Source organism: Pinus tabuliformis, chromosome 3_2 (assembly GCF_031772625.1).
Source record: "Pinus tabuliformis cultivar Carrire ecotype Pingquan chromosome 3_2, CPIR1, whole genome shotgun sequence".
NCBI lineage: Eukaryota > Viridiplantae > Streptophyta > Pinopsida > Pinales > Pinaceae > Pinus > Pinus tabuliformis.
Window position 1 is genome coordinate 228,893,297 of NC_142302.1, and position 144,179 is coordinate 229,037,475.

Consider the following 144,179-nt stretch of genomic DNA (forward strand, 5'->3'; position numbering starts at 1 on the left):
GCTCATAGAAGCATTCTTGCAGAATTTCGAATGCGACTTAGTGTATACTCTCTTATTTCGGAGTCCACTATGTGTTGTTTGATGAAGTATTGGTGCATTATGACTGTGCATTGTCTGCAACTTTTTTAATGGTGTATGCACAGTTATTACCATTGTTGGTGTCAAAATACAGCTTCCATATGCTGTTATCTCTGCTCTAACCTTCACCAGCAGCTCTCTGTTGTGTAATACATGTTGTTCCCACCACTCTGGTATAAAACTTCATGCTCCATACTAGCCCTCCTCTCCACGCTATCATTGCTCCATACGGACCCTCCTCTCATACGCAGACCTCCAGCTACTCCATTACGCAAACCACCAATTTTCCAACCTCCATTACACTGCTCCCTCCAGTATGCGTCATTTCTCATTCCACGTTGTAGCTTCTCCATGTACGTTGCCCATCCTTTGCTCCCTTACACTTACCTCGGCCTCTCCACACATATATGCGGCCCCTCCTCCAAAACTTCGTTGCACTGCTCCTTGGCGGCCAAAGTGTATCCCATGATGTCACTGCTCCTTCCTCCCACGTTGTCGCTGCTCCCTCCAGTATGCTGCTCCCTCCATACCGCATTCACCACAACTGCATTTTTTTACCGAAAATGCATTCTTGACCAGAAATGCATTCTTGACTAGAATTGCATTTTTTACCAGAACTGCATTCTTGACCAGAATTGCATTTTTTACCATAACTGCATTTTTTACCAGAACTGCATTCTTGACCAGAATTACACTTTTTTTCAGAATATTGCTATTACAGTGCAGTTTTTTCTTTAACACCAGAAGTGAAAATATTTTATATATTGGCAGCAGAAGTATTTTTTTTTACAATGCACAGTTTTTTTTTTAAATGCATTCATTGATATCTATTGTGGGAGTGTTTCTCACCAACAAGGAGAACTATCCAAAATGGTCACAGAAAATCTAGACGCTCTTATTTTTAATGATTTGTGGAAAGGAGTGTGTGTTGGAGATGGAGACAAAGAACTAGAACAGCCTACCTCAGACAAGGAATTCGCCATTTGGGAAAATAAGGACAGCAAGGCTTATGCCTTGATTGCAGAATTAGTAAATGAAGAGGTGAGTCATCATATTTCACCATTTTTGAATGCTTTCGAAGCCTTACAAAAACTGAAGGAACTCTATGACTCACACTCTGCACTTGAAGTTGTTCAACTCATGATTAAATTGTTCAGCATTGAATTACAAAATGATGATCCTCTTGCTCTTGCATCAGAAGTAAAATCTATTATGCATGATATCAATGTTGAAAATGGTAACAAGAAATGCTAAAAATAGAAGTTCTAAAAATAGCAGTTTGGGTACCAGTGCTGGATTGAGCAATAGGGAATGAAAAATGGAAGTGCTAAAAATAGCATTCTATTTTTAGCAGTTCAGGATGGATTCCTATTTTAGTCAATCCTTGGACTAAACATAGGAAGTAAAATTCGAATTTGATATTAACAGTTGTTTGTAAATTAATTAATTAATTCAGTTTGAGTTAATTAGTTAAGAAATTATGAACATGAAGTCTATGTGAGGACATGCAACAGTTTCTCTATTAATTGAGGAATTTATCCATCAGTTAAAGAGATAAGGATGAGTTCTAATTTGAGTTGAAATTAGTTGGCTCAGTTAACTGAGTCAAGTCCAGTTATATTTGATTTAAACAAAAATTTTAAATTAATGTGAATTCACTAAGTTAATGCTTGCATGCATGTAACTGTTGCACTTCAGATAACTGAATATTCTCTCATAAATAACTCATGTATGTTATTTCAGAGAAAGACCCAATTGAGATCAAAAGAGGGACAGTGTACTATCAGTTGGATTGATTTTTCCTATAAAGGAAAATCATCCAAGCAAAAGGATCAAGGTTCCTTGAGGATTGTGCAGTTTTACAGGGTGTGAGATCAATGTGAGAGATCAGTGTTACACTTGGTAACAAGAGGATCACCCAGGAAAAACTGCGCAAAGAAATAGAAGGCTTGGAGGGCAAAGGAGAAGGCTTAGGAAAAGTCTTGATTGCCTGTGAGCATCCAGGAGGATTGCATGGAGAGTTGGCTAGCTGTGAGAGCTAAGGCTTTGTGTAATCTTGATGTATTTCCACCTTCAGCTGTGAGGATTGTACTGAGAGCTGGCTAGTTGTGTGAGAGCTAAGGCTTTGTATAAATCCTATGTATGATAATACAAAGTTGGGGTTTTAGGTTGAGGCTTTCCCCAGGTTATATCTTCTGTGTTATGTGTGATTGATTCCTTCTTATCAGTTATATGTGTTCTTATTGATGTTGCTCATGTTCGATTAAGCTTCCGCTAAATTGTTTGTAGAAGTAGATCAAGTATTTTGCTTTAGTATATTGCATTATCAAGTGATCTACAGTGGGAATTTCTACATGGTATCGGAGCTAGCTGATTTGTAGAAAAAATCTACATGGTATCAGAGCAAAGGTGATCAAAACGGAGAACAGTATACGAAGAAGAGAATTTCAAAATTTTTAGTTTTGGGTTGAGAGTTTGCAGAGCAAATCTGAAAATTTATGTACAAAATTTTCAAAAACAAATAGCATATTTGGATTCCTAGCAGAAAAATACCCAAAATCAAAAAAAATCGATTGAATCAGATTTCGGAGGAGGGAGATATCGCTGATTTAAAATCAGCTCTTTTTCCAAAAAATCTCGTGATGGCAGGAAATATGAAAAAGATTGGTGTGCTAGCCAAGAACCTGTATGCTCTTGAGGTACAAGATGCATGAAAAGCCTTGAGGAGCAAGGAAAAGGTTAGATACTTGGTGGTTGATAGGGAAAGTAAATTACCTCTCAACATGCAGCGCCAGAAGAAGTCTCAGACAATTGTGGAGGAGCCGCAATTGGTGAAGCAGCTTCAGGAGATTGTGGAGTAGACACAACAGGGGAAGCTGAGAGGAGATCGAGTAGAGACATCTACTCATGTAGAGACCTCTAGTAGGGGGAACTTCGAGCCAGCTGGGTTGAGGGATCACATGCACCCATACCTCCAGGTAGGAGGTGGGGTGATGTGGAGTGATCGTCCCAAGGAGGAGGGGCAGGATCCTTGAGGTACCCAACCTCTTTGATTCGACTTTGCTATAGGAGCCCTGATGAGGAGTAGCAGGACTGACTGATTGGGTAGAGACAGATGTGGATGGAGCAGCAGGTAGAGCTATAGTGCAGGAGTCCCAGGACTGTGTAGAGCTAGCAGGCTGCAACGATGCGAGAGGCACAGGAGTGTTGCACCAGTGCAGGATGGCACAGAGAGGTGTGCAACGGTGCGAGATGCATGGAGTGTTGCAGCAGCTCAAAGGTCATAGAGGGAGCACTTGTCTGCAGCAGGTAGAGCTTTAGCATCAGAGTATGTTTCTAGCCCAAAAGAGAGGTCAGTGGGGAGTTTTTTTGTTTCTAGAGTTGCTGGAACAACCACACTTGATAGAAGTGTTGCATGCAAAACATTCCAAAGGTACAGGATCAGGTTCGAGTTGAAGTCTTTCTTGTTGAGAGGGAGTGTTGAAAATGGCAACAAGAAATTCTAAAAATAGAAGTGTTAAAAATAGAAGTTCTAAAAATAGCAGTTTGGGTACAACTGCTGGATTGAGCAATAGGGAATGAAAAATGGAAATGCTAAAAATAGCATTCTATTTTTAGCAATTCAGGATGGATTCCTATTTTAGTTAGTCCCTGGACTAAACATAGGAAGTAAAATTCAAATTTGATATTAATAGTTGTTTGTAAATTAATTAATTAATTCAGTTTGAGTTAATTAATTAAGGAATTATGAACATGAAGTCTATGTGAGGACATGCAACAGTTTCTCTATTAATTGAGGAATTTATCCATCAGTTAAAGAGATAAGGATGAGTTCTAATTTGAGTTGAAATTATTTGGCTCAGTTAACGGAGTCAAGTTCAGTTATATTTGATTTAAATAGTTTGTTTAAATTAATGTGAGTTCAGTTAGTTAATGCTTGCATGCATGTAATTGTTGCACTTCAAATAACTAAATATTCTCTCATAAATAACTCATGCATGTTAGTTCAGAGAAAGACTCAGTTGAGATCAAAATAGGGACAGTGTACTATTAGTTGGATTGATTTTTCCTATAAAGGAAAATCATCCAAGCAGAAGGATCAAGGTTCCTTGATGATTGTGCAGTTTTATAGGGTGTGAGATTAGTGTGAGAGATCAGTGTTACACTTGGTAACAAGAGGATCACCCAGGAAAAACTGCGCATGGAAATAGGAGGCTTGGAGGGCAGAGGAGAAGGCTTAGGAGAAGCCTTAATTACCTGTTAGCATCCAGGAGGATTGCACTGAGAGCTGGGCTAGCTGTGAGAGCTAAGGCTTTGTGTAATCCTGATGTATTTCCACCTTCAGCTGTGAGGATTGTACTGAGAGCTGGCTAGGTGTGTGAGAGCTAAGGCTTTGTATAAATCCTATGTATGATAATACAGATTTGGGGTTTTAGGCTGAGGCTTTCCCTAGGTTATATCTTCTTTGTTATGTGTGATTGATTTCTCCATAATAGTTATATGTGTTCTTATTGATGTTGCTCATGTTCAATTAAGCTTCCGCTAAATTGGTTGTAGAAGTAGATCAAGTATTTTTCTTTAGTATATTGCATTATCAGGTGATCTACAGTGGGAATTTCTACAATCAAATTCACTAATGTTGATCTAGAAATTCCTCTGATAGCTTTTGTCAAGGCACTTTATCCCACTTACTCAAATTATCTTGAGTCATTGCAAGAAAATTGAAACCTCAAAGAAATTACTTTTGACTCCCTTGTGAAAAAATTTGATGAAAGAGAGAAAGCTTTTGGGAAGAAGATAGCTCCTTAGCCCTCTAAAGAGACTATGTGTCTTGCACTTAGAGAGAAGAATCTTGCTCAAGATTCTTCCAGAGGAAGAGGTGGTCGAAGAGGAAGAGGAAGAAGAAATTTCAAAGGTAGGGGGAGCAGACGCTCTCAAGGAAAAAAGTCAGATTTGCATTGCATATGTTGCAATAGAGATGGATCACATGATGCATCCACATGCAAGTTGCCTTAGGACATATTTGAGCAGGAAAGAAACCAACCCAAAGGTAAAACTAATGACAAAGATAAAGGTAAAGAACCTAAATCTGCTCATTATGTTGTAGCACACTATAATATTGGAGTAAATGAAGACTTATTTAATGCTTCACTTGCTTGTTGGAAAAATGATTGGTTGCTTGATTCAAGAGCAACTTGCCACATGACCTTTAGAAGAGATTTTTTTGAAGAATTTAATGACAATGTTGATGGAGCAGTATACTTTGCAGACAAATCAAAACTCAAGCCATCAGGGCTTGGCATAATCAGGCTTAAATTGCCTGGTCTTCCAGACTTTCTTCTGCATCATGTTTTATATCTCCCACAGCTGAGGAGAAACTTGTTGTCCTTGGTCTACATCCGCCAGTAAGTACACTCCATTCACATGTTTGGTGGCAAGGTTGAGGTGAGAAAAGAATTAGACCACTCACTTGTCATGACGGGGATAGAAGAAGAAAGGCTTCTCAAGCTGCAAGGTACCTATGCTCATGCACAAAATTTCTCATACAATTCTCATTATGAAGAAGGTACATTTCCATCAAGTTTATTATGGCATGTTAGATTTGGACACTTGAACTATGATAGCCTCCACTTGTTGAAGAAAATTGGTGTTATTGGTTTGCCTACAATTCCTAGGAAACTTAAGCAATGTGATGCTTGCATTCTACAAAAGCATACCAAACAATCTTTTCATGATTCACATTCCAGAGCACATAGAAAACTTGAACTCATCCATTCAGATTTATGTGGTCCAATACCTATTCCTTCTGCAAATGGAAATAAATATATGATGACATTTATTTATGACTACACCAAAATGTGTTGGGTTTATTTATTGAAGAACAAATCTAATGCTTTTCAAACATTCAAGGACTTTCATACATGGATTGAAAATGATATCTCATATTGGCTCTATTCACACTAATAATGGAAAAGAATACACTTCAAATGAATTTGAAAACTATCTTCGCCAACATGGGATCAAACATCAAACAATTGTGTCTTATAATCCCCAACATAACGGAGTGGCTGAAAGAATGAATAGGACAATATTAAATATGGTGCGCTCCATGTTGTTTTTCAAGAATGTAAAATTGATGTTTTGGGTTGATACAGTTCTATGTGTTGTATATGTAAATAATAGATGTCCATCTAATGCTATTAGAAACAAGACTCCTTATGAAATGTGGTATGGGCACATCCCTTCGATAAAGCATCTCAACGTCTTTTGTTCCACATGTTATGCCTTAATACCAAAGTTACATAGAAACGAACTTGGTGCAAGAAGTCATAAGTGTATCTTCCTAGGGTATTCAAACACCTCCAAATCATATTGTCTCTATGATGAAGTCAATAAAAATTTTGTTGTATCTAGAGATGTAATCTTTCTTGAATCATCCAAAGCTGACAATGTTTTTGAGTGGCAACTTGATCGCTTGGATAGATTCTCAAATGAAAAATCATTTCAAGAATTTGATAATCATATTCCACATCTTGAAGGGGCGATTCCTTCAATTGTCCATCTTCCAACACTAACCGTATGAAATGATACTTGTGTAGTATATGTTTTGTCTTGGAATGAAATGCATAGTTCTTTGCAAGATGTATGGAACTCTGGTTGTCACTGTATAACCTGTCCAACTCCTGTGCCTTACCCAATTCATCCAGAAACCTTTGTAACCAAATCATTTCTTTACTAGCCTCTGTAGCAGCAACATAATCTGCTTTCATTTTTGAGAGTGCAACAACACTTTTCAGTTTTGAAACCCAACTAACAGTTGTTCCACCTACAATAAACACATACCCTATTATGCTCCTCCTGTTATCACTATCACCTGCCATATCTGCATCAACATATCCCTGTAAAGAAATGTTTGAACCACCAAAGCATAATGCTTGATTTGTGGCACCTCTCAAATACCTGAGAATCCACTTCACTTCCATCCAATGTTCTTTTCCTGGATTGTTCATGTACCTGCTTACAACTCCCATTACATGTGCAATATCAGGCCTTGTGTAGACCATTGCATACATTAAGCTTCCAACTGCTGATGCATATGGAACTTTAGACATATAAGCCATTTCTTCCTAAGTCTTGGGACACACCTCCTTACTTAATTTTAAATGGCTAGCCAAAGGTATACTAACTAGTTTTGCATTCTGCATATTAAATCTTTTCAACACCTTTTCTATGTACTCACTTTGAGACAATGTTAATTTGCAATTATTCCTGTCTCTAGTTATTCTCATACCAAGGATTTGTTTTGCAGCACCTAAATCCTTCATTGCAAATGAGTGTTAATTTTCTTTTGAGCACGTTTATTTCCTGGATGTTAGAACTTGCAACAAGCATGTCATCTACATACAATAAAAATATAATATAACTGCCATCATTTTTCCTTTTGAGATAAACACAATGATTAGAGTGACATCTAAAAATCCTTGTTCAGACATAAACCTGTCAAATTTTAGATACCACTGCCTTGGAGCCTGTTTTAAGCCATACAAGCTCTTCTTCAACCTGCGCACTAGTTTCTCCTTCCCTTTTACCTCATATCCTTGTGGCTGTTGCATATATATCTCTTCCTCCAAATCCCCATGGAGAAAGGTTGTCTTTACATCTAACTACTCAAGATGCAAATCTTCAACTGCTACTAGACTTAAAATAGTTCTGATTGAAGTCATTTTAACAATAGGAGAAAATATCTCATCAAAATTTATACCCTTTTTCTATGCAAACTCATTCACCACAAGTCTAGATTTATACCTCTTTCTACCTCCATTTTCTTCCTTCAACCTGTAAATCTATTTATTCTGCAATGTTGGTTTACCTGCAGGCAACATGACTAAGTCCCAAGTCTGGTTATGTGCTAAGGAGTCCATCTCTTCTTTCATGGCTTGCTCCCACTTCTTCCTAGTTTCTACCTGCACTGCTTCTTCATAACATTATGGTTCACGAAATCAGTCAACAATACATAATATAATGAAGGAGAGTATCGTTCAAGGCATCTACTTATCTTGGTAGCTCTTCTAACGCCACTTTCAGGCATTTGAGGTGCTTGCTATTGTTGTGGTTGTTTTTGTTGTTCTAGTTATTGATCACTATGATTTTCAGGCACCTTCACTTTTTCTGTGATCTCATCAAGCATTGTGTATTCTCTGTTTTCTTTTTCCTGTTTCTTTTCCTCCATCTGATCCTTATACAAAACCTTTTCATTGAATAGGACATCTCTGCTCCTAATGATTTTTTGTTTTTCATAATCATAAAAGCGATAACCAAAATCATTAACACCATATCTAATAAAGGTACATTTCTTTGATTTTGCGTCAAGCTTTGTTCTATTTTATTTATTAATGTGGACAAAGGCTTCACAACCAAAAGTCTTTAAAAATGAGTAGTTTACCTTCTTACCTGTCCATGCCTCCTCTGGAATACCACAATCTAAGGAACTTGAAGGCCCTTTGTTTATTAGATAAACAACAGTATCTGCCAAAAATTGTAAAGACAATCCTACATGCACCTTGCACGCTCCATGATTGTCCTGTTCATCCTTTCTGACACACCATTTTCTTGTGGTGTTCCTGGAACTGTCTTCTCTCTGCGAATTCCATTCTCTGAACAGTACCTATCAAAATCTTTGCTGCAATATTCACCTCCATTGTCTAATATGAGACACTTCAACCTTTTTCCTGTCTCATTTTCAACCAAAGCTTTTTATTTCTTGAAAATATCAAATACATTAGATTTATTTCAAATGCAATAAATCCAGGTTTTTCTGGTTGCATCATCAATAAAAGTAACATAATAATGAGATCCATTAAGAGATGATACCTGAGCAGGTCCCCATACATCTGTATACACAAGATCTAATTTTTCGCTCTTCTTTTCTTTCCCAACTCTGAGGAATCTAACTCTCTTTTTTTTTCCATAAACACAATTCTCACGGAATTTTAAATCAACATGCTTCAAACCTAGCAACAAATTTCTTGAGTGAAGAATATGCATCCCCTTATCACTCATGTGCCCAAGCCTATGACGCCATAATGTCGTAGCTTCTCCTGTAGAGGTTAAAGCATTAACAAAATTAGAAATACCATTGCATAAATACAATGTCCCAAACTTTTCTCCTTTTGTTATTACCAATGATCTTTTAGTGACCTTCCAAGTTTTATCTGTAAAAGCAATCACACAACCTTCACCTCCCAACTACCCTATTGAAATAAGATTTTTCTTCATATCTAAAACATACCTTACCTCCTTCAATAACCATTGATTTCCATTTTGCTGTTTTATGAAAATTGTACTCATTCCAATGATTTTACAGGGTTTATCATCACCCAATCGAACATGTCCAAAATCTCCTTGAACGTAATCATGAAAATGTTTCCTATCAGGTGTGGCATGGAATGAGGGCCCTGAATCTACCACCTAGGCATCAATAATATTTTCTAATGAAAGAATCAAAGCATCTTGCAACACATCACCTATCACATTCGCTTCATGATTGCTTTCTTGTTGCATGTCTCCTTCTTTTCCCTTCCGAGACTTTCAGTCTTTCTTCAGGTGTCCTTTCTTCCCACATTTCCAGCACACTACCCCCGATCTGGACTTGGATCTGCCTTTCCTTGACTTACGGCAATATTCTGGGTTCTTTCCTCGTTCCATTTTTCTTCCCCTAGTTTCTGCAGTCAAATCATTTCCTGGTGTCTCACCGGAGCTTTTCCATCGCATTTCGTCGCCAAGGATTGCACCGAAAACATCATCAAACTTTAAAGTACTAGATCCAGAGACAGAGTTACTAATGGCCATAACTAAACCATTCCAACTTTCCGACAATGAGCACAGAAATAAAAAAGCCCTAACTTCATCATCAAAAGTTACCCCTACAAAACTTAACTGACTAGTAACGGTATTAAATTCATTTAAATGATCAGCAATAGATCCACCTTCCGACATCTTCATATTAAATAAACGCTTCATAAGGAATACCTTATTTGAGGCCAAGGGTTTTTCATATAGTTTGGCCAATTCCGACATTAAACCCTCTGTTGTCTTTTCCTTTGAAATATTAAAGGCTACCGATGCTGCTAGGCATAGCGGTATTGTTACAAGTGCCTTTTCATTGAGAATATCCCATTCTATGTTTGTCATACTCGTCAGATTCTTTGTCTTTCGGCTCAATGGTTGGTACAGATCTTTCTGAGACAAATAATCTTCCATCTGCATCTTCCATAGCTGGTAGTTTTGGCCCTTAAATTTTTCGACGCTAAACCTACCATCTTCCGCCATTGCTCCCACTCGAACCAGGAACCCTTCTCTCCTGCGAGTATATCAGCCAAATAGACCTTCGGCTCTGATACTAGTTGTTAGAAAATTATATATTACAGAGAAATGGAACACATAAAATATATTGCAAAAATATAAACGCATAAATCTAATTGAACTAACAAAAATAATTCTGTAAATAGAATGCACAATTATTGTTAGCAACTTAATTAAAATCTCTTTCTCTTGAAATTTTCTTTCCAATTGAATACCAATTGGATCATAGAAATCTGGATGGATTTCTATTAATAATTGGGAAATATTCAAAAGAGGAGATGAAAGGCCAGATTGTGGATATGAACTTTTACATTCAAAGGCCTGAAAAAAATTGTTAGTGTTATGTACAAATGTTAAGCCATTAATAATTTTCCTTGAAGGAAAACTTTCCAAATATTTTTCAAATGAGTTAATGAAAAATGGATGGAAATCTTTCAAATAAAATGGAAAATTATTAATTAAATTGGATTGTTGGCCAAATTGTAAAAATACATTCTCTTGTTGATATTGCCTTTGAGAAGATAAAAGTTTTTGATAAGTAATGAACATCAATTGACATTGACATGTTAACAGCTCTTGATGTTCATGGTTATAATATGAAACTTCAATTTCCCAATAAGGCAATTCATCAATTGAGTGTTTGATAATAAAGTGTTCAATATGCCAGCGGAAAGTGTGAAAAAATTGAAAAATAAAATCTGAAAATAAATCTGATTTTATACAAGATAAGTGAGGAAACAAAAATAAAATGAAATCATTATTTGTACAACTAATGTTACAGCACAATTGAGATTGTTTTGAAATAATTTCCTTTTCACAAGGATTGGTCAGAATTATGGAATTTGAGTAATTTTGAATTCCAACTTGTGAATTAGAAAACGAATTATGATTATGAGTAGGAATGAGAGCTTGATCATGATATGAATCATAAATTGGAATGTTTTCTTGAATGGTGAAATCATGAAGATAATTTGCTACTCTAAAATGAGGATAGGTTGGAATAATTTCTAAATTGAAATGTTCCTCATTCACAGATGTTATTTGAATTTTCTCATGAGGATTCTCTTGAGAGGAATAGAAATCAACATCCTCAATATCAGAGTAATTATCATAAATGACTTCACAATATTCTCTAGAATTCCCTTCTATCTCATCCAATACATTAAAACAAGGAGGAATAAAAATTTCATGCTCATTAATGGTAAAAGAATGATCATTTATTGTTTCTCTATCTTGATAAAAATTAATTGGTATGTCATTTAAATCATCCTCTTTAATTTTTGAAATATCATTAATACCAAGAGGGGAAAAATTACAATTATTAAAAATATTAGGATAAAGAGAAAAATGTGAACCTGAAACAATGCATTTAAAACTGTCTCTGTTTGAGAACTCTTATGCATTTTGTTCACTATAAATTTCAGATTCAAAATCATTCCTTTGTGTACTCATGCTTTCTTGAAGAAGGCTGCTTTGTTGCTCTGATTTCGGCATTTGCTCATCATGGAAAAATTCAGAAATTTGTACAGCAGTTTGCATTTTATTATTTACTTTGATTGCTGCTTGTACTTGTTGATTTGCAATATGATTTTCTGAATTGACTGTAGAGTAATTTTCAGATTCCAAGGCAGCTCTTTCACCAAAATTGCTGATGTTTTCTTCTTACATTTGAATAGAAATATTTTCCAAGCTTTGTGAAACCTCTTTATCACAATTTATATGCACTTCCGAATTGGATTTCTCATTTATGTTAAGAGGGGATGAAACAAAACTTGAACTAATTTCATATGGATTGGGTATAGAAGGAAGAGAATAATTATGTTCAAACCAATTTAGTGATTCTTTTTTCATAGGTTCATCTTTGACATTAAATTTTAAACAATTCAAATGAAATCGAATATTAAAATCTCTAACAGACTCATTTTCATTTCGTAGATATTCAATTTCATCACATACCTGATCATAATCATAGTGGTCTACAAACGAAAATTGTAACAAATTGATCCCAGGTGTGAATTGAGGCAACTGGAAGAGTTCTACACCAGTTTCTAGCTTCTGCCGCAAATATGAGAGTAAAAATTCTGCATAAGATGCCTTCATCAATTCCTTGAAAATCATAATTTGAAACATTTTGAATAAATTGAAGGACATGATTAAAAGTAGAAGAATTTCTCTTACCATTAAATTTTACCTGAGACAAGAGTCTTACCACTTCGGGTGGAGTATTGGAAGATGCACGTCCATAGATACAACTCCAAATTGGAAGTTTATGAGGAGCCATCGTAATTAGATAAAATGTTAAAATTTAAAAGACTCCAACAGACAACAAGTTTCAGGCCCTCCTTCTAGCGCCAAAATTGTTGATGCCTCGAAAATCACTGCAACAACAATGGGGGATAAGCACCTGGTCCGGACCTTAAAGTAGTTCCTTTTCCGTTTGGTGTGGTGGCTAAGACTGGTTTAACTAGGTCCAGTTACCTTCTCCCTATCGCTATTGGTTTATGATGTATCTTTAACTACCAATAGACAGGGATATCAGATCACTTCTTCTTGCTGATCATGCAAGAAAATGACCCTTATGCTGATTTGGGTTCAGCCAAGCCACAACTAAAATTTTGCCTCTTTGAAGAGAGAACTTGAAAGAATGTATAAATTACTCTAATTTGCAAGCTTATTCTATAATGCAAGAAAAAAGAAATTAATCTTAATCCTATCTTAATTAGGCAGATATAGATCTAACCTGACTAAGAGCAAGATAATTAAAGTATTGAGATTTTAAATATGTCTTGTTTATAATGAATATCAAGTTAATGAAGTAGTTCAATTAACTGATATTATGGATATCAAAACACATCCTATTGAGACCTATTAACTGAAATAATAAACCAACAACACTCAGGAAGTAGTTCACAAAAATGATATTGATTATCAGATCAGTAAATTCAATAATTAAACAATAATATGTGGAAATATTTCACAACGCATTACCATTCAATAAATCAATTTTATAAGACAGATTTCTGAGTAAATAGTTACTCAGAAATCAGAATTTATTCCATAAGAACAGAGATATATAATAACAACATTGAGACAAATTACCCATATTGACAATAGTACACAAACATGAATAAAATGACACATTCTTGTTACCATAAAAATGAAATTGATATTTGAAACAATAGTATTAAAAATACCAATTTATTGCATCCATTTCTCTGACCTTGGTCTCCAACAGTCCTTTACACTGCTTGAACTTCTGCTTTCAAAGCTAAAGCCACAATAGTGCAAACTTTGTCCATTATGCATAATTCAAGATACAAAGGAAAAATTCTCAATAATCCCCAGATCTGAGATTTTCTCCTCTCTCCTACAACTCTAAATTCCTATTACAGTAGTGCTTTCAGAAGTCTAAAATTGCAGAGGAGAGCAGCCCTTTATTCCATTCTGCAATCTGCTATTTATAATATTTGCAAAGGAATTCTTGAGAGAAGAGTTTGTTGAAGAGAAATCTGCTAAATCCAATTTTATTTGCTCAAAATTCCAATCTTTAATTGTTGGAGCCTTCTCATTGATTGAGATCCTTTTCTCCATATTTCTTCTACTGTTTTCCTACAAAAAGAAATCAAAATGAATTAAGATGCAACAATAAAATTAAAATATTATTTCTGGCATTAAAATAAATCCAATCAAATTCAATTAAATAAATAATTGAAAATAAAATATAAGCTCTCTATTGATGTTTGAGATGGTTTAATTGGCCAAGGATATTATTAACCAATGGATCTGCAATTAGAAGAGGCTTTGGACAAATGAAAATGCAGAAAATAACTCAGAAAATTGATTTTGTTTTAAAAATTTGGAGCTTGATCTTCTGCATGATTTTTGACCCAATTAATGATCAAATCTATTAGTGAAACCTCCTCAGAAATATTCTCCTTGATTTTATCTTTCCAATGAGCCGTCTTGGGTCTCATTTGGCCAAGTATAACTCAATCTATGAGCTTCCAAAATTGATGGATGAAATCTGGCATAAATCTGGAAATTCTATTGCTAGGCTAAAAATCAGAAATTTTAATTAAAAATCTAATTCTAAATTAGAATTCTAATTAATTCTAATTTAATTATTAATTATGAACTAAATTAATAAATTATGTATTAATTAATATCTAACTAACTAACCCCGGATGCGGGTGTCATCGAGATGAACAATGGCGAGCCACATGCCGGGCATGGGCTGCCACGTGAAAGAGCTTGGGCCTTTAATGCCTCAAGCCGCCGAAACTTCAATACCGGAGAGGCCTCAGGGCATCCTTAATGGAGCCGCTGGCGGGGATGGCAAACCTGCAACGGGCATTCAATGCAGGTCATTTCAATGGTAATGTTATTCGGCTTAAGTATGAGGATGGGAGGGAGAAGGGAGCTCAACGCGTTGAGAGGAATTCACAGAGCGTTGAGTGTCTATGCCGCGAGCTGGTGGTTGAGAGTTGGGCCGAGGTTCGCTTCATACCTGCGTTTCCTGGACTGTGTCTGCGCTTATTTGAGTACTGTTCAATCCCGAATTGGGGACCGCAAGCTGTGGGGAGGGCTCGGAACCACTGCCGGACCACCTCTGCTCGGGAACAGAAGAAGGTGCTGGTGGTTATCATGGTGCGTGAAAGGATGCCTTGTCGTAGAGGCCCAGGGCGTGGAGAACCCTCTCGTCCCCCAGCAGCGGACGTGCATCATCATTGTTGCTGCTGTTACTGTTATAGAAGAATGGGTGCCACCCCTATCCCGGCCTGTCAAGTTATGGAAGTTGGTAGCTCTAGTGGAGGGGAGCCCAAGCTCCCAGCATTTGGCTCAGTCATCTTCACACTGGGAAGCTCCGGGGATAATCCAGGAATTAATGCACACATCTCTGTGCTTTTCACCAAAATCCCAGAGGAGAATGAAGAAGAGTCGTCACTGGTCCTGGCTGAGGATAGCACAGCGAGCGGCAAGGGGAAGCTCCCAATGGGGGAGCCGTCAATTGCAGCGGAAAGCTCAGCGAGCGGCAAAGGGAAGCTCCCAGTGGGGGAGCCGGCAATTGAGGAGGGCAATTCTGGGAGAGAGCATTCTCATCCCCCCTCCCATCTTCGAGCTCCCGAGCAGCCAGACCCTGCGCAAAATCCTATGGCTATGGAAGAAGAGCCAGGGGAATAGCTCTCCGCGGCGCTCTTTTGCTTTTGCCTCCTTCTCTCAGCTCGAGTTCCAGGGTATGGACAATTTCAATTTTCTGTTCTACATGGTGGTCTGTGTTTTTCTTGTTGCTAAGTCCTGCACGCGGTCTCCACCGTCGCAGTGGGGACGGAGTCTTCTGTTGGGCACAAGCTTTATATCGTTGCCTGGTTTTTGTATGTTTAAGGTCATGCTTTCAATTTCTACAGTCTGTTTGGGTTACATGTCTTTTTGTAAGTGCCCCTGCGTGGGTCGTTATGGTGCTATTCTGGAAACTCTCAGCGTCTTGAATTTTGATCTTTCTGAAAATATTGCCCTGCGAGGCAAAAATACAAGTCTGATAATGCCACCCATGGTGCCACAGTTGGCCCTGGGCAGCCAGCTTCTTTGGATGTAAATTTTTCTGTACATATTAATATAATAGTAGTTAGTATTGCCGAGAAAAAAAAAATATTTAACTAACTAAAATATTAACTATTTATAAACTAATTAATATTGATCTAAATAATATTTAAATTTTAATTAAATTAATTAAATATTACATATTATTAATTAATTTAATTAATATAATATATCACATATAAAATATTAATATATAAACTCATATTAAAAAAATAAATATACACTAACCTCCATTACCTTTATTCGCTCCATTCCTTTTAACTCATTTCGAATGAGTTTGAAAATAAAACATAACATAAGCCTTATAATGAGACTTAGTTAATGCCCCTTTGCCCAATGCTTATCGACGATTGGGGTATGGAGGGGTGTCAGTAATCGGGGGAAGGGGGGTATCGGAGATCGGGGGTATGGAGGTATCAGGGTTTCAAATGATATGTGCCGATTAAAACTTCCAATCTGATCCCCCAATGCGATCAAATTTTTTTATATTATATTTTTTATTTTATATATTTTTATGTTTTAAATTTTGATTTAATTAAATTAATTATATTTAATATTAATTAACTTAATTAATTTAAGATTTAATAGTGAACATCAATTTTTTATTTTGGTTTTTTATATTTTATTTTGGCTTATTTTATAAACTACAGCCATTTTTAATAAAAAAGAAAATTAAACTACAGCTATTTTGAAACTAAATGAAAAAATAAATTACAGCTACTTCGAAATTATGATTTTTCGAGATTAGTAATTTGTTTGAAATATTGGAGTAAATTGCTAAAATCCCGTTGCTTCATGATTTGGCTGTATAAGTAAAAAAATGAAAAATGTTAGTAAAAATTAACTAGAGGTTAATATTTACAATAAATGCATTATTGGACTAATTTATTTACAAAATGCAATATTGTACATTTTATGCATTTTTTAACCGAGGCTAGATAAATGATGAGACTTCAAAGGAGTACCATTTTCAAACCAGTTGACCAAATGCGATGAAACAAATGTCAATGGGAAGCTTATAAAAAAACGATTCTAACAAAGCAATCAAAACAAGAATCTAAAGAAAATGAAAAATTAACAAAAACAAAGGATAATCAACTAAATAAAAATCCTAAAAGGCGTTTAGCCAAAAATTTATAAAAAGGGTCCCCATTATTTGAAGTGAACAAATCAAAAATGGGGGGGTTGCGTTTTTACCACAACAATACCCTATCTACATTCCAATTAGTCTTGTGCCCATCCTCCAAAACTTATACCTCGAGGGAACACCGCACGGAAATCTCTACAACTCCCTCATAGTTCTTCTTTTTCCATCCTTCATTCACAACACCCATACCTCTCAATGTATTTGCTCTATCAACATTTTTTCTTTATCACATAATGGCATCAAAATAACCATCGATAGTAGGGTTTGAACATGCATGGTCGATGATGAAGAAAAGGTAGGAGGATTTGGTTACAACAAAGGAGAATGAGAATAACCAACCTAGAAAATTGTGCTAGCATGGCAAAGGCAATGAGGTTCAAAGATAATTTTATGTTTTTGTGAATATCTCAAGAATTTAAACTCGTCTAACACTCAAACCTACATCTTTTTTTTCTTTTAATTATAAAAAATGATTTCTTGTCTAAGGCTAAAACCTATATAAAGCTTGTGACCTTGATAATGGAAAAATTGTTTCCCTAAATAGGGTATGTTTTGACAGCTTGGATGATGAAAGTGGTGTGGTTTATGGAAAGAGAAATATTGCTTTTATGTAAACTTGATCATTCAAATGTTATCAAATTAGAAGGACTAGTTACTTCAGAGGTATCCTAGAGTCTATACCTTGGATTTGAGTTCATGGAGCATGACCTTGTTGGCCTTGTTGCTTTCTTATGTATTAAGTCCACTAAACCACATGTTAAATGTTATATGCAACAATTACTTCAAGGGCTTCATCACTATCACATTCATGTTGTACTCCATCGTGATATCAAGAGTTCGAATATTTTAATTGAGAATAGAGGCATTCTAAAGATAGTTGACTTTGGTTTAACAACTTTCTTTCATTATGCTTGGTGCTACAAATTATGGAGTTTCTATGGATATATAGAGTGTTGGTTTCATACTTGCTTAATTGCTTGTTGACAGGCCTATCTTGCTCAGAAGAATAGAGGTGGAACAATTAGACAAAATATTTAAGTTGTGTGGGTCACCAATTCAAGACTACTGGAAGGAGTCAAAAATACCACATGTAACCATATTCAATCCATAACACCCTTATAAAATTGCATTGTTGAGGCTTTCAGATATTTCTCTCTATCAACTTTAGCCTAGTTAGAAACTCTCATTTCTAGTTAGAAACTCTCATTCTATGGAGCCCAGTCATTGTGGAAAGGCAAGTAGGCCCTTAAGAGTGAAGTAAGAACCATATTTCATGCATATGCTCCTAATTTATAGTGATGTCCTGGTAGCTAGTTTCTTATTAATTTTTTATTACACTTTACACCTCTAAATATTTTTTGGCGTAGCAAAATAAAAAATAATCATTTGATGCTTCAACATGAGTACCTTTTCGATCTAGTTGGAATCATAAAAAAATACATTCAAAGCTAGTCCTATCATGTTCGTAATTTGTGTAGAAACATATTTCATCTAGAAAAAATTAGTTTGGAATGCATTTTATACAATATAGTGCCAGTTGATTGTTGAATGAGTTGTGTTTGTTCCTTTTGAGATTTTACTAATATTTGTGTAAATTTAGTATCTAGGAAGAGACTTTAATGTATTTAATATTTAGGCATAAAAAATAGTTGTGAAAAACTTTGTAGATGAATTCTACCACCATTAAATTTTTTTTCACGTTTGATAGTATATTATATATGTTGTTTGTGTTAACCATCTCCACCTAAAATAAATAAGAAGAAGTAACTTGGTATTACAAGGCTAGCGAGGATGTGGACAATCATACTATTATTATCCCTTTGAATATGGAATGGGGAAATGTAAGTGGAAATGATAGATAACGACTAGAGAGGAAATGACCGAAAAATGTCTTCGACAAGAACCGAGTGGTGGAGTCCCTAATGTTAATCATTTTGATAACATTCCAGATGATCTATTGATTTATGTCCTTGCCAAGCTCATCGGTAGAGGGAAATGTGCCAGAGATTTTATGAATGTTTTGTTAATGTGATTTAAAATAATAATAAAAATGTGGTTTTGGTTTTATTTTATTTTTATGACAATGTTTTCTTTTATATTTTGGCCCAAAAAAAATCATGTAACAGGATATAGGCACATGCTTATTGTTGTGTCAAGAGGTTGGATTTTGAATCTTATGGAAAAGCCATCACTCTTATTTTATAAAGAGTATGTAAGAGAACATGGGTCTAAAAAATAGACTTCCTAGTAACATTGCTTATTATATTCAATGTGACAAAGAGTTGAAAGCTCATGCTACCATTCTTGATGTTGTAGCATTGTTATGAAACCAGCTCAAGAAAAGATAGAAAAGATAAATCCATGCCTTAGAATTCAACCTCTTCGAGGGGGCAACCTCCTTTACATTACATAAATGAACAATTCTTCGATGATTTAAATGACAAAACCTCCTTTCTATATATAGGAGTCACAATATAACCCAGCCGACCTAACAATAATAATATAAAGCCACAAAAATAACAATAGAGGGATTCTATGGGGCACAGTAATAAAAATATGGGGGCAATAGGGGCACAACAATGTTAATAAGGGATACAACTACAATAGTAATGGGGTAATGGGGTAATCACTATTATTATAGGGACCTATCATGCCCCTCTCCTTCAAAAAAAGTGTTGTCCTCAACGCTTGAGTAGTTTTGGATGCTTCTGTATAAAATTATCATCCTCCCATGTGGAATCTTCAGCAGATAAGTTCTTCCACTTAATGAGATACTCCGAAATTGATCGATTTCGTAGCTGTCGAGTTCTTGTTTCTATGATTGCTTCTGGTTCCAATATAATTTTTCCTTCCTCGTCAAGTTCTGGCAATATTGTTTGAACTGGGAGCTTGTCGCCTATAACCTTCTTTAAACATGAAACATGGAAAACTGGGTGCAATCGAGAAGTTGCAGGAAGCTCCAATTTGTATGCCATAGTACCAATCTTTTGCAACACCTTGTACGGACCATAATACTTTGGTGATAATTTATTATCCTTCTTAGCTTGCTTGAGGGACATTTGCTTATATGGTTGTAGCCGTAGGAATACCCAATCACCTACATCAAAACTTCTTTCGCTGCGATGTTGATCTGCCTGTTGTTTCATTCTATTTTGTGCCAACACGAGGTTATCCTTTAAGAGTTGGAGGACTTGTTGTTGATGTTCGATGTGATGTTCCACTGCTTGAACCTTAGAATTTTCTCTTAAATATGATGTGATGGATGGTGTTGGTATCCATAAAGTGCCATAAATGGGGTCATTTTTGTTGCTGTATGGAAGGAAGTGTTATACCACCATTCAGCCAGAGGCAACCATTTGACCCATTGTGTCTGTTTATCAGATACAAAGCAACGAAGATATCCTTCCAAACATTTGTTTACTATCTCAGTTTTCCCATCAGATTGAGGATGATAAGATGAGCTATGAGCTAACTGAGTACCAAGACAAGAAAATAATTTTGTCCAAAAATTTCCAGTGAAAATGGGATCTCTGTCACTTACAATAATCTTTGGGTTTCCATGTAGCTTTTGAATTGTTTCCATAAATGCAGTAGAAATTGTACTGGCTTTAAATGGATGTGATAATGCACAAAAGTGTGCATACTTGGTAAGTCTGTCAACTACCACCATGATGACACTCTTTCCCTCAGACTTGGGTAAACCTGTGATAAAATCCATTGAAACCTCCTCCCAACGTTGGCTTGGAATGGATAAAGGTTGTAATAGACCCGAGGTCTTAATTGTTTCAACTTTATTTTGTTGGCAAACCAAACATTCTGCCACAAACTTTTGAATATCTGATTTAAGGCCATCCCAAAAAAATTCCTTCTTAACCCTGTGGTAAGTTTTTAAAAATCCTGAGTGCCCTCCTAAGGGAGAAGTGTGCAATTCCATAAGAATCTTTTGTTTTAGTTGGGAATTCTTACAGAGGTATAAGCGATCTTTGTACCATAACGAATCATTTTTCCAGCTAAATGTATCAGATGTACTGGAATCTTGTTGTAACTTTCGAATAAGTGCCCACACTTCTTCATCATTCTTCCATTCCTCCCTTGCTTCGTTTATCCAATCTGGTTGGATAATAGAAATGGCGCACAACAATGCTTCCACATCCTCATCCTTTCTTGAGAGTGCATCTGCCACCACATTTTGCTTCCCTTTTTTGTAGATGATTTCAAAGTCATAACCCAACATCTTTGTGACCCACTTTTGTTGCTCTTCAGAGGATAATCTTTGTTCTAAAAAGTATTTAAGGCTATCATGATCCGTTTTTACCTTGAAGTGTCTTCCCATTAGGTAGGGTCGCCATTTCTTAAGTGCATGGAGTATTGCCAACATTTCCTTCTCATAAATAGCTTTGTGTAAAAACTTTCCCTTGATTGGACGACTTTCAAAAGCAATGGGTCTTTCATCTTGCATTAAAACAACACCAATTCCATTTCCTGAAGCATCACATTCCACAATAAAGGTTTTTGTGAAGTTTGGTGTAGCTAAGACCGGTGCTTGGCACATTGCCTCTTTAAGATGTTCGAAGGCCTTTGTTGCTTCTGGAGTCCATGAAAATGCATCTTTCTTCAATAATGTTGTTAGAGGTGCTGCTATTCTCCCATAATTCTTAACAAACTTGCGATAATACCCTGTCAACCCGAGAAATCCTCGCAGATGCTTTATGGATGTGGGGATTTTCCATTCCTTAATGGCTTTAATTTTGCTAGGGTCTACCTTAACTCCTTCATGAGATACAATATGACCCAGATATTCCACCTCTTGTACTCCAAAGAAACATTTGGATCTTTTTGCATATAATTGTTTCTCCTCCAATAGTTGTAGCACCCTGTCAACATGTTCAACATGATCCTTCCAAGACTTGTTGTAGATTAGTATATCATCAAAAAATACTAACACAAATTTTCTAAGGAATGGTTTGAAAATGGAATTCATCAAACCTTGAAATGTTGAAGGTGCATTGGTAAGGCCAAAAGGCATGACCAAAAATTCATAATGACCCTCATGAGTTCTAAATGTTGTTTTTGGAATGTCTTCAATCTTCATTCTGATTTGATGATATCCTGAACGAAGATCCAACTTGGTGAAGTAAATTGATCCATGCAATTCATCCAGTAATTCATCAATGACAGGAATGGGAAACTTATCTTTAATAGTGAGCTTGTTGAGCTCCCTATAATCTGGACACATGCGCCATGATCCATCCTTCTTGTGCACCAATACTACTGGAGCAGAGAAAGAACTTTGACTCGGTTGAATTATACCAGCCTCTAGCATTTCTGCAACCATACGTTCAATTTCACTCTTTTGGGCATAGGGATATCTGTACGGCCTGATGTTTGGAGGAACACTTCCTGGAATCAGATGAATAGCATGATCATGATCACGAATAGGTGGGAGACCTTTGGGAGTCTCAAATACCTTGGAATGATTGTCCAAGACTTTTTGGAGATCTGGAGAAATAGATGATTCTGATGTGGAAACATCTAGCGAACATAATTGTGCAATTACACCTCTTTGTTCCTTTTTTAGAAGCTTTGTCATACCATTAGAGCTGATTATCTTTCCTGGTTTCCCTGCAATACCCCTTAATTCAACTTCCTTTCCTTCCACAGAAAATTTCATGAAAAGTTCTTGAAAATTAAAAGCTATTGTACCCAAGGATTGTAGCCATTGGACTCCTAGTACAACATCAGCACCTCCCATTGGAATGGAAAGCATTGGGCTAGTCAATACATATTCTCCCATGGATAGCTTGATATTATGGCACTTTCCAGAGAAATTTATTGTTCCTCCATTTGCAATCATCACTTGACACTCTGGTGCTGGATATAGGAAGCAATTCAATTCTTTTGCTACCTTACAATGAATAAAATTGTGGGTACTTCCTGAATCAATCAACACTATTACCTTTTTCTTCTTGATTTGTCCTTCTATCTTGATGGTTTGAGGAGTGGTAATTCCAGCCAATGCATTACAAGATATGGTCGGATTTATTTCTTCTTTATCTAGGCTTTGTTCCTGGAGTATATCCTCTTCTTTTGACCTTTCTTGCTCCTTTTCTTCTTCCTCTTCACAATCTATGTAGAATAATTTCTTCTCAGCACACTTATGACCTTTAGTGTATTTGCTATCACAACTGTAACAAAGCCCTTTTGCTCTTTTTTCTTCCAATTTTTGTGGTGTCAACCTTATAGGTTGTGGAAGACTAGGGGCAACAACACTTCCATCTTTATAGTTGTGAGTGGTATGCTTCCTAGTTGCCATAATTTTGCTTTCCATTTTTCTTGCTAACCTGAATGCCTTCTCTAATGAATCAGGTTCCCAAAGGCGAACATCATGTTGGATATTATCCTTTAAAGACCCTATGAACACATCAATCCTATGCTCCTCTGGAATATTTTTTACCCTTATGTTCAATTTTTGGAACTCCTCAATGTGCTCCATTATTGAACCCTTTTGTTTGAGACTTATCAATTGGCTAAAAAAAGTGTTGCTTTTTGTATCCTCATAATGTGCTATCAATTCTTCCGTAAAAATTGCCCAAGTGATAATTTGTTTACGAGAGCAAAGCCATTGATACCATACAAACTGATTTGGTTCCAAATATAAAGTTGCAATACGTACCTTTTGTGTGTTTTGCACATTATTGAGATCGAAAAATTGCTCCATCTGTAATATCCATGTTGCGGGATCCTTGCCATCAAACTTCCTCATATCGATTTTTGGAATATGGTGGGTCTTCGATCCAACATTAGAGTCTATGGAATCATGATTAACATTTCTTTTGTTTGCATCATGAGTTTCCTTTACAACCTTTTCACCATTAGTAAGTATTTCTTGTAGAAAATTTGTCAAATTTGTCTTCAAATCTGCCATGTCTCTCTTCAAATCTGTCTTCGAATCATCCATCTTAGCTTCCATGCCCTTTATCTTAGATTCCACACCATTTATCTTAGATTCTGTTAGCTTTTGTGAGCGTGACATTTGTTGCACTTGTTCTTGTAATTTTGATATATCATGTAGCATTTCTTCCTCTTCTTCATGAGTCATGCTAGAGCTTTCAGGTTCCTTACTAGGTGTTTGCATTTTCTTTCCTTGGGGCATCAGTTACCGATAATAATGCTTTACTATGCCCTTTTAATTCCTTCAAAACAAGCTTACGCAAAAATTAAAAAAAAAAACTACACACCTTTTTTCACTTTGTAGAAGCCTGATATTGAATCTGATGTATCTCTATAATTTCGGATCATCCAGTTCTGAAATTGTGACCTGTAGTAGCCTTCTGCGTCCTCTTTCCAATTCCACCAGTCTGATCCAAATTAGATTCTCCAAGGAAGAGTTATGCAAAATCTCTCACAGTGACCTGCTTATAGACTAGTTCAGTAGAGAAAACTTGTACGAAGTGCCACGAGTCGCTGTTTCAACCTTTGGCTCTGAAAAAATATATACAAGAAACTACAATCTGTCCTCTTTCCGTACCTTCTTACGAAATTTCAATCCGATGCTCAGAAAGAAAGTTATGACGATTTTCCCCAGGTCACCTGTTTGGAATGTAATTCAGGAGTCTGCAAGAAGACCAACTTCCTCAAATCATATCTCTGCAAATATAGCGCGAAAAGTTCTGAAATTCGGACTCGAGATTTAACGCGATGTCTTCTCAAATGGGTTTTTTTTTAGCTTTTGAAACGTCGTAGAAAAAAAGTTATAGCGAAAATGCCACGATGACTTGTTGGGAGCAGCGAAACCCTAAAACTTGCTCTAATACCAAATGTTATGAAACCAGCTCAAGAAAAGATAAAAAAATAAATCCACGCCTTAGAATTCGGCCTCTTTGAGGAGGAAACCTCCTTTACATTATATAAATGAACAATTCTTCGATGATTCAAATGACAAACCCTCCTTTCTATATATAGGAGTCTAAGGAGTCACAATATAACCCAGCCGACCTAACAATAATAATATAAAGCCACAAAAATAACAATAGAGGGATTCTATGGGGCACAGTAATAAAAATATGGGGGCAATAGGGGCACAACAATGTTAATAAGGGATACAACTACAATAGTAATGGGGTAATCACTAGTATTATAGGGACCTATCAAGCATCTTGTATCTTTCTTATATTATATTCATATATTCTTTTGTATACTATATTCATATATTTATTGCTTATTATATATATGCCTTACTACATCTTTTTGTTGTTGCAAATTAGGGTTGATGCTTCTGATGAATTAGATCATCAAAGAAATTTAATGAAAATGTATTTGATGCATTTTGTTTTAGGTAAATAGAAGCACTTGATTTATCATAGCAAATTACTTATATGTACACAAGGATGGAACCAACATGTTGGTGCTTGTAAATGGGTTTTAGGGTATATATTTCAAACCTTCCTCTGATACCATATGTAAGGACCCATTATGGGATCCTCGACCATAATAAAATTTCCACAATTCCATAGCATATAAAAAAAAAAAAAAACACACATTTAACAACTCCACATCTTTGACAATAATATATCAACAACATATTTAAAAATTCATTTATGGGCATTTTACATTATTAAAACAACAAGAAGAATACATGGTTACAATGGTTCAGTTGTGGTGCTCCTACTAGGACCACTCAACTAAATATGCCACCTTGTCAACTAGGAACATATATCTAACTTCCTATCCCAACGAACCTCCACAGGCTCCCTAGCCCTCCGATCCCAAGTCCAAACCACAGTCATATAGTGTCTGAGATCCCCATGTCAACACCCCTCTGGTGTCCAACACCAATATCAACCACTCACTTTCTCTCTCATAGTCAAAACCTCTCCCAAGCCCATAAGAGAAAAATTCTCCCCTCCCCTCCAAGTTTTGTCCAATTCCCTTTGTAAGAATGGTTCTCTCTCCCTCTAATTTCCCATGCTTATCCCCTCTCAAATCAATGCCACCAACCTCCCATAATGACCCCTATCATTATCCACCTATTTTTTTAATCCAAAATTTAATTCGAGGAAGACAATCATGTTAGGTCATAAGAATGATAAAATAATTATTATTATAATTATAATTACTTAAGGGTTAATCAAATCAAAATGTATTCGTGAGTATCCTAATTAATCCAATATTAAGTTAATCATAATAATTATAAATCATTAATTATTTATTAATCTTAATTGAGGGTTAATCATTTAAATAACCACTAATAAAGCTTAAATATCAATCAAGATTAAGACTAATCGTAAACACTAATGTATCCATGTGAGGTGTGGGTATGTAACTAGCATATGATGCTTTGTACATATACTAATAATTTTTATAAGAACAAACAAATCACATAAGTAAATCATTCAAAAGGTAGGTTAATAACCTAATATAAGATAATAGGATCAAGAAGTGGGCACTGCAATAATGAGAAAGAAGATAAGTAATAAAATTATATATCAAAATTTTAAGGGAAACTACGAAATTGGTTTTGGGAGAAAACCTACTCATAAACCAAGTAAGCCTTTAATTTGAAATGGCCCTAATAATGAAGTTACAATGGAGGGTTATTTCTAACAAAATCCTCTCTAATCGATAAGGAATGGAGATAATAATTAGGATACTCTCCCATCTTCTATATTCTTGTTATGGGATGGATAAGTTCTCTTTAGAACTAGGAGGGATAGGAAGTGATAAGTAAAGAGATGTGGTACTATGATAGTACCATATTATCCCTCAAGCAATGGCATTCTTTTTATGATCCTCTCAAGTAATCAACAAATACAGATGATATGGGTTAAACTTTCCTACCTTCCATTGTAACCATGTCAAGAGTGAACTCATGGGATATTCGCGATGGATTAGGAATGCTTTTTAATATTGATGAAAAGACCCTTAGAAAATAGGTAATCATAGTAGCTAATAGGTGTGTCAAACTAAATGTAAATGAGGGTCTCCTAAATGTATTATACATTGAGGCTAGTAGATGGTCCTATATATGGTAGATTGATCATGTAAAACTTTAGCTACTAAACATTCTCTTTGCAAAACTTATTGGAATTTGAAAAAATATTACCCTAAGAAGAATGAACCAATAGAAGACTTTGAAGGTTGGCTAAGAGAGGATCTTAGATTGCAAAGGGAAATACCTTTAAAACCTTCAAACAATTATTTTTCCTCAAAGTTGAAAGACAAAGTTCATATACAACTTGTTAAAGAAGTATTCACTCAAGCCATATTATTGTATACTCCAATATTTGGCCAAATATAGGGGAAGGATGTTGTGGGGAAAAGTGTCTATTCAGAATGACCATATCCCACTAAGGCGTGACAGTGCCTTAGCAACAAACAGAGAAAACTACTTTTGTATTCTTCTTTATGAACTATAAACAAAGAGGAATAGGATGAACCAACCTGTGTCTTGCGCTAGTCCTTTGATCCAATCTCTCTCCTCTTTGACAGCTTCCAGCTACCTGCTCCCTTACATGCCCAGCTTCACCAAGTTCCTGTAAGATCACAGAAGAAGAAAATTGTACAAAGACATTGATTTATATTCATAAATAGCTTAGGATCAGATTTAAGCTAAACATACAAATGTAACAAACATCAATGATACACAAGCATGTAGGAGAAACTCAAATAGTTTTATTGATATAACAAGAAGATCCAGGAGGAGTTACAACCGATGATTCCTGATCCAGCATCAACCTCCCGGCAAAGGAATCCCCTCTTCACCTCCAACAAAGCATAAATCACCCAATACTCTGATATCTATCTCAAAACCAACAGCAATTCTCTGCAATGTACAAAATTCCAGCCTCTGGATCTCTGGGATGAGGGATCCATATATAGATGTATGCAAAGAAGATGAGTCAGCTTGTCATTTGACTAGTGGCTTCTCTCTGTCAGTTCTTACTTCCACTTGGAGACTGAGAGCCTCTTACTCATCCTTGGTCGAACTCAGTGAGGCAAGTGTCATTGGAGAAGATTCTGGAAGCTTCCATTGTCTTTCCACCTCGTGGAATAGCACTGCCATTTGTCATTTCCCGCTCAATGCACCCTGGTAGTGCATTCAGGTGCATTGCAACGCACCTAGCTAGTGTACTTGGGTGCTATGCAACACAGGTAGCTAGTGGAGCAGTTGAAATGATCCTGATTTGACTGATTCTGAGCAGTTTCTGGTGGAGAACTTCTGGGAGAAGCTGTAATTTGTTGACCTTGTTCCTCTAGGGGTCGGAACAACACTTTTAGGGACTTAGGATCCCTTGGTTTATGGACATTTCATGCTTAGAGTTGTAAGGCACAAAAATGTCTATAACAGTTGCCCCCTAAAGTATGAGGCCATTTATCGGGTGAAATGCTTTATTAGGAGGATCCGAAGTTCTTTCAATGTTGGGAGGAGACCTGTAATAAGATACAATACAATACATTATCTTCATACTATTTTTCATGATCTAGCTGAGGCGGGCATTCCCATGCTCAGCTTTATAAATTCATTTTCATGTACATAGGACAGACAATCGTCTGATGGTAGACTGATGATTCTGATAGAGCCATCATCCTTTTGGTAGGATGATCATCTGTGCTGCAATGCTGTACATTTCAATGTCTTTATTTTTCCTGAATATATATCGCAGTCCGGATGGATGAAACTAGATCCGGGGTCTTCAATCTCGTCCGATCTTCACTCGAAGTACAAGTCGATCCATGTGAGAAATGTTTTGAAGTCGAACATGGAAAGACATCGCTTGATTACCAGTCAATGATGTAAATTGTTAACAAGCGTGAGAGGAATCACCGATAATGATGATGACCCTCAAGGTACTACAGTACAATTCACGTGGTGTGAATAAAGGACTTGGCGTCGAACACCACGCAAAATCTTTCGGTCGAAGGTCATTGATGTATACCTGTCGTCGGAAGTGAGAAACTTGCCATTGAGGCATGCAAGCTTCAAAGTACTGAAGGGGGTGTTCCTAGATCAACTTCTTGGATAATGAGCTGATGTCGACAAGAAGTGATCCGTCAAAGGAGGGCCTTAATGAATCCCACATCAATGACACGGAACAGAGCAAATGATTTTGATGGAGGTGAAAACGATCTGATGATATACGGTTCAGGATGGCGGTCATGAAAGAATGAAGTATAATGTATGGTAGTGGATGGGACACAGGTGACTTCTCTGGATGACTTCTCTTGAACATATCGGCGACACTTATGTGATGGATTGGTAGCATTTACCCCAAATGTGGATGGTATGGCGTGACCATGGTGATGTGACCGGTGAATGAAACAACCCAACCCGACTCAGGCACGGAGTGGAAGTGTCATGTTCAAGAGCGACTTGCTACCAATAAAGATTCTTTGAGTTTTTCCCAATTTTTCCCCAGTCATTGCTGACCAGTACCTCTTTATTTTTGTCAAGCTTGAGGAGGATAACATATGCTTGTTCTATAATTTGCCCTTCGGGCAAACCCATCGCTATGTTTTAACGAGCCTAGCGATAGTGAAACTCGTTCTCGTCTAAAGACAAGTTTGTCGCTATTAATCTTTTTAACGAGTTTAACGACAAAGATAACTCGGTCCTTTTCATTTTTAGAGAGTCTGAAAAGGTACGTAAAGGTAACTCCACAATTCCTTTTTCGTCATCTAATCCCTTAAGTCCGAAAAAGTATAAAACAATACAGAAGGGATGAATTTTCGATAGTTTTAACGAGCCGAACAAAACAAGCGCTCGATCTTTTTGTGCAATAATCCCTCAGGTCCAAAAAGATTAAAATCTAGAGGAGGGATAGCACTTCCTGTCCCTTTAACGAGCTGGAAGGCCAAGGACTCGGCAATCTTTTCATATTTTACGAGTCAGATGAAAAGAGCTTAAAGAAGACTCGTCTTTTGAGGAACGAGTGATAAAATGGGTAGCAGCTGATTCCAGGTAAGGTTTGGAATTTTCCAATCACGGCAGTGTCACAAGGATGGCTAGTGAAATCACTCTTCGCAGTTGTTCCTCAAAATGGGTAAACAATCAAATGGAGGTGAATGATCGGCCAATGGAAAAGTGGAGGTGACGGTGCAAACACGACCAAGGCTTTAATGGCTGAAGTACTACATTCACGACGGTTATTTATCGGGGAATAGTTCATTTTTTAACGAGCTTAAACGCGGGTGGAAACATTTGCTCATGTCTTATGTTTATTTTTTAACGAGCTTGAACTATGTGCTAAAACTGCTCGATTAATCCAGTCATATGATAAGAAAGTTTCATAAAAACGGCAACTTTTAGATTTTTGCCCCACATCCATTCTTTATGCAAGTTAGGAAACGACTAATCCAAAAAACAGATAAATAATCGCTCTTTGCTTGCACTCCAAAAGGTTTGCATGCCCCCAGGTATAAAATATGGTTTCAAGATTACCCCTCAATTTGCAGACAAAACATTTATTCTATCGGGAGAGGCCTACCTCTTACAGGTTACCCAAAGATTGTTCTATTCGCAGTGCAAACAAAACACTTCCTTGGCGATGTCTACCGAGATAAACAAAGGTGAGCGACGAAACCCGCCAACTCACATAACTTTGACAAGAGAATCTTATTCTAGAATAACCCCTCTTCCAATCACAGACAGGGTACAGACTAGTCATATTCTCCCGCGGAAACCTACCCTATACCTGAAGTTTTCCTGCCGAAGCAGACCAGGATGCATGCCCCCTGGGTTTCAGTCATATCCCTTCGAATTACTCGCGCTCATCGGGAGGATGGACTGGGGATTGAGACATTTCTTGCGTGAAAAGACCATTTAGGGATGGTATATGACTATTTGTTATGCGTGATCCAGGAAATGAAAGCTGGTCCACGAGCTTGACCACTCTTCCTTTGTGCGGAAAACACATTACTCTAAAGAGTGAGGAGACGATGGCTCCCATGCAATAAATATAGTCTCGTCCAAGGAGTAGGTTATAATCCAAGGGTCCTTGAACTACCATTACGTTCATTTGAACTGTCTTCCCTCTCAATGTTATGGGCACATTGGGAAGGATCCCTAAAGGTCGACTGGTTCCTTTATCAAAGCCTGTCAGATTTCTCATCTCAGGCAAAAGCGATGGCGAACCAAGCGCTTTCCAAGCAGTAGAGGAAAGGATACTCACAGAAGCCCCCTCATCTATGATGGTACCAGCCATGACCATTCTATATATTTGGACGATAATTCGGAATGGTATGCTTGCTGGTAAACGGGGTCTGCCTAGTTGATTCCAGTCAAAGGAGACAACTAGGTTGCTTGGAGGTGGGACCGAGTAGACGGCCAGATATGGCTCTGACGAACTTCCTTCCTGCGGTAAAGGAATGGGTAGATTGCCCCCATGTTCGTCAGAGTCTGTGTTGATGAAGAGAATTTGGACAGTGTCATCCTTGTTCTCTTCAGTGACTGTATCATTCGAAGATAAAACCTCTGAAGGCAAGACCAGGTCAACTGCCGCCTCGACCTTTTGACTTTCATCTGGTATGGATTCAGCTGGTTTATCTTCAATGGCAGGCACTTCAGCCGACCACTTGAGCGGGCCAGCTGGATTCTCAACTAGCGATGGACTCGGCAAGAGTTTTTTATATCCAGGAGGGAGTCGTAACGGTGAAACCGGACGATCATCCAAAACTCTTTTAGCTTCGTCTAAGAAGGGACAACGTTGGATGGCATGATCGCCTTCGCACAGTTTACAGGGAAATCTAGCTTTCCCTTTTTGTCCTGGGCTTCACTTTCGCTAGTTGACAGTGTGCTTCCAACATGATCACCAGAGGTTGACGACACTGGACTGTGCAAACGGGGAGACCAGTCCCTTAGTATCCGGGGGATGCAAGGACAATCTCTATGAAAGTGGTCTCCCTTGCAAATGACACATGGCGATTTAGGCCTGGTCGGTGCAGTGTGTGGATTTTCGTTAGACGACACTTGTTTCCCCCCATTCGCCTTTGGCTCCTTCTTCTTCTTCTCTTTCTTCTTCTTTTCCTTCTTCTCCTTAGGAACTTGACTTTTGGCTTTGCCAGCCCCATCAAGCGAAGAGGAAGGAGGAGAAGAAGAATTAGAGGAAGTAGAAGGTTGGTGGGTAACTCTGGACTCGTCTAATTGCCGATTCGATTGTTCAGGAATAGTGGTGTTCTGAACGACATTGGTTGAGAAGAGCCATACTGGCAAGCCAATTGTCAGTCCTGGAAGCGACAATGTGGCCATATGGGGTGCACCAACATCTCCCCAAGAGGAGAAGGGACTAGGATTTCCACCAAGGGGAATTCCTTGGTTGGTAGACTCCATTTTCTCAACCTAAGATCAACATAGGAAAAGGGTAATGAATATTCCGTTTAAAATAAATTTTAAGACGCTTGGACACAACTTGTTTTTTCAGTTTTTAAGAGTCGAGAAAAAACAAAAGATGACTCTAGTCTCCTTCGATTTTTAATGAGCCTGAAGTGACAAGTGCTCAGATGGACCTTTTCCGTTAAGGAGTCTGAAAAGGAACGAAAGGGACTGCTCTGGAGATCTAGGTAGAGGGAGTACCAAACCAATCGTAAAACTGCAGAATACTTTTTACGGTACGGCAGTCAATCTTCCCGAATGCTGTGTTCGGTGCATTACGATCAATAGGGCGGCCGACACGGCTTCCTATGGATAAAAGGTTTTAAGCCTATAGGGGTCTCCCAATATATACTCGACAGTACGTGGGAGCACAAGTCCTTACTGGCACTTATCGTCTCACAGTGGAGGAATCACCCAACCATCAGTGAGGACAACAGTTACCAGGCTTTACGACACCGGAACACGTCTCTAGCCTAGACCTCTATGTTGTGCGTTAAGTTCCAAAGCGTTGTTAGATTCATTCAATTTATTTTAAGTTGATCTTTCTTATGAAGTTTGCCTTTTGGGTTCACTACGAGATGTAGATGTAATTCCTAAATGCAATCTAAAGATGATAAGCAAATCTTTTATCTCTTTTCAGCAATGAAAATCCTAGCTACAAGGGGAAAAGAAAGACACAATCTTTTCGCAAAGAGCAAAGAGCACACTGTAAATGCACTTTTCCTAAATCAAGCCATACAAACTATCAATATGCAAATGCACATGTGCATGTATTTGTTTTTCACTTTCTTAATATTGATGCCTAAAAAGAAAGTTGATGTACAAATCTGAATTTGCTTTCAAGTGACAAACACAAACAAGCTTCTTTTCGAAATCAAAAGGTAGAGATGATTACGACACTTTACGATTTCGAAATAAACACTCGTTTCGACACTAGAAAGTCACAAATTCAAACCAAAGGCAAAAGTAAAAGCATAATCGACTGTCAACAGCAAATAAACTTTCTCCTAAGACCAAAATCGACAGTTACGACAGATCTAAATCAAAGGATGATAGTATGACTATTCTACTTTTGCAATGGAACACTGTAAATGATGCCACAAACACACAAAAACACCTACAGTATTTTTATACAAAGGAGGCAGAATTAAGGCAAAGAAAAGGGGTTTTTAAACAGACACATACACTGATCACAGGCTGCAAAAAAACAGAGACAAAACTGGAAAGAATGAAGCACAAGAACCTCAGCTGCAGAAGGCAAGGCTGATCAGCGCACCTGTTACACAGAGAAACTGGATTGCAGCGCAGGTAGCCCTCTCGGGACCTGCGTTGAAATGCAGAACCTCTTCACAGAGCCTGCGCTGGGGCAGAAACGAGAATTCTATCCGGGTTCTGGGTCACGGTTTGCAGTTTAATCTATGGTTTTTGGCCGAGTAAAAGCAATCAGTAATGCACAATCAGAGGGTTGATTTAAAGGAGGTCTAAGAGCTATCACAAAGGGCAATCAGATCATTTGTGAATCAGCTGTTCAAATCATAAACAGATCCAGTGAATGGATTGAAGTAGCAGATGTCTACTTTGCATTTGTAAATGGCAAATGCAGTTCGATTGCTACTTCTAAGTTTATGAAACAAACAACAAGAGAAACACAAACAAACTAACTAGACACGATCCCCAGTGGAGTCGCCATTTTGTTGTGGGGAAAAGTGTCGATTCAGAACGACCCTATCCCACTAAGGTGTGACAATGCCTTAGCAACAAACAGAGAAAAATACTTTTGTATTCTTCTTTATGAACTATAAACGAAGAGGAATAGGATGAACCAACCTGTGTCTTGCGCTAGTCCTTTGATCCAATCTCTCTCCTCTTTGACAGCTTCCAGCTACCTGCTCCCTTACTTGCCCAGCTTCACCAAGTTCCTGTAAGATCACAGAAGAAGAAAACTATACAAAGACATGGATTTATATTCGTAAATAGCTTAGGATCAGATTTAAGCTAAACATACAAATGTAACAAACATCAATGATACACAAGCATGTAGGAGAAACTCAAATAGTTTTATTGATATAACAAGAAGATCCAGGAGGAGTTACAACCGATGATTCCTGATCCACCATCAACCTCCCGGCAAAGGAATCCCCTCTTCACCTCCAACAAAGCATAAATCACCCAATACTCTGATATCTATCTCAAAACCAAGAGCAATTCTCTGCAATGTACAAAATTCCAGCCTTTGGATCTCTGGGATGAGGGATCCATATATAGATGTATGCAAAGAAGATGAGTCAGCTTGTCATTTGACTAGTGGCTTCTCTCTGTCAGTTCTTGCTTCCACTTGGAGACTGAGAGCCTCTTACTCATCCTTGGTCGAACTCAGTGAGGCAAGTGTCATTGGAGAAGATTCTGGAAGCTTCCATTGTCTTTCCACCTCGCGGAATGGCACTGCCATTTGTCATTTCCCGCTCAACGCACCCTGGTAGTGCATTCAGGTGCGTTGCAATGCACCTAGCTAGTGTACTTGGGTGCTATGCAACGCAGGTAGCTAGTGGAGCAGCTGAAATGATCCTGATTTGACTGATTCTGAGCAGTTTCTGGTGGAGAACTTCTGGGAGAAGCTGTAATTTGTTGACCTTGTTCCTCTAGGGGTCAAAACAACACTTTTAAGGACTTAGGATCCCTTGGTTTATGGACATTTCATGCTTAGAGCTATAAGGCACAAAAATGTCTATAACAAAGGAGGAATCTATTTCCAAATCCTAAAGGATTCAACTTAGAACATGAGTCCATTCAAATGGTTTTTGAGTGTAAGAATGATAATTTCAATCACAACCATGAATGGAAGAAAAAACTATCATTGATAAGGTCTAATCTACAAGGAAGGAAAAAATGAAAGGCATAAAAAAATGGAATGAGCACAAGATTCAATACTTTTAAGGAAGGAATTCTATAGAGTCATATAGTTTGGAAATAATAAGAAACCATACAAAGGTGAAATGATGGTAATGGCAAGTAGGGAGGGCCCTCTCTTTAAAAAGTGAGGGTATTGTATTAGACTCTAGTAGTTTGAATTCTTCTCAAATCTACGATGTTGATTGTTATCCCAAAAATAAGAAGCGCCACTTCAAATTCATGGATTGACAATTCGATAGGGGATAGGCTATAGTTCATGGGGATTTTATGTTAGGTAAACTTGATCCATATCATAGCCAAGTCCATGAAGGAAGTCTTTCCTCAATTTAGCTCAACAAAAAGTAGAAAAATAAATTCAAAAAGGAAAAAAACCAACCATTGTTAGGGCTCTTAAAATATGGAAGGCCTCTCCAAAGGTTAGAAAATGAATTTTTCTCCCTCAATATAAGGGGGTTTGAAGCTCCTAGAAAAAAAGGGTCCATTAGGAGGGTAGTGGAAAAGTGAAAAACTGATATCTTTTTGGTGCAAAAAACAATGATTAGATGGAACATTAGGAGAGTTCTTATTATTGTGTTTAGTAGTTGAAATTTTCAAATTATGGGTATTGATAAAAAGTCTAGAGTGATGGAAATTGGCTAGAAGGACACAATGAAGAAGAAAGAATCGTCGTCCTTTCTAAATTCTACCATCTCTTTGATCTTCTTATCCAGATATCTAAATAATAGTTTTACACTTGTAAATATTTGTGTAATTTATATACATAGAATAAAATACTAAGAATGACTCTTGAGTAATCATGTTTTCCAAGACAACCCAATTCATTAAGGAGACATGAACTTTGTTCCAAATAATGAAGAAAGATGGGGAAGAAATAGTATAGTTAACCCTTTGTTATTTTTTTCTCTCAAGTTAGAAACTTTGTGATGTTGAATTAGTAGAAGTGTAACATCCCTTTTTAGTCCCGAGATTTTGTATAATGTAATTAAGATTGATAATGATGAACTACTAGCATGGATATTTTTACTAACCCTATTTGATGTAAATATTATTTTTGTTTCATATATATAGATAAAGATTGAGAAGAGGGTAGTCAACACAAATCTTGATGCCTTTGAGGGAAAGTTATAAGGTGGATCTGTGATGTTTCCTATCCAAGTGAATTAATTAACCATACCTCTAATGTGGTAGCGAAACTACACAAACTTCCAGCAGTTATAAAGAATGGGGGAAGGTGATACCCAACTACTCTAGAGTGTGGGCTATGTACCATTCTAAAGGCTTTTGGTTTACCTTGCAGCGTGAGAAGGTACCATGAACTGTTGGGTCCCTATAATACTAGTGATTACCCCATTACTATTGTAGTTATACCCCTTATTTATATTGTTGTGCCCCTATTACCCCCATATTGTTATTTCTGTGCCCCATAGAATCCCTCTATTGTTATTTTTGTGGCTTTATATTATTATTGTTAGGTCGGCTGGATTATATTGTGACTCCTTAGACTCCTATATATAGAAAGGAGGTTTTGTCATTTGTATCATCCAAGAATTGTTCATTTATGTAATGTAAAGGAGGTTGCCCCCTCGAAGAGGCTGAATTCTAAGGCGTTGATCTATCTTTTCTATCTTTTCTTGAGCTGGTTTCATAACATTTGGTATCAGAGCTTTGGATTCTAGGGTTTCGCTGCTCCAAACAGGTCATCGTGGCATTTTCGCTATAACTTTTTTTCTGTGACGTTTCAGAAGTCGCAAAAAAAAACCCATTTGAGAAGAAATCGCGCTGAACCTTGGGTCCAAATTTCAGAGCTTTTCGCGCGATATTTGCGGAGATATGATCTGAGGAAGTTGGTCTTTTTGCAGACTCCTGAATTACATTCAAAACAGGTGACCTGGGGAAAATCGTCATAACTTTCTCTCTGGGGATCGGATTGAAATTTTGTAAGAAGGTACAGAAAGAGGACGGACTGTAGTTTCTTGTATGTGTGTTTTAGATTCAAAGGTTGAAACAGTGACTCGTGGCACGTCGTACAAGTTCGCTCTACTGAACTAGTCTAAAATCAAGTCACTGTGGGAGATTTCACATAACTCTTCCTTGGAGAATCCAATTTGGGTCAGACTTGTGGCATTGGAAAGAGGACACAGAAGGCTACTACAGGTTGCAATTTCAGAATTGGATGATCCGAAATTACAGAGATACATCAGATTCAATATCAGGCTTCTATAAAGTGAAAAAAGGTGTGTAGTTTTTTTTTAAATTTTTGTGTAAGCTTGGTTTAACGGAATTCAAAGGGCATAGTAAAGCATTATTATCGGTAACTGATGCCCCGAGGAAAGAAAATGCAAACACCTAGTAAGGAACCTGAAAGCTCTAGCATGACTCATGAAGAAGAGGAAGAAATGCTACATGATATATCAAAATTACAAGAACAAGTGCAACAAATGTCACGCTCACAAAAGCTAACAGAAGCTAAGATAAGTGGCGTGGAATCTAAGATAAATGGCGTGGAATCTAAGATAAATGGCGTGGAATCTAAGATAAATGGCGTGGAATCTAATATAAAGGGCATGGAAGCTAAGATGGATGATTTGAAGACGGATTTGAAGACAGACATGGCAGATTTGAAGACAGATTTGACAAATTTCCTACAAGAAATACTTACTAATGGTGAAAAGGTTGTAAAGGAAACTCATGATGTGAACAAAAGTAATGTTAATCATGATTCCATAGATGCTAATGTTGGATCGAAGACCCACCATATTCCAAAAATCGATATGAGGAAGTTTGATGGCAAGGATCCCGCCACATGGATATTACAGATGGAGCAGTTCTTCGATCTCAATAATGTGCAAAACACACAAAAGGTACGTATGGCAACTGTATATTTGGAACCAAATCAGTTTGTATGGTATCAATGGCTTTGCTCTCGTAAAAAATTTATCACTTGGGCAATTTTTACGGAAGAATTGATAGCACATTATGAAGATACAAAAAGCAACACTTTTTTTAGCCAATTGATAAGTCTCAAACAAAAGGGTTCAGTAATGGAGCACATTGAGGAGTTCCAAAAATTGAACATAAGGGTAAAAGATATTCCAGAGGAGCATAGGATTGATGTGTTCATAGGGTCTTTAAAGGATAATATCCAACATGATGTTCGCCTTTGGGAACCTGATTCATTAGAGAAGGCATTCAGGTTAGCAAGAAAAATGGAAAGCAAAATTATGGCAACCAGGAAGCATACCACTCACAACTATAAAGACGGAAGTGTTGTTGCCCCTAGTCTTCCACAACCTATAAGGTTGACACCACAACAATTGGAAGAAAAAAGAGCAAAAGGGCTTTGTTACAGTTGTGATAGCAAATACACTAAAGGTCATAAGTGTGCTGAGAAGAAATTATTCTACATAGATTGTGAAGAGGAAGAAGAAAAGGAGCAAGAAAGGTCAAAAGAAGAAGATATACTCCAGGAACAAAGCCTAGATGAAGAACAAATAAATCCGACCATATCTTGTAATGCATTGGCGGGAATTACCACTCCTCAAACCATCAAGATAGAAGGACAAATCAAGAAGAAAAAGGTAATAGTGTTGATTGATTCAGGAAGCACCCACAATTTTATTCATTGTAGGGTAGCAAAAGAATTGAATTGCTTCCTATATCCAGCACCAGAGTGTCAAGTGATGATTGCAAATGGAGGAACAATAAATTGCTCTGGAAAGTGCCATAATATCAAGCTATCCATGGGAGAATATGTATTGACTAGCCCAATGCTTTCCATTCCAATGGGAGGTGCTGATGTTGTACTAGGAGTCCAATGGCTACAATCCTTGGGTACAATAGCTTTTAATTTTCAAGAACTTTTCATCAAATTTTCTACGGAAGGAAAGGAAGTTGAATTAAGGGGTATTGCAGGGAAACCAGGAAAGATAATCAGCTCTAATGGTATGACAAAGCTTCTAAAAAAGGAGCAAAGAGGTGTAATTGCACAATTATGTTCGCTAGATGTTTCCACATTGGAATCATCTATTTCTCCAGATCTCCAAAAAGTCCTGGACAATCATTCCAAGGTATTTGAGACTCCCAAAGGTCTCCCACCTATGCGTGATCGTGATCATGATCATGCTATTCATCTGATTCCAGGAAGTGTTCCTCCAAACATCAGGCCGTACAGATATCCCTATGTCCAAAAAAGTGAAATTGAACGTATGGTTGCAGAAATGCTAGAGGCTGGTATAATTCAACCGAGTCAAAGTTCTTTCTCTGCTCCAGTAGTATTGGTGCACAAGAAGGATGGATCATGGCGCATGTGTCCGGATTATAGGGAGCTCAACAAGCTCACTATTAAAGATAAGTTCCCCATTCCTGTCATTGATGAATTACTGGATGAATTGCATGGATCAATTTACTTCACCAAGTTGGATCTTCGTTCGGGATATCATCAAATCAGAATGAAGATTGAAGACATTCCGAAAACGGCATTTAGAACTCATGAGGGTCATTATGAATTTTTGGTCATGCCTTTTGGCCTTACCAATGCACCTTCAACATTTCAAGGTTTGATGAATTCAATTTTCAAACCATTCCTTAGAAAATTTGTGTTAGTATTTTTTGATGATATACTAATCTACAGCAAGTCTTGGAAGGATCATGTTGAACATGTTGACAGGGTGCTACAACTATTGGAGGAGAAACAATTATATGCAAAAAGATCCAAATGTTTCTTTGGAGTCCAGGAGGTGGAATATTTGGGTCATATTGTATCTCATGAAGGAGTTAAGGTAGACCCTAGCAAAATTAAAGCCATTAAGGAATGGAAAATCCCCACATCCATAAAGCATCTGCGAGGATTTCTTGGGTTGACAGGGTATTATCGCAAGTTTGTTAAGAATTATGGGAGAATAGCAGCACCTCTAACAACATTATTGAAGAAAGATGCATTTTCATGGACTCCGGAAGCAACAAAGGCCTTTGAACATCTTAAAGAGGCAATGTGCCAAGCACCGGTCTTAGCTACACCGGACTTCACAAAAACCTTTATTGTGGAATGTGATGCTTCAGGAAATGGAATTGGTGTTGTTCTAATGCAAGATGAAAGACCCATTGCTTTTGAAAGTCGTCCAATCAAGGGAAAGTTTTTAAGCAAAGCTATTTATGAGAAGGAAATGTTGGCAATACTCCATGCACTTAAGAAATGGCGACCCTACCTAATGGGAAGACACTTCAAGGTAAAAACGGATCATGATAGCCTTAAATACTTTTTAGAACAAAGATTATCCTCTGAAGAGCAACAAAAGTGGGTCACAAAGATGTTGGGTTATGACTTTGAAATCATCTACAAAAAAGGGAAGCAAAATGTGGTGGCAGATGCACTCTCAAGAAAGGATGAGGATGTGGAAGCATTGTTGTGCGCCATTTCTATTATCCAACCAGATTGGATAAACGAAGCAAGGGAGGAATGGAAGAATGACGAAGAAGTGTGGGCACTTATTCGAAAGCTACAACAAGATTCCAGTACGTCTGATACATTTAGCTGGAAAAATGATTCGTTATGGTACAAAGATCGCTTATACCTCTGTAAGAATTCCCAGCTAAAACAAAAGATTCTTATGGAATTGCACACTTCTCCCTTAGGAGGGCACTCAGGATTTTTAAAAACTTACCACAGGGTTAAGAAGGAATTTTTTTGGGATGGCCTTAAATCAGATATTCAAAAGTTTGTGGCGGAATGTTTGGTTTGCCAACAAAATAAAGTTGAAACAATTAAGACACCGGGTCTATTACAACCTTTATCCATTCCAAGCCAACGTTGGGAGGAGGTTTCAATGGATTTTATCACAGGTTTACCCAAGTCTGAGGGAAAGAGTGTCATCATGGTGGTAGTTGACAGACTTACCAAGTATGCACACTTTTGTGCATTATCACATCCATTTAAAGCCAGTACAGTTTCTACTGCATTTATGGAAACAATTCAAAAGCTACATGGAAACCCAAAGATTATTGTAAGTGACAGAGATCCCATTTTCACTGGAAATTTTTGGACAGAATTATTTTCTTGTCTTGGTACTCAGTTAGCTCATAGCTCATCTTATCATCCTCAATCTGATGGGAAAACTGAGATAGTAAACAAATGTTTGGAAGGATATCTTCGTTGCTTTGTATCTGATAAACAGACACAATGGGTCAAATGGTTGCCTCTGGCTGAATGGTGGTATAACACTTCCTTCCATACAGCAACAAAAATGACCCCATTTATGGCACTTTATGGGTATCAACCACCATCCATCACATCATATTTAAGAGAAAATTCTAAGGTTCAGGCAGTGGAACATCACATCGAACATCAACAACAAGTCCTCCAACTCTTAAAGGATAACCTCGTGTTGGCACAAAATAGAATGAAACAACAGGCAGATCAACATCGCAGTGAAAGAAGTTTTGATGTAGGTGATTGGGTATTCCTACGGCTACAACCATATAAGCAAATGTCCCTAAAGCAAGCTAAGAAGGATAATAAATTATCACCAAAGTATTATGGTCCGTACAAGGTGTTGCAAAAGATTGGTACTATGGCATACAAATTGGAGCTTCCTGCAGCTTCTCGATTGCACCCAGTTTTCCATGTTTCATGTTTAAAGAAGGTTATAGGCGACAAGCTCCCAGTTCAAACAATATTGCCAGAACTTGACGAGGAAGGAAAAATTATATTGGAACCGGAAGCAGTCACAGAAACAAGAACTCGACAGCTACGAAATCGATCAATTTCAGAGTATCTTATCAAGTGGAAGAACTTATCCGCTGAAGATTCCACATGGGAGGATGAGAATTTTATGCAGAAGTATCCAGAACTACTCAAGCGTTGAGGACAACACTTTTTTGAAGGAGAGGGGCATGTTGGGTCCCTATAATACTAGTGATTACCCCATTACTATTGTAGTTATACCCCTTATTTATATTGTTGTGCCCCTATTACCCCCATATTGTTATTTCTGTGCCCCATAGAATCCCTCTATTGTTATTTTTGTGGCTTTATATTATTATTGTTAGGTCGGCTGGATTATATTGTGACTCCTTAGACTCCTATATATAGAAAGGAGGTTTTGTCATTTGTATCATCCAAGAATTGTTCATTTATGTAATGTAAAGGAGGTTGCCCCCTCGAAGAGGCTGAATTCTAAGGCGTTGATCTATCTTTTCTATCTTTTCTTGAGCTGGTTTCATAACATGAACTCTCATGTTCGGGCAATGCACATGGGGTTGGAAAGAACAATTAGAGGAGAGACAAGGGAGAAAGTAGTATAGAAGTTAAGTGCATGAGAACAAGAGAATGTATGTTAGTGAACCTATGAATTTGTGAGTAGAAACTGTCCCACACATGGGTGCTAAAAAATGACTATAATAGAAGGGGACTAAAATCCTTCTGAATCACAACCATCCGATCTGGAAGTGTAACCTAAAATAAATTGGACAAGAAATCAGTGAGGAAGTGGCCTGGAGGGAATTTTTAATAGTTTGTTTCACTAAGGCACATAAGGAACTGAGAGAAGGAGAGGTAAAAAGGGACTACTAGATTAGTGGAAGACTCTTGTTTGTACTGTGCATGCCCTTGATGGCCATATTTTGTTGTGTTAATAGGCCTTGAATTATAAATTAAAGAGAAAAATATTGAATCTTGTATATGAAGGAGAGTGACCTTCATGTCCTCTACCCTATTTTGAACCATGTGGAACCCTAAGTGAAGTTGTACATAAGTTATTGAATCTAGCTCAGGGGTGGCCAACTCCAAGAAACCTGTGGTGTCATTGTGCCTATGGTTGGGTGGAGAATGAATTTGCCTTCTTCAACTTCCAGTAAAATTAAGCGACTCAGATAAGTATATCTATCTTCTTGCTAATTACATGAAATTTTATTCAATGTCCCATGATTTGTAGCTGTGCTAGATTATTGTCTATGTTTGTAAGTATGATATGAAAAGTGGTTATGATGGTTTATTGAGTATGTGAGTAATAATGAGATGGAACAATGTTTTATTATGCTAGATTGTTAGTCATCATTTTTCTTGTGTATGACCTTTGTACATAGAAGTAATTCTCTTGAATTAAAAGTTTCCTATGATTGATGTTGTCAATTGGAATTTATGTGTTAACTACAACTTTGTAGCTCTTTACGTATCTAGTAATGTGACTAGTTCGTACTAGGTTAGTGATGGGATAGAACAATTGTGAAGGTTTCACTATTTTGAATGAGGAGACTTGAAATTTCTCTTCTGCATAAGGGGATTATGTTCCTTTTGAGATAATCCAAGATATTGGTCTCCCTACTTGTAAGTGTTTTAAAGTGGGAACTTGAAGTGGCAATTTTAAAGGAGTGAGAAGAAACTTATTTAGTTGGAAGAAGTTATGGATTTGGCCTTGGCCATCTCTTTTTCTTTTGGCAAATTCACTTGGTTAAAGGTATTGTTTTGGATGCACCCAAGGGTTCTTGAATATTTTTTGAGTCTTCATAAGTTTTTTATGAAATTCATTTCCTTGTCGGAATCAATTTTATACTTGTGAAACAAACCTAAGAATCCTTCCAAGAGTTTCATAAATTTGGTGTTGAAGGTCTTTAGCCTTAGCACTTGGTCACATGGCCCGATATGATCCATGATGAAGAGCCTAGTTGTAAGGAGCTATCATGCCTTTGGCTATCAAGTTATGAGGATATCTAGCCATGAGTGTTAGAAGATTCATCAAGAACTGTCACCCCAAAATCTCAATATTAAAATATCCTAATATGTTTATCGATAGACAAAGAGATCCCCATCAGTTGTCCATATTATATTGGGTATCATCATGTCAGCTACTAGGCTTCAGGTCCATATCCAAGTTGTCTAAAGAATGATGCTAAATATCGACAATAAAATATGTCACAAGTGTCTAGAAAATAATGTAGAGGAAATATCAACAATAAAATACATCACAAGCGCATAGAAAATAATGTAGATGAAATATTAATTTGAAAATAGCTTAATTCTTTTTATTAAATGGTAAAAATGTCATAAGGATACATTATAAGAAACTTCATGGATTTTACAAAGATGAAGGCTCATATTTATATTATTTATGGTTTCCTTTCACTTAGGAGTTATGTACTTCCATTATTTGTTTTATTATCAAATACCATGAGTGAATACCATGGGTATATACCATGGTAAATGTCATGGGCAAATACTATGGGGAATTATGATGGTGAATAACATAAGTGAATACCATGGTTTGTCAAATCCATTAGCATTTAACCCATTAATGGAAAAAAATCCAAGATTAATTATATTGATTTGATGGGAAAAGTGGATAGCCACTAATTCCACTCAAATAATATTACAAGGGTTAAACATTAGGCATCAAATCTCTTAGTTGTAAAGCCTAGTAAAAATCAAATAGTAATCGTGTTTATTCGATGGAAAAGGTGGATAACCACCAATTTCCACTCAGGTCAATCCTCTTCGCTTACAAAGCAATGGTCCCCATTGTGTCAAGTTCCCTCATCATATGTTTAAACTGCTGCTAGAATTAGTTCCTAGTGAGCCACTTTCCTTGATGACGAAACTACCCTACTTTGACGATTTGGTAGAGTTGTATGCTCTCTTGGTGGATATTCTTTGCCTTAGTGTCGATGATTTAGCCCATTGTAGCATGAAATTTTTCTAGAACATGATGTTGGTTATGTTGCTATTTGTGCTTGTTATTACCTTTTTATAGGACATCATGAACCTTTTGTTGGAGGTATTAGATCCATTCAACAATTTTGTCTACTTGATCTACTTTCACCTAAGCATGGGAGGAATATGTTGTGAATATACAGTTAGAATAGATACATCCATGGGGTTTCTAGCTAGAACCCTAAATGCATTTGAAAAGATTTGTGGCCAATATAGTTGTGGAGAGATTTATTATATCAATGTTGAGCATATGGAAGGTCTTCATCCCGTGTATGTGGATGTTTGACCTAGAAGTGTAGAGGAACAATTGTAGGTGAGGTCAATATGTCTTTGCACCCTTCCACAATCTTCTCCACCTGTTTATGTTCTATAAAGAGAACTTGTGTTAAAGTTGTGGTGGTCATGGTGACTTTTTGTTCTCCTTCTAGCTAAAACATGAAAAGGAGAAACTTGGAAGTATGAAGAATACCTTTTTAAATTGTTTTTTCCAAAATTAATGAATTTCGTGTGGTCCGAGGGTCAACAGACCTAGTTTCCCACTGGGCGGGTTGAGGCCACAGAATATATTTCATGGATGTAACTTTCTTTTTGCAAAATGAATGAATGAAAGGTCCTACCAAACTTACAAAAAAAATAAAAATGAATTTCATGCGGTAAAAACTACCTTTGGTATCCTGTAGAGTTGATACCCCATGGTAACAATAACATTACAAGGTTGATCTCATAAACAAAATATTTTTTTCACATATACAATTGTCTAGAAGAAAATCACAAAATTCTAATGGGGAAATATCTCATAGTACCTCATGTTTGAAGGGCTTGATGCCATAGGATAGGTGACATTGTTGGCTGGCGGCAATGTCTTGTCCCTATCTCAACCAACCATTAGTGTATGGTTGGGGTGTGGAACTATCAATAGCTCTGATCTATTGATGACCTTGCTGGAGATCAGGTTCTTCTGGCTATCGTTGTCAATAACGAAACTATTAAAATTGGCAACTAGGGCCAAACTCCATGTGGGTCATCTTATTCGTGGTTGATAATATTTCTATTAGATTCCTCTCATCGAGAGGTGTAGGATTGATCTAAAGATCATATGATTCCGATAAGTATTTATGGAGATATGAATTTATTTTGATTATGGAATAATTATCAAGCCGACCAGCAACTCATGTAGGCTCAGAAGCTCAATAGTCGCATCTATTCAAAAATCAACAGTTGTGTATAAATACATGAGATCTTTTCCTCATTTGGACTCACTCATCACATCTCTCTCTCTCTTTCCTATGCAAAAAAGAGGTTCTTCTCCTACTACGGAGAAAGAGACTCTTCTCTCACACGTGTGGAAGGAAGGTGCAGAATTTAGGGCTGCAACTGTAGAACCAAAGTTTGACCAGCGTTGACCCAAAGACTCCCTCCTCGGAACTGCGCTATAGGTCCATCTGGATCTCCTCTGAAGGCGGCATTTTTTGGTAGTGGAATCAAGCTAATCCGATGGTCGGTTTGCAGGATATTGTCTACCCTAGTTTGGGTGATCTAGGGTTTGTTGCTGCTGATGTAAATCAGGTTTATGTACTATTTCTCTCTGCTGAATTATTGAAGATAAAGGAATATTTGATCAAAGGGTTTCCCCATATTGGGGTTTGTCCCTGGCTAGCTGCCACATCTTGTGTCTCTTGCCTTGGCTTGTTTCTCTGTCGATCGTTTAATGTTCTATCTGCACTTTACTTTATGTACATGTGATTGCTAATCTGTGGATAATAATAAGAAAGATAAGTAAACTGCTATAAGCATAGAACATACCATAACTTAACATGGTATCAGAGCTGAGGTGAAGACAAAGCCCGAGCAAGAGCAAGAGCAATCACCGAAGAGAAGATTGGTAAGGCTATCCTAAAAGAACTATGGGGTCCTCAACACTCTTTCCTGCTGAAGACAAGCTCCGTGAGAAAGCTGACTATCACGGATGGACAATGTCTATCGATCTAACCTTAGAAGATCAAGGAGTATTGGACCATGTGAGAGGCAATATTGTTGAGCCTCCATCAAATGCAACCGTTGCTGCTAAGAACGAACGGAAAACCGGTGAAGTCAAAACAAAGAATATCATCCAGGACTCTATCGACAAGTGATTGGTGGCCTAAATCTCCAACCTGAACACCTCCAAGGAAATCTATGATAAACTGGTGAGTTTATTTCAAGTTAATGATACAAATCAAGTTTTGTTTCTTAGAAATAAGCTGAAGGAAATTAAGAAGGTCAAATATGAGAGTATGCAAGCATACTTCTTAAGAATCTTCGAGATCAGGAATGATCTCCTATCTATTGAGGAGACTATTACTAATAGGGAAATGGCACTCACGACTCTTGGAGGATTACCATCTGAATGGTACGTGTTCAGGACTACTCTTTTGAACAATAATGTAATTCCTGGTTTTGAGGAATTAATGGCTAGATGCATTCAAGAAGAAACTATGGTTGAAGAGCAAGAAATGCCCATTCCTAAAGGTCCTCCTGCTGCTTTTTCTTCTCATGCTAAGAAAAGGAAAATTCTGGGACTAAATAAAAAAGAAAGGCTAGACCTAAGGGTGGAAGAAAAGTACAATGTTACATTTACGATAAAGCAGGTCACTATGCAAGGGAGTGCCCTAATAGAAAGGACTCACACCGAGACGATGATCAAAATCCCCCTCATGGAAATCAAAGGAATGGCAAATTCAATAGCAAAGGTAAAAGGAGTGCTGGTAATCAAGGAAGAGGACAACCATTCAAGAAGGCTAGAAATTTCAGGTATGAATCCAACATTGTTGAAAATAAGCAGGATGAATATTATCTACCAGCTGCTTTATCTACCTCTGCTCCTTCAGACTCAATGGGAATTTGGCTCATTGATAGTGGTGCCTCAAGGCACTTCACTAGTTACAAAGAAGTTCTCCATAATCTGATAGAGAAAGAAACTAACCTGGAAATTGTCCTTGGAGATAATATGAAATATCCCGTGAAAGGTGTAGACAATGTCTCTCTTAAATTGAATCAAGGTAACACGATCCACTTACAGGATGTATTATATGTACCTGACCTCAAAAAGAACCTGGTGTCCATCTCGGCAATGGAAGACAAAGGCTACAAGGTGAACTTCAACGATGGCAAGGTACGTATATGGAAAAACAATGTTAAAGATGCCTTCATTCTTGGGTTTCAAGTTGATTCATTATATCAAGTCGGTGGAAGTCCGCTAGGTGTCATGTCTTGTGACACATCTCTTCAGTGCGAACTTTGGCATCGAAGGTTTGCCCACCTTCATTATAAAGCTCTACCCGATGTAAGACAAATGGTAACAAGGATGCTCGAATTCCAAGTAGAGAAAGAAGGTGTATGTCCAGGATGTGCCGAAGGAAAGCTCAAAAGGGGACCATTCCCCTCAAGCCAAAGCAAGACCTCTGACATATTACAACTGGTTCACTCAGACATATCTGGTATGATGCCTATGAACTCCTTGGGAGGATATTTATATTACCTTACTTTTACATATGACTATTCTCGAAAGACTTGGATATACTTCTTAAAGAAGAAGGATGAAGTGTTCTCTTGGTTTTGACACTTCAAAGCCTTGATCGAGAATCAAACCGCAAAAGATCAAGATCTTAAGGACTAATAATGGGGCTGAATATGAATCTAACGAGTTTCATGACTTATGTAAAGAAGTTGGCATCAAGAGGGAGACTACTACACCATATACTCCTCAACAGAATGGTGTGGTGGAAAGGAAGAACTGTATGATTGTGGACGTTGTCCGTGCCATGCTCCATGATCAAAGACTTCCAAAGTTTCTATGGGTCGAAGCTGTAAACACCGCCATATAAGTACAAAACCGATGCCCTCATCAAGCATTGGGTTCCAAGACTCCTGAATAAATGTTTACCGGTAAGAAACCTAATGTATCTCATTTTAGAATTTTTGGAAGCCTTGTATATTTTCATGTGCCGAAAGAGAAAAGGAATAAATTAGGTGTATCTGGAAAGAAAGGAATCTTCGCGGGCTATGGTGAAAATACTAAGGGCTATAGAATTTATGTAGCTGGTCAAAGGGAAGTCGTGATTAGTCATGATGTCACCTTTGACGAAGATATGGCTCTCAGCAAGGTGGACAATCTTCCAACTTTGAGGAGCTCTCAAGAAGCTGACACCAGGGAACCAAAAGAAAAGGATGATGAATCAATGCTTGATGTGGAAGAACCCATGGATCCTATTGATCCACCTGAGCCTTCCTCTTCTAGGAAGAGACCCTCTTGGCTTAGGGGGCTACTCGATGATGCTGAAGGACACATTGCACCCCGAGGAACCTTTTGTGAAAGTAGGAAACCCAATAGGTATCAGGGATACCTGACTATCATGAGCACGATCATACAAAATGAGCCTTCATCATTCTCAAATGTCATCAAGCATCAAGTATGGAAGGATGCTATGACCGAATAATATGAGTCTATTATGAAGAATGATGTCTGGGAAGTAGTTCCCAGACCCCAGGACAAGACAATTGTCACTTCTAAATGGCTTAACAAGATAAAGCATGCAACAGATGGAAGTACGGAAAAATATAAGGCTCGTTTTGTCACTCATGGCTTCTCCCAGAAGGAAGTTATAGACTATGACGAGATATTTGTACCTGTTGCCAGATATACCACCATCCACTCGATCATAGCCCTTGCGGCTTCATAAGGATGGAACCTACATCAGATGGATGTCAAGACCGTGTTCTTGCATGGTTCGATCAAAGAAGAGGTCTACGTGGAGCAACCCAAAGGATTTGAGATTTATGATCGAAAATCTCATGTATGCAGGTTGAAGAAAGCCCTCTATGGGCTGAAGCAAGCACCCCGAGCATGGTATGAGAGGATTGATAGCTACTTGATGAAGCTGGGATTCACTAGGAGTGAAGTCGATCCTAACCTTTACTTTAAGGTTGAAGATGACAAACCTCTCATACTGGTGTTGTATGTGGATGACCTCTTCCTAACAGGTGCAGACCCTCTCATTCACAAATGTAAGAGGGAGTTGGCTTCTGAATTTGAAATGAAGGACCTAGGACTAATGCACTATTTCCTAGGACTTGAAGTTTGGCAGAAGCCAGGGGAAATTTTCCTATCTCAAGGAAAATATGTGGTGAATATTCTGGAAAGATTTGGTATGGTGGACTGCAAGCTCGTAACTACCCTGATGGAGCTTGACTTCAAAAAGTTAAGCGGTAGTGCTGCTGGACCTGTTTTACGAAATGCCACCAAGTATCGTCAACTCGTTGGAGCATTAATGTTCTTGGTGAACTCTCGTCCAGACATATGTTTTGCAGTCAACACATTGAGTCAACATATGGTTGAACCTCACCACATACATTGGATTGGTGCCAAGAATCTGTTGAGATATCTTCGTGGCACAATCACTTATGGGTTAAGATACACTGCCGGAGATGTGAGACTACTTGGATATACTGATGTTGATTGGGCAGGCAGTGTGGTGGATCGTAAGAGCACTTCCGGGTGTTGTTTCACCTTGGGATCTACTTCGATATCCTGGATGAGCAGGAAGCAGAAGTCGGTGGCTTTGAGCACTGCTGAGGCAGAGTATATTGCTACTAGCATGGCCTCCTGTGAGGCAGTCTAGTTGCGGAAGCTCTTCAGTGAGTTGTTTGGATTTACACTGGATACCACCGTGATCCTATGTGACAACCAGAGTGGGATTCGTTTGTCAGAGAATCCCATATTTCATGATCGCTCCAAGCATATCGACATCAGGTACCACTATATTTGAGATATGGTACAACGGGGACGTATAAGGCTCCAACATATCTGTACAGATGAACAGGTTGCTGACATTTTGACAAAGCCCCTAAGGAAAGTCAAATTCCTGACTTTCCAAGAACCACTTGGCGTTGTTCAAAGACCCTCTGATGAGGGTCCTGTATGATACATTGAGCTCTAGGAGCTCCAGGGGGTGCGGGGTACTTCTTGGAGTGACATATGACCATAGGGTGATTCACTATCCCTTGGTGGTGTACATGTACACCCCATGGCGACTATGTAGCAGGATGATTAGTTATCCTGTGAGGTCTAGATGATGTGTTCTCCATGATGATTATGTAGCAGGATGATTAGTTCTCCTATGAGGCCTGGATGATGTGTTCTCCATGGCGATTGTGTAGTAGGATGATTAGTTCTCCTGTGAGGATAGGATTTATTAAGTTCTCCTGTCGAGGCATCCTACCCATGTAGTCTGGGACTCATGGGAAGTACCTCTCATCTAATCAATGAGAAGGGAAATAAGGATAGGGACCATAGTAGTACCAATGGACGCATCCCTGTATCTATTGTACTCCCTATGCTAGGATGGCCTTCATTGATCTGGGACCAGTGGTAGGTATGATACATACTATGACGCTGACTTCGAGTCAGTTAAGACTAGTCTGCAGCCAGTGGTACGCACTCTGAGACTGACTTTGAGTCAGTGGAGGATGATACTAGTCTGGGACTAGTGGTATGAGTTGTACCCACTATGACGCTGACTTCGGGTCGGTTGACACTGGTCTGGGTCCAGTGGTACATACTCTGAGACTGGCTTTGAGTCAGTATGATACATCCTCAATCATTTCTTCCTCTTCATAATTCGAACAAAGCAGAGCAGATCATAACAGAGCATAGCAGAGTAGATCAGAACAGGGCAGAACAGAACAGAGTAGAATATGTAGGATATAGTAGAGTAGAACAGGGGTCAATCTGTACAAGGCAGTGCATTTGATGGATGAATAGTAGCGAGCGACAGACAAATTGCAGATGGAGTTCTCCCTAGTGGAGAGGGAGTGTTAAAATTGGAAATTAGGGCCAAACTCCATGTGGGTCATCTTATTCATGGCTGATAATATTTTTATTAGATTCCTCTTGTTGAGAGGTGTAGGATTGATCTAAAGATCATCCGATTCCGATAAGTATTTATGGAGATATGAATTTATTTTGATTATGGAATAATTATCAAGCCGACCAGCGACTCATGCAGGCTCAGAAGCCCAATAGTCGCATCTATTCAAACATCAATAGTTGTGTATAAATACAGGAGGTATTTTCCTCATTTGGACTCACTCATCACATCTCTCTCTCTCTCCTGCGCAGAAAAGAGGCTCTTCTCCTACTGAAAGAGACTCTTCTCTCACACGTGTGGAAGGAAGGTGTAGAATTTAGGGCTGCAACTGCAGAACCAAAGTTTGACCAGGGTTGACCTAAAGACTCCCTCCTTAGAACTACACTATAGGTCCATCTGGATCTCCTCTGAAGGCCGCATTTTTTGGTAGTGGCATCAAGCTGATCCGACGGTCGGTTTGCAAGATATTGTCTGCCCTAATTTGGCTGATCTAGGGTTTGTTGTTGCTGATGTAAATTAGATTTATGTACTATTTCTCTCTACTGAATTATTGAACATAAAGGAAGATTTGATCAAAGGGTTTCCCCATATTGGGGTTTGTCCCTGGCTAGCCGCCACATCTTGTGTATTTTGTCTTGGCTTGTTTTTCTGTCGATCGTTTAATGTTCTATCTGCACTTTACTTTATGTACATGTGATTGCTAATCTGTGGATAATAATAAGAAAGATAAGTAAACTACTATAAGCATAGAACATACCATAACTTAATAGAAACATAACAGGGTCCCCTTCATCTAAATCTGTGAATGAAAGAGGAACTCACCTCAAGCTCCTTTGATTCCTTTGGTTGGATATGTGTAGTCATAATGGTATAATTGGGTCTTATGTCAACGATGATCTTTCTTTTATCTTGTTCTAAATCACATTTTGAGTTGGGATCCATTTCTTCAATCTCAGCCAACAATGATTGTCTTGAGTAACGTTCATTAGTGTTGTGTTATGGGACTTTGTGGAACACAAACCACTTTCTAGTGTGCTTCTTTGCTTGTGACTTGGGTTGGTTGTCTTGAGGTTAACTCTCCTTTATCGATCCCTTATTCTCCAAGTTAGGGACACCTTTCCCAATATTATGTTGTAGAGGATTTGTAGACCCAAGCTCTCACACTAGTACATATGGGTGGAAAGTCTGACGCCATACTTTGACAGTTTGGTCGTACTATCGGATTTTACTTGCATGATTTGTATTTTTATTTTAAAACCCTGACTTTCATCAGACATCCAATGAACACAATTATCGTTGGATATCCAACAATCTGTTTGTTGGATATCCAAAGATAATTCTTTTCATCAGATATCCGATGACAATTTAATGTTTGTTAAATATCCGACAAACATTCAATTTTCATCGGATATATGATGTTTGACTAGGTCAATTATCTAGCTGTCAGAATACCTACATTTGATAAAGTAGATATTTTTTCATGTTGGACGATGCCTCTCTGGTCAACAGTCGTCAAAATTCCAACAAAAAAGTGATATATATAATGGTTATTTTTTGGTCTGAATACAAAGATATTTTATTTTTTTAATTGTATTACAAATATTTAAACACTTCTGAGGTTGATTTTTGAAGATAATCATCACTGGAAGTTTGGTGAGGAAAAATATCACATAAAATTCCTACAAGAGGACAAGGAGACATTAGATCTACATTAGAGGCTTTGGGTGATTGAAAATGTTATTTCCCTTGTAAAGAATGTAGAGGATATAAAAGGAGGAGAATTTTAATAAAAACAACTAAAATACATTGTAGAGAGTATGGACACCTTGAAGGTGGGCATGAATATCATCCCTTGGTAAGTTATTCATTATGTCTTTATATTGTAGATTGGTTTTGTAAACTCTTATATATTAAATGTAGAAGAAAAATAAAGTATTGTTTTCTTCTTTATGGATATATTCTACATACACAACAATTTGAGAGTAAGTTAAGAAGAGAAGAAGTAGACATAAGATGTAGTTTTAAATTAGGGTTTATGGTAAGGTTTAGGGGGTTAAGGGGTTTAAGGTTTAGGGGCTAGGGGTTAAGATTTTAGTGGTTTAAGGTTTAATAAGGCCATATTGGGGCTTAGTGGTTAAGGGGTTAAGGGTTAATATGTTAGGTTTTAAGGTAGGTTTAGGGGGTTTAGGTCCTACTAGGGTATTTAGAGACCTTTTAAGATGATGAAACCATAGCATGGAAAGAGATAATATTTCAAGCATACTGCCATTGTATGGATTTTCCATTCAAAATAATAACTTTATTGAATCCTATCATGTTAGGTCCCTATAGTACTAGTGTTGTCCCCTTATTGTTATTATTAGTGTAGCCCCCTATTGTTATTATTATACCATGTATCCTCCATATTAATATTGTTGTGACTCATAGAAGCCCACTATTATTATTGTTGTGCCCTTACATTATTATTGTTATATAGGCTTTGATTATATTGTGACCCCTTAGACTCCTATATATACCAAGGAGGTCTAATCATTTGTATCATCCAAGAATTGTTCATTTATGTAATGTAAATGAGGTTTCCCCCTTGAAGAGGCTATTTTTAAAATTGTTGATCTATATTTTCTTTAGTTTTGTGAGTTGGTTGCATAACATTTGGTATCAAAGCTTTGGATTCTAGGGTTTTGCTTCTTCAAATAAGTCCTCTTGGAATTTCTGCTATAACTTTTTCTACAAAGCTTCAGAATCTAAAATTTCAATCACGTGGAGCTGAAATATTAGTGAACTTTATGTACAAATTTTAGATCTTGGTTCACCATATTTTTGGAGATATGATCCGAGGAAGTTAGGGTGTTTAGAGGCTCCAAAATTCTATCTTAAATAGGTGACCTAGAGAAAATCATCATAAGTTTCTCTCCGTACACTGGATTTGAATTTCATAAAAAGAGATTTAAATTACAGAGACTATAGTTTTTCATATATCATTTTCAGGGCTGAAGGTTGAAACAATGACATGTGGCACTCCGTACAAGTTCTCTCTACTGAACCAATCTATAATTAGGTCGTCGTGAGAGATTGGGAATAATTTTTTCTTGAAGATTCCAATCTTGTTCAGGATTGTGGAATTGGAAAGAAGACTCATAGGAATACCACAGGACAAAATTTTAGACCTTAGAGATCCAAAATTATGGAGATACAACAATTTCAATATCAAGCTCCCAAAAAGCAAGATAAAGGTGTGTATTTTTCAAAAAATTGCATAACTTTTGTTTGAAAAACCAGTTTGAAGTGATTCAAAGGGTATAATGAAGCATAAATATCATTGTTTGGTTCTAAAATGCCTTGAAACAAAAAATTAGGCACACCTAGTAAGCAACGAGAAAGCTCTACTGTGACGCATGAAGAAGAGGAAGAAATGCAACATGATATATCAAAATTATGAGACCGTGTGCAACAAATTTCGCTCTTGCAAAGAGTAAACAAAAATGAATTGGAAGAGATGATGAATGTTAAGATGGATGGTTTAGAAGTAAAAATAAAAAGGGACATGGAAGTTTTGAAGGATGGTTTACACGCTGATGTGGGAGTTTTTAAAGCAGACATGGATGTGATGAATGTCAAATTGGAAGGGTTGGAAAAGTTACTGCAAGAAAGGCTTCCCGATGGTGATAAGGTAATCCATGATCGTGATTAGGACAAAAGGAATATTAATTATGATTTTAGAGACTCCAATGTTAGGTTTAAGACCCACCATATTCCAAAGATCCATATGAGGAATTTTGATGGCAAGGATCCGATAACATGGACACTACAAATTGAGCAATATTTTGATCTCCATGATGTGCAACACACACAAAAGGTATGCATTGCATCTTTATATTTAGAACCAATTAGTTTGTATGGTATCAATGGTTTTGTTCTCATAAACCACATGTCACTTGGTCAATTTTTGCAGAGGAAATGATAGCACATTATGAGGATACAAAAAGCAACACCTTCTTTAGCCAATTGATCAATCTCAAACAAAAGGGTTCAATGGAAAATCACATTGAGGACTTCCAAAAATTGAATATCAGGGTAATTGATATTCTAGAGCAGCATAGGGTTCATGTCTTCATAGGGAATTTAAAGGATAAAATCCAACATAAGGTTTGCCTTTGGGAACCTAATTCCTTGGAGAAGGCATCTAGGTAGCAAGAAAAGTTGAAATCAAAATTATGGCAACAAGAAAGTCTACCACTCACAACTATAGAGATGGAAGTGTTGTTGCTCCTAGTCTTACGCAACCTAAAATGTTGACACCACAACAATTGGAGGAAAAAAGATCAAAATGGTTTTGATATAGTTGTGATAGAAAATACACTAAAGGTCATAAGTGTGCTGAGAAGACATTATTTTAGACAGATTGTGAAGAGGAGGAAGAAAAGGAATAAGAAACATAAAGAGAGGAGGATATATTCCAGGAACCAACCCCATAGAAATAATAAATGAATCTGACCATTTCTTGTAATGCACTGGCGGGAATTACCACTCCTCAAACTCTCAAGATAGAAGGATATATCAAGAAGAAAAAGCTAATAGTGTTGATTGATTCAGGTTGTACTGTTGGCTTGTAGGGGCCTGACCCAAGTTCAGAGGTGATTTAGCCAAACAAATCCCGATACTACTGGCCCTTCCCGCAAGAGTCTGCATAGTGCGGACTGAGGTCTCACCTAAAGTAGTATGGGAGGGTTCTAGAACCAGGTTTCCGCACCCGAGGGATGTCTTAATGAGCTCTGGCGGTTCACACACGTTGCTACGTGCATCTATTAGTCCCTTGCAACCTGTGATGTTGCCTTCGTGCAGCCCTACTCGGGGCGTGATCCGTATTATTACCCAAGTTCCTTACTATTAACCTGTTATTATCTGATTACTTTACTTAACAGTATATCCAGCATTCATATAAGTGTGTGCGATAAACAAAACAGGGTAAATGCATAGAAAATCATACAAAACCAGATACACAATATTTAGAATCAAACTTCTCTTTATTACTCTTCTTCTTGGGTTACAGACTCAACTTCGCCCTGCGCACTCAGTTGCAGGGGTTCGCGCACTCAGTTGCGGACTCTACTAGACCTCTGCGCACTCAGCGGCAGAGCCACTTCCTACTACTACGACCCAATACACTTAGACTCTTACTCTATGCTCGAACTATTCGTACTCCTCTCTTGTCTCTTCTTAGCTATTTAGCTATCTTTACAACTTAGAGCCTCACTCTATTTATACAATCCCATGGTCCGCAGACCATGGGTAGGCCGACATGACATTACATTACATTATAAAACTTAGGGCGGACAACCCTATGACTCAACCTATACTTTGTGCTCCGCGCCCGCAATTCGCAGAGTCTTACAATACATTTGACCAAAACTTGGCCTTTGAGCCCCAAAACATGATGTGGGGGGTTCCAGTGCCCAACAAGTACCCATAATTTTATTCATTGTAAGATAGCCAAGGAATTGAATTACTTTCTATATCCAGCAAAAGAGTGTCAAGTGATGGTTGCAAATGGAGGAACTATAAATTGCTTTGGAAAGTGCCATAATAACAAGCTAACCATGGGGGAATATGTATTGAATAGTCCAATGTTTTCCATTCCAATGGGCAGTGTTGATGTTGTACTAGGAGTCCAATGGTTACAATCTTTGGGAACGATAGCTTTTAATTTTAAAGAACTTTTCTTGATTTTTTTTTGGGAAGGGAAGTTGAATTAAGGGGTATCATAGGGAAACCGGAGGAGATACTCATCTCTAATGGCATGACAAAGATTCTGAAGAAAGAACAACGTGGCGTAATTACATAATTATGCTCACTAGAGGTTCAAACATCGAAATCATCTATTTCTCCATATCTTCAAAAAGTCTTGGACAATTATTCCAATGTATTTGAGACTCCCAAAGGCCCCCCACCTATTCATGATCATGATCATGCTATTCACTTGATTCCAGGAAGTTTCCCTCCAAACATCAGGCTTTACATATATCCCTATGCCCAAAAGAGTGAAATTGAACATATGGTTGCAGAAATGCTAGAGGCTGGTATAATTCAACCTAGTTAAAGTTCTTTCTCTACTCCAGTAGTATTGATGCACAAGAAGGGTGGATCATGGAATATGTGTCTATATTATAGGGAACTCAACAAGCTCACTATTAAATATAAATTTCCCATTCCTATCGTTGATGAATTGTTGGATGAATTACATGGATCAATTTACTTCACCAAGTTGGATCTTCATTGAGGATATCATCAAATTAGAATGAATATTGGAGACATTCTTAAAACAACATTCATAACTCATGAAGGTTATTATGAATTTTTGGTCATCCCTTTTGGCCTTACTAATGCACCTTCCACATTTCAAGGTTTGATGAATTCCATTTTCAAACCCTTCCTTAGAAATTTTTTGTTAGTATTTTTTGATGATATACTAATCTACAACAAGTCTTGGAAGGATCATGTTCAACATGTTGACAAGGTGCTTAAACTATTGGAGGAGAAACAATTATATGAAAAAACCTCCAAATGTTTCTTTGGAGTACAAGAGGTGGAATATTTGGGTCAGATTGTATCTCATGAAGGTGTTAAGGCAGACCCTAACAAAATTAAATCCATTAAGGAATGGAAAATTCCCACAACCCTAAAGCTTCTTCAAGGATTTCTTGAGTTGACAGGGTATTATTGCAAGTTTGTTAAGAATTATGGGATAATAGTAGCACCTCTAACAACATTACTAAATAAAGATGCATTTTCTTGGACTTCGGAAGAAATTAAGGCATTTTAACATCTTAAAGAGGAAATGTGCCAAGCACCAGTCTTAGCTATGCCATACTTCACAAAAACCTTTATTATGGAATGTGATGCCTCAGGAAATGGAAATGGTGTTGTTTTAATGAAAGAAGGAAGACCCATTGCTTTTGAAAGTCGTCCAATCAAGGGAAAGTATTTACACAAACCTATTTATGAGAAGGAAATGTTGGAAATACTACATGCACTAAAGCAATGGTGACCTTACCTAATGGGAAGAGACTTCAAGGTAAGAACAAATCATGACAGTCTTAAATACGTTTTGGAACGAATATTATCTTCAAAAGAGCAACAAAAATGACTCACAAAGACGTTGGGTTATGATTTTGAAATCATCTACAAAAAGGGAAGCAAAATGTTGTTGCAGTTGCACTCTTAAGAAAGGATGACGACCTGGAAGCATTGCTTTGTGCCATTTCTATTATCTAACCTGATTGGATAACTGAAGCAAGGGATAAATGGAAGAATGACGAAGAGTTGTGAGCACTCATTCAAAAGTTGCAACAAGATCCCATAACATTTGATACATTTATCTGACCCAAACAAGATACAAGTCATTCGGGATTGGCGAGCCCCAATCACTCTAACAGAGCTTCACAACTTTCTAGGTCTTGCTAACTTCTATCGTAGGTTCGTGTTGGGGTTCTCTCATATAACTCAACCTTTGATTCAAGTCACTAAAGGAGGAGCGAAAGGAAATTTGATTTAGTCTAAATCCCAACAGAAGGCATTTGTCGAGTTGAACCATCACCTCTGCTCTACATCAATGCTCACATTACCAGACCTACAACAACCATTTGAGATCGAGACAGATGCCTTTGACTATGCTATTGGTGCAATTCTTACTCAGTAGGGGCATACAATGACATATCACAGTGAGACACTTTCAGACACAGGCTGAAAGTATCACACCTATGACAAAGAGATGTATTCCATTTTGTAGGCCTGCCGACAATGGAAACATTACATTATGGGGAAGGAAACGGTCATCCACACAGACCACCGACCCCTGCAGTTCATGCAGACACAAGGGAAGTCGCAAAATGATCGCCATCAGAAATGGTCCACATACTTGCAACAATTCCATTTGAACATTAAGTACAAGAAAGGCAACACTGAGAATGTTGTTGACTGCCTTAGTCGACCACCAGTCATGGTGGTGACCACAGTGCTCGACTCTTATGGGCATGAGACTATGAAGTGGACACATCTTTACAAGAGCAATCTAGAATTCAGCAACACATACCAGACACTCCTACAAGGAAAGCAAGTTTCAAATTTACACCTCTAGGATGCATTGTTATTCCACTTGGGACACCTTTGTATTCCTTCAAGCGAGCATGCCAGGATGATTTGGGAGGTGCACTATAGTCGGGTCTCTGAACATTTCTGTTATAGACATTTTTGTGCCTCGCGTCAAGGAGCAGGGAATGTCGATAATTACAGGGATCCTCAGTCCCTAAACATGTTGTTCTTACCCCTAAAAGAACAAGGTCATCAATCAACAGCACTTCCAATCAGTTCTCCACCTGAAAACACTTCAGAACAGGCTTATTTTGGATCATGTCAGCTGCTTAACTGAGCTTCTGCGCTGTATTGCAACTGTCCCACTCTGTACCTGCGCTGGAATTCAAAAACAATGAAGGCTACCTGCGCTGGGCGAGATTGGCCAAGTGGCACAGTCATCCTGCAAGGTGTCAATTGCCCAGGAAGCTTCCAAACTGACACTTGGGTCATGAGATTCGCCCTGTGATGAGTAAGAGGTACTTGATCACCATGTGTAAGCAAGGATCTCCAAGTGGACACAGGAACTGAAGATTAACTGAAGATGGAGAGGACACAAGGCAGCTTCATGTCAGTCTCAAGCTGACTCATCCTTTCCTCTTCTCTCCTATATATAGAGCTCTTCTATGACGTCTAAGGAGGCTGGAATTTTGTATAAGCAAGGAGGTGCTGTTGGTATACTGCCAGGATTATTGGGTGATTGTTTTACTAGAGGTGAAGAAGAGAGTTCTTGCTGCCGAGGAGGTGCTGCTGGATTGGGGCCAACATCATTGGTTGTAACTTCCTCTGGAACCCTGTTACTTTCTATCAATAAAGTTTGCATGTTCTTCTATATACTTGTTTTAAGTAGATGCTTTTGTGTTTACATGTATATTTGATGCTCGTTAATACATCGAAGGCGACTAGAGTCATCTTTAGCTTTTTCTCGACTCTTAAAACATGAAAAAGCAAGTTTGTGTCTAAAAGCGTCGTTAATAAAATTTATTTTAAGCAGAATAATCATCACCCTTCCCGCGTTGATCTTCGAAGTTAGTCCACCACAAGTGGAAGTTCCTGTAAAATCGCTAAGAAATCTTTTGGATAGACTAGATATGTCTGAACAACCGTCGACATCTAGGACTGTGTCGTCCGACACAGCAGCAACAGAGGCTCCCACTGCTACTCCAACGATGTTCGCTGGTATACCATCTGTCTCGGCAAGTTGTCAACAACAAGCCGGAGTCCCATCAGGGACGATGACATGGTTAATTCCTATTTCTTCGTCCGGATTATCATCTGGTATTTCTTATGTTGAAACTCGCCAAATTGATCCATTTGGAGGTCAACCTGGGCAATCGATCCCCTTGAGTTCCGGATTGATACCATATGGGGGGCAGTATGCTTTTTCATTACCTCCTCCGGGAGGATGCCCATCCGTGAGTTCACAACAAAGTTCAGGTCAAACTGGAATTACATCCAACAGTTGGGTACCAATACTGCCTCAACAACCAGGAGTTGTATATTCTATGCAACCAGTCCGCCCTGTGTCGAATGTTGCCACTACACCTGCTATGGCGAATATGTCGCAAGTACAAGCGCCACCTGTTGTAATACAACAACCTCTTGGCTCAGCGACTCAATCACAATCTCAGGGTAGTGCCTCCTTATCTGGAGCGACTCAGGCTCAAACAAGTACTGTGACTACTCATCCTGGTCAATCATCCAGTATTGGTCAACAGCAAATGGTCCAACAACCAGAGCTGTTTCAAACTCAACAACCGCCATTCCAGCAATCATATCAAGGACCTGAGCAACAAGTCTTTGTAAGTAATGGGCAACTATACTATAATGGTTATGCCCATCAACCTTGTCTAAGTTGTCAGCATAATGCTGGTCTGCAAAGACCCATTGCTCAGGCAATACCATCTTATCCTGGATATGCTTCGCCTAACCTGAACCAACAGTTGCCCTTTGTAGCAACTCTAGAACTACCAGATCTAAACCGGCTGATGAATGATCCAATTGCTTATGCCCCTTGGTGGCCAGTGATTCCACATAAACTTCCGTCAGATATTCCTAAATTTAATGGAAATCCGGGTGAAGACCCATCGAATCACGTGATGACATTCCATCTGTGGTGTTCGTCGAATACCTTGAATGATGATTCGATAAGGCTTCGCCTCTTCCAGAGGACATTGACAGGTCCAGCGGCTAAATGGTACATTGAATTGCCAAGAGCCTCTTTCGACAATTTCAGCTCCTTAGCCACGACTTTCTTAACCCATTTTCAATTACCGATAAGGTATGAAACAGGGACAGAACTCCTCACCAACTTCAAACAGACAACGGCCACTCACATATCTGATCATATACATGAGTGGCGACGTCGTCGTAGGATGGTGAAAACTTACGTTCCCGATCAGCTGTTAGCTGAATGGTTTATAAAGTCGTTACTTCCAGCTATAACAGAAGATGTGGCCAAGGGAGGCGTCGTAACAGAGGAGCAAGTTATTGCTCGTGCCCAGTATTTAGACTTAGTATATACTCAGTCGGGCACGCTCTACGACAAAATACCTGACGCCCCTAGACCTGAATTTTCAATTCCTCCCCCTCCTGGATCGAATACTAACTCTCACGCCAGTAATGGCGTGACTGGAAAACGCAAAATTTCTAATCAAAATGCAAATGAAGAACTTCTTACCTCAGAAGTAAATGCCATGTCTACCGACAAAGGCAAACGACTGAAGCAACCAGGGGGCAAGAAGAAAAAGACAGGAAGAAAAAGGAAACCCCCGACAGGGTGTCATATATGCGATGAGGATCATTGGACGAAAGATTGTCCACATATAGCTGAAGTTAAGAAACTCTTCAAGAGTTCAAAAATCCCAGCAGTGCTGACTGATCCGTTTCCTAATCCAAGTCAAAATCTGGTTGCTAATCAAAATGCTTCCGGATCCCAAGTGCTTATGTTGTCCACCTCAAAGCAGCAGAATAATGCTTTGACAAGGAATAAAGATTACCGGAATCCACAGCGGTCGAATAACAAGGCTGATAAACAACCTAGTAGTTCGACAACAACTTTGAACGAAGTTGTGCCGCCCATCGTTCCTAAGCCAATAATAAACTCGCCAAAGGGAGTAGTACACAAATCGACATTTAATCCTCGTGCAAAAGTAACACAGGATTATAATATAATAGAGGACCTGGCTCAATCATCGTCCGCTATGTCGACACCTGAGGTAGTGCAAAATTGCATCTCCCAAGAGCAAGCTTTATTATCAGCTATAGGTGAGATTGGCCCAATGGATTCCAATTTTGTGGCCTTTGACCATAAAGGATATGACCCTCAATTACCAGCTCAACTAGCTTTCCTTATTCAAGTGAAAGCCCTCAACAAAACTGTTCATCGAACAATCATTGATGAGGGGGCATCTACATGTCTTATGTCGATGAGTTGCTGGAAAGAATTAGGCTCACCACCCTTGTCGAAATCGTCAACGACGTTAAAAGCATTCGATGGACGATCATACACTCCATACGGGATTTTAAGTAACTTGCAAGTTGAACTGGGGGGCAAAACAGTAGGAATTGATGTTGAAGTAATTGATGGAAACCTCGATTACAACATCCTACTAGGAAGGCCCTGGATCTATGCCATGGCCGCGGTTGTGTCGACCTATTTCAGGAGGATTGCATTTCCCTCCCAAGAAGGAATTACAATCGTCGACCAACAAACTTTTCTCCCCAACAGTTCACAAGTTACAGGAAGCATTCCAATGATCCATGCAAGAGATCATTTTTTCCAAAATATCGGAGTAGGTTTCCTAAAAGACCCTGCCTTAATGGGTACTTTCGCCCCACCGCCTACAAGTAATCTGGCGGAAGTGGCCACAGTGGAAACCTACAAAATGAAATCTAATCCAATCTTCTGGTTGGATTCGGAAGATTCCTAGATATTTTGTCGACGCCGAGGATAGTTCCTATCTCAGGTCAACCTCGTTAAAAAATGAAGATCCGAGGATAGTTCCTATCTCAGGTCAACCTCGTTAAAAAATGAAGATCCGAGGACGATTCTTATCTCGTGTCAACCTCGTTAAAAAATGAAACAAGGAGTCGTGAGGATAGTTCTTCTATTATGTCAACCTCATTAAAAAATGAAACAAATCCCCTTTTCAAAATTCAAAGGTAAACCTTCATTCCAATCACCAAGTTGAATGCAATGAAGCTTGGGGGGCACCCTCCTTTGACATGCATTATTATGATGCTGGGGGCATGCAAAAGATCTGAGCAATTTTAGCACATAGTTCATGCTCGTTAAAAAATAAACATAAGTTATGAGCAATCTTCCCCTAGAGTTCAAGCTCATCCAGAAAAAATGAACCGGTAAATAACCTTTTGAGATCGTAAATTCATCAGCCATAAGAACCTTGATCGTGTTTTCATCCATCACCTCCACCGTTCATTTGGCCGATCATTCACTTCCATTTGTGTGTTTACCTCTTTTGAGAAACAGCTGCGAAGAGTGATTCCACCTAGCCATCCTCGTAACACTGCCGTGATTGGAAAATTCCAACCTGTACCTGGAATCTGTAGCTATCCCTGTTTATCACTCGTTCCTCAAAAGACGAGTCTTCTTTCAGCTCTTTTCACTGACTCGTAAAATATGAAAAGTTTGCCGAGTTTTGGCCTTCCAGCTCGTTAAATAACCGGAACGCTATCCCTCCTCTAAATTTTAATCTTTTTTGGACTTGAGGGATTATTTCACAAAAGGATCGAGCGCTTGCCTGGTTCAGCTCGTTAAAAATACCGAACAGCCATCCCTTCTGTATTGTTTTATACTTTTTCGGACTTAAGGGATTAGCTGACGAAAAAGGAATTATGGAGTTGACTTTCTGTACCTTTTTAGACTCTCTAAAAATGAAAAGGACCGAGTTTTCTTTGTCGTTAGACTCGTTAAAATGATTAAATAGCGACAAACTTGTCTTTAGACGAGAACGAGTTTCCCTATCGCTAGGCTCGTTAAATCTTAGCGATGGGCTTGCCCGAAGGGCAGGTTATAGAACAAGCATATGTTATCCTCCTCAAGCTTGACAAAAATAAAGAGGTACTGGTCAGAAATGACTGGGGAAAAATTGGGAGAACATCAAAGTTTAGAGGTAGCAAGTCACTCTTGAACATGACACTTTTCTTCCGTATCACATCGGGTTGGGTTGTCTCATTCACCGGTTTCATCACCATGGTCCTCGCCACACCATCCATTCGGGGTAATGCTACCGATCCATCACATCAGTGTCGTTATATGTTCAAGAGGGGTCATTCAGAAAGTGTCAACCGTGTCCCATCCACTACCATACATTTTCCTTCATCCATTTCATGATCGCCACCCTGAATCATATGTCACAGTTTGTTTCACCTCCACTAAATCATTAGCTCCGTTCCGTGTCATTGATGTGGGATTCATCAAGGCCCTCCTTTGACGGATCACTTCTTGTCGACTTCAGCTCATTATCCAAGAAGTCGATCTAGGAACACCCCCATCAGTACTTTGAAGCTTGCATGCCTCAATGGCAAGTTTCTCACTTCCGGCGACAGGTATACATCAATGACCTTCGACCAGAAGATTTTGCGTGGCGTTCGACGCCAAGTCCTTTATTCACGCCACGTGAATTGTACTGCCGTACCTTGAGGGTCATCGTCCTTATTGGTGATTCCTCTCGCGCTTGTTAACGGTTTTCATTATTGACCGGTAATCAAGCGATGTCTTTCCATGTTCGACTTCAGCGTAATTCTCACATGGATCGACTTGTACTTAGAGTGAAGATCGAACGAGTTTGAAGACCCCGGATCTAGTTTCATCTATCCGGGCTGCGATATATATTCAGGAAATATAAAAGCATTTGCCATGTACATCATTGCAGCAGATGATCATCCTCCTCAAAGGATGATAATTTTAGCGGAAGATTATCAGTCTGTCTTCAGACGATCGTCTGTCATATGTACCAAAATGTATTTATAGAAAGCTGAGCATGGGAATACCCGCCTCAGCTAGATCATGAGAATAATGATGAATGAAAGATAATGTATTGTATTGTATTGTATTACAGGGCACTCTCCTCAGCACTGGAACGAACTTCGGACCCTCTAGCTAAAGCATTTCACCCGATTAACGGCCTCATACTTTAGTGGGCAACTGTTATAGACATTTTTGTGCCTCGCGTCAAGGAGCAGGAAATGTCGATAATTACAGGGATCCTCAGTCCCTAAACATGTTGTTCTTACCCCTAAAAGAACAAGGTCATCAATCAACAGCACTTCCAATCAGTTCTCCACCTGAAAACACTTCAGAACAGGCTTATTTTGGATCATGTCAGCTGCTTAACTGAGCTTCTGCGCTGTATTGCAACTGTCCCACTCTGTACCTGCGCTGGAAGTCAAAAACAATGAAGGCTACCTGCGCTGGGCGAGATTGGCCAAGTGGCACAGTCCTCCTGCAAGGTGTCAATTGCCCAGGAAGCTTCCAAACTGACACTTGGGTCATGAGATTCGCCTTGTGATGAGTAAGAGGTACTTGATCACCATGTGTAAGCAAGGATCTCCAAGTGGACACAGGAACTGAAGATTAACTGAAGATGGAGAGGACACAAGGCAGCTTCATGTCAGTCTCAAGCTGACTCATCCTTTCCTCTTCTCTCCTATATATAGAGCTCTTCTATGAGGTCTAAAGGAGGCTGGAATTTTGTATAAGCAAGGAGGTGCTGTTGGTATACTGCCAGGATTATTGGGTGATTGTTTTACTAGAGGTGAAGAAGAGAGTTCTTGCTGCCGAGGAGGTGCTGCTGGATTGGGGCCAACATCATTGGTTGTAACTTCCTCTGGAACCCTGTTACTTTCTATCAATAAAGTTTGCATGTTCTTCTATATACTTGTTTTACATAGATGCTTTTGTGTTTACATGTATATTTGATGCAACCTAATCCATGCTTCAATTATGATTGCTTGTATCTCGTAGTTTGCTCCCTTTTGTTGTGCAGATTCTGTGTGTAGCTGGATCGGCTTGGAGAGTAAAGAGCTGGGAACGGGATACAAAGCGAGAAGGACAAGGATCGACTAAGCGCAAGACACCAGGTTGGTTGATCCTCTTTCTATTCTCTCTGTGCTTTCATAAAGATGAACATGAAAACTTTGTCATTCAGTTGTTGCTAAAGTCTGTCACCTTTAGAAAGGGTTAGTGTCATCCGCATCGGATACTTTTCCCCACAACAAAGTTTGCATGTTCTTCTATATACTTGTTTTACATAGATGCTTTTGTGTTTACATGTATATTTGATGCAACCTAATCCATGCTTCAATTATGATTGCTTGTATCTCGTAGTTTGCTCCCTTTTGTTGTGCAGATTCTGTGTGTAGCTGGATCGGCTTGGAGAGTAAAGAGCTAGGAACGGGATACAAAGCGAGAAGGACAAGGATCGACTAAGCGCAAGACACCAGGTTGGTTGATCCTCTTTCTATTCTCTCTGTGCTTTCATAAAGATGAACATGAAAACTTTGTCATTCAGTTGTTGCTAAAGTCTGTCACCTTTAGAAAGGGTTAGTGTCATCCGCATCGGATACTTTTCCCCACAACAAACTGGCGACTCCACTGGGGAGATCCTAGTATCTTGTTGTTGTAGTATGTTGCTATTCATTTCTTGAAGAAAGGAGTACCGAATCGAAAAGCTTTTGACTATATCAAAAGCGAAGTAGAGGGTTTGCTACTCTTGCTCCTTTGCTGAGCAAATTCAAGATTTAAAGAGCTAATCTACAGATGAATCTTTACTCTTTGTGATAGATCTTCATCCTCTTGATCATCCCTTAGCCTGTACTTAACCCATAGCATTTTATTTCAGCAAAAACAGTGCATTTTTGAGCTTTTTATGACCCGGAATTCTTAGCAGACGTAACTCTCGTAAGTCAGTGCAGGCTGTCCACTGGCAGTCTGCATTACAGCGCAGGTAGTCCCTTCGGGAACTGCGCTGAGAGTGAAACTGGTGAACTAGCACCTGCACTGGTCCAGTTAGCCTTAGTCTAGCTCAGCTCTTCCTTTGTGTCTTGGCCCTGTTTGCACTTGTTTTTGGTTGATTGCTTGCTGGTTATTGTATTTGCTGTAGACCACTTCTCCTTGACATTATTCCGCCTCAGTTGTGTGATGAAATTGTAAACGTTCTTTCGGTATTTCTTGTTTCAGTTACAATTTCCCATTGTGAAAAGCGAACCTAGTAGCTGTGGCCTCTTAGATCCTGAACTGTAAAAGTATCTTTGCGATCTTATGAGTTAGTGTTATTACTGTTCATGGCCGTTTGAGTTGGTTTGTTTTCACTTTATGGTTTGAATTCATATATTTTTAGTGTAAAACAAGTACCTGTAAAGCGTCTTTTCATTTAGACAATACTTGTTTGTTTACGCTTCAAATTGAATTCGAAAGTCATACAACAGTTTTCCTTTTGTTAGCATCAACATTAAAGGAAAAGAAAAGAAATACATGCATCTTGCATTTGCATTTTGATAAGTTTGGGTGTCTGATCTAGGAGAAAGTGCATTAGTTTGTGCTTTGTGCTCTGTGTGGAAAGATATTGTTTTTCTCTCCCCTCAGTAGCTAGGATTTTCAAAGCTAAAAAGATTATGAAAGCTTGCTTATCATTTTAGCTGCATTTAGGAATTTGTACCAATACATCTCGTGGTGATCCTGAAAGACAAACTGTTAAGAAAGATCAACATTAAAATAAACTCAATTTACATAACAACGCTTTGGAATTTAACGCAAACATCTAGAGGTCTAGGTAGAGACGTGTTCCGGCGTCGTTAAGCATAGTGACTGTCGATCTCTACGAAGGTGGGTGATTCCTCCTGAGGGACGATAGCACTAATACGGATTTGAGCTCCCGCGTACCGTCGCGTATATTGGGAGACCCCTATAGGCAATTATCCTTTATCCTTAGGAAGCCGTGTCGACCGCCCTACTGATCGCGATGCAGTGAACACAGCATTCACGAAGATCGACCACCCGTACTGTAAAACGTATTCTGTGGTTTCGCGAAAGGTTTGGCACACCCTCTGCCTAGATCTCCAGAGCAGTTTCTTTTGGCCTTTTTCAAACTCTATAACTGAAAAAGTCCAACCGAGCATTTGTCACTTCGGGCTCGTTAATACATCGAAGGCGACTAGAGTCATCTTTAGCTTTTTCTCGACTCTTAAAACATGAAAAAGCAAGTTTGTGTCTAAAAGCGTCGTTAATAAAATTTATTTTAAGCGGAATAATCATCACCCTTCCCGCGTTGATCTTCGAAGTTAGTCCACCACAAGTGGAAGTTCCTGTAAAATCGCTAAGAAATCTTTTGGATAGACTAGATATGTCTGAACAACCGTCGACATCTAGGACTGTGTCGTCCGACACAGCAGCAGCAGAGGCTCCCACTGCTACTCCAACGATGTTCGCTGGTATACCATCTGTCTCGGCAAGTTGTCAACAACAAGCCGGAGTCCCATCAGGGACGATGACATGGTTAGTTCCTATTTCTTCGTCCGGATTATCATCTGGTATTTCTTATGTTGAAACTCGCCAAATTGATCCATTTGGAGGTCAACCTGGGCAATCGATCCCCTTGAGTTCCGGATTGATACCATATGGGGGGCAGTATGCCTTTTCATTACCTCCTCCGGGAGGATGCCCATCCGTGAGTTCACAACAAAGTTCAGGTCAAACTGGAATTACATCCAACAGTTGGGTACCAATACTGCCTCAACAACCAGGAGTTGTATATTCTATGCAACCAGTCCGCCCTGTGTCGAATGTTGCCACTACACCTGCTATGGCGAATATGTCGCAAGTACAAGCGCCACCTGTTGTAATACAACAACCTCTTGGCTCAGCGACTCAATCACAATCTCAGGGTAGTGCCTCCTTATCTGGAGCGACTCAGGCTCAAACAAGTACTGTGACTACTCATCCTGGTCAATCATCCAGTATTGGTCAACAGCAAATGGTCCAACAACTAGAGCTGTTTCAAACTCAACAACCACCATTCCAGCAATCATATCAAGGACCTGAGCAACAAGTCTTTGTAAGTAATGGGCAACTATACTATAATGGTTATGCCCATCAACCTTGTCTAAGTTGTCAGCATAATGCTGGTCTGCAAAGACCCATTGCTCAGGCAATACCATCTTATCCTGGATATGCTTCGCCTAACCTGAACCAACAGTTGCCCTTTGTAGCAACTCTAGAACTACCAGATCTAAACCGGCTGACGAATGATCCAATTGCTTATGCCCCTTGGTGGCCAGTGATTCCACATAAACTTCCGTCAGATATTCCTAAATTTAATGGAAATCCGGGTGAAGACCCATCGAATCACGTGATGACATTCCATCTGTGGTGTTCGTCGAATACCTTGAATGATGATTCGATAAGGCTTCGCCTCTTCCAGAGGACATTGACAGGTCCAGCGGCTAAATGGTACATTGAATTGCCAAGAGCCTCCTTCGACAATTTCAGCTCCTTAGCCACGACTTTCTTAACCCATTTTCAATTACCGATAAGGTATGAAACAGGGACAGAACTCCTTACCAACTTAAAACAGACAACGGCCACTCACATATCTGATCATATACATGAGTGGCGACGTCGTCGTAGGATGGTGAAAACTTACGTTCCCGATCAGCTGTTAGCTGAATGGTTTATAAAGTCGTTACTTCCAGCTATAACAGAAGATGTGGCCAAGGGAGGCGTCGTAACAGAGGAGCAAGTTATTGCTCGTGCCCAGTATTTAGACTTAGTATATACTCAGTCGGGCACGCTCTACGACAAAATACCTGACGCCCCTAGACCTGAATTTTCAATTCCTCCCCCTCCTGGATCGAATACTAACTCTCACGCCAGTAATGGCGTGACCGGAAAACGCAAAATTTCTAATCAAAATGCAAATGAAGAACTTCTTACCTCAGAAGTAAATGCCATGTCTACCGACAAAGGCAAACGACTGAAGCAACCAGGGGGCAAGAAGAAAAAGACAGGAAGAAAAAGGAAACCCCCGACAGGGTGTCATATATGCGATGAGGATCATTGGACGAAAGATTGTCCACATATAGCTGAAGTTAAGAAACTCTTCAAGAGTTCAAAAATCCCAGCAGTGCTGACTGATCCGTTTCCTAATCCAAGTCAAAATCTGGTTGCTAATCAAAATGCTTCCGGATCCCAAGTGCTTATGTTGTCCACCTCAAAGCAGCAGAATAATGCTTTGACAAGGAATAAAGATTACCGGAATCCACAGCGGTCGAATAACAAGGCTGATAAACAACCTAGTAGTTCGACAACAACTTTGAACGAAGTTGTGCCGCCCATCGTTCCTAAGCCAATAATAAACTCGCCAAAGGGAGTAGTACACAAATCGACATCTAATCCTCGTGCAAAAGTAACACAGGATTATAATATAATAGAGGACCTGGCTCAATCATCGTCCGCTATGTCGACACCTGAGGTAGTGCAAAATTGCATCTCCCAAGAGCAAGCTTTATTATCAGCTATAGGTGAGATTGGCCCAATGGATTCCAATTTTGTGGCCTTTGACCATAAAGGATATGACCCTCAATTACCAGCGCAACTAGCTTTCCTTATTCAAGTGAAAGCCCTCAACAAAACTGTTCATCGAACAATCATTGATGAGGGGGCATCTACATGTCTTATGTCGATGAGTTGCTGGAAAGAATTAGGCTCACCACCCTTGTCGAAATCGTCAACGACGTTAAAAGCATTCGATGGATGATCATACACTCCATATGGGATTTTAAGTAACTTGCAAGTTGAACTGGGGGGCAAAACAGTAGGAATTGATGTTGAAGTAATTGATGGAAACCTCGATTACAACATCCTACTAGGAAGGCCCTGGATCTATGCCATGGCCGCGGTTGTGTCGACCTATTTCAGGAGGATTGCATTTCCCTCCCAAGAAGGAATTACAATCGTCGACCAACAAACTTTTCTCCCCAACAGTTCACAAGTTACAGGAAGCATTCCAATGATCCATGCAAGAGATCATTTTTTCCAAAATATCGGAGTAGGTTTCCTAAAAGACCCTGCCTTAATGGGTACTTTCGCCCCACCGCCTACAAGTAATCTGGCGGAAGTGGCCACAGTGGAAACCTACAAAATGAAATCTAATCCAATCTTCTGGTTGGATTCGGAAGATTCCTAGATATTTTGTCGACGCCGAGGATAGTTCCTATCTCAGGTCAACCTCGTTAAAAAATGAAGATCCGAGGACGGTTCTTATCTCGTGTCAACCTCGTTAAAAAATGAAACAAGGAGTCGTGAGGATAGTTCTTCTATTATGTCAACCTCATTAAAAAAAATGAAACAAATCCCCTTTTCAAAATTCAAAGGTAAACCTTCATTCCAATCACCAAGTTGAATGCAATGAAGCTTGGGGGGCACCCTCCTTTGACATGCATTATTATGATGCTGGGGGCATGCAAAAGATCTGAGCAGTTTTAGCACATAGTTCATGCTCGTTAAAAAATAAACATAAGTTATGAGCAATCTTCCCCTAGAGTTCAAGCTCATCCAGAAAAAATGAACCGGTAAATAACCTTTTGAGATCGTAAATTCATCAGCCATAAGAACCTTGATCGTGTTTTCATCCATCACCTCCACCGTTCATTTGGCCGATCATTCACTTCCATTTGTGTGTTTACCTCTTTTGAGAAATAGCTGCGAAGAGTGATTCCACCTAGCCATCCTCGTAACACTGCCGTGATTGGAAAATTCCAACCTGTACCTGGAATCTGTAGCTATCCCTGTTTATCACTCGTTCCTCAAAAGACGAGTCTTCTTTCAGCTCTTTTCACTGACTCGTAAAATATGAAAAGTTTGCCGAGTTTTGGCCTTCCAGCTCGTTAAATAACCGGAACGCTATCCCTCCTCTAAATTTTAATCTTTTTTGGACTTGAGGGATTATTGCACAAAAGGATCGAGCGCTTGTCTTGTTCGGCTCGTTAAAAGTACCGAACAGCCATCCCTTCTGTATTGTTTTATATTTTTTCGGACCTAAGGGATTTGCTGACGAAAAAGGAATTATGGAGTTGACTTTCTGTACCTTTTCAGACTCTCTAAAAATGAAAAGGACCGAGTTTTCCTTGTCGTTAGACTCGTTAAAATGATTAAATAGCGACAAACTTGTCTTTAGACGAGAACGAGTTTCCCTATCGCTAGGCTCGTTAAATCTTAGCGATGGGCTTGCCCGAAGGGCAGGTTATAGAACAAGCATATGTTATCCTCCTCAAGCTTGACAAAAATAAAGAGGTACTGGTCAGAAATGACTGGGGAAAAATTGGGAGAACATCAAAGCTTAATGGTAGCAAGTCGCTCTTGAACATGACACTTTTCCTCCGTACCGAATCGGGTTGGGTTGTTTCATTCACCGGTCTCATCGCCATGGTCTTCGCCAAACCATCCACATTTTGGGGTAATGCTACCGATCCATCGCATCAGTGTCGTTATATGTTCAAGAGAGGTCATTCTGAAAGTGTCAACCGTGTCCCATCCACTGCCATACATTATCCTTCATCCATTCATGATCGCCACCCTGAATCATATGTCACAGTTTGTTTTCACCTCCACTAAAATCATTAGCTCCGTTCCGTGTCATTGATGTGGGATTCATTAAGGCCCTCCTTTGACGGATCGCTTCTTGTCGACTTCAGCTCATTATCCAAGAAGTTGATCTAGGAACAACCCCATCAGTACTTTGAAGCTTGCATGCCTCAATGGCAAGTTTCTCGCTTCCGGCGACAGGTATACATCAATGACCTTCGACCAGAAGATTTTGCGTGGCGTTCGACGCCAAGTCCTTTATTCACGCCACGTGAATTGTACTGCAGTACCTTGAGGGTCATTATCATTATCGATGATTCCTCCCGCGCTTGTTAATGGTTTTCATCATTGACCGGTAATCAAGCGATGTCTTTCCATGTTCGACTTCAGTGCAATTCTCACATGGATCGACTTGTACTTAGAGTGAAGATCGAGCGAGTTTGAAGACCCCGGATCTAGTTTCATCCATCCGGGCTGCGAAATATATTCAGGAAATATAAAAACATTTGTCATGTACATCATTGCAACAGATGATCATCCCCCTCAAAGGATGATAATTTTAGCGGAAGATTATCAGTCTGTCTTCAGACGATCGTCTGTCATATGTACCAAAATGTATTTATAGAAAGCTGAGCATGGGAATACCCGCCTCAACTAGATCATGAGAATAATGATGAATGAAAGATAATGTATTGTATTGTATTGTATTACAGGGCACTCTCCTCAGCACTGGAACGAACTTCGGACCCTCTAGCTAAAGCATTTCACCCGATTAACGGCCTCATACTTTAGGGGGCAACTGTTATAGACATTTTTGTGCCTCGCGTCAAGGAGCAGGGAATGTCGATAATTACAGGGATCCTCAGTCCCTAAACATGTTGTTCTTACCCCTAAAAGAACAAGGTCATCAATCAACAGCACTTCCAATCAGTTCTCCACCTGAAAACACTTCAGAACAGGCTTATTTTGGATCATGTCAGCTGCTTAACTGAGCTTCTGCGCTGTATTGCAACTGTCCCACTCTGTACCTGCGCTGGAAGTCAAAAACAATGAAGGCTACCTGCGCTGGGCGAGATTGGCCAAGTGGCACAGTCATCCTGCAAGGTGTCAATTGCCCAGGAAGCTTCCAAACTGACACTTGGGTCATGAGATTCGCCCTGTGATGAGTAAGAGGTACTTGATCACCATGTGTAAGCAAGGATCTCCAAGTGGACACAGGAACTGAAGATTAACTGAAGATGGAGAGGACACAAGGCAGCTTCATGTCAGTCTCAAGCTGACTCATCCTTTCCTCTTCTCTCCTATATATAGAGCTCTTCTATGAGGTCTAAGGAGGCTGGAATTTTGTATAAGCAAGGAGGTGCTGTTGGTATACTGCCAGGATTATTGGGTGATTGTTTTACTAGAGGTGAAGAAGAGAGTTCTTGCTGCCGAGGAGGTGCTGCTGGATTGGGGCCAACATCATTGGTTGTAACTTCCTCTGGAACCCTGTTACTTTCTATCAATAAAGTTTGCATGTTCTTCTATATACTTGTTTTACATAGATGCTTTTGTGTTTACATGTATATTTGATGCAACCTAATCCATGCTTCAATTATGATTGCTTGTATCTCGTAGTTTGCTCCCTTTTGTTGTGCAGATTCTGTGTGTAGCTGGATCGGCTTGGAGAGTAAAGAGCTGGGAACGGGATACAAAGCGAGAAGGACAAGGATCGACTAAGCGCAAGACACCAGGTTGGTTGATCCTCTTTCTATTCTCTCTGTGCTTTCATAAAGATGAACATGAAAACTTTGTCATTCAGTTGTTGCTAAAGTCTGTCACCTTTAGAAAGGGTTAGTGTCATCCGCATCGGATACTTTTCCCCACAACAATTTCGGGGTAGATAAAACAGTGGTAGTGCGGCATAAATATTTTTATTAGCCGAATCTTCGACTAGATGTTGGGAAGTACATCATATCCTGCACTGCCCATGCGATTGCGAAATCGACCATCAAGAAGTAACGCCTATATACTCCTCTGCCTACTCCTAGTTGAACTTGGGAATCCATCTCCATGGATTACATGTCGGACCTTCCTTCTACTAAGCATGGTAACGATTGTGTTTTCATGGTCGTCGATAGATTCTCTAAGATGGCCATTCTAGCGGCCTGCAAGAAGAGTATCACAATAGAAGCCACTACTAAGCTCTTCTTTGAACGAGTGTGGGTACATTTTGGGATCCCACAATCCATTACCTTAGATCAAGACAACAAGTTCCTAAGTACATTTTGGTCAAGTCTTTGGTTGATGTTGGATACAAAGCTCACTGAGTCCACGACTTTCCACCCCCAAATTGATGGCCAAGCAGAGGTCGTCAACTAGATGAACTTACAAATTCTGCATATGTACAACTCAAAGCATCCACGCACATGGGATGAAAGCCTCCCCTATGTCCAACAAACTACAACATAGTTGTCCATAGCTTAATTAGCCACATCCCCTTTCAGGTGGGGTTTGGATTCCAGCCACTATGTCCCATTGATGTGGCCATACCATTTGCAACTACTTAGGTAGATTTGACTCATGTCCAGTCCAAAGTTGAAAGGGCTAAAAACTTCATTGAGCACATTCAACACATCTACCAGCGTGTCCATGACATATTGGATAAAGCCAATGCTAAGTACAAGTAGTGCCATGATCAACATCGGGTGCCACACAATTTCCAGGTGGGCGACAAAGTTTGGACCTTACATTTGTAGAAGGAGGGCCTCGCTGGGCCCCACCGCAAGCTTCGCCCACTCCGATATGGGCCTTACACCATCATTAGGGCTATATGGGACAATTATTTCAAGCTCAACATTCTACCATTCGTTGGCTTGCACCTAGTGTTCAATGTGGATGGCCTTCGACCATACTTTCCACCATTACTGGACACATTAGACATGCAAAACAACTCACACCAACATAGTTAAACCTAGACTGCATGGAACAAGCCACAACTTATCGGATCATGGACACTCAGATCAAGAACACTTGCCACTTGAAGATCCAATTGTATCGGGTTGTCAAAGCTGGCCAACTCCTGCACCAAGGCAAGTGGCTCATCAGGGACCAAGTTCAGCAGAAGTTTCCCCATCTCATGGAGGCACTCAATGCAATGGGGACCATTGCTTCCTAAGGGGGAGGACTGATCCAGGTGGATATTGGTGGCCACCTACCTATTCCACTTGGATCCCCACCGTTGTTTCTTTTCAATTTCCTTAATTGTAGCACAACTTACTATTTTTGGCAGTTTTTCGGGTCCTAAACTTCCAGAGCCATTTTGAGGGACTAAAAGATGTTTTTAGGTAAGAGAGAGAAACAATGACAACAAACCAATGATGAAAAATTGTCACACAAATGAAATTACAAGGAAACATCAAAGGAAAATGACATGCTAATACTACATAATATAAGTCTCACCTAACTAATATGAGGGTTTCAATCTAGTTTAAATTCCTTTGCAAATGGTTAGACAATTAATATGAAATTTGAGGTTCTATAAGACATGAACATCCTTGTTCTTGTACATTTGAATGAAAGAGATGTACTAGAAGATTTATTTGCTTAAAATTGTTATCACAACTCCTTTTTATTCATTTTAAATATTAATAGTTATAATTTCCAAGTATTGTTTTGAGAAACCCATGCACAAAATGTTGGAGATGGAGAACCAATTGAAAAAACACAATATTGGGCCATCACCACCTCTGTGGCGTTCCATCAACGTAACCCACTTCAACATACGAGGATCTTGCGGTCCTCCTGCATCTATGGATACATGTGGGGCAAGAAGGGGTATTCTCTCTAGAGTGAGCAAGATCACAATGGCACCATACCCAAATTTTTTGAGTTTGCCACTTTTCACTCTAGTTAGTTGCCCTTTGAGGTTGGCAACAACCCCTTCACAACAATTGAATATGATGGACTACAAGCACTCTACAAAAATCTACATCTAAGCCTTGGTGAATAAATGAAGTGTTGCACTTCCACATAATCATGTAATAGTAAAAGAAATAGTCCCCAAAGGGAGCCTCTTAGTGGTTTTGATATCAATTCATCCGTCTTTGAATTCGGACCCTGGAAAACAATGTTACAGTAGGTAAGTGGCAGTTGTTTCACCACCTTGTCTATGCCCATACAAAAAAATGTCAACTCCACGATGTGAGAGCCCAGTCAAGAAAGAGATGTCATTTGCATATATAGTGATTCTATGATCCCCAATCTAGAAGCACTCTTCCTACATATTCCATTCTCTCACCGTCCATTCCAACAAATCTAGTTGGGCCTTCACGCCTGAGATCACGAAAAATTTATATAGCCCACAGTCTCTCAAAGCCTGTAGTGTTTTTGGATGATTCAAAGCTACGACATCCTGTTCTTCATGTTCTCTCTCCTTCCACTCTATTTTTGTAGTTCAAAACCTTGCAAATAAACATGGAGGATCATTAGAAAACACTGTGATGATTTTTGCAAGAAATTTGGGCGTTTTATTTAATTTTTTGAAGTCCCTCAATGTTGTATGTGGGTCCCTCGATGTTGTATGTGGGTTTCCACCATGTTCGACTTTGAGACATTCACTCACATGGTTAGATTCATACTATGGATTGAAAGATGGAGATAAAAACCCTGAGTTTAGTTTCATCCATCCAAACTGCGGGGAGTTATTAATATTCATGATTGTAAACAGAGATCCATTGATGGTTGCGTCCATACTATGTCATTTATTGACATGGATCTTCAGATGTATTTTCGTACTGGTTCTTTGAGATATTTATGCTCTAAGTATGGGAATGCCTACCTCAATGATGATTATATATTGCATTGTAATATTTGATTGATTGTTTCAGGTCTCCAACTATGATCTCTAATCCAAACCTTGGCATGGTAAAGCGCTTTAGTCCTCAAACACCTTTTCTGACTTTGCACTTTAGGGGGCAATCTATTACACATCATTTTGTTGCATTAGGCAAATGACCATCAGTTTGGATCTTTCGCTATCCATCAAAGTGTTCCAAAGCATACCCCTGTAAGGCTAAAACCTAAACAATCCCAAAGAGAATAAAATTTCTAGATTACAAGGCCCAAAAACCTAGTTTTGATTTCATATGCAGTTCCCTAGCTAGTTTCTACGCATACGCAGAAGTGACCAGTAAAGTTAGCGCAAAAGTGCACTCTATTTTACACTATGGCATGCACACATGACTCAACACAAGTAAAAAATAAAAAGTAAAGTCTAGAAGCTTTGTTAGTAGAATCTTTCCCAACTAACAACTTTGAGTTGATGCTTACTCAAGCTTGATCCCTCTCATCATGGAGATACTTCCTCTCTTTATGGATCCTCTATCCCACCGTTTGTGGATCTCATCCCTTAGGAAGAGGATCCCAAATCTCCTCCTCTTTGCCTATAAATCAAACACAGGCTAGAGGGTTGAGAAGGATCATTGAAGGTAGGCTTATATTGTAGAAATAGGCCTAGAAGACTTTTCATCCAAGGAGAAGGTTGGAGATCATGGGAAGAGGCTTGTAACATCAAGGCAATGAGGTTGTAAGTTTGTTCTCCTTTTAATTCAATAAAAAACAACTATTCTTTCCTAATCATGTCTATTTTGATATTATTTGTGAGATTCCTTGATCACTCACATAGTTTATGATTGGTTATTGATTCAATTTATGATGTATGTTGAGTTAAAAAATTCATCTATCTTTGTTTCTATATGCTAGATGCTTTTATCCTTTGTCTCTGTCTATGCAGATCTCCTTCAGAACATCACAGGGAAGCTGTGGAAGGCATTGGAAAAGCTTCTAAAGCATCGAGGAGAAGCCAACTGTAGAAGGCACTGAAAAGACTTCATTAAATCTATAAGTGATTCCTCACATATTACTTGTTTCAATCAGTCTTAAGCTAAGGAAAGGTAGTAGTTCTTTTCTTGTTTTTTACTAGATTTTGTTTGAGATCTAGGGATATCCATCTTTTCCACAAGAAGGATTAGTCCGCCTAACAATCACACTGCTTATTTTTCTTATCAAATATATTCATATTCCGAGCATTTATTATATAAATTAGATTCAGGTGGTAACTAATTCCATATTTCAATATCCTACCTGGATTAGCTCACAGGAATTAGGTATATATGGGGAATTGGAAAAGAATTGGGATAGGTAAATACACAACTTATCAATAGCTAGTATCACATTGAATGGAAAAGAGGATAAAATCACTTGGGAGGGTAAGTTAGTTTAGGGGTTGATAAATGTCAGAGATGCTTACAGATATATTGTTGGAAATAATACTGAGAGGGGGGGTGAATCAAAATTATTAGATCAATGATTTAATTTTTAAAACTGATTTGTATACGCTACTTCAGCTCAGTGAACTAGCATGTATACACAACTGTACTTAATGAAACCTACGTATATGCAGAAATCTTTTGATTTACCCAAATTATCATGTATTGAACTTTAATCAATATATCAGGAATTCATTAGACAATGTAGTAAAAGCAAAATAAAGCATCACACATAAGAAACACACATGAACACCAAGATATAAGGTGGAAACCCAATGTGGGTGAAAACCACTTGCTGCTGTCGTCTCTGTCTTCTTTTAATAATAAGAAAATTATGTTTACAATTTTTGTACTGGTGTAGTCATATACCAATACGCAGGCTTCTACCTGCAGAAGGCTACAACCTTCTCTCATTCTCTAGCTTCTACTGGAAGGGAGCTATAACCACCTAGCTTTTGTACTAGTCGATATGTTTGCTTAGTACGTAGGCGCCGACCTACAGAAGGCTACGACCTTCTCTTTTCTTCCAGGGACCACATTTCATAAATTTTCAGACTAGATCCATCAACAACTTCATTCAATCATCAAATATATCTGTATCAACCAATCACCTTTTGAACCAACCATAGCCAAATCAATCATTCACTTAGACCACCCATCAATTTGATCATTCAGAATACTGTCACCAGAATACAGTAACCAAAACCCAAAACTCTACAACAATAAAGAGAAACAACTGAAATATATTTTATAAGGTATACGCTACTTCCATGTGTTGAACCTGTGTGTACACGCGCTTTGCTCAAAGCCAACCAGCGTATACATCTGCAAATATAAATTCAGAGTTCTGCAACTATTCCAGACTTTAGTTATACCCAGATCATATCATTTACAGAATAATATATGTGTCAGTATTCAGATCTAGAATATACATGAGCAAAAACACATAATGATAGTTCATTTTACGCCTTAAGTTCCTGATCCATCATTAGATCTGATCTCTCATCATCAGCTAAGGTTCATCCTTGGTTTAGATCCAGTAATGCACCATAACCCAATAACCTGCATACTAGATCTCACACTTCATCAGATATTCGATACTTGCACACCTTGGCCTAATGATCTTCTCCTCCTTTTATAGTTTTAGGCCTTTCTCAATACCATGGACCAAAACCACTTAGGACCAATACCTTGGACCAAATACCTAGGGTCAATACCTCGAACCAGATACCTTGGACCAATACCATGGACCAAATACTTCGGACCAAAAATTTAGTTTTCCAAGGTATACGCGCTTTTCCTTCTATGAAAGTGTGTGTGTATGTATATGCGACTTGTATACAGTGAACTTGCGTGTATACGCAGCTTGGTCAATGGTGAACCTATGTATACCTCTCTTTCTTCATTCTGTGAAGACTGATCTGTAATTCTTTGTTGTTTACCTGCTATACTATGATCTTTCATCTGAGTGAGTTGCCTTCTGAATTGATTCCTTAATCTGTAAACACTATTGTCATGCATTCTGTCACATCTGATATCTCTTCTGTAGATTCATCTAGTTACGATATACAAGTGAGTTATTCTGCTACAAGTGGGTTGCCATCAAGTACAATACATACATCATAATGCCAACAATCTCCCCCTTTGGACTTGATGGCAACAACCACACCAAGTCACTCTCCCCCTTTAACATCAAGGGCAAAGGGTCATGCTCCCCCTAAGTGCATGCTGAATTCTCTGATATGCTAAAGTGTGCTGATCGAGTTCCCATGATCAAGTCCATGCTCCCCCTGAGCATAAGCAAATTCTGCAAAAAGATGTTCTAAAAGAAGAACATGACTCTATACATACATCACAAATGACCTTCCTATCACCAATCACTCATACATACATCCATCTCCCAACCAAGTGGGGATATATCAATTGTTTATACATGTCAAAAACAAGAAACATTACATCATCCATCCCATGCATAGTGAGGTTACAAATTATGTCTTTTCATGATGTTACATTAAAAGATAGACATGGCATATATAATAGAGACCAAATATCTTAAACAAGGCCATGATAGTCATCAGCAACTATCATATGATCTGGACCATTAGCAGCATCTGTAAACAACATCCAGACCAGCAACCTATATATGTCCATCATTAGTTCCCAAAATGTCATCAACCATGTTCTCCCCCTGAACCTGTTCCACCTGTTCACTGTCAGATCTGATCATTGCATATGTTAGTAAGAGATATCAAAGCATCATCATCAATCAAATGTACATCAAGCTATCAACAACTTTATGAGGACCAATGTATTTCCACATGTTATCAACATATTGAAACCATCATCAAACAGAGCAGACAATTGACAGAACCATAACAGACCCCTTTTTCCTGAGTCTGGCCCATTGCTTTTCTTTAAACCAACATATACGTGACTATGCCCACAGGAACCCACGTATGTACACGGCTACGCTTTATGAAACTCGCATATAACCACCTTCTCTAAAGAAAATAGGTTTTAACAGCAGGATGATGCAGCAACTACTCCCAGCTTTGCCTGAGATATTCAAATGTCTCTCTGGGCAGTGGTTTAATGAATATATCGGCAACCTGTTCTTTGGAGGGAACATACTCCAATTTGACCTTTTTTTCAAGCACTTGTTCACATAGAAAATGATATTTGATGGGCATGTGCTTGGTCTTGGAGTGCATGACTGGATTCTTTGAAATACTGATGGCACTTGTATTATCACATAGAATGTAGATGGGTGGAGTACATGTGATCTGAATGTCTTGCAAGGTTTGCATCATCCAAAGTATTTGTGTGCAGCAAGATGCAGTAGCCACGTATTCTGCTTCAGTTATAGATAATGCAATTGAACTTTGTTTCTTGCTGAACCAAGACACTAACCTAGAACCCATATAGAATGCACCACCACTAGTGCTTTTTTTATCATCAACACTTCCTGCCCAATCTGCATCTGTATATGCATGAAATGTAAGATCTGTATCTCTATGATACCATAAACCAAAGTTCTGTGTTCCTTGAAGATATTTGAAAATCCTTTTGACCACCTGAAGGTGTGATTCCTTTGGATTTTCTTGGAATCTTCCAACTATTCCCACTGCATGCATGATGTCTAGTCAAGTACCTGTTAGATAAAGCAGACTGCCAATCATGGATCTGTAAGTTGGTTGATGTACTACTGTTGATCCATCATTTGAGCTAAGACTGCATCCTGTTACCATTGGGGTACATACTGGTTTAGAATCTTCCATGTCGTACTTTTTAAGGATCTATTTGAGATATTTGGTTTGTGAGAGAAAAATACCATCTTTATTTTGTTGAACTTGTAGACCAAGAAAATAGGTAAGCTCACCAAGCAAGGACATCTCAAATTCTCGCTGCATTACTAAAGAAAAATTCTGACTCATGGATTCTTCATTGCTACCAAAAATGATATCATCAACATACACAACAATTATTAACAATTTATCAGTGTCCATCTTTGTATATAGATTGATATCTGCTGACCCCTTTGAAAAACCCTGTTGGTGGAGATATTCGTTAAGACGGTAATACCATGCCCTTGGAGCCTGTTTTAGACCATAGAGAGATTTTCTGAGTTTGCATACAAGTTTTGCATCATTTCTAAGAATGAATCCTTCTGGTTGTTCAATATAGACTTCTTCTTCTAAGTCTCCATTAAGAAAGGCAGATTTTACATCCATTTGGTATACTTCGAATTTCTGAAAACTAGAAAGAGCAAGAAACATTCTTATGGCTTCAAGTCTAGCAACATGTGCAAAAGTTTCTTCAAAATCTATACCTTCTTGTTGAGCATATCCTTTACAAACAAGTCTGGCCTTGTTTCTAATAACTTCTCCATTTTCATTCAGCATGTTTTTGAATATCCATTTAGTTCCTATGATATTCTTATCATGAGGTCTAGGAACTAATTCCCAAGTATTATTCTTTTCAATTTGCTCAAGTTCTTCATTCATGGCCTTGACCCAACATTCATCTCTGCATGCTTCATTTACATTTTGAGGTTCAGTGGAAGATAATAATGCTAGATAGCTTGAGGCTTCGGCAATGGTTCTTCTTGTTTGCACACCTGCCCTTTTTCCCCTAAAATTTGAGTTTCTGGATGATTTTTCTGAACATACCTGGATGGAGTTTTTTCTTCTATCGTTATCTCTTCTTTTGGTGCTTCATTGGTTTCTTCTTCAGAATCAGTGTGATTTGATGTGTGAAAATGATCCTCATCTTCTTCATTGTCAGAATCTTCGGTTTTTATTTGTTTTCGATTTTTGCATGCTTCATCAACCACAACATCAATACTTTCAATAATTTTCCCAAGTCTTTTATTATAAAATTTATATCCTTTACTTCGGGAAGAGTAGACAAGAAGAATACCTTCATCTGCTCTAGGTTCAAACTTACCAAGTTTTTCATCAGTCTTTTTGATGTAACATTTGCTTCCAAAAACTTTGAAGTATTTTACAGTAGGAGTCTTACCATACCAAAGTTCATGTGGAATTTGAGTGATGTTTACCCGAACATTTGCTTGGTTGAGAATAGTGACGGAAGCGAATGCAGCTTCACCCCAGAAGGTTGCAGGAGTTCCAGATTGATCTAGCATAGCATGAGCCATTTGTTGAATAGTTCTATTCATCCTTTCTACCACTCCATTTTGTTGAAAAGTCCTTGCGGTGGAGAACTACATTTTTATTCCATGTTGTTCACAAAAGTCAAAGAATTCATCTGAGGTAAATTCCCCTCCTCGATCAGATCTGAGGCTTTTAATTTTGCGATATGATTCATTTTCAACCAAAGCTTTGAAGGCTTTGAACTTTTCAAATGCTTCATCTTTATGCTTTAGAAGACCTATCCAACACATTCTGGAAAAATCATCAATGAACAATATAAAGTATTCTTCTCCACGAGGTGACTTTTTCCTTGATGGTCCACATAAATCAGTATGAACAAGTTCAAGAGGCTTACTAGCTGACCCTTCCTTTTCGATGAAGTGAGATCTGGTTTGCTTACCGAATTGACATGATTTGCATATAGTATTTTTAGGAATGTTGATATCTGGAAGATCACGAACAGCCTGGAATCTGCATGCTTTTCTTATTTGAGAAAAGCTTAGATGTCCCAATCTTCTGTGCCATAGCCAGTTTTCATCATTTTTGCTTAGATAGCACTGTTGTTGTCCTCCCTTGAGTATGTATAGGTTGTTTGGAGTTCTTGTACCTTTGATCATGGTTTCTCCTATATCAAGCTCACGAACAACACATCCATTTGATCGAAACACTACTTCATTTCCTTGATCACACATTTGACTCACACTCAACAGGTTATGCTTTAAGCCATCAACATACATAACATTCCTAGCTTTAACTTTTTCTTTCAAGAAAACAGAGCGTCTTTATCAGAGAAGAACGTCACACTTTGATAATTTCATTTAAGGTTTCTGATCCCTTAGCAAATCTAAGATTGAGAGCTTTTGTTTTGTCAAGATCCTTTCTTAGACCCACAATTTCACATTCTAGTTTTTCATTGTGTTTTTCTCTTTCAGCAAGTTGGTATGTCAAGGTATCTATAATCATATTCTTTTCTTCTAAACAGATTTTGAGTTTAGAGATTTCTTCATAAAGGTCATCTTCATCTAAAGCATCCAAAAAATCATCATCTTCATAAGCCATCAGAAGTCTATAGTCATTACTATTCTCATCTTCATCACTATTTGATAAACCATCACTATCTTCATGAGTATAGTAGCTCTTTTTACTTACACTTTGTTTTCTATTCCATTTTGTAGATTCCTTCCCTTTATCATATTTATCTTTATGAGGACATTTGGCAGCATAATGACTAACTCTACCACAGGCAAAACATTTGAAAGGTAGTTTACCTCTAAATCTTCCGGAACCCCGTTGAAGCTTCTTGACAAAGTTTACTTCCTCTTCTTCTTCTGAAATATGTCCTGATTCATTGAGTTCTTCTTTTCCTTTTGTTGAAGCTTTAAATGTGGCTTCTCTCATCTCTGATGGACTTTCTTTTCTCATCTCAAAGGCAGTTAAGATTCCGTGAAGCTGTGTCATAGTAATAATCTATAGATCCTGCTTTTCTTCTATGGTAGATACTTTTGATTCAAATTTAGTAGATAAGGATCTTAAAACTTTTTCAACTAAGGTAACTTCCTTTATCTCTTCACCCAGATTCTTCATGCAATTAACAACCTCATCTATATGTAAGAAGTAACTAGCTATACTTTCATCATTGTGCATCTTGAGAGTTTCATATTGAATTATGAGAGTTTGCAGTTTAGCACGTTTTACCTGAGAGTCTCCTTCGTAGCTTAGAACAATTTTGTCCCATATTTCTTTGGCTGATTTGAGCTGCATAACTTTGACAAACTCTGATTGTGACAGACTTCCCAATAATGTATTGACAACCTTGGCATTGGTTTCATATTGCTTTTTACCTGCCGTATTTGTAGGAATTGCTGATGGAAATGTATATCCTCCTTCCACGATTTCCCAGACATTTGTTCCAAGAGATTGAAGATAGGCTGTGGTTCTTACCTTCCAATAAACAAAGTTGCTCCCATCAAATATTGGCGGTCTAATGGATCCCCCGCTTTCTTGATTACTCATGATGATGGATCTTCCTTCAAGCGATCAAGCTTCTTCTGAAGGACCTGCTCTAATACCAATTGTTGGAAATAATACTGTGGGGGGTGTTACACAGTAATTTGTCACCATTGGTCACCGTCCCTATTACCCCTGTTCCCGTACTTTGGAGGACTCATTCCGGGACCTGTGAGCAGTGACATAACCTAAAAACACTTGCATTATGTTCCCTTAAGTATGTACTTCATGTTCCCTGAAGACACCTCCTGCAAAATATCTCTGAAAAGTGCCCTTTTTCCATTAGCGCGGGTCCACAATGTACTGCCTGCGCCAATGAAGGAGATCCTCAAAAAGAAGGCGCGCCAATTGGCGCTCTGTCCCAGAGTAACACCCGCGCCAACCAAGTTTGGTAAAGATTTTTGACAAACGCGCGCCTAGATGTTTTTTCCCTTCAAGTCATGAAGTCTTTTGAGGACAAAGCTCATCTTCTGGATGTCGAGAGTCATCATCTATCCTTGACATCTATCCACAACGGCTTTTCGAAGATAATGCCAATCCACAATGGGTGTCCTTATGCATTGTATCTTCCTCCCTTCTCCATCTATAAAAGTCTGTCCTCATGCATTTGACAAGCTAGTTTTCCAGTAATGCTAGTTGTGATTATGCTTGCCTTGAGTGATAGTAAGAGTCTTGAAGCATAGGGAGGTTATGCTGCCGGAAGTCTGAGAGAGAGAAGGTCTATTGCAAGACATACATAGCTACTCGCCCAGCCAGAGGAGAGGTTCAACGTCAGAACCTTGGTTGTATCTTTCTCTGTTGATTATTCATTAATAAACGACTACTGTTATGGTTCCAATCTCATTGTTCATCATGATAATGTTTGATTTATTTCCTTTCTGACTGAAATATAGTTGTATTTTAGTGGATTTTATGCTTGTATTCGCTTCGTTCTTTGCATGTGCAGGTATCCATTCGCGGGGATCGCAAGGATTGTGACTGCCATAGCAAGGGAACGGGAGTATCAACTCTTCTTCGACATTAGCGTTGGACTCCAGGTTGGTTCTCGTAATCCACTTTCAGTATGCAACTAGGAAATTGCATAGTAGCGTGAATTGATTGTTGCTAGACCCATTTTAGGCTAGTTGGATCGCCTTTGTCCGCAGAGGGGATTTACCTCTCCAACAATTTGGCGACTCCACTGGGGAGGAGCTATTTGTTGTTTGATTCATAAACCTTGGACGGAGTCTGAAGCACGGCCAGGCAGCCTTTGAAACGCTATTGCTTTGCATTAGCGGAGTAGATCAACGCCACTTCAGTCAATCTCCGGTTTGGTTTATGAAACGAACGGCTTGGAGTTTGTCTTGCATGTTAGTTTTCTCTTGCTTGCTTGCATGAATTAGCTTTCTGGGTCAGCTTTAAAGTTGTTTCTTGCTGTTAGATCTGTCTGAGTACTGTTGACCAGACCCTGGGCTGTTTTATTTATTTTTTGGGCCAGCAAACTGTGTTGGCGCGTTTTTCTCCCTGACAGTCGCGCCAGTTGGCGCATGTTGCACAACAGCAACTCGCGCCAATTCCTTAATAGCGCAAGTTGCAGGCTGACAGTCGCGCCAGTCCTGTGAATTTTGCCAGTGTGTTTGTTGGAAGCTCTTTAAAATCAGATTTTTGTCTTTTTATATCCTTTGCAGCTTCTGGAAGTGTGTTGGACCTCTGTTTGACTGGTTTTTACCTTTATCCTTCAGTTGTTTGCTTATTTCTATCGATTTTGTATCCCAGCCCTAGAACATCTAGTGGCTTCGCATGTCGAGCCTTCTGTGGGAAGTTTCGGTTCTTTGATTCTCCAGTCAACTTTTTGGTTGTTTTCCGCACCTATCTAGTGGTTGTTAAAGCTTGTTATTCTGTGCTTCGAGCGATTCACCTCTAGCTTGTTTGGATTTTGCTTGACTTCATTTGAACTTAGATCACATGGTTCATTGAAAGTCTTTGTGCTTTTTCTAGTTTTGACAGTTCATCTTGGTGTTTCAGAGTTGGTTCTATTTGCATTGAGTGAATTTTGTTTGTTTATGCTTGTTAATATCTCTTGATATTTGTTTAAATGCATTATGCCATTTTAAAAGAAGAAAAAACAAAAGATCTTTTTGCATTATATTAGTTAGCATTTATTATTATTTGTCGCTTTTAAAAAGAAAAGAAAAGAAAAAGTTTCATTTCTTGTTATTAGCCGCATTAGGATCTCTGTTGATTGTTTATTGTTCATTTTGTTTGTTTAAAAATTTCAACTCTCCTGTAGTTAGAATTCTTTGAAACGAAATGATATAATTTTGGCATATAGTTTGCATTTAGGAAGTTTTGAGAGATCACATACGGTAGGACCAAAAAACTGAAACTTAATTGAAGATCAACTGTAAAATAAACCGAATGAATCTAACAACGCATTGGAATCTAACGCACATATTCTAGAGGTCTAGGCTAGAGACGTGTTCCGGCGTCGTTAAACCTAGTCACTATTGTTTCACACTATGGTTGGGTGATTCCTCCTCTTGTGACTCGATAGTGGTCTAGCACGGACTGAGCTCCCACGTACCGTCGCGTATAAAAGGGAGACCCCACTAGGTTATCATCCTTTATCCATAGGAAGCCGAGTCTGCCGCCTTACAAGCCGTAATGCACTGAACACAGCATTCGGGAAGATTGACTGCAGTACGGGAAGTCCTTGGTTTTCATCTGATTGCCAAGGTGTATAAGCAGTTTTACGGATTGTTTGGTAAACCTTTTGCCTAGAGTCTCCAGAGTAGTCACTTTTGATCCTTTTCGGATTCCTTAAAAGAAAAGGTGTCAGTGAGCGTCTTGTCACTTCGTGCTCATTAAACATTCAAAGGAGACTAGAGTCATCTTTTTGTCCTTTTCTCGACTCTTAAAACATGAAAAGGTCAAGTTGTGTCTTTGCGTCCTAAAATTTATTCGGCCACGATAACATTTACCCAATTAGATTTTGTTTGCGTTAGTTTGAGTAGTGATTTTATCTCGGTAGATTCCTTAGGTTTTGTGAAGTTTCATCCTGGTGGAATTACCAATTCCGTCTTCTTCCGAGATACCGGTTGTGAGTCTTCCTGTGGTTCCGAGTATACAACCGATTAGTTCTTGTGCTCCAGGCGACGAGACTTACGAGTTTCATTGGAACCCTATTTGGGAACCTTTTGAGGATAGTGTCCCTTTTTGGGACTATACTTCTCCTCGTGTTTCAGTCCCACCTTCTTCCTCTGACATGGAAGACTTGTCCCCTACTACAACTGACGAGTCCGTTGCGACGAGCGGTGAAATTCCCACCGCGACGGACCCTATACTTGTCAGTAGCACTCCCACTACTGCAAACCTACCACCAGGCTATAATGCATTAAGGGATACTATGCCCTCTGGAACTCCTTTCACAGGTTCTATTTGGTCACCACTCACTTTTCCTACCACAGAGCCTTTTACTCCACAAAGTCGCAGTACATTTGTTACCTCGATCACAACCGCTCCAACGGTATGTGCAGCCTCTTCGACTCCTATTTTTAGTCGTCCTTCGGCTTCTTTATTCGGAGTCTTTGATCCTACGTCAAATGTCCCAACAGAGGGGCCATACGATCGATATTTACCGTCTCAACCAATTGTTGAGGTATCAGTTCTGTTGTCAATTGATTGGGGTTCCACCTCTTTCCATGGTGGTCAAGTATCATCTGCGCAATCTCCAAGACAACCTCCTCAAGACCTACAAGGGCAATCCTTCCATGGAAACCCTTTTGCTTCTGGTGGTCCGTTTTTCTCCTCTTATGTTCAACCTTCTGGTAACTCAGGTCAGTCTTCGGTTCAACAAGTTCAACCTGGTATCCAGCAAGGTTATCCTACTGGACAAATTGGTCAATCATATGTTAACCCAAACCAACCCAATGTCCAGTATGGTCCAATATCTGGACAAGCTGTTCAACCACATGGTCAGCCCACCGTCCAGTATAGTCAACCTTCTGGGCAAGTCACTCAGCCTCAAATGCAATCAGGCCAACCAACTGCCCAGCCCACTCAGCCATCTGGTCCGATAGGGCAACCTTTAGTTGTGCAACAACAACTCCATTCCCAGTAGGTACAACCTTCTGGGCAGGGAGGCCAACCTCAATATCAACAAGGTTATCCTTCCGGCCAGATAGCCCAACCTACAGGACATCCTTCTGGCACTGCTCAACCTGGTTTTTTGCCCCAGGCTGGACCCCAGACTCCATCCGGTTTTCAAATGCAAGCTGGAGTTCAATCTCAACAGACCTATCAAACTCAGCTTGTTTCTCAAACTCAGTTTGGAGTCCAGCCACCCTATGGTCACTAGCAACCTCAAGGGCAACCGTTGTTTGCCCCATATCAAAATTACCAACAACTGCAGACGAATCCTTATCAGACTTATCCGCAACCATATGGTGCTCCTGCAGGACCGTTTGGTAATCCATGGAACGCTGGGGGGCAGAACCCAAATCCATACGGACAAAACCCTTGGGGCCAAATCCGTCTGGACCAAGCCCTTGGGGGCAACCGCCAGCTGGTTGGAACCCTGGTGCTCCATCCCACCAGCAGCCCCAGATGTCCTTTAATCCTCAATTACCTTTCTTAGCAACTTTAGAATTACCGGATGTGTCTAAATTAACCAATGATCCTATTCTTCATAACCCATATTGGCCTCCGGTTCCAACGAAAATTCTCGGTGACTGTCCAAAATTTGATGGTAAAGCTAATGAAGATCCACAAGCTCATGTCATGACTTATCACCTATGGTGTTCATCCAATTCATGGCTTGATGATTCAATTCGGCTTTGCCTTTTCCAGAGGACTCTCACTGGCTCTGCAGCTAAATGGTATATTGAGCTTAATCGCGGATCCTTTCAGGATTTTAACTCCTTGGCTATGGCATTTCTCACGCATTTTCAGTTACCCATTCGATATGAAACGGGTACACACCTCCTCACATCCTTAAGACAAACGACGGCTACGCATATCTCTGATCATATCCATGAATGGAGACGGCGTAGACGTATGATCAAATTTTGGATTCCCGACCAGCTTCTTACCGATTGGTTTACGACTTCGTTCGTTCCTCCAATAGCTCGGGACATTGCCATGGGAGCGTGTGTCACTGAAGAGCAAGCTATCGCGTGCGCTCAGTACCTTGACTTGGTTTACTCTCAGTCAGGTACATTGTATGATTATCTGCCTGATGCCCCAAGACCAGGAACATCTAAAGCCCCGCCAACACCAACTGTTGACGGTATTATTGGTTCGGTTAGTTCATCCTCAAAGAAAAATCCCGCGAACCCTGGGAAGCAAAAATCAACTGCTTCGAATGAACAACCTTCCCAGGTAGCACCCATTTCGAATGTTACTTCCGAGGTTAATGCCGTCCAATCCACCACGGCAGACAAAGCCTCGAAAGGAAAGAAGAAAGGGAAAGCGAAAAATAAACCAGATCAACCTAAACAGGAAGCCCCTAAACCTCCGCCCGAGGACGGTGCTAAACGCAAACCCAAGTATCCTTGTCTTATCTGTGATGAGGATCACTATACCAAGGACTGCCCGAGGCGGTCCGAAGTTAGTCGTTTGTTGAAAGGCGCCCCCGGGACTCCTGCGGTGCTTAAAGAACCCTTTCCCTCACAACAAACTCAAAAAACTCAGATGGTGGCTGACCCTTCTCAGCCTCCCTCTTCCTTCGGTTCTCAAGTGTTTATGGCTGGAACGATACCTATCAATATCAGTACTCGAACAAAAGATTATCCGCCATCTGCCGGGAAGGAGCCTGAGATCCCCTCTAGTGCTCCACCGTTCAGTTCAGGTCCGCTCCACATTGAGAGACCTACCACTAAGACGCCTCTTCGACCCCCTCCAAAAGGAGTACTCCGGAAATCTTCTTACAACCCAAATGCTCATGCTGCACAGCACTACAATATCGTTGAGGACTTAGCACAGACTCCGTCGGCTATGTCCGCTTTAGAAGTTCTCCAGAGTTGCCCTTCTCAGAGGAAGTCCTTGCTATCCGCTATTGGTGGCATAGACCCGACTGACTCGGATTTAATTACTTTTGACTTAGAACGCCATACACAGAGACTGCCTCCCCAAATCGCCTTCCTTATACAGGTTATTATTGATTCCAAAACGATTCATCGTACAGTCATTGATGAAGGTGCCTCAACTTGCATCATGTCTGTCGCCTGTTGGAAAGCTATTGGATCTCCTACACTGAGCCAGTCTCCCACAACCTTGGAAGCTTTTGATGGAAGAGCCTCTCGTCCTTATGGTATACTCCAGCGTTTGCCCATCACTTTCGAAGGGAAGACGGTCGAAATGGAGGTTGAAGTCGTTGACGCTGCTCTTACCTACAACCTCCTTCTCGAACGTAGCTGGATCTACGCGATGAAAGCTGTTGCTTCATCTCTGTTTCGTATCATTCGTTTCCCTCATCAAGGGAAGATTGTTACCGTAGACCAGCTATCTTTCTTCGCTTCCTCTTCTGAAAGCAACATCCCTTTTGTGGATCATACCTTGAAGTTATCTTAGAGTCTGGGAGCCAGACTTTTCAAAGATCCCGCCCTTATGGGTGTTTTTCCACTCCCACCTCCTAATGTCACTTCTCTTAATATGATTACTACTTGTTCTGATCCGTGGATTATTCCTCCCACCGACCAAGTAGATTCTTGGGGCGACCAGATGCCGTTGAGTCCTGCAGAACTCAACTACGTTGAAATTATTGCTGCATCGACTTCCTCTTCTGAACTTGCTCCTTCGAGCACGATTCTCCATTCATTCGATCCATCCTCAGGGCTTGTAGATAAAACTTCTTCGGATCCTTTACAAGAAACATTCTCTTCCGATGAAGCCATTATTGAGACTATGTCTCTCGAGGAACTTCCTTGGCATGATTCTCACCATCGTTCCTCGTTTCTCCCTGCCCCTCAAGATATTTTTACTTGCCTTGAGCGGTTTGCTCCTTGTCTCCCATTACAAACACCTATTCAGATTTATCAGGTGTCTTCTGAAGGGAATATGGCAAACATTACGCAAACCCAGCCCATCGACATCTCTGTGAAACCAGGGATTGTCGAGCATCTTCACATTGGAGTCACTTGTACTCCGGAGGAGATTCAACTTTATTCCAATCTTTTTCGCGAATTTCGTGATGTCTTCGCATGGTCCTATGAAGAAATGCCCGGCATTGATCCTAGTATAGTGGTGCATGAGATAATCACGTACCCAGGTGCTAAGCCTGTTCGTCAACGTTTACGCCCTGTACACCCCCGAAAGGCTGCAGCGATTAAGGCCGAGGTAGAGAAGCTTCTTAAAGCCGGTTTTATTTATCCTATTCCGCTCACAGATTGGGTCTCAAATATTGTACCTGTGACTAAAAAACAGGGTACAATCTGTGTTTGTGTCGATTATCGTGATATAAATTGAGCCTGTCCTAAAGATAATTTTCCCACACCATTCATTGATCAAATTATTGACGAGTGTGCCGGAAGTGAAATGTATTCTTTTATGGACGGTTTTTCTGGCTATAACCAGATCAATATTGCTCCCGCTGATCAACACAAAACTGCCTTTATCTGCCCATGGGGCACTTTTGCCTATAAGAAGCTCCCTTTCGGTCTTAAAACTGCGGTGCTACGTTCCAGCGTGCAATGTCTTATGCGTTCCATGACATTCGACACATTGTACAGCCTTACCTGGATGATCTCCCTGCTCATTCAGCCAAACGTCAGGACCACCCTAAACACCTTCGCGAAATCTTTCTTCGCTGTCGATACTACCGAATTAGGCTTAATCCTCACAAATGTGTCTTCTGCATTGAATCTGGCCGACTTCTCGGGTTTGTTGTTTCCCGAGAGGGCATCCGTTTGGATCCCCTTAAAGTCGAGGCTATAGTGAATCTTCCTCCCCCTGCTTCTTTACAGCAATTGCAAAGCTTGCAGGGTAAAGCAAATTTTTTACGTCGTTTCGTTCCAAACTATGCCGAGGTGGCCAAAGGTTTTACACAATTACTAAAACGTGATGTCCCTTTTCATTGGGATACCACTGCTCAGGAATCTTTTGAGCATCTCAAGGGTCTCCTTGTTTCTGCTCCATTGCTCCGTCCTCCGAATTATTATCGTGACTACACTCTATATTTGGCCGCCACCGACACCACTATCGGCATGGTTCTCGTTCAAACTGACGATGATGACACTGAGCATGTTATCTATTATCTCAGCCGCAACCTTTTAGATACGGAAACTCGATATGCTTATGTCGAGAAGTTGGCTTTGGCCGTTGTTTGTGATGTCCAACGTTTCCGTCATTATATTCTGCTGCATACTACTACTGTGATTTCTGATTGCAACCCCATGACGTATATATTGTCACGCCAGTTGCTGGGGGGCAAGTACTCAAAGTGGATTGTTATCCTCCAAGAGTTTGACTTGGAATTTACCACTGCCAAGTCCAAGAAATCCCTTGTGTTTGCTGAGTTAATTTGCTCTTTGCCATCTTCTTCCCCGACCTCTCACGTCGAGGATCAAATTTCGGATGAGACCTTATTCCTCATTAGCACCCTCGATCCATGGTATAGAGATATAATTATATATCTGCAAACGTCCTCCTTTCGCCCAGGTGTGTCCAAAGATGCTCGGCGAAGGATTCGTCATCAATCTCAACCATACCGTATCATTGGAGATACATTATATCGTCTCGGCGCCGACTCTGTTCTCCATCATTGTCTTACTCTCGAGGAGGCTGAGCGGGTCTTGAATGACTGCCACTCCGGTGCCTGTGGCGGTCATATGTCCGGATATGCTACTGCCCAAAAAATCCTTCGTGCTGGCTACTTTTGGCCCTCTATCTTCAAGGATTGCATCCTTGCCGTCCGCTCTTGTCATGAGTGCCAGATATACCAACGGAAAATGCGAGCGCCTCCTGCTCCGTTGCACCCTGTTGTCACCGTCGGCCCTTTTGCAAAATGGGGCATTGATTATATGACCTGTAACCCTCGCTCGGCCGGGGGGCATGGGTTTATTATCGTTGCCGTCGATTACTTTACTAAATGGGCCGAGGCGATGCCTACATTAACTGAAGACGGTCACACAGCGGCGCAATTTTTATTTAATCATGTTATTTCGCGATTCGGCGTCCCTCAAGCCATCGTCACTGATCACGGGAAGCATTTCCGTAATCATATGATGTCGGAATTAACAACCCAGCTAGGCTTGCAACACGATAGTTCAACTCCATACTACCCTCAGTCCAATGGCCAAGTTGAAGCTATCAATAAGATTTTGGTTACAATGCTTCAACGTACCGTTGGCATGCATAAGTCTAACTGGCATTTGATGTTGTTCCCTGCCTTGTGGGCCTACCGAACCTCTGTGAAGGATGCCACTGGTTTCACTCCGTTTCAACTAGTTTATGGACTAGAGGCTACCCTTCCAATTGAATGTGAAATCCCTTCATTAAAATTAGCTGTCGAGCTACTTCCCAACACTACTCCATTAGAAGAACGCCTTCTTTACTTAGAACGGCTAGATGAGACTCGTTGCCTGGCCTCTTTGGCCATCGAAACACAAAAGAAGCGAGTCAAGACTCACTTCGATCAGACCGTACGTCCACGTTCTTTTGTTGAGGGAGACTTAGTCCTGCTCTATGATCAGGCAAAAGATAAGCTAGGAGCAGGAAAGCTCGAGTCTCTGTGGCTAGGCCCTTACATTGTCAAGAAAGTTATGCAGAAAGGGGCCTACGAGCTGATTGATTATGAAGGGAACCCTCTTGGGAAGCCCCGAAATGGGCTTTATTTGAAAAAGTACTATGCGTGATGCTCGTACATTTTATTTTGTACATACATGTACTCTAGCAAGTGTGTTGTGTGTGTGTGTGTGTCAGTTTTAAAGGCGTAACCGCCACTTATTGTGTTTTTCGCTTCTTGTGCAGATGTCTGATGCACCTTATGTTGGTTTCGCTGATGGTGCCTGCCGCAGTACTCGCAATTTGTCCTCTGCGGAGTGGGTGATCTACGATCCTCATGGCGAGCTGATAGATTGTCAGGGTGTGTGTTTGGGTCGTACTACTAACAATGTCACCGAATACTGTGCTGTAATCGAGCTACTTGCTGAAGCAATTAATCTCGGCATTCGTGCATTAGTAGTGAACCTGGACTCTCAACTTGTCGTCCACCAGCTCAACGGGCAATATTCCGTCAGAGACCATCGTATTCTAAGGTTGTATTTACGTGTGAGATTTTTAGAAAGGAATTTTGATTTTATCACATATCAACATATTCCACGACAATTAAACACATTATCTGATGCATTGGCCAATCATGTATTAGATAGACATTTGCGTAATTTGTAACCAAAACAGTATATAAACAAGCACATGAAAACACGATAATAAACCATAGGCATATGTATATACGTGTGTGTCATAATGTTTGCGCCACGTGCATTACATAATCCAAAAAAATAATACATGTCCAAATCTCATACGGCCGCTGACAACATGTCTCTAAAAAATATGCAAAAATGAAACCTAGGCGTCTAATCACGGTGATGCTCATGATAGCATGTCACCGCTCGCACCAAACGTCTCAACAGACGATGGACGCGAGTAGATACTCCCACCGTGTGCCTCTGGTATGCTTTGGGCACGTCTGCCAATCAGGCATAATCTGGAATCCCTCGAGTAAGTGCCTCAAGGTTCTGTACTAGATCGTCATCCGCATCACCCTCTACCTGAGGGTCGGCTGCAGGTTGTGCCCTCCGTGCTATGTGAGACAAGTCAGCTGGTCGCTCTGCACCAACATCTGCATACATATATATATCTGTTGTCAGAGACTGGCATGTATTACAAAAAAAAAACTTAAATACATAAAAACATCAAAAACACAAAGAGTTCTTACCTAGCTCCTCGTCCCAGTCTTCTCCTGCAGGCAATGGGAGATCTGGGTCTCCAGTAAAATCAGTGCCCGCATAAGGCCAGTCCTCTATGACGATCATCTGGTGACGGAGCCAAATGAAGAACTCGGGCCTCCAGGCCATCTGCTGGCCCCCTCCTCCTCTGGGCATGAGTTCTGCCCATCGAGTCAACCTCGGCTCTCGTGGCACTAGATCTGCCACTGTACCTCCCTGAATCCGGAATATCGGCAGTCGCTCCAGGAAGAAAGATACCACGATGGATCCATATCCGAACTGTTTGTTTCCATCGCGCTTACACTTGGTAAGCTACCTCTTGATGTTTGTCGTCGCCGCCGTGGCCCAATCAAACAGTGTAGGTTGGAGACACTCAGTTGCCAGCAGCAAATGATTCTTGCTGGCCTCGTGGGGCGCTTGTACCCCAGCCGTCCGTGTGATAGTGAATAATATCACTCGTAGCACCAAGTCGGGAATCGTGATAATATCTACTTTGGCACTGTTTGATCCAAACTGTGCCCCAGGACAAACTCGTTCCATCACCTCCCCCATCTTCTCCCCGGAGGGCCTACTACCAGTCAAGATGGGTCGTGCACCTCTCCGCGATAGTCCAGTGATGAAGTAGACATCGGAAACATCTAACTCCAATGTCTGATCTTTCAGGCGGAATACCTGATCCTCCGTATCCCAAGCATCCACGATAAATCGCAGCAACTCAGGTTGTGCACGTAAATAGGAGGTGAGGAAGAATTTCTTCAAGCCACAGTCTCTCAAAGCATCCATGCATGCATCATCCTCCAATGCCATGGCATCTATGGCATCATGCTCTCTTTCTCTCCATTCTACAGCCATTCTGACGAATCCCTGCAACCACAAAGTCGAAAATATCATCGTTAGATCACTGATGAAACCAAAATTCAAAGAAAATTGCAAAATCAACGGTTAAATTCATGGGAAATTTAGGTCGCGCGGTTGGCGCGACTGTTTTCAAAACAGTCGCGCCAAGGTCGTGCCCCCTTTGGGCAAAAAATCCCATTGGCGCGATCCCGTGCGGAAAACTCGCGCCAATAGCGCAACCCTAAGAATTTGCAATTCCTCTGGCAGGGGACTAATCTATGGATGAAAAACTGAAAAAATGGAATGAAAATAAAGCTAAGGATGAGACCTCTTACCTGCTTCAGACGGCGGCTCGAATGCTCTCCTGGATTGATCGCAATCAGCAATTGAAGTTTGCACCCAAAACCCTCCAATGGTAAACTCACAAGGTGAAAAGTGAAAAGTAAATTTATTTTTTACCATTTCACTATTTATAGCATTTTTTGACCTAAAAATACATTAAAAATGATATTTTTGGGTATTTTTGGAATATATTTATGTCGAAGTGGGTTTTACGTTGTTTTTTGTATGATGACAGGGGTTGGTGCAACTCAAGCAACGAAACGAGCTCCTTTTTTCTACTTTTTCAAGCTTGGTAAAACATGTGAAAAGGTTACTTTAAGGTCCGCTTTCAGCTCTTTTCTGACCATTTAAAGAGGAAAAGATTGCCGAGTTACTCCTCTTGACTCGTTAAACGTTAATAAGGGGCGGTCGTTTTAAGTTCTTTTTGTCGACCATTAAAACATAAAAAGATTACCGGGTTTTTGTCGTTTCAAACTCGTTAATGGTTGCGAAACGACGTGGTTTTGATCGCTTTTTTACTTTTTCAGGTCGAAATCACTATTTATGAAAAGTACTCCTCGATCGTAATGGTCGGGCGGTTCTTTCGAGCATTGTTTTATACTTTTTCAGGCTCGAGAGACACAACTTTACGAAAAAGGACACCCCTGGAGTTTCCTTTTCTGTTGTCTTTTCAAACTCTCTAAACATGAAAAGACGCCAAGTTCTTCCTTTGTCAGACTCGTTAAAACCTGATGACATCGGATTTTGTCGAAATGACGCACTACAAGCATATGCTATCCCCATCAAGCTTGTTAAAAATAATTGGGGTACTCGCCAGAAATGGTGGGGGAAAAGAAAATTTTTGGAACCATAATTATTGTCGTGTCGGCAGTATGTCGCTCTTGAACATGGCACTTGTCTGCTTTCGTGTCTGGGTGGGGATATCTCATCTCATTTTTCACTTGCCTCCGTGGATTTGGGTAATCCTATTTGACCTCTCATCTGCTCATTGCCTCGTCACCATGACCTCTGATCCATTGATGTCAAATACTGCCAATTCCACTGTCGTGCCGCCGATATGTTCAAGAGACGTTGACCTCTGCAAAGAAACAACCTCCTTCTGATAGTTCATATAATCTTGATTCACAACGTTATCTCTCTGTCTCGTGTCGATGATGTGGGAAACATTATGGCCCACCTTCGATCAAGGTCACTTCCTGTCGACTTCAGCTCATTATCCAGGAAGCTGATCTAGAGACTCCCTTCTGGTGCCTTGGAGCCTGCATGCCTCAATGGCAGGTTCTTCGTGTTCGACGTGAGGTTTTCATCATTGGCCTCCGATCGAATGATTCTACGGGTGTTCGACGTCAGATCACTAATTCGCACGCCGTAGATTGTACCTATAGTACCTTGAGGGCCATTGTCATTATTGGTGGTACCTCTCGCGTCTGTTAACAGTTTTCAATATTGACTGGTAATCAGACGATGTTCATGCATGTTCGACTTCAGCTCATATATTCGCATGCTTGAACTTGTACTTTTGTTCGGGTCGAGATGGAGCGCAAGACCCTGGATTGTGTCTGTTGTAATCCATGCGTGATTCTTGATACATGACTCATTCACTGGATGGCTGCGACCATACCTGAGTCGATTCATTGATCCTAACCAGATGGCTGCGTCCATACTATGGATCTAGATTATTATGTACTCTCTTATGGATGGCTGCGACCATACCACATACATCATGTACTTGAGCTATCAGTTGTATCTCTCAATGCAGATCCTCGACGGCAGCTACATGTTTTCTTGTAAAGCATTTCACCCCTCTCTCTCTCTCGGGCCTCATGCTTTAGGGGGCATCTGTTACACAGTAATTTGTCACCATTGGTCACCGTCCCTATTACCCCTGTTCCCGTACTTTGGAGGACTCATTCCGGGACCTGTGAGCAGTGACATAACCTAAAAACACTTGCATTATGTTCCCTTAAGTATGTACTTCATGTTCCCTGAAGACACCTCCTGCAAAATATCTCTGAAAAGTGCCCTTTTTCCATTAGCGCGGGTCCACAATGTACTGCCCGCGCCAATGAAGGAGATCCTCAAAAGAAGGCGCGCCAATTGGCGCTCTGTCCCAGAGTTACACCCGCGCCAACCAAGTTTGGTAAAGATTTTTGACAAACGCGCGCCTAGATGTTTTTTCCCTTCAAGTCATGAAGTCTTTTGAGGACAAAGCTCATCTTCTGGATGTCGAGAGTCATCATCTATCCTTGACATCTATCCACAGCGGCTTTTCGGAGATAATGCCAATCCACAATGGGTGTCCTTATGCATTGTATCTTCCTCCCTTCTCCATCTATAAAAGTCTGTCCTCATGCATTTGACAAGCTAGTTTTCCAGTAATGCTAGTTGTGATTATACTTGCCTTGAGTGATAGTAAGAGTCTTGAAGCATAGGGAGGTTATGCTGCCGGAAGTCTGAGAGAGAGAAGGTCTATTGCAAGACATACATAGCTACTCGCCCAGCCAGAGGAGAGGTTCAACGTCAGAACCTTGGTTGTATCTTTCTCTGTTGATTATTCATTAATAAACGACTACTGTTATGGTTCCAATCTCATTGTTCATCACGATAATGTTTGATTTATTTCCTTTCTGACTGAAATATAGTTGTATTTTAGTGGATTTTATGCTTTTATTCACTTCGTTCTTTGCATGTGCAGGTATCCATTCGCGGGGATCGCAAGGATTGTGACTGCCGGAGCAAGGGAACAGGAGTATCAACTCTTCTTCGACATTAGCGTTGGACTCCAGGTTGGTTCTCGTAATCCACTTTCAGTATGCAACTAGGAACTTGCATAGTAGCGTGAATTGATTGTTGCTAGACCCATTTTAGGCTAGTGGGATCGCCTTTGTCCGCAGAGGGGATTTACCTCTCCAACAGGGGGGTGAATCAGTATAATTAGATCAATAATTTAATTTTCAAATCTGATTTGTATACACTACTTCAGCTCAGTGAACTAGCATGTATACGCAACTGTACTTAATGAAACTAGCGTATATGCAGAGATCTTTTGATTTACCCAAATTATCATGTATTGAACTTTAATCAGTATATTAGGAATTCATTAGATAGTGTAGTAAAAGCAGAATAAAGCATCACACATAAGCAACACACATGAACACCAAGATATAAGGTGGAAACCCAATGTGGGTGAAAACCACCTGCTGCTGTTGTCTCTGTCTTCTTTTAATAATAAGAAAATTCTGTTTACAATTTTTGTACTGGTGCATTCTTGTACCAGTACACAGGCTTCTACCTGCAGAAGGCTACAAACTTCTCTCATTCTCCAGCGTCTACTGGAAGGGAGCTACAACCCCCTAGCTCTTGTACTAGCTGATATGTTTGCTTAGTACGTAGGCGCTGACCTACAAAAGGCTATGACCTTCTCTTTTCTTCCAGGAACCACGTTTCATAAATTTTCATATTGGATCCATCAACAACTTCATTCAATCATCAAATATATCTGTATCAACCAATCACCTTTTGAACCAACCATAGCCGAACCAATCATTCACTTAGACCACCCATCAATCTGATGATTCAGAATACTGTCACCAGAATACAGTAACCAGAACCCAAACTAGAACCCAGAACTCTGCAACAATAAAGAGAAACAACTGAAATATATTTTATAAGGTATATGTTACTTCCATGTGTCGAACCTGCATGTACATGCACTTTGCTCAAAGCCAACCAGCATATACATCTGCAAATATAAATTCAGAGTTCTGCAACTATTCCAGACTTTTGTTATACCCAGATCATATCATTTACAGAATAATATATGCGTCAGTATTCAAATCTAGAATATACTTGAGCAAAAACACATAATGATAGTTCATTTTACGCCTTAAGTTCCCGATCCATCATCTGATCTGATCTCTCATCATCAGCTAAGGTTCATCCTTGGTTTAGATCCAACAAAGCACCATAACCCAATAACCTGCATACTAGATCTCACACTTCATCAGATATTCGATACTTGCACACCTTGGCCTAATGATCTTCTCCTCCTTTTATAATTTTAGGCCTTTCCCAATACCATGGACCAAAACCACTTAGGACCAATACCTTGGACCAAATACCTAGGGTCAATACCTCGGACCAGATACCTTGGACTAATACCATAGATCAAAATACCATGGACCAAATACTTCAGACCAAAAATTTAGTTTTCCAAGGTATACGCGCTTTTCCTTCTGTGAAAGTGCGTGAGTACATATATGCGACTTGTATACAGCGAACCTGTGTGTATACGCAGCTTGGTCAATGGTGAACTTGTGTATACCTCTCTTTCTTCATTCTGTGAAGACTGATCTGTAATTCTTTGATGTTTAGCTGCTATACTATGATCTTTCATCTGAGTGAGTTGCCTTCTGAACTAATTCCTTGAAGTTGCCCTGCATTTCTATAGAAATTTTGAATAATAAACACATATTCAACAGAGATTATCCCGATTATACACCATTGCAGAAAACATGCATAATACATAACCTCCTCTACGTTGATCATCAATTTACAGAAGCAGAAACAATATCATGCGCACATAGAAGCATCAATCACACATATCAACACGGTATTTTCCCGGGGAAAGCATCTTGCTAAAAACCCCAACTATCTGTATATTATATTCCAACTATTTTCCCAGGGATGCCCCGCTGCTTTGCCTGCCTCCATTGCACAATACCTGCTGAGAATGAATGAGAATGGCTGATCCAAAATCCTATTTACCTCGTGAAAATCACCCACATTGTAAATCGCGTGAGCACAAGCTATATTTCACTTAGTATTGGCCCACACTATGCAGAGATCATTGGCATAACTCAATCCCATGCATGTGTACAATCTCATGCACAACTGATAGCAATCTCAACCTCTAACACCTGTCTCCACTGAACTGTACATGCACTGAGTTAACTGATGTATTCTTTAGTTGCATTATGAGTTAATAATTAGTGAATTAATTAATAACTAATTCACACAACTCATCACTTAGTCTATTGATCAGTTAGACTAAATACAACTAGTTCAACTAAGTCAAACTGAACACAACTCCATTAACTGCTCATCCAACTCCACAGAACTCAACCACATGAGTTCTAACTGATGTCCTGCATGCAATAGCTCAACTGACTCATAAAGAAAGCGTATTTCCTTCTGACAGCTGCATGTGCCACATCTGTAGCTCAAACTAAAGTGCTTCAAGAGGATAAGATAAAGTTTATAGTCTAAATATTATTATGACACAATAATATTTGACTTTTCTATTTTTGACTAGTAGTCTAAAAATAGACTCTGATCACTCCTGCTGTGATCGCTCCTGCTGTGATCGCTCCTGCTGTGATCGCTCCTGCTGTGATCACTCCTGCTGTGATCCAAAAATAGACTTTGTGCCATAATTTGCCTGCCGGACCACTTACTGAAGGTGACTCCTTTCTACTAAGCTCCATCATCTTGTTGCATTCTCAACAAGCATTTCTTGTTGCACACTTTTCAACACTCCCTCTCAACAAGAAAGGCTTCCTCTCAAACCCAATCCTGTAACTCTGGAATGTTCTGCATGCAACACTGCCCGTTCCACTTTGCTCCAACAACACTTGGAACAAAAAACACTCCCAACTGACCACTCTATTGTGCTAGGATCATACTATGATGCTGAAGCTCTACCTGCTGCTGACAAGTGCTCCCTCTCTGACATCTACGCTACTGCAACATCTCCATGCATCTCGCACCATTGCACACCTCTCTGTGCCACCTAGCACTGTGCAAAACACTTGTGCCTCTCCCTCTCAACCACCAAGTCTCCATCAGTTGCCTCGCTGCTCAAGGCTTTGCATGCATATTGAACCTCAAGAGCATACAGGTTCTTGACCCGTGAACCAATCTGCTTCACCTATCTAGTGATGATGTGTCTAAGGAAAACCTTTCCCTCACTGAAGACTACATCATAGCCTCTGTCTTCCAGCATCGCGATTGACACCAAGTTTCTCTTCAGTCCTGATACATACTTGACATCGGTCAAGGTAATGCGAGCTCCATGCTCCCTCTGAAAAATAACCGTGCCTACACCTGAGACACTATACTTCTCATCATTACCCATCCCTATGAGTATCTGGAGATCTTTCTCCTCCAAAGTACTGAAAAAACTTTTGTCACCGGTCATGTGGAAAGAAGCTCCACTGTCAAGAAACCAACCACTTCCCATCATGGATGAAACCATGCATGCGAAGAGTGTGAAATCTAACTCAAATTGTGAAGCAAGTGCTTCACCTTCAGATCCTTCTCCAGATCCCTTCTTGGACTTCTTCTTTGGGCAATTCGTAGCATAATGGCCCAACTCATGACAACGAAAGCATCTCACCTTCGACTTGTCAACCTTCTTCCCATCATTGGAAGAACTGAATTCGGAAAGAGAAACCTTCCCCTTCCCCTTCTTCGCCTTACTCGCTAAGGCACAGTTCTCCTCATCATGCATAGATGAAGAACCGTCTTTGGTGCGCAGTCTAATCTCCTCTTGCACAAGATCCAAACAACGTCTCTCCCATCCTGGTAATTTCTCCCTTCCATTCACCGAGTCCTGGTAGCTATGCCGACTCTTAGGAAGGTCAAGGAGTGCTAGACTCACCATCCTCATCCGACAGTCACCCCCACACTTCCCAGCTCATCCCGGCATTGGGTGAACTTTGTGAGATACTAGGGCATACTGTCTCCATTCTCACACTTAATGTTTATGAGTTTATCTCTTGCTTTGGAATTAAATTCGAATTCCACCAGCTCAAAACTCAATCGCTTCCGATCTAAAATTCTAGAGAACAATCTATTTCTCGTACAGAGGTCGACTGTAAGGGCATTCACCGGATATTTAGCCTTCCAAAAGAAGGATGAATCCAGAGGCTACCTAGCCTGATGACATACTCTTCCTGAAGAAATAGAATGTAGTCACTTCCTGAATAATAGATTTGATGATCAATCCTCGCTTGATATCCTGTAAAAATCTCTTCTACAAATCAAGCAGCTCTGATAACATGTAGAAATTTTGAATAATAAACACATATTCAACAGAGATTATCCCGATTATACACTATTGCGGAAAACATGCATAATACATAACCTCCTCTACGTTGATCATCAATTTACAGAAGCAGAAACAATATCATGCGCACATAGAAGCATCAATCACACATATCAACACAGTATTTTCCCGGGGAAAGCATCTCGCTAAAAACCCCAACTATCTGTATATTATATTGATTGAGAACATGTAACAAACATAGTACAATACTCCTCTCAAGTATCCAGCACTATCTCCACCTGTTACACACAAAACTAGCTCAGATTTGATCTCCAAATCTCCCCCGCTGCTTTGCCTGCCTCCACTGCACAATACCTGCTGAGAATGAATGAGAATGGCTGATCCAAACTCCTATTTACCTTGTGAAAATCACCCACACTGTAAATCACGTGAGCACAAGCTATATTTCACTTGGTATTGGCCCACACTACACAGAGATCATTAGCATAACTCAATCCCATGCATGTGTACAATCTCATGCACAACTGATAGCAATCTCAACCTCTAACACCTGTCTCCACTGAACTGTACATGCACTGAGTTAACTGATGTATTCTTTAGTTGCATTATGAGTTAATAATTAGTGAATTAATTAATAACTAATTCACACAACTCATCACTTATTCTATTGATCAGTTAGACTAAATACAACTAGTTCAACTAAGTCAAACTGAACACAACTCCATTAACTGCTCATCCAACTCCACAGAACTCAACCACATGAGTTCTAACTGATGTCCTGCATGCAATAGCTCGACTGACTCATAAAGAAAGCGTATTTCCTTCTGACAGCTGCATGTGCCACATCTGTAGCTCAAACTAAAGTGCTCCAAGAGGATAAGATAAAGTTTATAGTCTAAATATTATTATGACACAATAATATTTGACTTTTCTATTTTTGACTAGCAGTCTAAAAATAGACTTTGATCACTCCTGGTGTGATCGCTCCGGCTGTGATCGCTCCTGCTGTGATCCAAAAATATACTTTGCGCCATAATTTGCCTACGGGACCACTTAGTGAAGGCGACTCCTTTCCACTAAGCTCCATCATCTTGTTGCATTCTCAACAAGCATTTCTTGTTGCACATTTTTCAACAATTTCATCACATCTGTAAACACTACTATCATGCATTCTGTCACATTGATATCTCTTATGTAGATTCATCTAGTTACCATATACAAGTGAGTTGTTCTACTACAAGTGGGTTGCCATCAAGTACAACACATACATCATAATGCCAATATATTACAATGGTACAACAAAATAGGATGGAAAACAGGTGGTTCAGAGAAATCTGGCATGGGAACTTCCCCTAAACTCAAACGATTTAGGTGGCTGACCTAGTAGAATACAATATTGACCTGGGATAATTTATGCCGTAGGGGCTTCAATGGAACTCGTAGATGTATATTTTGTTTGGGGGCCCTCGAGGATGTGGCTCATATATTTCTTAAATGCCCATTTCAGTCTCCATCTAGATAGGGGTATAGCCCACCTTAAACATTTTTTCTATTTGGAATTCTGCATCCATGCAAGCATGTTTACAGGAATGGATGATGGAGTACAAGGAATACCATTCTCTACATTTATACATTATATGGGGCATTTGGAGGTGTAGAAATGCTTACATTTTCAAAAATAAAACTCTGGATATCAACCACAGATGCATAAATATTTGTGCATATTTTAATGAAGTTGGACCAGTGGTAGAAAAGGGAACTTCAAGATGCATTCAACAAGTGGATATCTGGGACAGATACCCTGTGGGGTTTTTTGATGGGGTTGCAATTAATGACTTATGTGGTAGAGGGGCATATATTGTCTTAAGGTTGAGTCAATATTTCCATTTCCGTTGGAGCAGTGGGGTAGGCACCAACACTCGGGCGAAGATCCTAACACTGTGGGTTATCTTATATTGTGCCAAATGGTTATCCATTAAGAAAATGGACATATATGGAGATTCTAAAGTGGTTATAGACTAGTCCTTGAAGAAGTCTCCTTTGGAACCTCCCATACTTTCTAATTAGATGCAAATAATTAGGTTGTTGATTGAAATTTTAGTAGGGTGACTTTTGCCCATATTTATAGGGAACAAAATAGAGTTGCAGATTGGTTATCAAAGGTTTGACATCCCGGTGAGATCAATTACTCTGCCTACCACAACGACCGATATTAAGGGTGCAGAAAAATCCTAATCTCATAAGCTCCTTTGATGGATGTCGACCTTTTTGCATATCCACTATTAGAACTGATAAAATCATAATTTGACGTTGTGAACATATAGTTTTATTCTTGTTGGAAAAATCAATTGATAGATGCAAATACTATGGGATATAAAAAAATAATACTCTCAAACAATGATATTTTTACTGTGATATTTTATCATACATAAACAATCTTATTATTTAATATAAAAAAATATGTTAGTTTTTTCTAAAAGATATCTATATATTTCAACTCTTCAATGTCCTTACATTACACCATTTCTTGCCTTAATATGTCCGACCAACTAATGTTACACACATCATTCCCAAAAAGCAGGCGGTGAAGACCTCAACCATTGTAAACTTGAGTTAATATCAACTTAAAATATTTTTCAGCTGACAAAGCTAAACTAAACGCTGTGCTTATCAGACACCTGTCTTCTTACCATACCATGGAAAATCCATACTAAAAGTAGTTGTTGAATTTAGGCTTCTGTGATCCATATCAAGTTTATTGAGAAGCGTTTTCGGCAAAAATCACATCAAAATTCATTTGTCGACGCGTTTCGAACCAACAAGTGTGGCTCATCATCAGGACAAGATGAAGGACTATATCACGGAGACAAGTTAAATAGACAAAAGAGATCAACGATGGCTACATTTGACCAAGAAAACGACTACATTAGACTAGGCAACTGGACTAGACCAAGAGATAGGAAAAATGATTTAATTAAATAATTAGTTAATCTTTATTAAATTTATTTTCATGTGTAACTAAATATACCACTTATATTTACCTAAATTAAGTTTAATTAATATACTTCCTATTATTTTTAAAACTATATAAAGACCTATATTAATATTATTATAAGAAGTGATAAGAAAAATTAATAAAAGTAGTTCTTCAAAAAAAAGACCAAATAAATTTGTATACATGGTGGGATATAACATTGTACCTTTCTTTTTATGAAACCCACATGCCTTCAATGTACTTCGAGGAATATGACCGAACAGGCATACCAACCCACATCTTGCCCAAAACGCATGAGTACAAGCCCTGAGGGGAATTGTCCACTATCGTTAATATGACTAAAAATGTTTTCATTGGGCAAAGCTCAAAATCACCATGGCTCGAGAAGAAACTCTCTAAATTACGACTAAACAAAATTGAATCAAAGATGGGATTACCACTAGGTTGAAATGATTGCGTGGATAAAATTGGGTCATTACAATCTCATGGTGAGAGAGGAAACGGTAGGGCCACCTCAGGAGTGACCACAAAAAGTGGGTAAAGGTAACATGACTCCTCTCCACATGTTGCAAAGGGAGAAGCACTTTTGGTGAAATGGTACTGGAAGCCCGACCTAAAAGAGCTTTCACATCAAATGCTTGACTCGGGTCATGGTAAGGCATAAAGGATTCTGCTCTGCTTTGCTTAGAGCAAAACATTTAAGATTATTATCATCGTATGTGCTCCTGAAAGCTGTTGAAATCTCTATAGGCCTTCAGGGTCTTGCTTCTGCGTTTGTCTGCCATTGATAATCCGAGAACTTCATCGGTAGGAAACCAAACGTTGTGACATCCTGGATCTGTGAATCCATCAACAGAACAGCTTCAGTCGGAGCTTAGGACAGGTGGGTATCTGTAAATCCCTGCATTTAGGTGCTGTTTTAGCTAATGCAGATTGTTTCAGTTTTTGGGCAGTCCTTGATTTGTTTAAAATAGATTCTGTAATTCCACAAATGGTTGGCATAGGATGCAATGGCTTTGTTTTTGTTTCATCTTATTTTCAGTTTTGATTTCTACCACGCACTTATTATGCCCATGTTTTCACCGAGGCTCAAACTGTCTGAAGTGCCCATAGAACTGGTTGATTGGGTTTCTGAGATATCAGGGCTTGAGAGCTCTGAAGTGGCGATAGTGCCGAGTGATTGGGTTTCTGAGATATCAGGACTTGATTTAATTTTTTTATTTTATTTCTTTAGTAAATGTTCCTTGGTATGATTTTTATATCTATATTAACTTCACTAAGCCCCTGATGATCTTGACTGCTGTTTCATTGTGTTCTCACGTGGGCATACTCGTTTTTCAAAGAATTCATCTTGGATTTGATTCATGGTCGTAAACGAATTTAGTATAACCTCATACATTACATTACTTGGACGCTGCACAGACATGTGAGTCATGTGAGTGTTTGGGCTTTGCTTCTTGATTTGTGATCAAACATATTTTTATTATAGTAGGTTCTAGATGCTCCTCACGGTTGCAGCATGTTTGCTTTGATTTCAGCATATATACCCATTTTCGTTCTGCTGCTTTGTGTTTAATTTGAATCCCCAGGTTTTCCCCTGATTTTGATCGTAAATGCTGTACCTTCAGGCAGTAGCTCCCCAAAGACCAAATGAGAAGTTCTTGAAAAAGGAAAAAAGAATATCGAAACCCCTGGTAACATCCAGCAGAATTCAAGGTAGCAGACAGGTTTGTATAAGGTAGCTCAAATGGGTGATGCAGAATATGCAATTAGTGTTTCGAAAAAGAGACCAGCGGAAAGGGAGTTGTCAAGGGATGCTGATCCAGATGCTGAGGATGAAGATGTTTGTGGGCAAGAAACGGGGAGTAGTCATAGGGCTTGTGAGGAGGTCATGGCAATCAGGAAAATCGTGAAGGTTGATCGAACCGAATCCTCTTCCGGTGAAACGCCTAATCCATTTGCAGCCATAGAATTGGTTTCACCTACTGCTACTCCGCAAGTGGTAGATGCCTCTAAGGTCACAGAAGGATGTAAGGATGAGGCTGAGAAAATAGGTGAGTCAGAGGCCACCGAGATGACAAAGATTGCTGAGAAGAAAATTGGTGAAAAGGAGGATTTGGAAAAAGAATCAACAGACCTGAATTCTACAGAGCTTAACACAGAAGAACCTGAGAGAAATAAGATGGAAGGAGAATCGTTAGATCTGAAACCTGTAGAAATTACCCAAGAAGAACCCAAGAAAGGAGGATCCAGCAAAGAGGAACCCAACGACAGTGAAGAGGAAGATGACGAGGAGAAGGAAAACACAAAATCCTTAGAGCGAAAACAACCTGCTTTTGTGAAGACATTCCAGCAACTCTCTAATGCCCAGAATGCCTTTACGGGAATATCGGGAACTGGTTTTTCCTTCTCCAGCTTCTCCTTTGACACTAAAATAACACCATTTGGATCAACCCCAAAGTTTGGCTCGTTTAACTTTAGCTCAGCGTCCGCTTTTGGTTCTCTATCAAGTACAGGGTCACTGACTGGCACAGGATCCTTGTTTGGGACAAAACTAGTCACTGATGATTCAGCTCCAATTGATTCACCTGGAACTACAAGTGACAGTGCAGCTCCGCTCCAGCTATTTGGAGAACCAGCAACTGAGAAAGTTTCGGCAGCTGGAAGTGGCTTCGGTAGTCTTCAAGAAGTACCAGTAGAAACAGGTGAAGAGAAAGAAGAAGCAGTGTTTACTGTTGATGCTGCTCTTTTTCAGTATATAAATGGGGGATGGAAGGAACGAGGAAAGGGTGAACTTAAACTGAACATCCCCACAGTAGATACTGGAAGGGCAAGGCTTGTGATGAGGTCAAGAGGTAATTATAGGTTGATCCTCAATACTAATCTTTATCCAGATATGAAATTGACGGGTATGGAGCAACGAGGTTTTTCTTTTGCTTGCATCAACAGTGCAGGCGATGGTAAGGATGGCCTTGCTACATTTGCACTGAAGTTTAAAGACAGTTTAATAGCTGAAGACTTCCGAGCAGCCATTGAAGCATACAAAGATAGATCACCTGCACAGTCGAGAGTGCTAGAGAATTTATTGAAGACGTGAAGATTCTCAAACATGAAAAAGCTAGTGAATGCTGTGATCAAGCAAAGCCATTTCTGTCCATATAGCATTGGCGAAAAGATCAAATATTTTGATAATGTGGCCATGATGATGCTTCCATTTTCTGCTTCTACAGTTTTAGCATCACATGTCCCTATTAGATGCTGTAGCTCTTGAAAATTAGGAGCATGATACAGTTTAGAATCGATATTACTTTTCTGGGAGTGTTACGCTGTGAATATGAGAGTTTACAATTTTAAAAATTCGTGCAAGTTCATAGTAAATGGAATCTGTTTTCAGTAGATTTCTTCATGAAAATTTTGAATTTTATAAAGAAGACTAAAATTCCATTTTTACTTGCAAGCTTGCTTTATTAATGGTATTTGCAAGCTTGCTCTCTTACAATGATGTTTATTTTAATTCCATTTACACTTCAAAGCCACATTGATTATGCAAATATTATAAGAATTAGTAGAAGCCGAGACAATATTCTCCGATGGTTTAAGAATTAAGCTTGTTGCTTTTACAGAAAAAAAAGGTCAATTTTTTTACTTGTGTAAAAAGTTTACTAGTCTCCCTCTCTCTCTCTCTCTGAGAAAAGTAAATCTAATGAAATAGGAATGTCTCCCAAGATAATCTTGGACAATGTTTTATAATTTATTGCTTGGGTATGGATTCTGATTAGATTTATCGAAGAGGTTGTTTGAGTGGTTGATATATCTTTGATTTCAGTTCCTCGAAATATTTTCGTTACTAGGGTTCCATGTTTTTATTTCAGAGTTCAGCATGGAACTATCAGATGGGGGGGAAGCGTAAATTTGGTGCATGACTTTCCCTGTTTATGAGTTTTAGAATCCTAAACCAGGGTTCCATCGGGACACATACTCAGGGGTTGTGGAAGCATGCCCTGCTTCCCGAGCTTGGGATCTTCACCGTGGGCATTTCCTGTTCAATTGGATGTGTAGTGTACTTGGAGGTGACATCCCCAAGTATGGAGGGTGTCCAGGGGTACCTTGATATCACCGGCTATTCCTGGGCATCCTCCTAAAAACATTTCAAAACAGAGCCACGAAAGAAGCAATGAAACCTGATTCTATATTTCATTTCCCAGTAAAGATTCTGGAGTGTGAGACAATGGTATCTGGATGTTTGGCTATTGAGGAAGAAACTGATTTTGATGAAGCTTAAACTTTGTGCAGACATAATTGTTCTGTAATTACTATCCAAAAAATTGGAAAAGTGCATTTCGTAGATGCCCCATTAATCTTTCATCCTGATTTGAGTGTGTGTGTGCGCGTGTGTTTTGTTTTTTTAAATAATAACTGTAAGATTTATCTTAGCAAAAGACACTGCACCAAGCTCAGAGTATTACATCCAAAATTTGAATGGCAGATTTCTCCTAAATAATTCATTAAGATCCTAAATCTATCTGCCCTTCTGTACCATGAGTCTATTACATACATCTAGAGAATTTTATATGTATACTTCGTGTAGAATGCACCTAAAAACTTAAGGGTGTTTGGCTGGCATGATCAAAACTTGGAACTAAAACCCGAGAACTAGTCATCAAGAACTGTTATGTTCTCAACAGGAGCTACCGGATTTATATCAGGTATTCCTGGAGCCACTGATTCAACTGAGTTTGCAGATGAAACTTGAACTTGGGCAGTTTGGTCACCTGCTTGTTGTGCTGCAGCTTGGACAAATTCTAACATGGCATCTATCTGTGCAGCTAACCTGTCCAATTTGAAACAAAGTGAAGCTACCTCCATCTGTTTCGTTATTTCTCTGTGGTTCTGCTCGGACTCCCAGGGGTCTTTCCACGACTATGTATTCTGATTGGAATATTATCAAACCATGGTTGAAGTCATATGCTGATCTGGTAGACCTTTTTTCCTCCTTTTTATGCTTGCAATTGCTTTGCTTTCCCTTCAAGGACATCTTACATTCCTGTATCTGGCCATTGTGAGATGCATGCTTTGGAGATGAAAAAAGATGGTCTGTCCTTTATCTGTAGCTATATCTATACTATATGTTATATTAACTACTGGCCATTTATTACATAAATTAATGGTATTTAAAGAATTGCCAAAGCTACAAATTAGAGTCTCATCGTATATCACATTGAGACATCAATTGCCGATAAAGCAATTCGTGCATTCCAATGACTGACCATACAAATGTGGCTGTTTCCTCTCTTCTCTAGCATAACATAATTCAGCGACCTTGCTATAAATCAAAGCTGGGTAATTTCCCATTGCTTCATGGACGCTGCTCCATTACTTTCATAAATTTGTAATTAATGATGTATTATAAAAATAATAACTTTATTATCTATATTTTTCAAGAAAAATATTGTATAAAATTTAAGGAATTTTTTCTTACATTCATGGTTTGCAGTATTGGTAAGCCTGTCAATGTGAATTCGTGTTTTGTTTAGGGGGATACGAATTCGTCACCTACCAAGATGGATCATGGTATTAGCTAAATGTCAACAATTTGAGCTAAGCAATTAGCTCAAGCAATTGTCATCAAGGTTGCTGGGCATTAGGCCAGTTCTGTGCTAGTAGGTACCCAGTGTGAATCCTGGCTCAATTAATTGTCATCAATGTTGGACATTTGGTTAGTTTTGTGTCAGTGGGAACTTTTTTGAATCCCCTGTGGGTAAAGTAACTCAATCAATTGTTGTTAATGTTGTCGGGCAGTTAGTTACATGTTGACAGGTGCCTAGTTCGAATCCCCTTGGGTGAGGTGCTTTCTCTTTCTCTCTACACACACACACATTTCTGAAGGGAAATCTTATGGGGAATTCCTAGACATGCTTCCCCACATTCATGGATGACATCCCTACTAAACCTGTTAGCATAGACTAGTGCGCCTAACCTGAGGAGATTCAAACTGGACACTTGATGTCATGGAACTAGCCAAATCCACAACAACATTGGTGACAAACAAATGAGTTAACCCCTTGTGTGTGTACATATAATATTTGAGGCAGGGTACCTTATGTTGAAGGACCCCAATATCCCCTTTGTAATGTGCCATAAAATTTAGAGTCTTTCTACACATCCCTATCTCTGTGCCCTAGAAACTTAGTGGAACATTGCCTTAAAACTTGGCCTATATTTTGATTAGTTACATGCAATTTTTGATCCCCTAGCTTTGAATTTCATTAATAGCTATGGTTTTCTTTGATTAGATAATTTCATTCTTTTGAAATCATGGAAACATTTTTCAAGTCTCATTGTTCAGATATCCATTATGTGAATGATGGTTGGGATTCTGGTCTAGAGATACTCTGGAGGGAAGCAACCACAGTTTAGGGAATATGTTCCTGATCTGTAGTTGATGCGTTGCCCTTGAGTATCACATTTGAAACTCAAAAATTTCCCTTGGAGGTCGTGTAAAGTCTCTGATGAATGTTATAGTTGCAAGCTGTGACAATCTCATCCTCTGAAAGGGATGCAACCTCAGTTGGGAAATATGTTTCTGATCTGTGGTTGATGCGTTGTCAAATGTGTATCACATTTGAAACTCAAATTCTCCTTGCAGGTCATGTAAAGTTTCTGATGAAAGTTATAGTTGCAAACTGTGAAAATCTCATCCTCTGAATGGTTAAGTTACTTTGCATGGCTGATCCATATATCATTCACAAAGCATGAGGAATAGGGATACACTGATGCCATTAAGCCAAATATCACAAGTTCTAGCTTAACCCTTTTTAGTCAAGTGTGATCTTTATATCATTAGTTGATGTTTACTTGATCTTTATTAATTCATTTTTCTCTTTAATTATGTTGCAATTATTAACTCTTATTTATCTTATAAATTAATGTGTGATATTTGATCATATGATAAAATTATGTTTTGTTATTGCATTGGTCATTGTGATGTAGAGTTTGTCTCTATGCAAGAGTTTGCTTTTAAGTTTTAGGAGGTTGTGAGATCTAGTTAGATGTGCAAGCAGCAAGATTCTCTCTAACTAGTTTATCTCCTAAGTTAATGTGTGTGGTTGAGATATTCTCTTAACAAGTTGTTAGTGTGCTAAGATAATGTGTTTATATTTAGGCAAAACTTCATGTGTTTATATGTACTATTACATTGTTGAATAGATCACTCAACACAACTTTTGGTATATGGAAACAATATATACTCTCTCATTTGTTAAAATGGTATTAGAGCCAATAGTATTCAAAACTAGCTGGTTCGAACCATAAACTGGTCAAACTCGCTGGTTCATTAGGCCGAGCCATCTAGTCGGTAGAAAAACCGGTTTTGAACCTTGCGGGCTAGGGTTTTTGGGCCTAACCAGCTATGGTTTTCCCATAAACTGACCGATTCCTTCATAAACCGGCTGATTTTCCCATAAACCGACCAGTTGCTTCATGAACCGGCAGGTTTATTGCCAGGCCGGCCACGGACCCTACGGAAGGTGGTTTTGAGGGAAACCAGGGGCCATTTCCCTCCAAAAACAGCCCCTCCAAGCCTTTAAAAGCATGCCTCCCCTCTCATTTGCCCAACACATCTCAACCTTAACAATGCTGGCAATCAATGGTAATGTTAAATTCTTAAAGTAAAAGGACTTCTACTTAAATTTTTAACATTACCATGAAATGACTCAGGATGTTTGAGAGTGGTTTCAACCTCATTGGATTTCATATGGAGAAACTAGAATTTTAGATCTCACTCAAAATCCAACAGACTTAATAGTTTTTAGGATTTCAGGATTTGGGGGATTGCAATGTTTCCATTTGATTCTGTCATGTGTGAGGGTATGAGATTGACATTTGATCAAGAGCATGAAGCCCTTTAAGTACCTTGATGTTGGTGGCATTGATTGTTGAACTTTGTTGATGTTGGTGGTATTGATGTTGAACTCCTCTACCATGCTTTAACAAAAATGCACCCTTTACTAGAAGGAAAATAATTGGCAAGGCATGCTAAGTTTTTTCTACCATACTATAAGGTTGAGGAGATGAACCCTTTACTCGAACCAAAATCATTGGTTAGGAATTGATGAGCCTATGTATTGCAACAAGAATGCTGCAACTCTCGGGGCTACTAGCTTTACTTATCAACCCGGGGTTCATACAAACTTGGAGGTGACAGTGCTATATGCACAAGTAAAAGTGAAGATCCTGCTTGTTGTCACTGTTCATCTGGCAAGAGACCCCAGGGGTTCCAAGCCAGACTTCTATAGGGTCAGAAGAAGCTTAATTCTTTGATGGAAGAAGAGAAAATCTATTCTAAGAGAGAGCTACTCTACTGCAGTAATGAAGAAAACAGCATGTAATGCTAAACCACACCATAACCTAACTAACCATCTAAACAACTATGCTAAACAAAATTGCTAAATCAACACTAACCTAATGTTGCTATCTAAGTTGCAGAGGTAAAGAGCATTAAACTATACTAAGGTGTAAGCAAAGAAACTAAACTAAATCTGTTTTCAAGCAGAAGAGCAGTCAGAGATCGAAATTGGTGAAAGGAGGACGTAAGGACGCAGTAGTGCATAAGGACCGTTGGATCGATCAATGAACAAAAGATGGACGACGAAGATCTTAAGTGAATAGATGGATGAACAAGGTGAACGAACAGGATGAACGACAGAGATCTTATCGCGGGCAATTTAGTGAATAGGTGAATGAATAGGGTAATGAAGCAGATGAACGACGAAGATCTTATTGCAGGTGGTTTAGTAAATAGATGAACGAACAAGGTTAATAGGAGATGAATGGCAGAGATCTTATTGCGGAGATTAAGTCAAGAGATGGACGGACAGGATTAATCGGAGGATGGACGACGGAGATCGTATTGCGGGAAGAAAATGTGCGGAAACAATGGAGCGGGTTTCGAAGGCGGTAAGCAGTTTCTCGCGTGCCCTCAAAGCTGTAAGCGTATTTTTGAATTTCACGCGATTAGCCTAACTGAGCGACACGTAGCACAAGAAAACCACTTCTCTCGCGTGCTCTTGGGCAGATAACGGTCGTGTAGTAATCCACGCGAGATTGTGATAGCCGTTGGATCAGGCGAGGCTGATCAGTGGTGGAGATTGGCCAAGCTAGTTGGTGAGCGGGTGATGCGATATCCGTCGGATCACGCGAGGTAGATCGACGGTGGGGGTTTAAAGCGCATAAAGTGTTGAGGTGACGCGATAGCCATTGGATCAGGCGAGGCAGATCGACGATGGGGATTTAAAGCGCATAAAGTAGGTGGAAGACTTCACGCGAGGTGGCAGTTGGATAAACTAATGAATCAGACAGTGATTGGGCAAGTTTGTTGTGGATTGGACGGTGAGGAAATGATGCTTGAAGAACGTGCTGAAGGAGGTTTCAAATGAAAACAACAAAAAAAACCATTGATGGTGAACCAGTAACTACATCAAACAACAAACTCCATAGCTCATGCGAGAACCAGAAACTTGTGTTTTTGGGGTTGTTGAAGGGTCTCTTCCTCAAGTCATGGTCCCAGAGGGAGGAGGTGAGGCCGAGACACCTGCAGACAACCTTGTGGTGATCTTTTCCTCCTAGCTAACCTATGAATTGAAAGAAGACACAAATAGAAGTAAACTAAAGCACAACCGATCTACTCTACACTACTGTAAGCGGAATGCAACTACTTAAGCAAATGAACAAAACCAGGAAGCTACTTAAGCAAATGAACAGAACCAGAAATCTATGCTAGCATACATGTACAATAAAGAGGAGCTTTGGCTGCTTGGGTTGGGCCCTAACCCAAGAGCTTCAACGTTCTTAGTTAACTCAGTGTTGGCTCAAAACAGAACTCATCTTTATTATAAAAACTTTGGATTACAGAACAAGCTGTCACAAGTCTTGCAGCTCAGAAATAAAGTAGAGTTTTACTAAGAATCCAAATCCTATTGAGGTCCTAAGCCTCTCTACTTATACATCTGAAGTCTCCAACGACTTCCTTCCCATTAGGGAGGCTTGGCTCCCCCCTCAAGATAAGCTGGTTTCTGTCCCTTTCACTTGCTCGTCTGTCTTCTAGTCTTCAAAGTGATCGCTGTTTGCACTCCGAGCTAATGGAGGAATATTCAAATGGAGGGGTAGTAAGTGAGGAGGATTTACCTCCTATAATTACTCTCCCTTGTCCCATTCGAGTTTTTACCAAGGTCTTTGCCACAGTTCCTTGCTTTTACCTTTTATTCCTGCATTTTTTCTTGCTTTCATCCTTTATTGCTGCATTACATGCACATTAGACCACAAAGCAAAATATCGACTCCAACTCATTTCGCAAGCAAGATATAATCAAAAGTATGCAAGAAGTTGTGAGAATAGTTGGTTTGACTAAGCTAGGAGGTGAATTAAGGCCAATTAAGGCCCATATAATTACCCAATGATGAGGCTCATCATGCATGTTCAATTTTTTCAATTTCTACCATATTATAAGGTTGGGCAATCCAAGTTTGAAGACTTTGAGCTAGATGATGTTTATGTAGCTCTTCTTGATGATTCCATTTCTAATGGTGCTGAATCAATGATGAGTTTTATGAGTGATCATGTTGATCAATGACTTGTAGTTTTGATGTCTAGTTTTGTTGCTACTACTATACTATTTTACTACTAAGGTTGCAGGGGCGTCTGAGGAGTCCTCAAAACTTTGAGCCAGATGATGTTTATATAGTTCATGTTGATGATCCCATGTCTAGTAGTGGTGATGAGTTTGATCGTGATGAATAGTGATCATGTTGATCACTGATATGTAGACTTGTAGTAGGCTAGTGGCCCCATAGCTTGTAGCTTTTTCTTGGACTCTAGAGGCCATTTAGAGCCTCATTGATTGTGTACTTTGTTGCTGATATGTATTGCACTCGGTACCTATGTCACACGGTTCGAGTTCGACAACGATTAGGTTCGATTCAGGTTCGAATTTTCCGATCAGGTTCGAATGAGGTTCGGCATTAGGTTCGACTATACATATTTTTCAATATATATATATATATATATATATATATATATATATATATATCTAAGTAGCAGGAAACGCTGGGCAGGGGTCCGTTTCCGTACGGAAACGAAACGGAAACGGGTTTCCCCGTACCGTACGGCGTGGAAACGAGTTTCCGTCCGTACGGGCGCGTTTCCCGAGATGGAAACGCGCCCGTACGGACGGAAACTCGTTTCCACGCCGTACGGGCCCCGTTTCCTGTAAAAAAGCACTTGTTTTTTAAAAAAAAAATTTCCTAATTAGTTTAGGGTTTAGTTTAGGGTTTCTAATCACTTCTAGAAAGCGTTTCTAAAGTTATAAAAGAGCTGTGCCTCTCATTCTCTCATCACACTATTCAGCAAGGAGTTTCTCCGGAGTGCTGACACTGACCAACCTTTCTTTGGAGAGGTATATGATGGCATGGATTCCATGGTTGAGAAAACTATGGAAATCATTTCGCAGGAGTCTCCACAACTTCTGTTTGTTGATGATCATTTTGCTGGTTTGATCAAGAAAATCATTGTTGACCGGTGGAACAATTTCAATACACCATTGCACACTTTAGCACATGCTTTGAACCCCAAATTTTATGATGAGGAGCTTATTGCTAAAAGCAATGGGAAGAGGAAGGCACCCCATAAGGATAGAGAGGTGGCTACTGGGGTGAAAAAAGCACTAATGAGAATGTTTCCTTCTCACCTACATAGGGAGGTAAAGGAGGAATTTGCCAGTTTTGCTGCAGGAATAGATGATTATGCAGATATATCAGCTTTGGAGGAGAGAAGCACCATGAATCCAGTTAGGTGGTGGATTTGTCATGGAGCAAATGGTGTACATTTGCAAAGCCTTGCCATTCGTATTCTTTCACAAGTGGCAAGCTCTTCATCAGCAGAAAGGAATTGGAGCACTTATGGTTTTATTCATTCTGTGAAGCGCAATAGGTTGGGCTCACAGAAAGCAGAGGATCTTGTTTATGTGCACTCCAACCTTCGCCTTGCATCTCGTAGGGGTCCAGAATACAACAGTGGTCCTTCTAAAGAATGGGATGTGGATGCAGAAAATCCTGATTTGGATCTCTCTCTTGCTGCCTTGAATATTGAGGAGGATTCTGGAAGTGGAATTGGTGCATCATCTTCTTCAGCACCACCATCCACTGTTGAGCATTCTGCTGCTTCTATTTTTGATGAGGATTGTTATGATGAGGATTAGTCTTTTGTGACTTGTCTCTATAGTTCTTGCAGCCTTATAGTCTTTATTGTACTTGCAGCCTCATATACTAATATAAATAAAGGCTGATTTTGGATTTTCCAGTTCCTATATTTTTATTTTCATTATGTGATGACTCATGAGTAAATGTGATCATTGTGATGTAAATTTAATCTTAATGTTAAAATGTTTAAGTAAATGTATCATTAATGCTTTATGATTGCAGTCTTGCACATATATATATTAATAATTTTTAAATGTTTTTAATATATATATATATATATATATATTATTATATATATTCGCGTTTCCCCGTTTCCAAAATTCGGGGAGGTCGCGTTTCGTTTCGCTTCCGCGTTTCGTGTCGCTTCCCCGTTTCCCCGTTTCGTGCAACTTAGATATATATATATATATATATATATATATATATATGACAAAATAATAGAAAATTCAAAATCGATCCATAAACAGTATTTGTCAGGATTTTGGGAAGTTATTCTTGAGTATCTGCCAACAATCTATTCTGTTTGCAATAACTTAATGGAGCTGAACTTCAACGATGCTGTTATAACTTATGGGTAGCAGGGAGTTGGAGAAGATTGTTTGAAATTGCCCAAAATTGTAACATCTTTGGGTTTTAGACACAGTGGAAGATGATCTTATTGACAAAGAGGCTGCCCCCCTGTAATTTGTAAATAAGACTGAAGATGTGGTAGATAGAGAAGACAATGGTATGTTATAGCAAAAAGTTAAAAATATCAGTATGAATATGAAAACTGAGAAGCAAGTGCAGAATAAATTTGTTGATAATGTTACATCTTGCTCACAAGTTGTAGGTTTTAAAAAATTCCTCAATTTTGGTGGCATTTATAAACGCCTGGGAAAAAATGGTGCTAGACATCCACAGGTTCAGACATCCACCAGTGCATGGCAAAGCTACATTTCAAAAACGGGATCAGAAAATGTTAAATACATATCTATTAGATAAAAAGGTAATGGATTCTAGAGTCTATACTACAAGTCTACAAGCCCAGACTCAACTGAAAACCGATGACTGTCAAGTTCTTCACTATTAGATTTGTATTAGACCAGGCTTTTGGTTTTGTTGACGACAAAACTATATATGCTAGTTCTGCGAAAACCTCTTAATACACTAAAAGTGAATTTGTGTTTAAAGAAATGTGAAAAGCAGATATACTAAATGAAGGCAATTTAGCTTCTTCATTATCTACATTACAATACAAGTCCATTACCAACGAGAAAAGCAATCTAATTTATAATTGCAATTTGCAACTGGGCTATATGAATTGCAAGGAACAGAAGAATTTATTTTTACAATACAAGCACAGTAGGACGAGGCAAAACCATTCTTGGACGAAGAATAATCACTATTTTTACCTGACTATAGAGTTCTTCATCACATCAGAGTCCAGACTTACACATGACCAGGCTTTTGATTGTTGAATATGCGCCCCTCTATTTAACAATGAAACTGTATACTATCTCACGAGCATCTGCAGAAACCTCTTAGTAAAGGCTTTACGGTTACCAGAAATAGGAAACATAAACATGTTACATAACGAGAAACAAAACAGAACAAGAAAAAAGACTACAGAGTTTTGGCGGATAAGCAACGTGTACCCACGGGCCACGGGCCACTCCCCTCCCTGCATATTTCATGCATATAAAAAAGAATGGTGGTGTATAAATGTAGTCCCAATGGGGGAATGGGAATGACAACGGGAACAGAAACGGAATGAGAAACAGCTAGGCAGCCGCAACAATGAAATTATTAACACATAATTGGAAACGGAATGAGAAACAGGCTGGGAAGCGATGAAGAAAACCGGTGTGCGACCCAAAACTGCCAAAAAAAAACCATCAAACCTTAAAAAAACCGCTGAAATTCGCCTTAAAGTACGTTCAGGTTCGATCTTCAAATTCGATTTTTCAGGTTCGATTTTCAAGTTCGATCAGGTTCGATCAGGTTCGAATTCGTTCAGGTTCGCCGATCAGGTTCGACTTTCAGGTTCGGCGAACCTGAACGAATTTCAAATTTTTTTTTCAGGTTCGGCGAATTTCGAACCTGAACCTTCAGGTTCGCCGAACCCTGTGACATAGCTCGGTACCATTTTGATATATTCACCTTTATATGGTATGTAAATGAGCAAACTTTGCATATTGTCTCTATTGTTTTGGAATCATGGCTTTAAATCTTAAAAACAGTTCTTTTTTCATTAAAAATTAATTATCTCATGTATTATTTTAAAGACCGGTTCATTGAGATCTGACCAGTCTTGGTTTGACTGGTTCCGGTTTGAAACCTGGTTTGATAGGTGGACCGGTCTGGTCACTGGTTCTGGTTTTGAATACTATGGCCAATACAATTCTGATTATTCTATCAGAAAAATCCCTGATCATGGCAGTCTACCACAAGTAAATCCTCTGTACATGTATGTTTAGCATGGAGTAGATTGGGCTTTTGAATGGTTGTATGCTGTAGAATGTGTTTCTACATTGTTAGTATGGTCATGTCCATAATAGTGTGTTCAACAATTGTTTGTCAATTCTGTTGTATGTGCAAATAAAAATTAAAAAGTGTATGACAGAGGGCAGCTGTGGCTGCAGATGGTGCATCAGAGACTGAAAAATATGTACAGTGGTAGAGGTTTCCTGTGTGTTGTGACAGATTGAGGGACCGTGGGAAATCTGCCTGCTGAGGCTGCTCTTGGGTAATGCTGAATTTCTGTTTGTCATAGAGGAAGAAAGACCAGCGATTAGCAGGTTCTCTGCGTGTGCTATATACTCGTATAACGCCAAGTAGTGAAACTCTCGGTGTCACAATAACTTGTGTGCAATCTTGATTCTGCAAGGGATGCCCTGCTGGTGTGTGTATATTTTGAGCTTACAGCGTGATCTGATGTTATAATGCAAATCATCTCTTTTCCGACATTTGGTTGCGTACACCATTAATGAAACCTAACGTTGGTCATCACTTATGTGGGTTTGCATGCTTGGACTATTCATTCATGCAAGCGTGTTTGTGGTTTCAACAGTGGCCCCATTAATATCAAGTATATGACAAAGATAGTGCATGCTATTTAGTAATGGGAGCTCTGGCAGACTATTTTGTCCATTTTTCTAACAGGCATACCCGTGGAAGATTGTTTGTGGGTTCGAGAGAGGCCCATTAATGTCAAGCATATGACCAAGATAGAGCATGCTATTAAGAAGTTGAGCTCTGGTGGACTATTGCGTCCAGTGTTCTATTAGATATAACCCTGGTTGAAAATGAGTTGCATGATTCTTGTAGTTTTATTTCAAATACTGGAATTGATATCCAAATAAATTAGACAAAGATGAGAGGTTGTGGTGCAAAAGGCAGGTAATACCATATCATTTTGGTTCGGAGAATAGACTCTTGAGTATGTATGTGTTGTTTGGCTTCAAGCGACCACAAGGAGAAACACACTGTTGTTTGAGATCCACTTCCACTTGGTGTGGTCATTGTTAAAAGATGATTGTTGTATGGCAATCCTACTAGGTTGGTTAGCTTGGCGTGTCCAAATTGAAAAATCAAGCTCCCTCAATTATGGTGTCTTTAATTTTCTCTCTGTTTTTGTTTTTTCCCCGATCATATAGCGGAAGAAGAGATTGGGAAGCATAGACTATGGAACCTCAATACCCAAATGCTTTTTTGCCAAATGACAATTGGCACATACAATAGTCCAATGGCTTTTCGGGGATTTTCATAACTCTGCTGTGCAAAAATGGGATGTGCATTTGAAATGGATGTCCGAGTTATGATATGTATCATGACCAGGATATAATCATATGGAAAGCTATATTCAACGAGGTATGGTTTGAGGGAGATCTTTCATACCTTTAGAGATCCACCCTACAATATGGAGTCAAAAAGCCAAAATAAATGATTTTCAGCCTTTATGAAATAGATCCTTGAAACTTTTTCACACTCATGTCATGATGAAGTACTGTAGGAAAAAAACTGCAAAATCTGATCGACGGATGGAAATATGTCCATATGATGGCCAATTGCTTGGTGTTTACATTGGAGTTGGTGTTAGGCCTTGGAGTACAAGAAGTTCCTAGAAAATTTGTGTGGTATCAATGTCTGGCCCAAAGGTATGGGTGGTTCCCAGTTGGTGTGTTGTTCGAGATGATGGTTCGAACAAGTGGACCTTAAAGGAGGAGGGTGGATACTTTGGTTGAGAGATGGAAGCAAGTTGCTTGGTTGAATAGCCATTGGTTAGTTATCATGGTAGTTAAAGATGTAGCGAAGTTGCATTGTTCTCATTGGAGAAGACAAGTGTTGATAACAGACTTAATTCTGAGTTGAAATGATGAGATTGTAGTAGGGAGGACAATGCTGTTTTTTTTGTATGTCAGGACAGTGAATTTATATTATCGAATAAACAAAGTTCATATACAAAATGGCTGGTCTGACAGACTGGAAACCAGACCAGCTGCAAAAAAAGACTGCCTTGATCTGACTTCTATGCAATAATGCCAACATAATTTTCTGAATCCGACAGTACTTGACCAGACTATACACCGGACTATCCTTAATATAACTAATCCTAGGTCTGTCTATTTGAACTGCTTTAGAAACTGTATTTAACAGACCTATCCAATACAAAAAACCACTAAACTGCCTCCGTAAATCCATAACTATAGCCCTACTATTAACCATAAACGAGAGAAAAACCAACAATGGGATTCCCCACAACCTGACCTCAAGTCTCTGGAGTCGCAGCGGCTACTGGGCCTGCCTCTGGATCATTAGCAGAAGTCTTTGCAGGAGCCATAGAAACGACTGACTGCTGAGCATAACCCTCCTGGGCCTTATACTTTCGCAAGCATGCAGTCTCCCCTTTGGCAGTCCCCAGTGTGATATCCACATTATGGATATACTTAAGGTAAATTAGGAACATTGTGTTCATCGAGCCAATGCGATCATCCTGCAGCTTTTCTATGTTCACCAGACTTTCCAACACCGACTCAATTCCGCTCAACCTCTGGTTTATTGCCTTCACCTGGTTCAGAGTTTCCTCTTGCTCTAGGGAGGACAATGATGTTCTAGATGCAACATAGCATTTTTTTGGAATTTGGTCCAAGGGACGTTGGTGATAGTTTTCGTGGTAGCAGTGGAGATCAATTAATGATGGATGGACATGGTAAAGTTCATGTGTTATTTTTAATAAAAACAATGACCTTATGGAAATGTGAATAACACTTTGTATTTATAACAAGTATAGGATGGTATATGTAGATCTTATGAATTTCAAAGATTTTGAACTTGTTTTTGCTTAGGTTTGTACTTGCGGGGGGGGGGGGTATTGTATGGTATCTAGGCGATATTATGAAAGCTTGGACTTAGGGTCTCCATGAGATGGAGTGTGTAAATGGTATGTACATGTATAACTTGTGAAGGGAATATTGGTGCAAGCCCTTGATGGGCATGCATACCCTTTTGCCATGTGTCCCTAATGACTTATATAACTTTAGTATAGTGAAGAACCTTTATTATGGAGTTGTTAACACTTGGAGGAGTGCATCCTGTGTATGCTGAATTCTCTATGAGTGGACTGTGTTTGTGAATTCTAGGGGGTGTGGTAGGCGTAGAAACTTGAAGTTTTCTGTACATTCAAGGGGAGTTTATCAAAAAGTTGAATGAACCATGTACATGAAGGACATCCTACTAGATTGATGTTTGCAATGGTTAGGCATCCATGTATTTTGGTGAATGGTTGTTCCTTATGTGGGCATTGACAACTTGATGATATCTACATGATTAAGATATGAAATCCAAGTACTAGGTTCCATTGGCTAATAGACACTTGATTTTTCCTGATCTTCTAGTCTGATAATTATTTTCCAATTATTCCTTAATTAATCTATCTTATCATTGAGCAACTACACATAGAAAATATCAACAGTAAAACAATAATGACAGTAGGATCATGAAGAGAGCCAAACACAAGAGACACAAATTTTACCCTGGGAAAACCTTAACTAGGGAAAAACCCAACAATCTTTTCTTAGGAGAAATTGTCCAATTCAACAAATGTACAATCTAATTTTCCTAGTTAAACTTAGTCAAGCTGATCACAAACTTCATATAGGTCAAACATGGTCAAACATAGAGAAATTCAGCCTTTTGCAATAGCTAGTCAATTTTGGTCAAACAAGCCAAATTTCAGCCTCCTACAATTGCCTTGAAGCTCAATCAAATTTCCTCATACCCACGGTCAAACTTCCTTAGATATTCGATCAAACTGTGCCAAAAGACTCGGTCAATTGCCTTAGAAACTCTGTCAAACAACTACCTAGAAACTTAAACAAACCACTGGTCAATGCAAATCAAATGTTGGTGAAACTTTACTGGTTAGGCTTTTGTCTTCTCCTCTCCCCTTTGCACGTGTGAATAAAATATTAGATGAATTGATGAGATTCGAATTGATGCGCCAAGTGGTGAGGTCGAATGGCATTATATAGTGGATTAAGGTTACCCAAGAGGTGTGTCTTTTGGACGGGCCAACTTGTACTTTTGGAGCCTACATGAAAATTTAAATTTAAAATTAAATTAAATTTTCCCTTCAAATAATCTTCTTTTCAAGGCTGACTTGTGTAGTGAAGAATACCAACTGCAACTACCAAAATTCAACACTCCCTCTTAGCTAGGGAGGTATTCACCTTGACTTCCTCAGATGCACATTTTGTTGAAAAAAATTCTCCATGTCAAGAAAAAATTGAATGATCTATGTTGATGTATCCATTCACTACATGTGGAAAGCACCTTGCATCAACATCATGCAAAGGGATCGAGTTACCTACTAGTCAAATATCCTTTGCAAATGGATCTAGTCACCCATCGGCCAAATACCTTTTGGCCTTCTGGGGTCAACAAGCCTAGTCTTGGGTCACTAGCTCAACAAGTCGTCACCTGGGGCAAGGCCAATACCTTTGACTAAAAAAAATGGTGAAACCTTGGGCCAATAGTATTGCGAATTGAATGGTAAAACACTTGCCCAATGCCAAAGGCACTCATTCTACCCACTAGCCAAGTACCTCTGGGCAATATGGTCAAAACATTTTGACTGGGGGAACACTTTGGGCATTGATGTTCTTTGGGCCATTCTCCCTAGTCACATTGCATGGCCCCTGGTCAGTTCCTTTGACCTATCAATATCTTGACCTCAAGAGGATGTTTGCCCTTTGATTCTACAACATCAACACTCCCTCACAATGAGGGAGGCATTGTCAACCACTCCAAGCTTGTCCCTGAAGTATGCAAACTTCATCCTGGGTAGAGGCTTGGTGAGCACTGAGAATGTTAGCAATTTGAGCGTCTGTAGCTATGTATTGGAGCTTCATTGCTCTCTTCAGATGTAATGGTATTTGATCTCAATGTGCTTTGACCTGTCATTGAAAACTGGATTTTTCGAAAGCTTCACACAACTTTGATTGTCACAATGTATCATGGTCATTTCATGTACTTGATCAAGCAATCCCGCAAGTAGCTTCCAAAGTCATATTGCTTCACAACTTGCCAAACTAAAGCCATCTTTGCTTCTTGCCCATCCAAGATATCATAGTAGAATCCAAACTGAATCATCTTGATACGCTCTTCTTGTCTTTAGGACTCTCTGCCCAGTCTAAATTTGTATATCCCTGTAGTTGTACTTCATCATTTGAGACATGTACCGTGCCAGTGCCTCAATACATGTGCCTCATGCTTTGGCTCAACCATAAAATGACTAGTTTCCTTCACTGGATCCATCACCACAATTGATTTCTGATCACCCTAACTTGGTGCTAAAACAGATCCTGCTGTGGCAATCTAGGCTGCTCCATCTGCCACTCAGCTTCTTCATATTAGTTACCATGGGAGTGCCAATGGACTCGCTGTCCATCATCCCAAATCTTTGAAGAATCATAATAATATGCTTCCTTTGACCAAGGAAGATCTCACCCGACTTTTGCCACACTTCTAGTCCCAAGAAGTAATGTATCCAACCAAGATCCTTCATCTCGAACTTAGAGGTTAACTCCCTCTGACACTAAAGTAGGGCTTGACTGCTCCTATTACGAAAGCAAATCCTCTGGCTACTATTGCTCCCTTTGTCACGTGAGTCTTGCTTCTGTCAGAAAAAAATCATATAATAACAAGATCAACCAAGACTCATTAGATATCCATCAATCTAATAATACCATGCCCGAGGTCTGTACAAAACTTTCTTTAGTATGTACACATGAGATTCATTCCCTTATACCTCAAAGCCATAAGGTAGCTCTATGTACGCTTCTTTCTCAATTACTCCATCTAAGAGGGAGAAATTGTACTGACATCTAGAACCGTGTCGGATGACCAGGTGACTTCCCTTCAGGGCTTGACACAATTTCCTCCATTATTGCATCCTTCAAACTTGTTGCCCTGCTTGTTCCCTATGAATTAGGAACTCTTCTGGTCATCCGACATGGTTCTAGATGTCAGTACAATTTCTCCCTCTTGAACACAAACCACTCTAGTTGAGTTTATGCCTGATCTTGGGGGAATCCTCTTGCCACTAACTTTGCTTCGTTCTTCCTGATGCTTCGATCTGCTGCTAAAACCTGGGAAACCTACACGATGTACTTGCAAACCTCATTAGGAGGTCATGGAAGAAACAATTATAACCAAGCAAAAGATACAAAGACAAGAGGCTAATAAGAAAAGGTAATAATAATGTTAAGGAAGAAAGATATAAAGTAATTATCTTTTGAGGATTGCAGGGAATTGTTAACTCCCTCCTGATCTACAAGAGGCTAATAAGAAAAGGTAATAATAATGTCAAGGAAGAAAGATATAAAGTACTTATCTTTTGAGGATTGCAGGGAATTGTTAACTCCCTCCTGATCCTTGCCTTCTTGCAGAAATCATTGGAATCCATCTGCAATTTCATCAAGCTAAAAATGTTTATCCTCATCCTCATCTTCAACTACTAATGCATGTAAGTTTCCTTTTCTTCCTTGCATGAATTATATGAGCTAGGGTTTCTTCATTCGGTGGATTCATTGATACTCGGTCTAGCTCCAGGGTTTTATCCCTAAATCCTAGGGCTCTCTTCAAATCATTCCTAGGGTTTACAAAACTCTTAGTCTACTAGCTCTTCCAAGAAGGTTTATATGAGAGAGCCTTTCGTCACAGCGCCCTCTGGCTTTGGAGTGGCTTTCAAACGTATCTCAACAAACTTAAACAACATATACATGACATCTCTTACACATACATGAGCAGCACACTGTCTATTTCTAAATAGATTTCAATTTTGTCCTTGAAGCTGCCCAACCAGGCCTAAATGTGAGTCTTCGTGTAAGATTAAACTTGGCCTTGCAACTCTGTTTTATAGAGTTCTGTTTAGCCCTATTCCATCACGTTATCAATTGATCAAGGATGTTTCATCTCAGTTAAACTACCAATATCAGTCCAAGCAAATGTATCAAGATCAATGATCAATATAGCCTTTGTAAGGCTAGTACTCTGCCTCTTTTATGTTCCAGCACTGTAAAGAGACAATACCCTCCAGCTACCATGTCAACACAGACAAAATATTAATTTTACAAATTTCCAATAAAGATCGCTCCATGAAGGTAAGATGTCTCCCTCAAAAGGGAATATGGCATACTCTTGTTATTGCTCTTATATCAGCAGTACTAATTTAAATTATGGGCTTGAAATTCTTCAACAAGACAGGAAACAATAGAGCTCTGGCTCAACAATATGCCATATATAACAACTTCTCAATTTACTGTGTAAGCATAGTATTGCAACCATGCGTCCTCAGCTAAATGCTGTCTTACACTGCCTTAGTTCTATCATTGACTTGGCCTTAACAGACTTTATCAACTTGGCAAACTTTTGCATGAAACATCTGTCTTGGTATGCTGCCACTCTAGCTTCTCCACAGACCTGGGACACCATCATACTTTCTTGCCACTAACCTGTGGCTTCTCGGCCTCATGAGGTCACTCGACCCCCTTATTCTGCCTGTGGCCTGCCTGAGACAGGCTGCGGCATAGTCCTGAGACCTTTTGGCCCTTTAAGAAATGGACAGAGATCTTTTGGTCCTGAACTAGGGCTTCGACCCTCTTACACAATTATAAATAAACTTGGCTAAAACATAGACAGAAAAACCCTTCTTTTGAAATACTGTGTAATATTGTGGAGGCATCCGACGTTTTGGGCGAACAATACACCCATCTTCATGGACAGAAAGCGATCTCAATGATACGAAGAGTGCTAGCCCATAAATAAATAGAAATAGAATCTGACTGTTAGGAGGAATAAGGAAATGAATGTTAAAACAATCTATTAATAATCAATACTCTATAAGGGGGAAAGGTCAACTTAAAATAAATGAGATAAAAAATAATAAGAATAAAGTTAGGAGAATTAAATTAATAATTTAAATTCAAGAGATTTGGTCAAATTAAAATAAATGAGATCAGAAAAAATAAAATTAGGAGAATTAATATTAAATTAATAAATTAAAATAAGAGATTTGACAAAATTGAAGCTCTCAGCATCAACATGATTACGACTGTGCAAACATTCATGCTAGAAAAACCCAAAACATTCATGCTAGAAAAACCCTTGCTTATATCCAGTAGATCTCGGCTTCTCTATGATTGCAATTGAAGGATGAATGCCTCGTACATCAACAAGTATCTCTATTGGATCTAGAGGGAAATAGTCAAGTTGTTGATAACCTCTTCAAGACAGATTTTCCAAAACTTGGCCTTTCCAAGTTTCTTTAATGGTTGCTCTTTAACCTTGCTCTGATACCATGCTGATTTTTTATGATCTTATAGTTTGATAATTACTTTCCAATTATTTCTTAATTAATCCATCTTATCATTAAGCAATTATATATAGAAAACCTCAACAGTAAAACAATAATGATAGTAGAAGCATGAAGAGACAGCGAAACACAAGAGACACAAATTTTACCCTGGGAAAACCCTAACTAGGGAAAAACCCAACAATATTTTCTTAGGAGAAATTGTCCAATTCAACACATGTACAATCTGTTTTTTCAAGTCAAACTTAGTCAAATTGACCACAATTTTCACACAGGTCAAACCTAGTCAAACAGAGAGAAATTTGGCCTTCTGCAACAGCTAGTCAACTCTGGTCAAACAGGCTAAATTTCGGCCTCTTGCAACTGCCCTGAAGCTTGGTCAACTTGCCTCAGACCTGTGGTCAAACTCCCTCAGAAATTTGGTCAAACAGTGACTCAAAAGACTTGGTCAACTGCCTCAGAAATTTGGTCAAACAATTGCCCAGCAACTTAGACAAACTGCTGGTCAATGCAAGTCAAATGCTGGTCAAAATTTGCTGGTCAAACTTCAGTCTTCTCCTCTCTCCTTCGCTCGTGTGAACAGAAGATTAGATGAATTGATGAGATCCGAAGTGATGTTCCAAGTGGTGAGGTCGAATGACAATATATAGCGGATTAAGGTTGCCCAAGAGGTGTGTCTTTTGGCTGGACCGACTTGTATTTTTGGACCCTACATGAAAATTTAAATTTAAAATTATATTTAATTTTCTTTCCAAATAATTTTCTTTTCAAGGCCAACTTGTGTAGTGAAGAATACCGACTGCCGCTACCAAAATTCAACATAGACTTCACTGATTGGTAGTGTCTTTGACCCATGGTGGAGCATTTGATGCATTAAACCAATGAAAGATGATGATGAAGACCTGACCTAATGAACATTAAGTCAAGTAATTATTAAAGGGAAGTGTTGGAATTATCAACTCCTACTTGTATTATAGATTAATATGTGATACTTCATCATATGAGAAGGATATGGTTTGTTATTGCATTGGCCATTGGTTTGCTTTTAAGTTTTAGGAGGTTTTTAGATGAAGTTGGACGTGAGAGATTCTTTTCAACTAGTTTAGCCACAAAGTTAATGTGTGGTTGAGATATTATTTCAATAAGCTGTTAGTGCGTTAAGGTATCATGTATATTTTTAAGCAAGACCTTCATGTATTTATATGTACTATTACATTATTGAATAGATCACTCGACACAATTTTGGTGTATGGAAACGATACCTACTCTCTCATATTTCTACAGATTTATATTCAAATAAATCACATACATGGGTTCCAATATTTTCTATTATTACTGTAGGCTACATAAAGCTGTTTACATATGATTTTTGTAATTGTATAAAGCTATAGAAGATGTGCATATGGAAGGAAATACAACATTGTAATAAACAAAAAATAGGAAAATATATGTACAACAATTCCTTCAATCAACTATCTGTGTTTGCACTCAAGAGAATTCCTAGTGAATAATAGAGACCTCAGGCGTGCTGCTTCCATTCTCTACGTTTTATTTGTTCTGCTGGTAGACTGCTAAAGTGGTTGGACAAATATACGATTTAAGGAAGCCATCTAATATACAGGACATGATCATGGAATTAGTCTTTTCTAACATCATAGGGCAGATCTATATATTTTATATTTATGAAAATAAAATTCGTAAGGTAGCAAGCGTACTAAATTGTTAAGTAGTCGGAGACAGGATTCTATGGATTATGGCACCTAAACCAAAATTAACATACAGAAGAAAAGAGAGCTTATCCTCATAGATTGAAAATGATTATAAGGAGTGGCATAAAATATTGTGTTACTTGTTCATGAGCAGGATATGCAACTTGAAACTTGCATGTGGAGGTCATGCCAAGTTTTGCACACATCAGGAAACTCGCTAATGCCATTGTCCTATAGTTCTCCATTATTCTAACCGCTTCTGGAGAAACCAAGACGCTTTTTTGGGAAGACAATTTTCTGGAAGACATTTTGAAAGGAAACCTGATTTCTAACCTTAAACAAGACCCTGATAGCTTTGAATGTCAGGGACCAAATTAGTCTAAGGATTGCAGGGGCAGAAAATCAATCTAACTTCAGTTTTACAGTACCCTCTCTGACGACTTCTGGAGAAACCAAGACATGTTTCTGGAAGACATTTTGAAAGGAAACCTGATTTCTATCTCTAATACCATGATGCGTTTGCATGTCGGACCAAATCAGTCTAAACATTGTAAAGGAAGACAATCAATCCAACCTTTCATTTTACATCATGTTTGCAAACTGAAATGTATTGATTCCGCTGTGTTGATGTTGCATTCGTTCAACGCTGTTGATGACGATTTTGGTTCATGAAACTACTCTACAAAGTTTATGATTTTGGTTCATGAAACTACTCTACAAAGTTGATGCTCTACACATGTTTCAAGGGGATTTGAACCTTAGTGGATGGTTTTACACACCATTAAGCTCAATCCTGAACCACAACTTTACTGGTAATCCAAAGTTTATTAGATGTAACAATTAGTGTAGTTGAATATATATTTATTGTTAGGGATTCATTGATTGGTTAAATTGGGCATGTCATATCCCTACCAATGTTCAGTTTTCCCAAACAGTGATATGTTTCATCCCTTGAACAGTGGGGGTCACCATCGTTGTTTGTGCACGGTGTTTTTTTATAAATAAGTTGTACTCACCCTTCTGATCATGGTTCATGGTTCAATTCTTCCAGAGTGTAATATGTTTCTCTTAAACAGCAGGGTCACCACCGCTATTAGCTCAAACTGTGTATGGTGTTTGTGTTTGTCCTAAATACAACATAGTACCTCACCTCTCTACAAATGTTATTTAGTTGACATTAAATAAGAATTTTAAGGAAGTATCTCAAAACACGTTGAGATAAAAGGAATCATGATGTAGAGCAGCGTTTAAATTTCCATTCGATAAAAGGAATCATAGAATTAAGGAAGAAACTCGATTAACAAGTTGGATATGTATTTTTGGTTTATATATGTGTGGATGGTTGAATAAAATAATTTTACATACAACTTCAGTTAATGTGAAAGAAATTTATTTATTTATTTATTTTTTTCATATTAAAAAATTTTCTGATTTATATTTTTTGTTTTTTTCCAGAGTTATATTTTGCTAAAAGGAACCATAGAATCAAGGAAGAAACTTGATTAACAGCTACGACGATCCAAGAAAACTACCGTATTTGTGTTTGGGTTTAGTATTTTTAACAAATATCAATAAAATTTATATTTGTGTTTATATTTTTTTAATCATTATAAGAATGTGATTAAGAATGTGTATTTTCAAAAAGTTATATGTTTAAATTTAAATAGTTATATGTTTTTTTTCTCCAAAAACTAGTGAATAATTTGAATCAGTTTAGAATTAAATGTTTTTGTTGCCATTATAATATCTAGAATATATTTAACAGTCTATAAGTTAGATATATCATTAATATATAACAGTCTATAAGTTAGATATATCATTAATATATAATTTAGCAAGATTTGAGACATAACCCTATTGGAATTGATCCTATTTTAGGGGGCACCTACTCTCCAACATGCCTTTCTATCTATTGTCATTATTACATTAAGAGTATATCTAATAGCCCGTATGTTAGATATAACAATATATCTTAGGGGGCATCTACTCTCAACATGTCTCTCTACATGTTGCCACTATCACACTAGGAGTATATTCAACAGCCTACAAGCTAGATATACCAACAATTTATGACTTAGCAAGAGCAGAGACTTGATCACACTAGAGTGGACTCTATTTTAAGGGGGGCTACTCCGCAACATTTCCCTATACAGAAGTTGAAACCGAGTGGAGAGAATAACAAACTGTTTTTCCCACCACTCGAACTAAGTCCACAAAACTACACTTTCATAAATTTTAACAGTCAAATAACTAAATAAAAAGAAGTTCTTTCCTTCTATTATAAATAATTTTTTTCATACATTATTTTAATATATGATTTTATTTCAACCTTGAAATCAAATTATTATTATAATGAAATTATAAATATTGAAATTTGGATCAATAACATCTGCTTAATGTGGAGAACCATAAAAGTTTATGGCCTCAACCATACCATAAATGTATGGGCTTTATTATTGATTAAGTTTGTGTGTTGCCAATAATAAAAGCTTGTGTGCTGCTCATGGCAATGCGATTAATAATGTTGGCTTGTGGCAATGAAGTGTTGAAATTACTATTAGTATTGATTAATGGTCATGTATTGTTTGTGGCAATGGAAAAAACAACAATGTTTAGTAACGTTGATTAATGGTTATAGGTTGTTCTTGGCAACAGAGAAGAGGGCAATACTCAGTATTGAAATTGAATGCATTACAAAGCAGTGGAAACAAAATTCAATGTTGAAATTGAATGCTTACGAAGCAGTGAAGGAGAAATTTCTGTCTCGGAGTCTTTCTAAGAGACGGAGACGAAGGCTGGGATCCCATCCCATAACTGTCTGATTAAAATGTTTTACTGTCTTTTATTGGAGCAGTTTGTTTGTATCTGCAAATTAGGGAAGATAGAGAAGATTGCTCGTATTATAGTTTGCAAAATTCGCAGGCTCATTAGTGGGGAAGCCATTTGGTTCCTGGCCGAGGAGAAATTTGAGCACTGCCTATCTCTTTGTAACCTGAATTGAGGCATTTCTGCCAAGAGTCAATATATCATACTAACCGTTTCTGTCAAAAAAAAAAGGAGAAATCTCTGTGCCCTGATTGGGTGTATTCATGTTGAGTATGGCGCAAGGGGGTCGTATTGTCTTGATGACCTTTTCTGGCAGTCGTGTTCCGGTAGAGGGTATCATTTGCATGTGGGGGTTTTGTTTGGGATGGGAGGTGGCGGCCCTCGGGGAGAGGGATGGCCTTTCCACATGGCATAGCATGGGAAACATATGGCATGCTGAGATCTCCCACCATGGAAGCCACCAAACTGGAATCGCTCAACTTAAATGTTGCATGCATGAGCTAAAAAGTGCTCTTTGGTTTTTTGTCTCAGTTAACGAACCTCCCCTTGATTGTGTAACCTTGGAGATAGGTGGATTGGTTATTGTAGATCTACATACTGTGAAAGAGGGAATGTCTATTTATTATATTGCTCCTGATCATTATTTTGGGACTGTAAAACTGCGGAGGTTGAATTCCACCTAGCTATGGCTAAGGAGAATGCATGAGCCATGTTTTAATGTGTAGTTTGTGTATGTACGCAGTCTCCTATTTATATGCAGCTCTGCATTTCTTTGTGGTGGTGGATAATTAGGTTTTGTGGTCTCTATGTGCTCCTACACCAATGGGTAGATGTATGGTTACATTTCACTCTTCAAAAGGTTGCAGTGACGTCCCAGTTGGAATCGTCATGCCTTACGACCTCTGTCAATCTCGCTTTCTCGCTCGAAGTTCTCTAGTCTTGCATACTTCGGTAACCCTAAATTTTTTGATTGTGTTTTGTGGAAGTTTACGTTGGTCTCGCTTTTGGTTTCACCTATGGTGTCCATGTTTTTTGTGCTATTTCTACATAACTCTAGGTTAGGACCTTATTTCGATGAAGTGAACACTTCTTGATACGCAATTATATATATATATATATGATTAATTGATTGAAGATGATTGTTTACAGTGGGGGTTCCTGGCTTATATACTGCCATGGGCACCCTTTGGGGAAAGGGCATGATCTTATTATCGTGCCCTTTTGTCTAATTAACATAAAATTAAATAATAAACCTAAAACTAAATACTAACTAATTTTTTACATAACATTGCCTTCCTCTCGAAAGAATGCTTTGTCCTCAAAGCATACATAATGACGGATGTTGTTGACAAAATGATTCATTCTCCCAAGAAGCGTCTTCGGGTAAGTCCTTCCACTTGATCAGATATTCCTTGATTGTATGATGTCGAAGCTTTCTTTCTCTAGTAGATAAAATACCTTTTGGTTCTAGAATGACCCTTCCCTCATCATCCAGGGATGGAAGCATTGTTTGCGCTGATTGATTGTTTCCTAGTGCCCTTTTAAGGCAGGATACATGGAATACGTTGTGAACATGATTTGTCTCTGGAAGGCTTAAACCATACGCAACTTGGCTAATCTTTTTGTTGATCTGATAAGGTCCATAGAACTTTGGTGCCAACTTGTTTTTTCCTTTTTGTTCTAAGGATAATTGTTTGTATGGTTGGAGCTTGACAAACACCCATTCTTCGACTTCAAACTCTCTTTCGGTTCTGTTACAGTCTGCTTGTTGCTTCATACGATTCCTTGCAATATTCAAGTTTTCTTTTTAATATTTGGATGATTTTTTGGGTTTCTTTTAGTTGATCTTTAATAGGAGGTAGATTTGCCTGGACAACAGCTAGATCCTTCCATTTCGGAGGTTCATATCCATATAAAGCTTGAAATGGCATCATTTTTGCTGATGTATGATAAGTGGAATTATACCACCACTTAGCAAGATGTAACCATTGAGCCCACTTATTTTGTTTTTCTGCAGCGTAGCAACGTAGGTAGGCCTCAAAACATTTATTAACAACCTCTATTTGGCCATCTGTTTGAGGGTGATAAGTGGAACTCATATTTAGGTAGGTTCCTATATGGTTGAACAATTCCTCCCATAAATTACCCTTGAACTTGGCATCTCTATCACTCATAATGACTTTCGGAAAGCCGTGTAACTTATATATATTTTTATAGAATATTTCAGCGATTTCTTTTGTTGAGCATGATTTCTTTATTGCCATAAAGTGAGCATATTTGGTAAGTCTGTCGACTACTACGAAAATCTTGTCCTTGCCTTCAGATATTGGTAATCCTTCGATAAAGTCCATCGAGATTTCTTCCCATTTCTGATTTGGAATGTTTAAAGGGTGAAGTAATCCCGGTGTTGTAATATTTTCACTTTTATTCCTTTGACATGTGTCACATTCTGCTACATACTTCTGAATATCGCGATTCATTCCCTTCCAAAAGAAGGATTGACGTGCATTGTAATAAGTCTTAAAGAATCCTACATGTCTAGCTGACAGTGAGTCATGTGATTCCTTGAGTATCTTAAATTTAAACTTGGAATTTGTATTTTGATAGATTCTTCCCTTGTACCATATGATATCATTCTTCCACTCAAATTTTGAGTTGTTGGGAAGGTTATTGATTATTGCCGTTATTTCTAGATCCTTGGCATACTCACTTCGAATTTCATTAAGCCACTCAGAAACAACAATCGAAATGGCAAGTAGTGTTGGTTCTTCATATTTCTTGGACAGGGCATCTGCTACTACATTGTCTTTACCCTTTTTATGTAGTATTTCCAAGTCAAAAGCGGCAATTTTTTTCAATCCATTTTTGTTGTTCTTCGGAAAGTGTTTTTTGTTGAAGGAGACGCTAGAGACTGTTGTGGTCTGTTCGAATGGAAAACTTACTTCCCAAAAGATATTGCCTCCACTTAGCTAGTGTGTGCATGATAGCGAGCATTTCTTTGTTGTATGTGGATTTGAGGCGTTCTTTTTTGTTGAGCTTCCTACTTTCAAAAGCTATTGGATGTCCTTGTTGCATTAATATTTCCTGTTGCTGCTACTTTTGATTTTGAGGTAGAACAGATGGATGTGAAGACAACATTTCTTCATGGGGATCTAGAAGAGGAAATATACATGAAGCAACCTGAAGGCTTTGCAGTGAAGGGTAAGAAAGAACTGGTATGCAAGTTAAAGAAGTCTTTGTATGGGTTAAAACAGTGACCAAGGATGTGGTATCAGAAATTTGATACATTTATACAGGGACTTGGCTTCACCAGAAGCAAAGCAGATCACTAGGTGTATTTGAAATTAATTGGTGAACGTGTTATTTATCTGGTCTTGTATGTGGAAGATATGTTGCTGGTTGGAAATGACAAAGAAATTATCCAGGATTTGAAGACCCAATTGTCCTCCAAATTCGACATGAAAGATCTTGGTGCTGCAAATTATATTTTGGGCATGGAAATTAAAAGAGATTGGGCAAAGAGGAAGCTCTGGTTAAACCAGAGGAAGTATGTCGAGACAATACTGCAAAGGTTTAATATGCAGGATAGTAAACCGGTGAAGGTCTCTATTCCTGTAGGTGTGAGGTTATCTACTGAACAGTGTCCCAAGACACAAGAAGAGGAAGAGGACATGTCCCGTGTTCCATATGCAAGTGCAGTCGGTAACCTGATGTATGCAATAGTCTGTACTAGACCAGACACTGCACATGCAGTGGGAGTATTGAGCAGGTTTATGTCAAAACTAGGGAAGGAGCACTGGACAACAGTGAAGCGGGTTTTCAGGTGTTTGCGTGGCACTAGTGATTATGATTTGTGCTACCAAGGAAGATCAGGATTGGATAGAATGTTGGATACTCGTGGCTTTATTGATGCAGACCGAGCTGGAGATCTGGATCAGAGAAGATCTACAAGTGGGTATGTGTTTAACCTATTTGGAGGTGCAGTTAGTTGGATGAGTAAGAAACAATCTGTAGTGACACTATCAACTATAGAGGTAGAATACATGGCCGCCACTCATGCAAGCAATGAAGTAGTTTGGTTGCAGAGATTGTGTTCAAGTATGGGGTTAGTACAGGGAGCTACAAGGATAGACTGTGATAGCCAAAGTGCAATTTTCTTGGCAAAGAACCCCACATATCATTCAAAGACAAAGCACATTGTTGTTCAGTATCACTTTGTGAGGGATATGATAGAAGACAAAAAGGTGTTGCTGGTAAAGGTGGACACTTTGAAGAATACTGCAGATGCATTGACAAAATCTATGAGCTTTGAGAAGTTCTCTTGGTGTAGAGAGACAATTGGCATTTCAAGGCTGGAAAAATGACTAAGCTCTCTTGTGGCCCCCTGTGGAAAGAAAACAAGTGGGAGAATGCTGGATTGTGTTATATTCTTTCCACAACTAGCCCACGTAATTAATTGGGGGGTTAGAGGGCGGGCAAAGCCCCCCTTCATTGCGTTAATTATGTAGCGGGGGCTCATAGGGGGTTTGAGGCGTACCCATAACTCCACTTTATGGGGTTCAGGGCAGCGCCCCGGAAAATTTTGGTTTTGGACCCTATGTCCGGATGGGCGGACCCACCTATGGTTTTGTGCATGATTTTCGCACATGTTTTGGGACGTGACGGTTTTCGGTCCATGGTATTGGATGCTTCGACATGTATAAATATGTATTATAACATTGAAAGGAAAATAATGAAAAATCAAGTTGGTAGACCCGGTTTTGGGATCCAGGGGAAAATCTCTGTGTATATGTGTTTTATGTGTTATGCTCTCGCATTGTTTATTTTTTGTGTTTTAGAATTTGCACGCAGGTAATTTCTGTATAGGGTTAAAACCTACAATACATGGTTTAATGTATTAGGTATTTAATACATGGATTTTGGCATGAATTTGATTAGGGTTTAACATAGGATTAGGAGTTAGGCATAGGTTTATGAACATAGGATTCTTAGGGTAAACAATTGATGAATAAAGATAATTTAGGAGTTAGGTGTAGGTCTAGGCTTAGGTAAAGAGTTTCTTTTAACTTTTCAAGATCCATGTCGGCTCTGCAAAGCGACATCGGTGAAACTGAAGTCTTTACCAGACGATCGACCCTTGTACATCTTTGTAGTCTCTGTGCGACATTCGTCAACATTGCATGACGACGACCATCACATCTTTGTAACTGACACTGGTGGCGATGATGATAAGACTATGTCATCGACCAGGTACTTTAACTTTGAATCCTTTTACACAATCAACTGAATGCCATAAAACCATAACTACAAACATTACCTGCACAACCTGATCATAACCAACACTGTCAATCTGTCAAACCTGAACTGAAGCGATGACGACACTGAACGATACCCATGAACACTGAACAATTGGATCAACAGATTCTCCTGGATCACTCCTTGACAACGATGCCAAAAAGTGATGAGCCCCAGTATTGCAATAAGAATGTTGCAACTCCCAAGGCTACCAACTTAAATTATCAACCCAGGGTTCGTACAAACTTAAGAGGGGTCGACGCTATATGTGCAACATGCACCTTCCTCTTCCTGGTATGACTCCCCTTGATGTAGGTGAAAGAAGACAATTAAACAACTTAAAATGAGTAAATATTTACATAAGGTGCTAATCCTAAGTTGCAAAAGGTAAATAACAATAAATAAACCTATTCTACTTTTCCTATAAAGTAAATGACAAAAAGGAAATCTATTCTATTTAAAAAAATATAAAGCATAATGACAACCAAGCAAATATAGTCTATCTTATTGAAAATGAAATGTCATTAAAGGAAATCTATTCTATTTTTCTCAAAAGGAAAGTCTTAGATTACTCTTGCAGGAAGGAAATCACACTTTGCATAAAGTAAATTGTGGAAAGAGAATCTAGACTAATTGTAGAAATCAACATTCAAGAAGCAAGTAATGTAAAAGATAAATGGAAACCTAACTAAGCTTCATCTCAACCAAACTTGTCTCAGATCATTCATATGCTATAAATCTACTTCTACCATGAATTTGGAGTGAATATGGCTAAGGAAGATCTCGAAACCAAATTGCTATAGGATTGTTACAAGATTGTTATTTCTCGAGTTAAATAGTCAAATTCCTAAGAAAATCAAATGAAAACGATATGGGGTTAATTTTGATATTTATTAGGATTTCCTAGGACTCCAATCCAAGTGGAATCACTAAAAAAAACCCTTGTTAACATATGCTAAAACTTAGCTACTGCTCTAAAAGCTAGAAATTCTAGAATTAGTTAGCTGTTAACCTATCAAATGCCTAATCAGATCAAGTGTAAATTCTATGGGGTAATTTTTTTATTTATAATAATGTTATTAAGACTCAATAAAAGTGGAACCAACATGAAATAGCTTCGTTAACATGTGCTAAAATTCAACAGAAAATTACTACTAAAAATAAGAAATTTTAGAGCAATGAAATAGTAATCTTATCCTAAGTACCCAAATGCCTAAGCTAATCAAGTGTAAATGTTGTGAGGTAAATTTTGTTATTAATTTGGATGTTTTAAAGCTTCAATCCAAGTGGAATAAACTCGAAATGAGCTCATTAACATGTGCTAAAATTTAACAGAAAATTACTACTATTTTGTTACAGGATACTTCTAGAAATTCTAGAATTGTGAACTAGTAAACCAATCCCAGTAGTTCAATGATGAATATGACTTTTCCAAGTTTTTATAAGGATAGATCATACTTTTAAATGTATAAATGATTTGAAAGTCCAATTATTGCAATCATTTAATCAATATAACCTACAACAAATGAAGTATGAATATTAAGTGCAAAAACAAGAAATGCAATAATAAAAAATGCAAGTGAACAAAACATTCAAGAAGATAAATAAATTGTACAACAGGGCTTCTATTGGGATGGCCAAGCCCAAGGATATTTATAGTCCTATGAAGGAAACCAAGCCTTAGAAGATGAAAATGACACCAAACTTCATTATTTAAATCAATCCACATACATCCCTCCTAGAAATGGAAGTAGAGTTGCTAAACGAAAAGTTTTCTTTACAAGAAGACTAAGAAATGCATTCTCTAGAGGAAAATTTGAATTGGTACTTATACAAATTGATGGGGAATCATCCTCCTTAAAATCAGGCAAATTTCTCCTCTAAAATCCCTCAAAAAGTGTATATGGTTCCCAATAGTAAGAATCTTCATTAAATGACATTGAGCACATTCCTAGTTTTTCTCAATCATTGGAGCTCTAGAATTTGTTCAATAATTTCATAATATCTTATTCATTTATCATCCAATCTTGGTCCATCCTGTAGCATGGAGAAAGTCACTATATTATCTCATTCAGAATTTACTCAATATCATGCAAAAATAAATAGTATTAGGCACACAATATGAAATTATCTCTAAACCTTCCTAAATAATGCATTATAGCTAAAAAATTATCGTCAAATGCAAAGAGAGAGGTTAAATGTGCTGAAGGATGGTTAGATGAGCCTTGAATTGTATCTATTTAGAGACCCATAAAAATATAAGCAATGACTCTATTTGTAATGGTTAGTAAAGGAAATTGGTTAGTAGTGATGG

The 144,179-nt window shown here is 39.1% G+C and overlaps 1 protein-coding gene across 4 annotated transcripts; it reads left to right on the forward strand.

Annotated features, from left to right (window-relative positions):
* The first annotated feature begins 109,452 nt into the window (after positions 1–109,452).
* LOC149180547 (nuclear pore complex protein NUP50B-like) lies at positions 109,453–112,379 on the forward strand. Of its 4 annotated transcripts, none has more exons than XM_089416168.1 (3): positions 109,453–109,582; positions 109,680–109,812; positions 110,558–112,379. In XM_089416168.1, exon 3 carries the CDS (start codon positions 110,677–110,679, stop codon positions 112,024–112,026), a length of 1,350 nt encoding a protein of 449 aa, XP_089272294.1. In that variant the 5' UTR covers positions 109,453–109,582; positions 109,680–109,812; positions 110,558–110,676; the 3' UTR covers positions 112,027–112,379. The 4 variants fall into 4 exon arrangements, with proteins under 4 accessions (XP_089272294.1, XP_089272296.1, XP_089272297.1 ...); XM_089416170.1 differs by lacking the exon at positions 109,453–109,582 and adding an exon at positions 110,273–110,364 and having other exon boundaries at positions 109,589–109,812; XM_089416171.1 differs by lacking the exon at positions 109,453–109,582 and adding an exon at positions 110,273–110,355 and having other exon boundaries at positions 109,589–109,812.
* The last annotated feature ends 31,800 nt before the right edge of the window (positions 112,380–144,179 follow it).

Excerpts from the sequence above, each read along its gene's own strand:
- LOC149180547 (XM_089416168.1), top strand. The coding sequence starts at position 110,677 with ATGGGTGATGCAGAATATGCAATTAGTGTTTCGAAAAAGAGACCAGCG.